The sequence below is a fragment of the Equus przewalskii genome, chromosome X (assembly GCF_037783145.1).
Source record: "Equus przewalskii isolate Varuska chromosome X, EquPr2, whole genome shotgun sequence".
NCBI classification, from domain to species: domain Eukaryota; kingdom Metazoa; phylum Chordata; class Mammalia; order Perissodactyla; family Equidae; genus Equus; species Equus przewalskii.
The window spans coordinates 51073961-51202431 of NC_091863.1; the positions used below are offsets into that span (position 1 = coordinate 51073961).

The window sequence follows — 128471 nt, forward strand, 5'->3', positions numbered from 1 at the left end:
AGTTGCCTTGTGTAGGAGATGAATCTTATTGTTCAGTCTTGTCCTAGCTCTTACCTGTCTCTCAATCTTTGTAATGGTCTAAGCAGCCTGATTTATTCTTAGTACATCCCAGTTGTTGAAAGCTTTCCAAGACTTGTCAGTGTTCCAAAAGGAGAGATCTCAGTCAGCTCCTAGTTTCAGGCTGATTGGAAGCCAGACCCTCAGGCAGCAGCTTTTAAAGTATGTAAATATACACAGTCCTGTGGGGCCACAATCATAAACCCTACTGGCTTCCAAACCAGGTAATCTGGAAGTTTCCCCTTGATGACAGTTGCTAAAATTTGGGCTCCAGATAAGTGTATAAGCTCCTTTCTTGGAGGTACTGGCTAGCTCTAGTGAGGCCAAGGGAGAAAACAAAGATTCCCTCCCCAACCTATGTTCCCTGAGGGCACCTCTGTCGCCTCTAGATATGTCACAAACCTGAAACCTGTCCATCAGGTAGAGACAGAGTATGAAAATTGTGCCCACGAGTGTCTCTGTTCTCATAGAGAGTCCCAACAGACCACTGCTCCTCTGGCAGAAGCGTTAAGATTAAGAAATGGATCTCCTTCAGGTATGATCCAGGTTTGGTGCTGGGTCCCAGGGCGAGTGAGTTTGCATGCAAGCTCTTGAAGGGTGAAATCTTTGTTTCCTACAGCACTTTGTGTCTCCTGGATTTAAGTTCCATTGGTTTTCAAAGCCAGACATTTTGGGGGCTCATCTCTCTGGTGCAGGTCCCAAGGGTTGAGGTGACTGATATTGGGCACAAACCACTTGCTCCTCAGGGAGAATCTCTGTGTTTGTTAGATTTCTTCTGATTGTGGGTTGCCATGCCAGTGGTGAGGATTTTGGTGAGACCACATCTATGCCTCACCTAGTCATCTCAATGTGGTCCTTTTATCCTTTGTTGTGGAGGAGTTATGCAGCTAGTTTTTAGGTCTTTTTCAGAGGCAATGTTTCCATATGTAGCTGTAGAATTGATGTGTCCATGGGAGGAGGTGAATTTTGAGTCTTCTTACACTACCATCTTGAACTTCCCCTGCAAAATTTCTTATAAGCTAAAAATTTACCTTTGGCTAACTCAAAAAATTAATCCAAAGTAGTGAAGTTGGCTTGTTGTATTATAGTAGGCAATTCTTATCAATGTTTTTTACATTATGTATTCATAGAAAATACAATATCTTAATGGCACATTAAGGTAAAGAAAAGAAGTTGCTTGAAGCCAGAGGCAAGAAGGCCAGGGGGAACTCCTTGCTACAGAGCCCTCTATGCCTCCTCAAGAACTAAGTATCTTTAGCCATATAGAGCAATATCTTAGTAGACCTGAAACTCTTTTATGGTACAATGGTTAGAAAGTTCTGCTGTAGGGATTAAGCACTTGAATTCCAGAGTAAGAAAGACCTGTGTTTGAGGCCTTTGGGACATTTACTTAATTTCTCTAACCTTCAGTTTTCTCACCTATAAATTGGGATAACAATTACTTCATAGGGTTTAACTGAGACAATACATGCATTTATTAATTTGTGCAACAACTGAGCATTAAGGGACAAAACACTGAGCTAGGCATTGAGAACAAATTAGCAATAAGACAGACATTGTCCCTGGCTTAATGGAACTTACAGTTATCAGCAAAGATAGATATTGAACAAGTAATTGTAAGTGTATTGAGTACTAAAAAAAGTGCAGAGTTGGAATGTATTAGGGATATGTGGAAATATCAGGAAATTTCCTGAAGAAATAATATACCTACTCATTCTTCAAATTAAAAAGCTATTTCAGCTTTGAAAATTTTTATTTTTTTCAAAGCTCCAGCTCATGAAGCCTCTTTTATGTCATATTGAAAACCTTGCCATTTATCCTAAGAATAATAGGGAACAACTTTTAAAGTTTAAGCAGAGGAGTAATTAGATCTAAATTGTGTTTAAGAACAAAAAACAATCACATAGACACATGTGAAAGATGAATTAGGGGGCCCAAAACAAGGAGATAGTTGCAGTAATCTAGTAGGTAGATCGTGAGGTAATGAGAGCCTTGACTGGGGAGAACAGTGGCATCCTGGGATGAATAGGAAAAGAAAAGCTGAGGAAGATGATAAAAATGATAATGATGATGCTCATGGGAAAGAAGATAATGTTCCTAAGTGTCATATTGTCTGGGAAATAACATTCACAATCCAAAACACTAGTTTTATAACTTCATTTTCAATACACACCAACTGGGGTAGTTTCACTCATCACTTCTTTTTTGTAACACTCAATTCACTTATAATTCTTTCCCCAGTGTCCATCTTCCATGACAGCCTGTTGATTCTGTGAAGACATCAGAATAATCTGCTTCTTTATGTCAGAGATATTTTCATAGAACAGGTATTGGATAAGGTCAGGGCATCTGAAATTTGAACAAGAATCTTAAATGATTCTAGTATAGTAATAGTCCATAGACAGATTTCAAAAAATAATCAAAATAATCATAAAAATAACCAGAGTAACCATAGTCATAATAATGAGCTGGTATTATGATAGGAATTTCATTGAATACGTAGATCAATTTGGGGAGCATCGACATTTTAACAATATTATGTACTTTGATCTATGAACAAAAGACGTGTTTCTATTTATTTTGGTCATTAATTTCTTTCAGCGATATTTTGTAACTTTCAGTCTACATTTTTCAGCTTTTTTGCTAAATTCCTTCCTAAGTGGCTTATTACTTTTGATGCTATTTATTTATTTACTTATTTTTAAGATGGCTCCTCACATTCACAGACATAATACAATGCATAGATGCAGCAGCTTAATTCACCACTTTCAATAATGTGTTAACACTCTGTGTCCCCCACTCTAACACCTCATTCACTCACTGTCCTCCTGATATATTTTCATTCTCTTTCCAACTGCTGCCAACACTGAGGAGTTTCTTAAACATTGGCATATATCTGAACTCCCGCCATAAAAGTCTTAGTTGAGCTGTAAAATTCTACCCAAATAAGAAAGATAAGATAAATTTGCCAGAATTCTCAATCTTCTAACCTTTGACTAGATTTTGAATTTATTCTTGCATTTTTAACTCTCTGCATTACTTGCTCTGAAGCAATAAGTAGAAGTAAGAAATGGAGTTACTTAGTCAGTTTATAATAATTTTGTTTGAACATATGTTAACATTATAGTTGTATTTATCCATAAAAATTAGACTATGGCAATTTTGGAATTCCTCAGAATTTGTGATGACAAGTCGTTTGAAGAAAGATAGGGCTAGGGGACTTGTCTTAAACCTGTGCTTGCATTTTTTGTGGGTAATTGTGTGGGAAGTGGGCTGATAAACATTACAGAGACTAACTCTCCCCACCCCCATCCCCAATCACGTCTTAATCTACATGTCTCTTAAAGGAAGTTGTAATTGCTGAAATCATCCATTCTGAAATTAAGAAAAATACAATGAAATACATCTAATTTTCTCCTGGGATAGAGCTACAGATACTATTACTCAAATGTCTTGATAGGTATAGGTTTGATAAAGAAACTTTGTAACATTGTTTCAATGACGTGAGAATAAATCAAGTGTACTTTAAAATTTCATATTCTATTATATAATTAGCATTTCTCATATTTTGACCCTCTCATGATTATAATTCTCGAGCTCATATAAGATAGCTGTTCTACAATTGCCATTTATTCAAAGACCCTTGACACAAGTTTAACATGATTATTTACAAAATAATTTTCAGAGGCCAGACCATTGGCACAGTAGTTAAGTTCATGCAGTCCACTTCAGAGGCCCTGGGTTCAATGGTTCAGATCCCAAGCATGTACCTATGCACCATTTATCAAGCCATGCTGTGGCATCATCCCACATATAAAACAGAGGAAGATGGGCACAGATGTTAGCTCAGGGCAAATCTTCCTCAGCAAAAAGAAGATTGGGGGTGGGTGTTAGCTCAGGGCTAATCTTCCTCAAAAAGAAAAAAGATAAAAAATAATTTTCAAAATGTCTCGAGTAGTTTTTTTCTTGTGCTATTAACTGTTAAATGAAGTCAATAGTTAGTATTGAATAGCTGGCTGTTTTATTGTTTCATGGAAATGATTATTGTTGGCTTAAAAACTTTTAAAAATCTTGATTACATATGTCAACGCTTTTCTATTGTTAATATATTTGATCACCTCTGTAGTGATAGGAAAAGAAAAAAGAAATAGGATAATATTCTTCTAAACTATGTTTAGAAAAACTTTTATGCTTAAATCTCAATAAACAGGGAAAGGTAATTATGTACACACACACATTTTACTAAGTGACATCTAAACTCTAGGTATCGCAGTCTAGGAACTTAAACCCTGGCAATAGTGAGTGAAATTGTACTTATCATAAAATGATGTAACTTTTCATAGGAGTAAAAATGCAAGACTTTGTATATCAGTCAAGATTCTTATTTGCCAACAATAAAGACAAGCTCTGGTTGACTTAAGCAGAAAATAATTTGACTAGTTGGCAATTGGTTGATTCAAAGAATCAGGAAAGTATTGATAATCAGAAAATAGGCAGCAAATCTTTCAGTTAAAGATTATGGATTGAACATATCTACATCCATACATTTATTTAACTATAATCCAACCTGAAACCTTTCTAAAATAACAGGAAAGTAAACACACACATACAGAGCAAAAACCCACAAGGTCAAACAAAATGAGGAGAAGAAATGATAGCAACCACATTTGGGGAGTCAAATTGCAGAAGGATAAGTTTGTAACAGACTTATCAGACTTGATAAAACTGAATGCTAAACTAGCAGAAGGGGGATACTAGGAAGCAGCTTCAGTTCACAGTACAGAACCCCCAGTGGTCCAAGAGAGTTTATGCTGAGAAAACTACAAGCAAAATTGTGCCACAGGAAGAGATTGAGATGTCTCTAATAGAAACTGGACAGCTGGGACACTGGGCAATGTCACCACTGCCACTGCCAGAAAGACTTTTAGGGCAGAGCTACTTAAAACAAGTTCCTCCAGACTGGTAGCATTAGCACCATCTTAAACCTTGTCAGATATGTAAATTTTTTTCAGCTTTATCAAAGTATAATTAACAAGTAAAATTGTAGCTATTTAAAGTGTGCATTGTGGTGATTTGATATATGTATACATTGTGAAGGGATTCCCACCAAGTTAATTATCACATTCATTCCCTCACATATTTATCTTTTTTTATATTCCACATAAGTGATACCTTGCAGTATTTGTCTTTCTCTATCTGGCTTATTTCACTTAGCTTAAGGCACTCATGGTCCATACATGTTGTCACAAATGTCAGGATTTCTTTCTTTCTCATGGCCAAGTAGTATGCCATTATATATATATATATATGCCACATCTTCTTTATCCATTCATCTGTTGATAGACACAGGTTATTTGGCTATTGCGAATAATGCTGTAATGAACATGGGAGTATAGATATCTCTTTGATATCCTGATTTCATTTCCTTTGTATATATACCCAGAAGTGTTTTTACCGTATTAAATGGTAGTTTTATTTTTAACATTTTGTGGAAACTTCATACTGTTTTCCATAGTGGCTGCACCATTTACATTCCCACCAACAGAGCACAAGGGTTCCCTTTTCTCCACATCCTCACCAATACTTGATATCTCTTGTCTTTTTGATGATAGCCATTCTAACAGATGTGAGGTGATATCTCATTGTGGTTTGGACTTGTATTTCCTTAATGATTAGTGATGTTGAGCACCTTTTCATGTACCTGTTGGCCATTTTGATGCTATTCTAAATGGAATAATTTTATTAATTTTATTTTTGGATTGTTTATTGTTAGAGTGTAGAAATACAATTGATTTTCATATATTATCATTTATCTTGCAACCTGGCTGAAGTCATTTATTAATTTTGATAGACTATTAGTGGCTTTTTATGATTTTCTATATACAAGATCATACTGTCTGCAAATAGAGATAGTTTCACTTCTTCCTCCACTCTGGAAGTTGTTTATTTCCCTTCCTTACCTAATTATCCTGGCTATAGCCAACAGTACAATGTTAAATAAAATTGGTGAGAGTGAATCCAGTATTAAGTATGATGTTAAGCTATGTGTTTTTGTAAATATACTTTACACATTGAGGCAGTTCCTTTGTATTTCTAATTTTTTAGCACTGTTGTCATGAAAGGGTGTTGGATTTTGTCAAATGCTTTTTCTGTGTGTATTGAGATGATCATATGGTTTTTGTCCTTTATTCTGTTAATGTGGTATATTTTGCTGTTCGGTGGCAGATGTTAAACCAACTTTTCATTTGTGGAGTAAATTCTACTTTGTCATAGTGTGTGATCCTTTTTATGTGCTGCTGGATTCATTTAGCTCACATTATGTTGAAATTTTTGTGTCTATATTCATGAGGAATATTGATCTGTAGTTTTCTTTTCTTGTGATGTTTGTGTCTGGTCTTTGTTTCAGAGTAACACTGGTCTCATAGAATAAGTGTGGAAGTGTTCTATTTTCTATTTTTTAGAAGAGTTTGTGAAAGATTGGTATGACTTAATCCCTTTTATGGATGAATAATATTCCATTATAGTACATCACATTTTGTTTACCCATTCATTCATTGATGGATATTTGAGTTTTTACTGCCTTTTGACTATCATGAATAATGCTCTTATGTTCATTCTAAGAACATTGTATATGAACATTCACATACAAGTATTTATGTGGATATGTTTTTTCCATTTTTTTGGGTATATACTTAATAGTGGAATTACAGGAACATATGTTAACTTTATGTTTATTTGTTTGAGGAACTATCAGACTATTGTCAAAAATGGCTACAGTATTTTCATTCCCATCAGCAGTATATGAGAGCTCAAATTTCTCCACTTCTTTGCCAAAACTTGTTATTACTCCTCTTTTTTATTATAGTCATGCTAGTGCATGTGAAGTGATATTTCATTGTCATTTTGAGCTGCATTTCCGTGATGACCAATGGTGTCAAATACCTTTTCATGTATTTGTTGATGATTTGTATATCTTACATGGGGAAATCTCTATTCAGATCCTTTGCCCATTTTTAAATGGATTATATGTCTCTTTAATATTGAGTTGTAAGTGTCCTTTATATATACTTGATACAAGTTCTTTATGAAATTTATGATTTGCAAATATTTTCTCCCATTCCATGGGTTGTATTTTCACTTTTTTTATGGTGTCCTATGAAGCACAAAATTTGCAATTTTGATGAGGCAAATTTATTTATTTATTTTTCTATTGTTGTTGATACTTTTGATGTCATAGCTAAGAATCGTTTGCCAAGCCCAAAGTCATAAAGATTTATCCCTGTATTTTTTCTAAGAGTTTTAGAGTTTTAGTTCTTCCATTTAAGTCTTTGATCCATCCATTTTAAGTTAATTTTTTATATAAGATGTGAGGTAAGAGTCCAACTTCATTCTTTTGCATGTGGCTGTGCAGGTTTCCCAGCACTGTTTATTGAAAGCACTATTTTTTCCACATTGAATAATCTTGATTCATTGAAAATCAGTTAACCATATATGTATCGGTTTATTTCTGGACTCTCAATTCAATTTCCTTGACCCGCATGTCTATTCTTGTGCCTGTACTACACTGTCCTGATTACCATTCCCTTGTAGAAAGTTTTGAAATTGGAAAGTGAAGAGTCCTCCAACTTTAGTCTGCATATTCAAGATTATTTCAGCTATTCTGGGTCCCTTTCAACTTCATTTGAATTTTGGACTCACCATGCCAATTTCTATGAAAAACTCAGCTAGGATTCTAAGCTTGATTGTGTTGAATCTGTAAATCAGTTTGGGGAATAATGCCATTTTGACAATGTCTTCCAATCCATGAATGTGCTCTCTATTTATTCAGAGTCTTGAATTTCTCTCACTAGTATTATAATTTTCAGAGTACAAGTTTTGCATTTCTTTAATTAAATTTATTCCTAAGTAGTTTATTCTTTTTGATGCTATTATAAATGGAATTGTTCACTTCATTTCATTTTCAGATGGCTCATTGCAAATGCATTTCTTGATTTTTGTATATTGGTCTTGTTTCCTACAATTTTGTTGAAGTGATTTATTAGTTATATTAGCTTTTTAGTGGATTTCTCAGCATTTTCTATATACAAGAGCATGCCATCTATAAGTAGAGATTGTTTTATTTCTTCTTTTCCATTTAGATGCTTTTTATTTCTTTCTCTTCCCTAATTGCCCTGGCTGAAACCTCCAGTACAGTGTTAAATGGAAGTGGTAAGAGTAAACATCCTTGCTTTGTTTCTGATCTTAGAGGGAAAGTATCCAGTCTTTCACCATAAAGTATGATGTTATCTTGGGTTTTTCATAGATGCCCTTTATCAAGTTGAAGATGTTCCCTTCTATTCCTGGTTTAGTGAGTGTTTTTTCATAAAAAGGTGTTGGTTTTTTTGCTAATGCTTTTTCTGCATCTACTGAGATGATCATGTAATTTTTTTTTTATTTTATACATACAGTGTGTTACATTAATTGATGTTCAGATGATAAACCAACCTTGGATTCCTGGGATAAATCCTACTTGGTCATGGTGTACAATTATTTTTATGTGTAGCTGGATCCTATCTGCTAGTAAATTTGCTTGTTTTTCATTTTGGTTATTACACTTTTTTGTAATTTTTAATTTTTTTTAAAAATTGTATTTTTCCTTTTTCTCCCCAGTGCCCCCTGGTACATAGTTGTGTATTTTTAGTTGTGGCTCCTTCTAGTTGTGGCATGTGGGATGCTGCTTCAACATGGTTTGATAAGCAGTGCCATGTCCACGCCCAGGATCTGAACTGGTGAAACCCTGGGCCGCTGAAGCAGAACGCGTGAACTTAACCACTCGGCCACAGGGTTGGCTCACATTATTATACTTTTCAAATCCAGAATTTCCATTTGAAACTTCTAATTATTTCTTTCTTTTTATACATATTCTCTATTTGATGAGACATTATCATCATAACTTCCTTTAATTTTTTGTGGATTGTTTCCTTTAGTCCTTGGAATATATTTATTAGAGTTGCTTTAAAGTCTTTATCTGCTAAGTTTAGCATCAAGGCCTCTTCAAAGATAGTTTCTATTGCCTGATTTGTGTGTGTGTGTGTATGTGTGACACTAATCCTGTTTCTTTCCATGCCATTTTTGTTGTTGTTGCTGTATAAACCTGGACATTATAGACAGTATATTTGACCGACCCTGGCTACGGATCCCACTCCCCCATAACCACTCACTGGTTGTTGTTTCTGTTTTGTTCACTTGTTTGTTTATTTGCCTAGTGGCTTGGATGAATTAATTTTGTGAATTCCATTTCTTCTGCAGCATACTTCCTCTGGTATCCCCACTCAGAATTTTTCCCCTTGATTTTATTTTAGCCTGGCTACTAAGGGTCTGCACCTGGATTAACCTAAATTACTTATTGGTCAAAGGTAGTGCTTAAGCTCCCTTGCCAGTTAAATTTCTATCCTTTACTAATGGATATGTGTGTATGTTGACTGGAGGTTTCTATCACAGTTCAGGGAATTTACACGTTTTTTGCGCCACCTTTATCTAGGGAAATGTAGCTTAGAGGTTCTCTCTCTGATTGCTCCAGATAGGGCATGGGTACAGCCTTGGGCTTGCACACAGTCTTCCAGACTGTTGGGGATGAATGTGATATTATTTTTATACCTGGAATTCTAGGAGTTATCCATGGTTCAGAGTAGCTTATTTTACATCAGTATTTGATCAGAAGTTGTGTTTAAGCCCCAATGAAGCTTTTGCCCTGTTTTGATGGGTCTGTGCCTTCACCTGGGACTCATGTCCTGCTCTGATTGCTCCTGTATAAGTGCAACCTAGAATATACACACAGCCAGCCTTTCAACAGCCAGAGTTAATTGTGCTCCCATGAGGGTTCTTCTCCGCTGTCTTTCTCTGATTCTCAACATTAAACTTATGGTTGCTCTATTGTTTTGCTTTTTACCAGGGAGATACAAGCCTCCTCTTAATTGCTCTTCACCAAGATCTCCATTGTTTTTGAAAATGCTAATAGGCATGGAGTTCTCTGCTCTGTTTCAAGTAAAGTCAGTCCCCTCAGGCAAAGCTGGTAAATTCTTTGTCTTTATGGCTTGCCTTTAACCCAAGTCAGAACTCCTGTGCTACTAAGACTAGAAGTGAGCACCCATTTTTCCCAGAGTAACACCTCTGCTGTGCAAGTAGGCACTGGTATGGGAGAGGGTGTTTGCCCCTGGCTATCTCAGCTTGTCCCTTCCAGTGTGGAACCTTCATCCAATGAGCGAAGTGGGTTGAGAGGGATGATTGGGGCCTGAACATGCTCTACATGGGGTAAAGATTCCATTCTAGGGAATGGGTGGAGGAGAAGAGATCTAATGCACTCAGCCACACATGTATAAAACAGAGCTTCAGTGACATGGGGCTGGGGCCTGGGAAATGGCACTGATGGCCTGCCTCTGCCATGGTAAAACTATGGATTTAGACTGGGAACTGGGAGGGGAGGGAACCCCCACCTTCTTGGTAGCACATGTCCATAGTAGAGCACACAGGGTAGAATTTTGTAAAATTAGAGGGTTAAAGATAGAGGGTTAAGGCTAGGGGGTAAGAGACAGATTGCAGTTCCAATGCCAGACTCTCATTCTCACCAAAATTTAGTAGATTTCCTTGAATGAACAATTCTGTATTTGCTGTATGATCTTAGGACTATTTCCAGAGACTTTAAATGATATATTTTTAAAATCATTTTCACCAGTTAAATTGTTGTTTTGCTGAGAAGGTCCACCAAGCTCTCCTTATTCTGTCATTCCAGAAATCTTCTTGAACAGTATATTATTTTACGTCTTGGGTATTATAGAAAGTGTGTATGTGTTATGTGCGTGTGTGCATATATATATATATATATATATATATATATGAGACTATATATTGATTCTATGGACTTACCTTTTTTAACTCAACATTGTTACTATGATTTATTCATGTTGTTGCACATAACTAGTACATTAATTTTCAGAGCTGTTTGTGTGAACATAAAACAGTTTATCTCTATACTACTTAGTATTGTCAGACTTTTTAATTTTGCCAATCAAATGTATACAAGATGATATTTCCTTGTGTTCTTGATTTAATGGACAAGTCTTTATGTCTACATGGATAAAATGACTTCTGGAGAATCTTGAGAGTTATTTATGTGATTTTGTGATTTTAGAATAGGAGTTAGGAACTTATTGCATAATTTTTAATTTTCAATGCCACATGAGCTAGTTTCCACCACATGCTCTTCTCCCTATTTCTAAAACATCCACGTTCTACTGCCACTACTTCAGAAAACCACCCCCATTAGCCACTGACATTTCAGATATCTTGCCTTCTTGTGGGAAGTGACATAATAGTGCTTCCGATATATAGTGACCTCCAACAGGATCCAGCACTTTGAAAAGTGGCTAAGAACCATTCAAGACTTGATTTGACCAGTACACCATAGCATTTCTGCAGATCTCTCTCCAGTCTCCCAACACTGCTTTTTAGTTAAAGTGTCAATTTCTAATCTTAATGTTGCAGTTTATAGAAACACAAAAGTGCACATATTAATTTTTAAGAATTTGATATGTTTATATAAGTTAATTTTGAACATATTCCCCCAAATATATCAACTTTTAAATGTGCATCACATCTCTAAGTTAAAGCAACAGTAGCAAATACCATCAAGGTACTTCTAAGACATGAATGGGAATGTCTGTCTATCCAGTCTCATATAAGGTCTTCCTCTAAACTCAATATATGCTGTATTTGTTCTATTTTTCAAACACTGTTTTTACTTTTAATCCTTTAGTCAGCGGGCTTCCAACTTAAGTGTACATCTGAATCACGTAATGAGCTTCTTAACATGCAGATGCCCAGGACCAACTCGAAGAGATTCAGATTCAGTAAGTATGGAGGGGCTAAGAATTTGCATTTTAATAAACACTCTAGGGAATCCTTATGTCCATTCGCATGTCAGAACCACAGTCCTTAAGGAAGAAATCTACAATATAAAGAGATTATATTTTCCCCACAGCTGAGATGTTTCTATTTTTGCCAAAAGGCACCATTGACCATTTCAGAGCTGGTCCAAGACATTGCTGAGTCCAGTCAGTGTTACTAAGCCAGTATTCTCTCTACTCCTGCTACTCAGCCTCTAAATTCAAGCAATTCCTTCCAGCTTTCTGAACAGGGGCAAACCAGAACCACTTTCAATCCAGCCCTGGAAGGAAACTCTATAAAATCCCAGGCCTCAGACTGCCTCCTCCCTGTCTATTTCACTCAGTGGACATGCTTGATGACCCTAGTCATAGCCTCCACATAGCTCTGCCACCCACAGCTTCTCACTAACAATTATCATAATGAGAACAGAAAGTAAGGAAGAACAAAAAGCTATTTCTTCAGGTTTGCTGCTCAAGATTTTTAGACTCAGAATATTCAGGTACTAGCTCCTTCATTCCTGCATAACCTAAGCTAGGCCTGGCTTGGCTGAGGTTCTGGTGAGAGAAATTAGTGAAGAGGGGGGATATAAGAGAGATGCACTAATTTACCTGTACCCAGAGAAACGGAATGTTAAGAAAGTATAAGTCATGATTTGGACATATTCTTATAACCATTACTTCAGAAATTTGGAGCAAAAAACAATATTTTAGCATTACTCATTCAAGCCCAAGTTATACTACATCCCTCCTAAATGATGTGCCAGCAGCAGATTTCCTTCATCCAGTGAGACAGCTGATTCTACCCAATGATGGCTCTGATTAATAGAGTTATTCCTTGTGTTGCGCTGATAAAATCTATCCTCTCCATGGCTTTCTAAAGTCTTGCCCTGAGGACATACTGAAAATATTTGCTCCTTCTGCCTTTTGATAGCCTTTCAGAGGTCTGATGTCTAAGTCCCCCCTAATTTTTCTCTTCTTGAGACCAAACAGCCCTAGCAACTCCAACTCTTCCTCATGAGACTTATTTTTCAAACCACTCCTGTTATGAACTGATTGTTTGTTTCCCCTCTAAATTCATATGTTGAAGGCCTAACCCCCTAGTGTGGCTGTATTAGGAGTAAGGAAGCAATTAGGTTAAATGAGGTCATAAGAATGGGGCCCTGATACAATAGGATTAATGTCCTTTTAAGAAAAGATGACAGAGCCCTTTCTCTCTCTGTCTGTCTCTCTCTCTCCCTGTGTGCATGCACTAAGAAAAAGCCGTGTAAACACACATCAAGAAGATGGTTATCTACAAGCCTCCAGGAAGACACCACTCACCAGAAGCCAAATTGGCTGGTACCTTGATCATGGACTTCTAGTCTCCAGAACAGTGACAAAATAAATTTCTGCTGGTTAAGCCACCCAGGATGTGATAATTTATTATGACAACCCTAACAGACAAATACTCCTCTTGAGACACCTCAATTCTCTCTGGACAGGACTCAGTTTGCTTGTGTCCCTCCTGATGTGTGGGGTCTGGAGCTATTCCCCTGATGTGGGCTGGCCAGGAGAAAACAGATCTAGATTAATAATTTGGGTAATAAACTCTCTTTGGAATTCTGTTGGTCCTTGATTCACAGTCAGCTCTCCTGATCCAACCCAGCATGTCTGCCATGCATGCCTCTCCAGATGAAGCCCCACCTGAGGACACCGATCCCTGAGACAGATAGCCTATTTCCTGCTCTGCTTTACTCCTACTCTATTAATTTATTTAACAAATATTTAGTATACTATATTCTTTGAGTTTATTTTTTAAGAGCAGTTTTAAGTGTACAGCAACATTGACAGAAAGGTACAGATATTTCCCTTATAACTCATGCCACCAAGCACACACAACCTTCCCTATTATCAGCATCCCCCATCAGAGTGGTACATTTGCTACTATTGGTGAACCTACATAGACACTTCCTAATCACCCAAAGTTCATAGTTTACATTAGGGCTCACTCTTGGTGTTTTACATTCTATGAGTTTGGGCAAATCTATAATGACATATATCCATCATTATAGTAACATGGAGTATTTTCACTGCCCTAAAAATCCTCTATGCTCTGCCTATTCATCTCTCCCCTCACTCTAATCCCTGGCACCCACTGATCTTTATACTGTCTCCATGGTTTTGCCTCTTCCAGAATGTCATATATTTGGAATCATACACTATGGAGCCTTTTCAGATTGGCTTCTTTCATCTAGTAATATGAATTTAAGGTTTCTCATGTCTTTCCATGACATGAAATGCTGAATAATATTCTATTGTCTGGATGTACCACAGTTTATTTATCCAGTAACCTAGTGAAGGATATTTTGAATACTAAATATCCTTCATTTATACTAAATACAGTATAAATGAATACTAAAAATATTCATTTTTAATGCTGAATAATATTCTATTGTCTGGATGTACCACAGTTTATTTATCCAGTAACCTAGTGAAGGATATTTTGGTTGCTTCCAAGTTTTGGCAACTTATAAATAAAGCTGCTATAAACATCTGTGTGCAGGTTTTTGTGTAGACATAAGTTTTCATCTCTTTTGGGTAAATACCAAGGAGCATGATTCCTGAATCATATGGTAAGAGTATGTTTAGCTTATTTTTTTGTTTTATTGAGATATAACTGGCATATTATACTGTAAACATTTAAGATGTACAGCATAATGATTTGACTTACCTTTGGTGAAATGATTATTATGATAAGTTTAGTTAATATTCATCATCTCATATAGATTAAAAAAATCCTTTTTTCTTTGTGATGAGAACTCTTGTGATCTGCTCTATCAACAGCTTTCAAATATACCATACAATAGTGTTGATTATGGTCATTGTGTTGTACATTGCATCCCTAGTATTTACTTATTTTGTGACTGAAAGTTTGTACCCTTTGACTACCTTGATCCAACACCCCCTCCTCCCTGCCTCTGGTAACCAAAAATCTGATCTCTTTTTCTATCAGTTTTTTTGATCCACATATAAGTAAAATCATACAGTATTTGTCTTTCACTGTTGAACTTACTTTACTTAGCATAATGCCCCAAAGTCCATCCATTTTGTTGCAAATGGAAGGATTTCCTTCTTTTTTATGGCTGAATAATATCCCATTTTATACGTATATATACATATCTCACAACTTCTTTATCCATTCATCTTTTGATGGATACTTAGGCTGTTTCCATGTCTTGGTTATTGTAAATAATGCTCCTATGAGCATAGGAGTGCATATATCTCTTCAACATAGTGTTTTCATTTCCTTTGAATATATTCCCAGAAGTGCAATTGCTGGATCATATGGTAATTCTATTTTTAATTTTTTGAGGAAACGCCACACTGTTTTTTATAGTGGCTATACCAATTTACAATTCCACCAAAAGTGTACAAGGCTTTCTTTCTGTCTACATCCTAACCAGCATTTGCTATCCTTGTTTTTGTTTGTTTGTTTGTTTTTGAGGAATATTAGCCCTGAGCTAACATCTGCCAGCAATCCTCCTCATTTTGTTGAGGAAGACTGACCCTGAGCTAACATCCATGCCCACTTTCCTCTACTTTATATGTGGGACGCCTGCCACAGCGTGGCTTGATAAGCCATGCATAGGTCCTCATCCAGGATCCAAATCTGCAAACCACAGGCTACTGAAGTGGAACATGCAAACTTAACTGCTGCACTGCTGGGCCAGCCCCTTTTATCCCTGGTTTTCATGATATCCATTCTAACAGGCGTGAGTTGATATCTCATTCTGGTTTTTATTTGAATTTCCTTTATGATTAGTCACGTTGAGTACCTTTTCATGTACCTGTTGATCAGTCGTATTTCTTTTGAAAATTGTCTATTCAGATTCTCTGCCCATCTTTCAATTGGATTGTTTCTTTGCCATTGAGTTATATGAGTTCTTTATATGTTTTGGATATTAACCCCTTATTAGAAGATTTGGAAATATTGTTTTTACTTAATTATTTTATTGAGGTCATGTTTCCTTATAACACTGTGTAATTTCAGGTGTACATTATTATATATCAGTTTCTTTATAGTCTGCATTGTGTTCAGCACCAGTAGTCTAGTTTTATCTGTCACAATACATATGTGCCCCTTTACCCCTTTCACCTACCCTATGACCCCCTTCTCCTTTGGTAACCACTAATCTGTTCTCCTTATCCATTTATTTATCTTCCACATATGAGTGAAATTGTATGCTGTTTGTCTTTCTCTGTCTGGCTTCTTTTGCTTAGCATAATACTCTCAAGGTCCATCCATGTTGCAAATGGCACGATTTTGTCTTTTTTATGGCTGAGTAGTATTCCATGCTGTATATATGTACGACATCTTCTTTACCCACTCATCCATTGATGGGCACTTGGATTGCTTCCATATCTTGGCTATTGTGAATAATGCTGTGATGAACATAAGGATGCATAAATCTCTTTGAATTGTGGATTCCATGTTCTTTAGATAAATATCCAATAGGGGGATAGCTGGATCATATGGTATTTCTATTTTTAATTTTTTGAGAAATCTTCATACTTTTTTCCATAATTGCTGTACCAATTTGTATTCCTGTCAGCAGTGTATGAGGGTACCCTTTTCTCCACATTCTCTCCAACATTTGCTATTTTTTTGTCTTGTTAATTACAGCCATTCCATAGATTGCCTTTTATTTTGTTGAGCATCATCTTTGCTGGGTAGAAACTTTTTAGTTTATTGTACTGCAACTTATTTATTTTTTATTTTGTTGCTTGTACTTTAGGTGTCATACCCGAGTAATCATTGCCAAAACCCATGTCAAAGAACTCTTTTCCTATGTTTTCTTCTAGGAATTGTATGGGTTCCTGTCTTACTTTTATGTCTTTAATCAATTTTGAGTTAATTTTTGTGAATGATGTAATATCAGAGTCTAGTTTCATTCTTTTACATGTGAGTATCCAATTTTCCCAGCATCATTTACTGAAGAGACTCTTTTCTTCATGAGAGTTCTTGGCTCTCTTCTCAAATATAAATTAGCCATGTAGGCATGGGTTTATTTCTGGGTATTGATTCTGTTTCATTGACCTATGTATCTGTTTTTATGTCAGTACCATACTGTTTTGGTTACTGTAGCTTTATAATATGGCTTGAAACCGGGAAGTGTGATGCCTCTCGCTTTATTCTTTCTCAGGATTGCTTTGACTATTTGGGGTCATTTTTGTTTCCCTATAAATTTTAGGATCCTTTTTTTCTATTTATGAAAAAACGCCATTGGAATCTTAATAGGTATTACATTGAATCTATAGATGGCTTTGAGCAGCATGGACATTTTAGCAATATTAATTTTTCTAATCCATGAACATTGGATAGCTTTCCATTTATTTGTGCCTTCAATTTCTTTCTTCAATGTCTTATAAGTTTTAAGCATAGAGATATTTAACTTCTTTGGTTAAATTTATCCCTAAGTATTTTATTGCTTCTTTTGTTATTGTAAATGAGATTGTTTTCTTTATTTCTTTTTCAGATAATTCATTGTTAGTTTATAGAAATACTACTAATTTTTGTATGTTAATTTTGTATTCTGCAACTTTACTGAATTTGTTTATTAGATCTAACAGGTATTTGGTAGAGTCTTTAGGACATTCTCCATATAAAATCATTTCATTTGAAAATAGAGCTAATTTTAACTCTTCTTTTCCAATTCCAATGTCTTTTGTTTCTTGTGCGATTGCTCTGGCTAGGACTTCCAGTACTACATTGAATATGAGTGGTAAGAATGGGCATCCTAGTTTTATTCCTGATTATAAAGGAAATACTTTCAACCTTTTACCATTGATTATAACATTAATTGTGGACTTGTCATATGTGGCAATTATTATGTTGAGGTATTTTCCTTCTATTCCTAATTTAAGAGTTTTTGTCATGAACAGATGTTAAATTTTGTCAGATGCTTTCTCTGCATCTATTGAGATGATTATGTGATTGTTCTCCTTCATTCTATTAATGTGATGTATCAGATTTATTAATGTGCATATAGTGGGCCATCCTGGCATCCTATGGATAAAGCCCACTTGATGATAATGAATGATCCTTTCAATGTGCTGCTGAATTCTGTTTGATAATGTTTTAATGAGAATTTTGCATCATATTCATCAGGGATATTGGTCTATGCTTTTGTTTTCTTTTAGTCCCCTTTTCTGGCTTTGATATCAGGGTACTGCTGTCTCATAACATGAGTTTGGGAGTGTTCCCCTCCCTTTGATTTTTTGGAATAGGTTGAGAAGGATTGGTGTTATTTTTTATCTTTAGATGTTTGGTAAAATTCACCAGTGAAACCATCTGGTCCTGGGCTTTCCTCAGTTGGAAGAGTTTTGATTACTGATTAAATCTCCTTACTACTAATTGATCTCTTCAAATTTTCTATTTCTTCCTGATTCAGTATTGGTAGGTTGAATGTTCCTAAAAATACTTCTATTTCATCTAGGTTGTCCAACTTTTTGACATACAGTTGTTCAAAGTAGCTTCTTATGATCCTTGGTGTTTCTGTGGTTTCAGATGTAATGTCTCCTTTTACATTTATGATTTTGTTTGTTTGGGTCATCTCTCTTTTTTCTTTTGTTAGTCTAGCTAAAAGTTTACCAATTTTGCTTATCTTTGCAAAGGACAAACTCTTAGTTTTGTTAATATTTTCTATTGCATTCTTGTCTATCTTTTATTTATTTCTCATCTAATCTTTATTATTTTCTTCTTTCTGGTAAATTTGAGTTTAGTTTGTTCTTGTGTTTCAAGTTCATTGAGGCTTAGAGTTAGGTGATTCATTAGAGATTTTTCCTGTTTCTCAATGTAGTTGTTTATTGCTGTGACCCTCCCTCTTAGAATTGCTTTTGCTGCATCCCATAAGTTTTGGTACTGTGTTTCCATTTTCATTCATTCATGATACATTTTTATTTCTCTTTTAGTTTCTCTTTGATCCATTACTTATTCACGATAGTGCTGTTTAATTTCCATGTGTTTTAGTATTTTCCAATTTTCCTTCCTGTTATTGATTTCTAGTTTCATACCATTATGGTCATAAAAGATATTTGGTATTATTTCAATCTTCTTGAATTTGCTAAGACACGTTTTGTGGCCTAACAGATGGTCTATCCTAGAAAATATTCTATGTGCATTTGATAAGAATGTGTACTCTTCTGATGTTAGACAGAATGTTCTGTATAGTGATGTCAACATCATTGCAGAGTTGTTTTGTCTCTACACTCTAAGGTACAACTAGGAGGATATCCAGTGACGAATAAAGCACTCCTTACACAGCATACCAGAATGCATGAGAGACATCTATACATCTAAAGGTAAGTGGACTGGACCTCTGGGAGGCAGTGGAACTAGGGTAACTTTGCCCTCCCCCCGCTGGCAGCAGAAACTCCAACACCAGCCCTCCCATAAATGGGGGCTGCCTCCAAAATGCAGATGGCCCTGGCAGTGGTGGTGGTGCTCTTAACTGAAGTTTCAAAAAGTGCACTGGTGCCAGAAACCAGAGGCTGCAGGAGCAGCAATGGAACTCACAGCTCAGCTCATGCCCCTCCCTCAGTTGTAGTGGCTGGTACCCAGAACCTGAGGCTTCAGGAAATATAGTGGTTCCAATGACCCAGTCCCCACCATCTCCCCCAGTAGAAGTGACTCCAAAGTCCAGCTTTTCAGCCACAAGGGCTGCTTCCCAAACACAATACCCCCAGTAGTGGCAATAGTAACTGTGATCTGAGGTGTCAGAAAGTGCACAGGTGCTCGACACCAGAGGCTGCAGAAGCAGCAGCTGTGATCATGGCTTACTCCCACCTCCTCCCCCAAAAGTGGCAGATGGCTATAGTCTGAGGCTTCAAGAAACACAGTTTCAGTCGTGACTTAGCCCCTTCTCTTCCCTCAGTAGTAGTTGGTGGCATCTGGGACCTGAGGCTTCAGGAGCCACAGCAGTACCCATGACATAGCCCCCAGTGGGTGAACCTCCAACATCAACTTTACCTGCAACAGAGGCTGCATACAAGACCCTAGTCCCCTGGCAGTGACAGTGACATCTTTGAACTCAGCACCCCTAGCACCAGTGCTTGCAACAGTACTAGAAACCCAGGAAACAGTTCAAGTGGTGCATGAGCCAACAGAACCCAAGCCCATGGAGAGCCAGTGGCGTAACACGAGATCCATGTGACCTCAGAAGCAGCAGAGGTGTTTGCAGCCTGGTTACGTTGGTGGTGACACCTGAAACTGCAGTGACATCATAAGCAGCAAGGCACCAGCAACCTTGGACACACAAGCAGCACAAGGAGGGCACTACTGATGCCTCCTGGCAGAGGCCGTAAAGGGTAGAAAGTGCAGGCTTTCAAATACAACCAGAAGCAGCTCAGAATCAAAGTAACCAAAGCTGTACCCAAATAAGAAAGGTATTCACTATCACCAATGCACTGGAAAAAGAATAGCTTATCAAACATGAAGAACTACAGTAACACAGCAGCAGAGTAAGAAAGAAAATAACAGCTCTCCAGAAACCAAACTTGAAGTCACAGAAGATTGTGACTTATCTGGCAGAGAATACAAAATAGCTGCCATGAAGAAACTCAATGCAGTACAAGAAAATTCAGAAAGACAGTTCAATGAGCTCAGAATAAAATTAATGTACAGAAGGAGGCCTTCACCAAAGAGACTGAAGCTCTAAAAAAACCCAAACAAATTCTGGAGCTGAAGAACACAGTTAACGAAATGAAAAATAAATTAGAAAGCATTGGAGATGGAAAAAGAAACATATTGAAGAGAGAAGCTAATAAAACTACTAATTATCTCAATGCACAAAGTTATTCTCCAAGGCACATTACATTGAAACTATCAAAGGTCAATGACAAAGAAAGAACATTAAGGGCACCCAGAAAGAAGAAAATAAATTACAAAGGAACCCCCATGAGGAATTTGTGGATTTCTCAGGAGAAACTCTATAGGCTAAGAGAGAGTGGAATGATATACTCAAAATAGTGAAAGACAAAAATTATCAGTGAAGCATACTCTATCCAGTAAATTTACCCTACAATATTAAGGAGGAATAAAGGCTTTCCAAGATAATCAAAACCTGAGGGAAATGATTGGCACCAAACCTGCCATACAAGAAATGTTGAAAGGAACCCTCTTACCTGAAACAAAAAGTCAGAGGTATACAAAACTTTGAGCAAGGTATTAACTAGACGGCAAAATCAGAAAATTGCAACTCTATACCAGAATGGGTTAGTAAACACTTCATTATAACCTAAAAACTAAAGGGAAAGAAAGCATACAAAATAAATATAACTACTTCACTATAGTAACAAACTTACAGTACAGAAAAGAATAATTTGTGACAGCAAAAATATAGAAGAGGAAGAATAAAAGGACAGAACCTGCATAAGTGAATGGAGATAAAATACTATCAACAGAAAAAGGACTATCTCATCTATGAGATCTTTTGCAAAATCCTCATAGTAAACACAAAACAAAAATACAGAGCAGAGTGGCAAAACATAGAAAAAGAGGAGAAACAAATCACAGAAAACAATCAAACTGAAATGGCAGAGAGAAAAGCAAGAAAAAGAAATAATGGAAATATAGAACAACCAGAAAACAAAAGATAAAATGGTAGTATTAAGTGCTCATATACCAATAATCACTCTAAATGTAAATGAATTGAATTCTCCAATCAATAGACACAGAGTGGCTGGATAGATTAAAAAACAAAACCCCACAATACGCTATCTCCAGGACACCCATCTCAGCTCTAAAGACAAACACAGGCTCAGAGCCAAGGGATGGAAGATGATACTTCAAACAAATGGCAACAAAAAGAAAGTGGGTGTAACTATACTTATATCAGGCAAAATAGATACTAAGCCAAACAAGAAACAAAGATGGGCATTATATAGTGATAAAAGGGACATTCCACCCAGAAAACATAACATTTATTAATATGTATGCACCTACCATAGGAGTACCAAAGTTTATAAAGCAACTATTAACAGACCTAAAGGGAGGAATTGACAGCAACACCATAATAGTAGGGGAATTTAATACCACTTACATCAATGGATAGATCGTCCAGACAGAAATCCAACAAGGAAACAATGGCATTAAAATGAAACATTAGGCCAGATGAACTTAATATATATATATATATGTATATATATATATATACAACATACCATCCAAAAGCGGTGGATTGCACATTCTTCTCAAGGGTGCATGAAAGATTCTCAAAGATAGACTATAAGTTGGGAAACAAAAGATGTTTCAATAAATTTAAGAAGAATGAAATCATATCAAGCATCTTTTCAAAAAACAATTGTATGAAACTAGAAATCAGCTACAGGAATAAAGCTAGAAAAGTCACAAATATGTTGAGACTAAACAGCATGCTGCTGAACAGCTATTGAATCAATGAAGAAATCAAAGGAGAAATTTTTCAAAATACCTTGAGACAAATTAAAATGAAAATACAACATACTGAAACATATGGAATACCTCAAAAGTGGTACTAAAAGGGGAAGAATAGAGCAACACAGGCCTACCTCAGAAAACAAGAAAAATCTCAAATAAACATCTAAAACTATACCTAAAAGTACTATAATAGAACAAATGAAGCCCAAAGTCAGTAGAAGGAAGAAAATCAGAGCAGAAATAAATGAAATAGAGACTAAAAAGATAATAGAGAGGATCAATGAAACTAAGAGCTGGTTCTTTGAGAAGATAAACAAAATTGTCAAGCCCTTAGCTAGACATACTAAGAAAAAAAAAAGGCTCAAACAAATAAAATCAGAAATGAAACAGGAGAAATTACAACATATACAAGAGAAATATGAAGGACTATAAGAGAATACTATGAAAAACTATACACCAACAAACTGGATAACCTAGATGAAAAAGGTAAATTCTGAGAATCTCCCAAATTAAAACCTCCCAAAATTGAATCAAGAAGACAGAGAGAATCTGAACAGGCTAATCACAAGCAAAGAAGTTGAAACACTAATCAAAAACCTCTCAAAAAACAAAAGTCTAGTACCAGACAGCTTCTGGTGAATTCTACCAAACATTCAAAGAAGATTTAATGCCTCTCCTTCTCCGACCATTCCAAAAAATTAAAGAGGACAGGATGTTTCCTATCTCATTTTACAAGGCTAACATTAGCCTGATACTAAAAGCAGACAAGGACAACACAGAAAAGGGAAAGTACAGGCCAATATCACCAGTGAGCATAGAGGCAAAAACCCCTAACAAAATATTGGCATATTGAATGCAATAATACATTAAGAGAATCGTACTCCGTGATCAAGCTGGATTTGTTCCAAGGATGCAGGGATGGTGCAACATCCACAAATCAATGTGATACACCACATTAACAAAATGAAGAATAAAAATCACATAATCCTCTCAGTAGATGCAAAGAAATGATTTCACAAGATTAAATGTCCATTTATGATAAAAATTCTCAATAAAATGTGTATAGAAGGAAAATATCTCAGCATAATAAAGGCTATATATGAGAAAACCAAGCCAACATAATACTCAATGCTGAAAAAGTAAAAGCTATTCCTCCAAGAACAGGAACAAGACAAGGATTCCCATTCTCATCACTCTTATTCAACATAGTATTTGAAGTCCTAGCTAGAGCAATTAGGCAAGAAAAAGAAATAAAAAGGATCCAAATTGGAAAGAAGGAAGTAAAACTGTCACTATTTGTGGATGACATGATTCTATATATAGAAAACTCTAAAGAATCCACAAAAAGCTAGTAGAAATGATTTAAAAATATAGTAAAGATGCAGGCCACAAAACCAACATACAAAAATCAGTTGCATTTCTGTACACTAACAACGGTCTAGCAGAAAGAGAAATCAAGAATACAATACCATTTACAATTGCAACACAAAGAATCAAATACCTGGGGATAAATGTAACCAAGGAGGTGAAAACCTGTACACTGAAAACTGTAAGACATTATTGAGAGAAATTTATTCAACTTCTCCAAGACATAAAGTAATAGAATATTAGTCCATGTTTATGGATTGGAGGAATGAACATAGTTAAAATGTCTATATTATATAAAGACATCTACAGGGCCAATGCCATCCAGTCATGATCCCAACGACATTCTTCATGGAAATAGGACAAGGACTCCTAAAATTTATATGGAAAAACAAAAACCCCAAATAGCCAGAACAATCCTGAAAAAAAAAAGAACAAAGCTGGAGCTATCATGCTCCCTGATTTCAAAATATACTTAAAATATTTCATAATCAAAAGAGCATGGTCATAGCAGAAAATCAGATACATAGCTCAATGTAATGGAAGTGAGAGGCCAGAAATAAACCCACACATCTATGGACAGCTAGTTTTCGGCAAAAGAGCCAAGAACATACAAAAACAAAGGAAAGTCTCTTCAATAAATGGTGTTGGGAAAACTGGACAGCCACATGCAAAAGAATGAAAGTAGACCACTGTCTTACACCATACACAAAAATTAACTCAAAACAGATTAAAGACTTGGATACAAGATCTGAAACTCTAGAAGAAAACATAGGCACTATGCTCTTTCACATCAGTCTTAGCAGTATCTTTTGGAATATGTGTCATCAGGCAAGGGAAACCAAAGCAAAAATAAATAAATGGAACTACATCAAACTAAAAAGTTTCTGCATGGCAAAGGAAACCATTAACAACACAAAAAGACAACCTATCAATTGGGAGAAGATATTTGCAAATCTTACATCTGATAAGGGTTTAATATCCAAAATATATAAAGAACTCATACAACTTAACAACAAAAGAAAAAACAACCTGATCAAAAAATGGTCAGAGGATATGAACAGACATTTTTTTCCAAGGAAGATATACAGATGGCCAACAGGCACATGAAAAGATGTCCAACATCACTAATTACTAGGAAAACGCAAGTCAAAACTATAAAGAGGTATCACCTCATGCCTGTCACAATGGCTATCATTAACAAGAAATAATAAGCATTGGAGAGGATGCGGAGAAAAAGAACCCACATGCACTTCTAGTGGGAATGATAAGTTGGTGCAGCCAATATGGGAAACAGTACGGAGATTTCTCAAAAAATTAAAAATAAAAATACCATACGACCCAGCTGCTCCACTTCTGGATATTTATCCAAAGAACATGAAAACACTAATTCAAAAAGATATATGTACCCCTATGTTCATTGAAGCATTATTCAAAATAGCCAAGAATTGGAAGCAAACTAAGTGCCCATCAATGGAGGAATGAATAAAAAAGATGTGGTGTATACACACATATAGACACAGACACACAACGACACACACACACCGGACTACTACTCAGCCTTCAAAAAGACAAATTAGTGCCATTTGGGACAACGCGGATGGACATTGAGGGTATTATGCTAAGCAAAATAAGTCAGATGGAGAAAGACAGTTACCATATGACTTCACTCATATGTAGAAGATAGACAAACAAGCACATAGATATGGAGAACAGATTATTCTTTACCACAGGGGATGGGGCAAGGGGAATAGGGAAAGTGATCAATGGGCACATGTGGTGGTGTTGGGTGGCAACTACATGCAGTCTATACAGAAGTCCAAATATAATGATGTACACCTGAATTTTGTAGAATGCTATGTGATTTCATTCAAGGTTCTTCAAATACATTGTTTCCTTATTGATTCTCTATCTGGAGGATCTATCCATTTTTGAGAGTGGGGTATCAAATTCCCCAACTATTGTTGTATCGCTGTTTATTTCTCCTTTTAGCTCTGTTAACTTTTGCTTTATATATTTACGTGTTCCAATGTTGGGTGAATAAATATTTACAATTGTTATATCTTCTTGATGGATTGACCTCTTATCATTATACAATGACCTTCTTTTTATGTTTTTACCATTTTTAGTTTAAAGTCCACTTTGCCTGATATGTCTAGCTACCCTTGCTCTTTTTGGTTAGTGTTTACTTGAAATACTGTTTCCATCCCTTCACTCTCAAGCTATGTGTCTCTTTAAGGTGAAAGTGAGTCTCTTGTAGGGAGCACATTGCTGGATCTTATTTTTTTTTTAATTCAGTCGTTCTATATCTTTTGATTGGATAATTTAATCTATTTACATTTAAAGTAATTATTTATAGGTAATGACTTACTATTGCCCTTTTGCTAATTGTTTCCTGGCTATTTGGTAGATCCATTTTTTCTTGCTTTTTTCTCCTGGTGTCTTTTTTTGTGTTTTGATGTCTCTTGTTATCAGTATACTTTGACTTCTTTATCCTGTTCTTTTGTGTAATTGCTACAGGTATTTCCCTTGTGGTTGCCATGGAGCTTACATACAATACCTTAAAATGATAATAGCCTATTTTAAACTAATAAACTCTTAACTTCAATAGAATTCCTAAACTTTACCATTTTACTTCTCCCCTCACATTTTAGGTTATCGATGTTACAGTTTACATAATTTTTATATTGTGTATCCAATAACAGATTCTTGTAGTTATGTTTTTTTTACTATGCTTGTTTTTTAACTTTTAAACTAGAGTTGTAAATGAATTATGCACCACCATTACTATATTACGGTATCTAACTTTGACTATATCTTTACCATTACAAGTGAGTTTTATTCAAACAACTCTCTTTAGAATTTCCTGCAAGGCAGGTCTAGTGATGACAAACTCCCTCAGCTTTTGTTTGCTCACGAAAGTCTTTATCTCATTTTCATTTTGAAAGTACAGCTTTGCTGGGTATAGAATTTTAGTTGACAGTTTTTTTTCTTTCAATATTTTGAATATAACATCCCATTGTCTCCTAACCTGAAAAATTTCTCTTGAAAAATGTGTCCTAGATTTTATGGGGATTCCTTTGCGTACAACTTTTCTCTTGTTGCTTTATAAATTATTTCTTTGCCTTTGACTTTTCACAATTTAATCATAATGTATTTTGGTGTAGACATATTTGGGTTCAACATGTTTGGGATCCTTTGGTCCTCATGGATCTGAATGTCCATATCTCTTCTCAGATTTGGGACATTTTTAGCCACTATTACTTTAAACATAATTTCTGTCCCTCTCTCTTTTTCTTCTTCTTTTGAATTTCCCATAATATGGATATTGTTTCTCCTAATTGTGTCCCATAAGTCCTGTAGGCTTGCTTCTTTCTTTTTCATTCTTGTTTCCTTTTGCTTCTCTTGCTGGAAAATTTCAAATATCCTGTTTTCTATATCACTGATTCTTTCTTCTGCCTACTCAAGTCATGTGTTATTTTCCTAATTTCATTTGTTGTCTTTGTTCTTGTAGCTCATTAAACTTCTTTAAGAAGATCATTCTGTATTTTTTTCTGACAGCTCATAGATATTCATTTCTTTAGAGTCAGTTATTGTACTTTTATTAGTTTACCTTGGAGGTCTCATATTTGCCTGATTTTTCATTATCCTTGATTCCTTACATTGGTATCTGTGCATCTGACTAAGTGGTCTCCTTTACCAGAATTTTCAGGTTCACCTTAGCAGAGACAGTTCTTTACCAGTTAGCTCAGTTTGGGTTCCTGGATATTTCACCTGTTAATGTCCCTAGGAAGGTTGGGCTTGCTATCAACTGTTCTTTTTGCATGAGGCCATTACTTGAGCCCTGATGCCAGAAGTGAGTGTTGCTAGCTGGGAAAAGTTGGATAGTAGTACTGACTTAGTTCTCTGCCCAAGTGAGGGAGAAGGATGTGTTCTGTGGTTGCCTGGGATCTCTACTCCGGCTTACTAGACATTCAGTACTGCTACTATGTTCAGTAGTAGGTGAGGCTATGAATGCCTGGGGCAGCAGAATAGGCCTCAGAGCCCTCACAGTCTTTGTTTGTGCACACAAATCAGGCAAGACTATGCACTGAATTCCCTGGCTAGACAAAGCCTCCAGTTTCGCTCTGCAGATGAGGAAAGCAACGGGCTTTACTCTTTGTTTAAGCGTCACTGTAAGAAGGATTGTTTGATGGGCTAGGCAGCTTCACATGTGATCTAAGTTCCCTGTTTTGACAGGCTGAAGGTTGTATCCAGCAAAGGGTGAAACTACAAATTAATTTGCCTGCCCAGGAAGAGTGGGAGAACCAGCTTCAAGTCCAAAAAGATTCTTTGTTTATGGTCTTGATTCAAGCCAACCCATGTCCCAAGTTCCCTGGCCAAATGAGGCCACTGGTTTTGCTCTTTCTGCCATACTCTCTGCTCCAGTTTTGCGCTCGTACACAGCTTCCCTGTGTTCCATCCAGGCTTTCTGGCCAGGCAGAGCCAGAGGCTACACTCAGAAGTGGGCATGACTCTGACTCAGCTTCCTTGCCAGTGCAGGGGCAGATCAGGCTACAAGCCTGGAAAGGCTCTTAGTTTGAGGACCTGCATGAAGCAGACCTGCACGCTGCTGAATTCTCTGGTCAGATTGCACCACTGTTGTGGCTCTGAAAATGAGCAAAGCAGCTGGTTGAGACTACTCCTTGTGCACTGCAGGGAGGAACTTCGTCTTCCAAGATATGAGTGCTGGTTATTGAAAGCCCATACCTCCTTCTTCATCACAATCAGATTCCCAGAGGTCAAGTGCTGCAGACTTCCCCACCATCCCTGTGGGGTGAGACTGGAGTACGGGCACCCAAGAAGCGACCCACAATGCTGGTAGAGCTGAATGTCTACCTGGGGCTCTTTTTTTCTCACTGGAGAGCCCATAGACTCAGGGGAGACCTGTCAGTGTGTTACTGCACTGGCCTTGGGAAGGGGCAATAAAGTCAGCATGTAGACACTCCTGTTACCCTTCTAATGTGATGTCTTGGTCTCTGTAGTTCAGGGGTATGTTTCAGTGTCTCTCCTGTGTTTTAAGATTTTCTTAGTGGTGTCTTGGTCGTGAATGGTTGTTAGTTGTTTTTATTGTGAGGAGGAGCAAAGTCAGGAATGTCCTATGTTGCCATCTTTCTCAAGTATGTTTAGCTTTATAAGAAACTACCAAACTGTCTTCCCAACTGGTTGCACCATTTTGTATTCCCATAATCAATAAATAAGAGTTCCTGTTGCTCCACATCTTAGTCAGCATTTGGTGTTGTCAGTGTTCTGGATTTTGTCCATTATAGAAAGCGTGTAGCCATATGTCATTATTATCTTAACTTACTTTTCCCTTGTGGCATATGATGTGGAGCATACTTTCATACGCTTATTTACTTTGTGTGAGGTGTCTGTTAAATTCTTTGTCCTATTTTTCAATTGGATCATTTGTTTTCTTATTGTTGAGTTTAAAAAAATTTTAGAATAGTTTGGATAATAATCTCTTATCAGATTTGTCAGTAGCAAATATTTTCTCCAAGTCTGTGACTTGTATTCTCATTCTCTTGACAGTTTCTTTTGCAGATAACAAGAATTTAGTTTTGATGAAGTCCAGCTTATATATTTCTTTCATTGATCATGCCTTTGGTGTTGTACCTAAAAAGTCATTGTTTTCCTAAAGTCATCTAGGTTTTCTTCTAAGAGTTTCTTAGTTTTTCATTTTACATTAGGTCTATTATCCATTTTGAGTTTATTGTTGTGATAGGTGTAAGGTCTAGATATATTTTTTTGCTTGGCCGTTTGCATTTTTTTTGATGTCTAGTTGTTCCAGCAATATTTGTTGAAAAGACTATTTTTCCTCCACTGTATTGCCTTTGCCTAATTATCAGTTGACTATAAAAATGTGGGTATATTTCTGCACTTTCTATTCTCTTCCATTCATCTATATGTCTATTCTTTCACCAATACCACACTGTCTTGATTACTGTAGCTTTATAGTAAGTCTTGACATTGAGTAGTGTCAGTCTTCCTACTTTGTTCTTGTCCTTCAATGTTGTGTAGGCTATTCTGGGTCTTTTTCCTCTCCACATAAACCTTAGAATTAATTTGTCCATCTAAAAAGAATATCTTGCTGGGATTTTGATTGGAATTGCATTTAATCTATAGATCAAGTTGGGAAAACTGACACCTTGACAATACTGAGTCTTTCTAGCCATGAACATGGAATATCTCTTCATTTATTTAGTTCATTAATATTGTTCATCAATTTTGTCATTATCCTCATATAAATCTTGTAAATATTTTGTTGGATTTGTACCTATTTCACTTTGAGGGGGAGTACTAATGTAAATGGCATTGTTTTATAAATTTAAAATTCCATTTTTTCATTGCTGGTATGTAGGAAAGCAATGGACTTTTGTATATTAACCTTGTATCCTGAAACCTTGCTACAATTGATTATGAGTTCTAGGAGGTTTTGTTTATTGATTGTTTTGAATTTTATACATAGATGATCACACAAGTGAACAAAAATAGTTTTCTTTCATTTTCACCAATCTGTATACCTTTTATTTCCTTTTCTTGTCTTATTGCATTAACTAATACTTTCATCCAATGTTTGGAGTGGTGAGAGGGGCACCCTTGCCTTGTTCCTGATTTTAGTGGTAAAGCATCTAATTTCTCATCATTAAGTATGATGTTAGCTGTAGGGTTCTTTGATTTCTTTATCAAGTTGAGGAAGTTCTCCTCTATTCCAAATCTGCTGAGAGTTATTTTCTTGTTGGAAATGGGTGTTGAATTTTGTAAAATGCCTTTTCTGAATCTATTGTATGATGGTTCAATTTTTCTTTTTTAGCCTGTTGATGTGAAAGATCGCATTAATTAATTTTCAAAAGTTGAACTAGCCTTGCACACCAGGCTTATATCCCACTTGGTCATGGAGTATAATTACTTTTGTATGTTATTGGATTTAATTTGTTAATATTTTTGAGGATTTTTACATCAAATTTCATGAGCGTTATTGGTCTGTAATTTTCTTGTCTTGTAATGTCTTTGCTGGTTTTGATATTAGGCTAATGCCAGCCTCACAGAATGAGTTAGAAATATTCTCTCTGCTTCCATCGTCTGAAAGAGATCATAGAATATTGGTGTTATTTGTTCCTTAAATAATTCACCACTGAACATATCTGGGCTTTCTGATGTTTGTTTTGGAAGGTTATTAATTATCGATTCAATTCCATTAAGAGATATAGGCATATTCAAATTCTCTATTTCTTGTTTTGTGAATTTGGGGGAATTCTGTCTTTCAAGGAATTGGTCCATTTAATCTAGGTAATAAAATTTGCTTGGTAGTCTTTTCTTATCCTTTCACAGTTGATAGGATCCCTAGTGATGTCTCTTTTTCATTTCTGATAGTAATTTATGTCTTCTCTTTTGTTTTCTTGGTTAGCCTTGGTGAGAGGCTTATCAATTATATTGATCTTCTCAAAGGATCTGCTTTTGGCTTCATTGATATTCTCTATTGATTTCTTCTTTTCAATTTCATTGATTTATGCCCTAATTATTATTTATTTTCTTCTGTTTACTTTGGATTTAATTTTCTCTTCTTTTTCTAGTTTACTAAGGTGAAAATTTAGATTATTGATTGTAGCTCTTCCTTCTTTTCTACTATATGCATTCATTGCTATAAATTTCCCTGTAAACACTGCTTTTGCTGCATCCCCAAAATTTGATAAGTTGTGCATTCATTTTCATTTAGTTCAAAATATTTATAAATTTCTCTTGAGATTTCTTCTTTGACCCATGTGTTATTTAGAAGTGTGATTTTGAAATTTCCAGTTATCTTTATACTATTGATTTCTAGTTTAATTCCACTGTGGGCAGACATTGTATGATTTATATTCTTTTATATATATTAAGGTATTTTTATGGCCCAGAATATGGTCTGCCTTTGTGTATATTACATGTGAACTCGAGAAGAATGTGTGTTTTGCTGTTGTTGGATGAAGCTTTCTACAGATGTCAATTATGTCTAGTTGACTGATGGTGTTGTTGAGTTTAACTATGTCCTTACTGTTGACTCTGTCCATTTCTGAGAGGAGGTGTTGAAGTCTCCAACAGTGATAGTGGATTCACCTATTTTTCCCTGAAGTTCTGTCAGTTTTTGCCTCATGTAGTTTGAGGTTTTGTTGTTAGGCTCATACACACTAAGAATTATTATTTCTTCTTGGAGAATTAATCCCTTTATCATTATAGAATCCCCTTCTTTATCCCTGATAATGTTCTTTGCTTTAAAGTCTGCTCTGTCCGAAATTAATACAGCTACTCCTGCATCATTTTGATTACTGTTAGCATGATATATTTTTCTCCATCTATTAACTTTGTATCTAAATGAGTCTTTATGTTTAATGTGAGTTTCTTGTATTCAACATATAGTTGAGTCTTTTTTAGATACTCTGACAATTTCTGACTTTTAATTGGTGTGGTTAGACCATTGGCATTCAAAGTGAATATTGATATAATTGGACTAATATCTACAATATTTTGTACTTTTTTTCTGTCTATTGCCCTTGTTCTTTGTTTGTATTTTTGTCTTTCACTTTTTTTCTGCCTTTGAGTGGTTTTGGATTTTTTTTTTCTTTTTACTTGAGGAAGATTGCCCCTGAGCTAATATCTGTGCCAATATTCCTCTATTTTGTATGTGGGACACCACCACAGCATGGCTTGATGAGTGATGTGAAGATCCACGCCCAGGATCCAAACCGGTGAACCCTCAGCTTCTGAAGTCGAGTGCATGAACTAAACCACTATGCCACCAAGCCAGTCCATTGAGTGGTTTTAATTGATCATTTTATATGATTTCATTTTCTCTCTTTTGTTACCATATTACTGTACAACTTTTTTTAGTGGTTGACTCAGACTTTGCAATATATATTTACAACTAGTCCAAGTCCACTTTCAAATAACACTATACCACTTTATGGATAGTGTGAGTACATAATAGTAACAAAATAACTCTAATTTCTCTCTCTCATCCTCTGTATCATTATTGTCATTCACTTCATATATGTATATACGTATATTATATATGTATATTACATAAGCATACATAATCAAATACATTGTAGGTATTGTTATTTTGAACAAAGTGGTATCTTAACAGATCAATTAAGAATAAGAAAAACAAAAGTTATTTTATCTTCACTTATTCCTTCTTTGACGCTCTTCCTTTTATTATGTAGATCCAAGTTTCTGATGTATATTATTTTCCTTCTTTCTGGAACTTCTTTTAACATTTCTCGTAAGGCAGGTCTACTGGCAGAAAATTTCTTCAATTTCTGTTTGTCTGAAAAAAGTTTTTATTTTTTCTTAACTTTTGATAAATAATTTCACAGGGTATGGTATTCTAGGTTGTTTTTTTCCCCCTCAACACCTTAAATTTTTCACATGACTGTCTTCTTGCTTTCATGGTTTCTGCGAAGAAGTCAGATGTAATTCTTTCATTTTCTAGCCTTATTTAGATATAATTGACAAATAACATTGGGTACGTTTAAGGTGTACAATGTGATTATTTGATACACTGTAATTCTTATCGTTGTTCCTTTGTAGGTAAGTTAGTTTTTTCCTCTGGCTTCTTTTAAGATTATTTCTTTGACTTTCTGTGGTTTGAAAACATGCCTACTTGTAGACTTTTTGGAATTTATCCTGCATTGTGTCTCTTAGTTTTCTGGATCTGTGGTTTGGTGTCTGAAATTAATTCAGGGAAATTTTCAGTCATTACTATTTTGAATATTTCTTCTGTTTCTTTCTCTTTTTGTTCTCCTTATGGTATTCCCATTATGTGTATGTTACACCTTTTGTAGTTGTCCCACAGTCCCTGGATTTTCTTTTCTGTTTTTTTAAATCTTTGTTCTCTTTGTTTTTCAGTTTTTGAAGATTCTATTAATATATCCTCTAACTCAGAGATTATTTCTTCAGCTGTGTCTAGTTTGCTAATGTGCCAATCAAAGGCATTATTCATTTCTGTTACAGTGTTTTTTATCTCTAATATTTCTTTTTGGTTCTTTTTAGGGTTTTTATCTTTCTGTTTACATTGGCCTTCTATTCTTGTATACTGTCTGCTTCATGCATTAGAGCCCTTAACATACTAATTACAGTTTCTTTAAATTTCTGGTCTGATAATTACCACATCTCTGCCATGTCTGGTTCTGATACTTATTCTGTCTCTTCAAATTGCCATGTTTTTGCTTTTTGATATGCCATATAGTTTTTTTTTATTAACAACTGAACATGATATATTGAGTAAAAGGAAATGCCGTAAATGTGACTTTAGGTAATGTGATGTTAAGTTGTAGAGGGAAGGAAAGCATTCTATAATCTTATGATTAGATCTCAGTCTTTTAGTGAGCCTATGCCTCTGGATTTTGAATTCCAAAAGTGTTTCTCAGCTTTTTTCTCCCCCGCTTAGGTGGGACAGGATGGGTAGAGTGGGCTGGAGTTGATGATTTTCCTTCTCCCATGTGAAAGGCTAGAGCTGACTGGGTATTTTCCTTCCCCCTGGTCAATTAGGCTCTGATAATACCCCAGCAGGTTAGGCAGTGGTTAACCAATTTTTCCTGAGTGCGGGCCTTGTTAAGAAGAAAAAAGTTCTCTGCTATACTTCAAAATCGTTCCTTTCCCCTTCCTTTGCTGGAAACAAGGGGATTATTTTTTCCCAGCTTTATTCATATATAATTAACATATAACATTGTGTAAATTTAAATTGCACAATATGATGATTTGATACATGTATTCAGTCATGTGTCACTTAATGATGGGGATACTTTTTGAGAAATGTGTTGTTAGGTGATTTTGTCATTGTGTGATCATAGAGTGTACTTCCACAAACCTAGATGGTATAGCCTACCAAACACCTAGGTTATATGGTGTTAATCTTATGGGACCATCATTGGTGATGCAGTCCATAATTGACCAAAACATTTTTATGCAGTGCATGGCTTTATATTGTGAAATTTTTCCCACAATAAGGTTTGTTAACACATCCTTTACTTCACATAATTACTATTTTGTTTTTGTTGTTATGATGAGAACATTAAAGATCTACTCTCATATCAACTTTCAAGTATACAATATTGTTTACTATAGTCACCACTCTGTATATTAGATCCCCAGAACTTATTCATCTTTTAATTACAAAGTCATACCCTTTTACCAACATTTCCCCATTTGCTCAATGCCTCAGCTGCTGGTAACCACTGTCCTCCTCCGTGTTTCTTTGAGTTCCATGATTTTGGATTCTACATATAGGTGAGATCATACATTATTTGTCCTCCTCCTTAAGCCTGTGTGAGATTTCACTTAGCATAATGCTGTCAAGATCCATCCATGTGGCCACAAATGGTAGGCTTTCCTTATTTTTTATGGCTGAATAATATTCCATTGCTGAATATATATATATGTATGTATGTATGTATGTATATTTTCACATTTCATCCATTTATCTGTTGATGGGCACTTAGTTTGTTTCCATGTCTTGGCTATTGTGAATAATGCTGCAGTGAACATGGGAGTGCAGATAGCACTTCAAGATAGTGATTTCATCTTCTTCAGATTTATACCCATCAATGGGATTGTTGGATCAATTGGACAGTTCTAGATTTAATTTTTTGAGAAACCTCCATATGGTTTTCCATAGTGACAGTACTAATTTACAATCTCATCCACAGTGCACAAGGCTTCCCTTTTCTCTGCATCCTCACCAGCACTGTTATCTGTCATATTTTTGAAAATAGCCATTCTAAAAGATATGAGATGATATGTTATTGTGGTTTTGATTTACATTCTTCTGATTAGTAATGTTAAGCACCTTTTCATGTGTGTGTTGGCCATTTGTATGCCTTCTTTGGAAAAATGTCTATTCAAGTCTTCTGACCATATTTTAATCACCTTGGACTTTTTTTTGCTGTTGAGTTGTATGAATTACTCATGTATTTTGGATATTAATGCCTTATCAGATATATGGTTGCAATTCTTTTCTTTCATTTGATAGGCTGCCTTTTCATTCTGTTGACTGTTTCTCTTATTGTGCAGAAGATTTTCGGTTTGATATGGTCCTATTTGCTGATTTTTGCTTTTGTTGTTTATGCTTTTTCTGTCATATACAAAAAATCGTTTCTAAGACCATGTCAAGGAGATTTTCCCCTATATTTTCTTCTAGAAATTTTACAGTTTTAGGTCTTATGTTTAAGTCTTTAATGTATTTTAAGTTAATTTTTGTGAGAGGCGCAAGATAAGGGACCAATTTCATTCTTTTGCATGTGGATATTTAGTTTTCCCAAAACCATTTATTGAAGAGATTATTCTTTCCCCATTGAGTATTCTTGTCTCCCTTGTCAAATACTAATTGACTATAAATATATGAGTTTACTTCTGGAATTTCAATTCTATTCTATTGGTGAATTTTTCCCCAATATTTACTATGTGAACCTGGTTGAGCTCCTGGAGATAAATTTCACAAATTGTGCCCTCCGCCCCCACCATGACTAGTCTTCTTGGAGTTTTTAACTCTAAAAGTTGTCCACATTGAGCCTCCAGCAACTGATCAATTACAGTTCAGGTTTTCCTATGTTGGAAATATCTCCTGTGAGTTTTGCTTGTGAGTTTCTGCTTTGGTAAGCCTTGACTCTGTATTTGCCTGTATGTTTCTCCAATCTTGGTGGCAGCAGTTTGCCCCGTGTCCTCCTCTCTCTTACAGATCTAAGAAAAGTTGTTTATTTTTTAATCTGTTTAGCTTTTTACTTGTTAGGATGGAGTAGCAGCTTCCAAGTTCCTTACATGCAGAACTGGAACTCATATTTACTATAATATTTATACAATAAATATTACTACTATATGCCAGGCAGTGCTCTGGGAACTGAGATAGAGCCCTAAATAAAGCAGACATTTTTCTTCTCTGCTGAACTTATATTCTACTGCGAGGAAGCATATAATAAAAAGTTGTTTTCTTGCCTCCTGGGAAGGAACAAAATAATACTTAGCAAACCAGAATCTCAAAGAGAGGATTGTAATACTCCTACCTCAGAACTCATCCTTAACAGAGTTCTCCCTATGCTTGAGGGAGCCAAGACTTCCCCCAACCCCCAAAAGAGTCTATGGAATTTCTGCTGGGTTGAAAACTGTGGGCTGACAGCCAGAGTCCTGTGGCAGTCACAAAAACTTTCTTAAGATCCTAGGAGCTGGAGAAACTCAGGCTAAAAAAATGAGCATGAGGCTCCATAGGGGTTTCTCATAAAGCACTGTAAGTCTTCCAGGATGGAAACTTCACAACAAAATATTACTAGTGCTATTATTCATAAGAATAACAATAAACTAATTAGGGACAGACAGCTTAGGCCAGCTCTGGAGTTTGTGGAACATCTTGACCTGTTTTTCCAAATGTTTGGGGTTCAACGTTTTATTGTGGCCTTATTTTATTTTTCAATACAGCTGAATGTATAATAAATTTAATATGATCATTTGAGGGCAAGAATACGATACTTAGATGACAGGGGGATAAAAATCACTTGGTAACCAGTGTGAAAAATAGCCCAACCCCCTCCAGATGATGACAAGAGCAAGATAGGAAGTTGCTGTCACTTCAGGCTCCAAGAGAATGATCAGTTTCCACACTAGCTTGTACTCCTCTGCCACAATCTTAGACTTTTTAGATTTATCTGTAGCTATTACAGCTTGATATAGTAGAATAATGAAAGTGTGCTTTGGAATTTGGATTTGGTTCAAATACCAGCCTCATCTTCTGTGCCACACAGCTTGTGGCCTTAGGCAAGCTGGTGAACACTCTGAACCTGTTTCCTTACCCACTTTATGGGTTGTTGTCAGGAGGTAATGGAGATATGACTTCAATGGACTTGACTTGTTTGGTATTCTTCAGCAATTTCACTTCTCTTTAAAGCTCAAACAGCCTTCATATCAATTACCATAGGAAGTCACATCTCTTACCAGATTTTCCTTCTCAGGATGTTTCTGGTATTTGCTTAGGAATAAATCTATGTTGTACTGGTATGTTCTGGTCATCTTTCTTCTCATCACCTCAGCCAGCAATCTCATGCCACAGCACTACTCTACTCTCTGCTGGTCTTGTCTTTCTCTCTCTTTACTGCTTTCTCCAGTCTCTGCTGCATTGCTTTTAGGTCCCACCTCCCACCTCCACTCCCAAGGGTGAATTTAAACTTCCAGCCCAAAGAGGAGAGCTCCTGAAGATTTTGTCAATGTTTGAAAGGTTCCAGGGACATTTTCTCAGGTGGGGATAAAGGTCAGAGAACCTGAGATTCCTATTTTCCCAGAGTTTTTATGAGAGGAAATTGTTCTTCAAGCCAGTGACCTCGGATTGTGGGCCCAAAGCTGATATAGGGGGAAAATAGATCTTCCTCTATCTCACAAAACAAATCTCAGGGAATGGTATTTTTTTTTGTTCTGATGATAGATGAAAAGTACTTGGCATAACTTGTTGGCAATGGACCTGGCACAGAGAGTGAGGCAAAGGGAGAGACCCAGAGATGAGCAATATATAGTCCCTAACCTGCAATTCAGTAGGTGAGGAAAACACATTTGCAAGTGAAAGGCCTGTTTGGGAGATTACTTTTGCACAAAAATTCTGAGTGACATTGTAGAAGGTAAGGGTATCAACCCCTTCAACTTGGCCTCTGGGAAAACAGCTCTGACTAGACAATCCACTGGCCAGTCGGCTGATGTCATCCCAGCTTTCTTAAGAATCTTTGTCTGCAGTGCTCTTCTGGTGCCTGAGGGTCTCCCATTATGCCAAGATCTTTCTCGAGTCTCTCCAAGATTGATGTTGTGGCTTTCAAGGAAAAGAATCTTCTGATCCCAGGACCCCTGAAGTTCTGAGCAACATTCTCAGTCCATGAGCTCTGTTCCTAGACAGTCTTTAGCTTTCAGCCTTCTCATGACACTTCCTTCAAACTGTGGCCTTTTCAGAATGCCTGTGCTACTGCACCTTCCCTGGAAGAACCACTGGGCCAAGCAAGGAAGCTATCTTCTGATCAGAGCATTTATGGTCTTCATAAAGAAGGACAGAGGCATGCTTATCTCACCTTTGGCTTTCTCCTCTAGAGTTCCAGATACACCAGAGTTTTTCCCACGTCTCTAAAACGTAGTGATCTTTCACATATTCATATCTTTGCTTGGAATACCACCTCCTGCCCTCAACTTCTTGTATTATGACCAGCAAAATCTTATATAATCTAGATCCTGGACTTATCTCCAACTTCATCTTGTACCACTCTCTTTCTCATTCACTATTTGCCAAATACAGTAGTTTCTTTTTTTTATTCTATCATTTGATCCCATCAAGCTCATGCCTTTTTTAGGGCCTTTGCACTAGCAATTCCCTCTACCTGGGCTGCTTTTATGTTACTACTTAAAGTTTTATTTTATATCTATTTGTTTATTGTCAGTTTCCCCCTACTAGAATGTACAGTTCATGAGGGCTGAGACTTTTGTTTTGGCTGTCTAGCACAGTGCCTGGAACACAGTGGTATTCAATAAATATATTCTAATGAACATGACTTACTATATTTTTCAAGCAAAGAGCTGGAGGTGCAGAGGCTATATAAGTACCATCCTCATAGACTACTTCATTTCTAGGAGAGAGTGATGGAGATGTATGGGTGGCATCTCTGTTTCGAGATCCATGCTGGAAATTCAAGTTTCCTTTCTCTGGCCTTTGCTCTAATCTTTTTTCCACAGAGTAGTGTAAGTGAACTTTTTATAACATAGTTGTTTTTCATGTCACTCCCCTGCTTAAACTTTTCAGTGATTTCCCATTACACTCAGGATGAATTTATTCATTCTTTTACAAAAATATATTGAATGCTCTATTGCTTTTCTATTGCTACATAATAAATTACTACAAGTGTACAGTCTAAAATCCACATTCATTTATTAGCTCATGGTTCTTTAGGTTAAATGCCTGGGCACAGTGCAGCTGGATTCTCTGCTTGGAGTATCACAAGGCTGAAATCAAACCAGTAACTGGGCTGAGTTCTTATCTGGAGGCTCTGGGGAAAAATTCCCTTCCAAGTTCATCCTTGTCATTGGAAAAATTTAGATCCTTGTAGTTGTAGGACTGTTTCCTATCTGGCTGTCAGCCAGTGGCCACACTCAGCTCTTTCCATTTTATGCCAGCAGCAGCGCATCAAATATCTCTTGTGTTTTGAATCTTTGGCTTTCTCTTTTACCACCAGTTGGAGAAAACTCTGCTTTTAAAGGCTCAAGTCAAGCTCATCTGGATAATCTCCCTATCTTGATATAAACTGATTTGGAACCATAATTATGCCTATAAAATCCCTCCACAGCAGTACTCAGATTAGTGTTTTATTGAATAACTGCACACCAAGGGCCAGGAATCTTGGGAGACCATTTTAGAATTCTCTTTACCACAAACATCCATTCTGTTAGGCACTTAGATACTGTGTCTACAACATTGAACGAAATAACCAAAATTAGGGCCCTCTGGGATTTTATATTCTAGTACAAGGAGACGGATGGCAAACAACTGAATAAGCAAAATATATAGTATGCTAGATGGTGATAGATAGCATAGAAAAATAAAGCAGAGGAGAAAGATTGGAAGTGCCAGGAAAAAATGTTTCAATTATTAATAGGATGGTCAAGAAAGTCCTCACCAAGAAGGCGACATTTGAGCAAAGACCTTAAGGAGATGGAGAGTGAAGCCTGGCGGAATCTGGGAGAAGGGCATTCCAGGCAGAGAGAACCATAAGTACAAAGGCCCAGAGGCAGAAATTAAAATCCTTATTCTTCCTCCAACCTTGGCCCCTGTCTCCCTCTCCAGCTTCTTCTTAGTCCACTAGTCTCTCATGTTCTGAGCTTCAGTTACATTTTTCTCTGTCTTGCTGGCTCTTCTCGTTCAGATCCTGGCTCATGCCATTTCTCTGTTCCATTGTTTTGTTTTGTTTTTTAAACAGTTAAACACATAAATTTAACGTGAATAATTTCTTATTTTGAAGGGATAATGTTTACTTACTGCGTAAGATGAGCACTACAAGCACTAACAGGAAACCTTTTTTCTTTTTTTTTTTTTGGTGAGGAAGATTTGCCCTGAGCTAAAATCTGTGCCAATCTTCCTCTATTTTGTATGTGGGACGCCACCAAAGCATGGCTTGGTGAGTAGTGTATAGGTTTGGGCCCGAGATGCGAATTCGCAAACTCTGGCTGCCAAAGTGGAGCACACAAACTTAACCACTATGCCACCAGTCCAGCCTCCAATTTTGCCAAAGATGCTCAGACCTATAAAAATTACTATATCTTTTTTATATTTAATCAAATTCTGATTTGAATACATTTTAAAAAACAGTTTATTTAGGTATAATTGGCATACAAAAAACTGTTCATATTTAATGTATATAACTTGATGAGTTTGGTGGTAAGTATACATCAGTTAAACCATCACCACAATCTATGCCACAAGCATCCATCACTGTCAAGAATTTCCTCCCTTCCCCTTTATTTATTATAATTTTTTGTGATAAGAACACAATATTAAATCTACACTCATAGCAATTTTTTTTGTGAGATTGTTTTCTCTACTACATAGTAAATTTCATGTGCACAAGGATCATGTCTGTTTTGCTTTTCACAATATTCCCAGCATCAGTGGGATCATAATTTACATTGTACAGTGCCTGGTACATAATTTTTCCTCCAATGGATAAGTTAAATGAAACATAATGCAGAAATAAACTGTTTGTGCAGGCTAATATACAACTGCTATCTATAAATCCTTATTTTAAATGTTTGTGATCATCCAAATAATCTGTGTCCTCATTATTGAATTTGTATGTAAATGTCACATTTTAATTTATAAAATATAATAAATCAAATATCACTCACTTCTATCATATGGTTGTTTTTGGGGGGTAAACTTTTGTTTGAATAAAGGCATTCATTGTTTAAAAAATGGCTAAAAACTTTGATCTAATCCAACCACCTCATTGTACAAAATAGGAAACTGAGGCCACAGAAGGGGAAGAAGTAATTTTTTTAGAGTTATATAGTGAGTCAGTGGCAGCATTAATCCCCTAATCAGGTCTTTCAACTCTTTTTCTAGTTTTCTCCTGCTCTATCTTCTAAGTCAACTCAAATGAATTGTGACATGATAGAGGATATGGAAGATGGGGTTTCAGATGACAGCTGGACTCCTCTGAGGACCATGACTCAGGAGGAGGCAATGGGAAATATAGTTTGGGTCAAGATGAGTCTGCAGGACTAGGCTGGAACACAGAGCACTGTGCTCAAAGACTCAAGACATGGTCTGCAGAGCTGTACCCTAGTCCCAGAATATACAACATGGCCATTCCCTTACTCCTCATTCCCAAAGGAGCACACCGATAAAGTTCACTGGACATCTCGTGACATATTCATAGCATTTGAAGGGGGTAGGAGATCCTAATGTATCTGTACAACTGGTTTCTTCTTCCTGGGATATAAGCAGACAAGATAATCAAAATCTTAGCAGTACATGGAACATTCATTCATAAACATGTATGGAGCAGTCACTCAGTGTCAGACAGTGTGTTGGGTGCTGAGGGTACAATGTTGAATAACTTTTCAAAAATAAAGAAATTCTGCCATTTGTGACAACATGGATGAACTTGGAGAACATAATGCAAAGTGAAATAAACCAGTCACAGAATGACAAATACTGCATGATTCCACTTATATGAGGTATCTAAAATAGTCAAATTCTTAGAAGCAGAGAATGGAATGATGGTTGCCAGGGTCTAAGGAGAGGGAGAAATAGGGAGTTTGTGTTCAATGGATGTAAAGTTTCGGTTACGCATGATGAGTAAGTTCTAGAGATCTGTTATGCAACATACTGCCTATAGTTAAAAATATAGTATTGTGCACTTCAAAACTCGTTGAGAAGCTACATCTCATGTTAAGTGTTTTTACCATAAAACAAACAAACAAAAACAAAAGGGCAGAGGAAACTCTGAGAAGTGTTGGATATGTCTGTTACTCTGATTGTGGTGATGATATCACGTGTGCTTGTATATGTTCAAACATCAAATTGTACACATTAAATATGTGTAGTTCTTTGTATATCAATTATACCTCAATAAAATTGTTTTAAAAAGGTAACATCTTAAAAGAAATGACACTCTCCTGATTTATCAGCCTAGAAAATCCATCACAAAATAAAATTAAAATAATTTTAAATGGTTTAATCGTAGGGAACCCAAGAAGGCTCCTGGTGATTTCTTTTGTAAGTTCCCATAAGCCATTTAATATTGTCCCCTAGAATTTTGATTTGCATCAAATTTCCTGGTCCCAAGTTGTCAGGATCTGACCTTTACCCTTTTATTCTTTTTAAGAAAATCAGTTCATTTGTCAATCGCTTGACTCCCAAGATTAACAGCAATGTTCTTGGACTGGGCTGCTTTGGAGAACAGTGGCCAAATTCCAGTTTCAGGCTCTTTAAAGTTTTGAGGCAGCTAGCTTGAGACAAGGTGTTCCCTGAGAATGACCTTTCTGTACTTAAACTCCTTCCAGGATTAATAAACTATTGAAGGAAGGAGCCTCCAAGAGAGCACTGAGCCTTGACAGACCACAGCTTTGGTACTGCTTTTAAAAAGTTCTCAAACAGGTTTAGGAAATGTCTTACTTAGATTCAGAAATTTTCTTTTGAAAATGTGTTAGTATAATCTGGTCATTTGAATAGTCATTCATTCATTCAATAAAAAATTTAATACCTACTAGGAACATAGAACTGCATCAGATATGGGACCTGACCTTAAGAAGCTCACAATCCAGATAGGAGATGAGAATGGTACATAACTGAAAGGACTTTTGAGATTAATTGATAGGACTGAGAACAACTTTATTCTTTAAACATACTCTTATAGCTTTGTAACCATATTGTGCTGTAAATTTCTTTTTGAGGCACCTTGAAAATAACTATATCATCAATGGAGGCAGCATGCTAGGAAGATCTTAGCAGTATCAGGAGATAAAGGCCCTAATCTAAGCTCTGTCACTGCCTGCCAGATTGGCCTCATACCAGTCCCATTCTTTCTGTGGGCCTCAGTCTCCACATCTGTAACCTTAGGAGGTAGGAGGACATGAGATTATCAGAATTAGTTCTTTCCTAAAATATGCATATCAACCCGGGGTATACCATAGAACCTCTAGTGGGTTTCCCTCGTGCTGTTTGTTTTGTACACATTTAACAGAAATGAAATAAACAGTGATTGCTGCTTAAGCTCAAGCAAGAGACAGAGCATTATCCACTAGCTCTGTATGAACTCCATGAGATCTTAGTGCAGGTCAGTGAAAGACAGTCCCAAGCAGGAGACACAGAGAGCTCTTTGTAAAGACTGTATTCCAGAATGTCTGACAGAGGAGAAAGCTCTATACATCTGGGCTTCCTCCAACTGAAAGATATAAATCCTTCAACAATAAGAAGAAAGTCAACAGAAGAAAAGGGCAGGGGGCACAAAGGAAAAAACTCACATATGCTGAGCACCTACTGTGTGCCAGACTGTGTGGTATGCTTTGAAAAAAGAGAGAGCAAATTGAAGCTAATCCTGCATTCAAAGAGCTAAATTAATTATTCAGGAATATATCTTTTCTCAAAGCCACCTATGAATTCAATGCAATCTCTATCAAAATTCCAATGGCATTTTTCACAGGAAGAGAAACACAATCCTAAAATGTGTACAAAATCACAAAAGACTCTGAATATCCAAAGCAATACTGAGAAAGAAAAATAAAGCCAGAGGCATCACACTTCCTGAATTCAAACTACACTGCAAAGCTATAGTAATTAAAACAATATGGTGCTGGCATAAAAAAGAGATGGAACAGAGTAGAGAGTGCAGAAGTAAACCCCCACATATATGTTCAAGTAATATTTTACAAGGGAGCCAAGAATGCTCAAAGGGGAAATGATAGTCTTTTCAACAAATGGAGTTGGGAAAACTGGATAACCACATGCAGAAAAAATGAAATTGGACACCTATCTTACACCATGCACAAAAATTAACTTCAAATGGATTAAAGACTTAAACATAAAACCTAATACTGTAAAGCTCCTAGAATAAAACGGAGAAAACTCCTTGACTTTGGATTGGGCAATGATTTTTTGGATATGACACCAAAAGCACAAGCAACAAAAGCAAAAATCAATAAGCAGGACTACATCAAACTAAAAAGCTTCTGCACAGCAAAAGAAACAGTCAACAAAATGAAAAGGCAACCTATAAAATGATAGAAAAAAATTGCAGCCATATATATATAATAAGGGGTTAATATCCAAAATATACAAAGAATTCATACAACTCAATCACAAATAAACACAAAACCAAACGTGAGCAAAAAAATAGGCAGAGGATCTCATAGACACTTTTTCAAAGAAGACATCCAAATAGCCAAGAGTTACATGGGATCATTCTTTCCCATAAGGAGATTTCAGTCTAATGAGCAAACGGCTACATAAATGGATAATTATAATATGGTGCAACAAAAGCTTTAATGAACATATGTACAAAGTGCCATTGGATCTCAATGAAGGAAGCAGTGGATTTCAGAGGGGCCAGAGATGTCTTAATGCACTAAGTGATGTTTCATTCATCCTTTTAACAAAGATTTATGTGATGCCTACCATGTGCCTAACCTGTGCTACATGCCAGTGACACAGCAGCAACTGTGACTGAGGCCCAACATAAGGAATAGCTGAGTACCTAAAAAGAAGTATTTGCTTCTGGAACAGACGAGGCCAAGGTATAATCCAGGACTCTCATGATTGCCAATGCAGGCGGTTCTTTCCCATGCAGCTGAAAAGTCCAATAAAAGGGACTGTTGGCAGCCACTTAGAAGGAGATATGCTTTGGAGAGAGAAAAGAAACAGAGATCTCAAATAAACTCAAATAGACTCTGCTAAGCAATCTAACATTGCTTCAGTTCCATGAAATGGAAAGGTGAGCCTAAAACCACACTCTGTTTCAATGGTTAGGTCATGTTGGAGCCAGCTTCTGAGATCTCAAAGCACGGAAAACTGATTTTGTGGAGTACATTTGGAACGCAGACAAAGAACTTAAAAGTGGGATTACAAGAGCACATTTCAAAATGGTGTGGTAAAGGGTGTTAATATAAATCCTCCAGCTACCCTTGAATGGCCTTATTTTCTTTCAAAATTTGTAATACCTGAGAGCATTTGCTCTATAGCACAACCATTATTATAAATCACAATAGCAAATGCTCCAAAGGCAGGCATTGAGTTGTGATGGAGCTGCTTCTCACATGGGCAAATCTACATCGCATGCTATAGAATGAGGAGCTTCAGGGATTTATAGTAGAACAACAAATGTGCTCTATAAAGTAGTATGTTTCAAAGTTTAAAATTATCACAGTTCCACATTAATCATTACAAATAAAAGTAATAGTATAAATCCAAGAATAATTATCTTATTAGTTCTATTAAACTGTATTTAATAAGGTTCTTGGTGTCTCTGAGCAGCACCAGTTAAGACAGCTAGTATTAGATATAAAAGTTAGAAAAGACATACCTAAAACTTAGTGCAAGTACTTATACTATCCATAATAGACTATTATCACAATACAAAATGTTACATGTTCTTCCGATATTGTGCAGCTGACTGTCATGTCCACAAGAGTGCATATGCCAAACCAATGGGCCTGAACCTTGGTTGTCCACTTGAGTACACACGTACAGACTGAATTCAAAGAAAGACTAAGACACGACTAGCACCTTCATTAACAAGGACACAATTAGAAGAAGGTTAACTATAAAGTGCAGGCATGCCAGGAGCCTTATTTCAATGTCTGCATGAAAAACAAATTAACCATGCAGTCCAAGTTAATGCATAACTAGTTTCCAAAGAGTTCAAATTTAGTGCATCACACATTTATACATTTGACTGTGAATGTTGTTTTTTACTATAATTGGTTAAAACATCCTTAAAATATATTCAAAATTAAACTAAGATCAAATGCCTATGGATTTTCTGAAGCAGTTCCATCAGACCAGTTAATAGTTGCCTATTAGCACAAAAAGTAATCAGCAAGGGTAGAGATTACCTAATTTCCTTTAGACCAGTGTTTCTCAAACTGTAGTTTATAACCCATTAGGAAGCCGTGAAAATAATTTAGTGGGTGGATTGGTACTAGTAATTTCATAAACATATGTATATATTCAATTTATATATATTATGTGTTCACATTCGATTTATATATAATGTGTATATATTCAATTTATTTCAAATATGTACACACACAAACACACATGATATCAGAATGTGTCATATTGGTCTTTAATAATAGTTATTTTCAGGAAAGTTTGATTTCTGTCATACATATACACACACCCATTCACTTACGTGTGTGTGTGTACTGAGTAGTGATGTATATTTTCAAAAATATTGCTTTGTGGCTCTTAATATTTAGACCCCCTTAAATATTTAGGGGTCTTAAATATTTAGACTCACTTTTCTTCCATGCATCAGAGCTTACAAAGGCCCCCATTTGTCTCTCAAGCCTAAATCCTCTGGATAGCATCCAATACCCATATTAATTTGGCCCCTCTCTACCAAAGTTATCTCCTATTGCTTGCTTCAAAGAGACTGAATTCCTTAATCTCAGCCTTCTCACCACACCCAACCACATATAAACCATAATCATTCCTGTCTTTTAGGCTTTGCCCCCCACATCTCTCTTGCCTAGAGTACCATTTATGTCTTCTGTACCTATCCAATTTTCATTCCTGCTTCAAGACTTAACACAATTGTGACCACTCAGATTAAGCCATCTCTGACCATGCATTTCTAACTATTGGCAGTCACATTTCTCTCCTCTCTTTCTGATCTGACCAGGATACTTATCTTCCATGCCACACAGCTTTAATACTTAAAGAACAGTGAGAATCTCAAAGGTGGAAGAAATCTGAAAGTCTATTTGGTCTAACTCTCTACCGAGGGAAAGGCAGTCCAGAAAAACTTGCATCCAAATTGCTCAGGGAGTGTATTTCAAATACAGATTCCTGGGTCTTAAGGTCACCTCTTGGATCAGAATCTCAGAGGTGAGGCCAAGGAACATGTATGTGCATCATTCTATGGAAGTCTCTGATGCCCAATTGGGTTCAAGAACTGTGGGTCTAATTTGACCTACCCAGGGACTGTTGCTTTCCTTATTTTCCTGGGAAAAGTTCAGGGTCATTGCATCCACTGGTACTTATTCTCCTTTTTCTGGCACTGCATACCTGAGCAGCAGGGGGTTCCCATCTTGCAGCTTTGTGGAGACTCAGAATATAACTTTGCCACCAGGCAGGAACAGGACTGAGAAAATGATGCCATATTCCCAGGACCACAGGGAGATAACCATTGCACTTCCCCAGGACTTTGTGCCTGTTTCTTTCTTTCTCCATCTACTGCTATGTATCATGAAGTTCAAAAATACCACTTCCACGATCACTAGAGCATGAGCCCATAATCCCAACTCTATATTTACAGCTCAGCAGGTTAACTGCCCTGAGCATGAGTTTCCTCATCTGGAAAACAAGGGTACTAATGGTACAGATTTTACAGGGTTGAATATGAGAATTAAATAAGGTTATGAAGAGGAAACTGGCTGTCTAGGAGAATCCCAATAAATGATAGTTGTTTTTATTCCCATAGTCTCTCTGTTTCCCAATGGCCTTCAACTCTTATTTTATCACCCTGGCTCAGGCAGGCAATTCTAAGGCACAAAGGACACTTTACTGCATGCTATGAAGGTTGAATGTGTTCAACCTCTGTACAGCCAGTCCTCAAATGGCAACAAAATTTGATGACCCAGAGGAGGCTGGAGATAAGGCTGGATAAATGGGCAGGGACTGATCACCAAGGGCTCTTGGTCTGCTCTGCATGGGAAGCCATCTGAAGCAAAGTGGAGTGATAGGACAGACTTGAGAGACAATTCAGGGAACTGAAGACTAGATAAGGAGATTTGGGGGAAGCTTTCCAAAGCCCTGTTCTAAGCTGCTTCCAGTTCCCACCCTGCCTCAGCCCCAGGCAAGCTGGCTGGGACAAGGGTACTCTGGGAACTAGAGGCCAGGGATGAAACAGGCAGGGACTGTGGGTGGACCACTGGAGAGGAGTAAGGGGCAGGTCGCTTGGCAAGAGAGAGGGGAGAGAGACTTGCTCAGGGGCCTGTTGGGGGCATGATCCTCACTTGCCGGCAGTGTGTGCAGGATTGAGGGAGATGGCAGGGCTGAACACAGGTCCCAGGTAGGAGGCAGATACAGGGACTCAGGCATGATGGTCACAAGACCCAAATGCCCTCAGTTATAAGAACTCGACCATCTGGCAGATCCCAGAGCAGAAACTTTCAAACCCTACAGAGGAGCCTCTGGGGCTTTGGGTGGGGCATGGTGAGTGGGAAAAACACTCTTCCACTATACACACACAAACACACACACACCCCGACACACACACACACACACACACACACACAGAGGTACCAAAACAGTTTAACATTTGCTTCAAATATTGGGGTTTTGAAAAGATTTTGTTTGAAAGAAAAGATGAATTCTACTGATTTAAAATGAAGAAGTTAGAACATTCACCATTTTATAGACTGGGGCCCAAGAGGGAAAAGGACTTGCAAAAGCTTCTGTGGGGCAAGAGCTAGGACAGGCTCTCAGCCTGCCTATCAGTCCAGTGCTCTTTCCCCTCCTCACTTCTGGCATCAGTAAGTCTTAATCAGCCAACTCTCAACAGGCTATTGCCCAAAGTGGGATTAGAATCACTTAGGGGCATTTGCTAGAGATGCACATTCCCTGGCGCCACCCAAGACTTCCTGAATTGGAACCTGAAGTTGGAGGCCCAGGAATCTCAATCTGTATCTAACTCCCAGGTGATACTGATGCACTGCACCCTCAGTTTTGAGAACTATCATTCCAGTCAATGTAGAAATCTGGTTATACACTAAGGTAGCTTCTCTTTGCACAGCTCTGCTGGCAAGAAATTTAGTACTCCTTGAAGCAGCCCACTCTATCCAAGGACGTTGTTGACTGGCTAAAAGTTCTTTCTTATAATAAGGTGAAATTTCTTCTTGCTCTAAAGTGGCCACCTGTGTCTCTCAGACCAAATCTGCTCCTTCTGCCCTGTGAGAGTCCTTCAAATGTCTGAGTCCCTGTCCATCTGAATCTTCTCTTGGCAGAACACCTCCATCTTCTTCAGTTGTCCTTTTAAGGACCTCAGCTTCAGGTCCCTCGCCAGCCTCCAGACTACCCTCTGGACACAATTCAATGTGTCTGCAACCTTATTAATATTTGAGGCCCCAAGCTTGCCGTATATACCAAGTGAGGGTCTGTCCTGTAGAGACGGATTCTGAATGCTATCTGACACTGAGATGCCCATCATGAAATACACTAAGCCTAGGTTATATATCCTACCTCTCTTCTGTTTGGTCAACCATGTACTGATATAGGAGTTTTATATTTTTTCCACTAAATATGACTTTTCTCCAATTTGTACAAATAAATGTTCAGTTATTTAAAATCCTAATTAACTATCCCACCTAGCTTGATACCATCCATAAATTTGAACGACTAATGACTTCCTCTAAGTTACTTATACAAATATAAAGTTGGATAGAGCTGGAGATAAAACCCTGTAGAGCTCAGACACAGAGCTTCACATTAATTGGCCCCCATTAAGATTAGTCGTTCAGTCACAAACTCACCCAGTAGGCCACAATGATGTCACAACTTTGAACAACTTTATTTCAATAATGTGTTAGTCGACGTCTGCCTTCATGCTGTCAGTCTAGTCACACTGTCAATGGACAAAATAGGATTAATATTGTATCATTTTTGTTACTATCATAGGAAATTTTATTTGCATTATTTTCATGGATTTCTGAAAATGGAAAATGTTGCCTGAATTGCAATATTTTTTCCACAGTAAAATGCTGTATTTTATCTTTTTTTAAAAAATACTTCTGGGGGTATACAGTTCTATGAGCTCCCACATATGCATACATTCATGTAACCATCACTACATTCAGGATCAAGCACAGTTTCAATGACCCCAAATTTTACCATACACTGTCCCATCATAGTAACAATCTCCCCTATCTCTAACCCCTGGCGACCATTGATCTGTTCTCTGTTCCTATAGTTTTGCTTTTACTACAATGTCATGTAAATAGAATCATATAGTATGTAGGTTTTTGTCTCTGGCTTCTTTTACTTAGCATAATGTATTTGCTATCCACGCTGTCACATGTATCAGTAGTTGGTTTCTTTTTATTCTTGAGTACTATCCCACGGTATGGATATATTACAGTTTGTTTACCCATTCAAATGTTAATGGGCATTTGGGACATTTCCAGGTTTTGGTAATTTTTTTAACTTTTTATTAAGATTACAGTAGTTTACAACCTCTGTGAAATTTCAGTTGTACATTATTGTTAGTCATGTTGTAGGTGCACCATTTCACCCTTTGTGCCCTCCACCCACCACCCCTCTCCCCGGCAATCAGTAATCTGTTCTCTTTGCCTCTATGTTTAACTCCCACCTATGAGTGGAGTCATACAGAGTTCATCTTTCTCTATCTGGCTTATTTCACTTAACATAATACCCTCAAAGTCCATCTATGTTGTTGTGAATGGGACGATTTTATCCTATTTTATGGCTGAGTAGTATTCCATTGTATATATAGACCATATCTTCTTTATCCAACCATCTGTTGATGGGCACTTAGGTTGCTTCCACATCTTGGCTATTGTAAATAATGCTGTGATGAACATAGGGGTAGATGGGACTTTTGGAATTGCTGATTTCAAGTTCTTTGGATAGATACCCAGTAGTGGGATGGCTGGGTCATAGGGTATTTCTATTTTTAATTTTTTGAGAAATCTGCATATGTTTTCCATAGTGGCCACACCAGTTTGCATTCCCACCAACAGTGTATGAGGGTTCATTTTTCTCCACAACCTCTCCAACATTGTCACTTTTTGTTTTGGCTATTTTTTCAACTTTAATGGGTATAAGGTGATATCTTAGTGTAGTTTTGATTTGCATTTCCCTGATGATTAGTGACGATGAGCATCTTTTCATGTGCCTATTGGCCATCTGTGTATATTCTTTGGAGAAATGTCTGTTCGTGTCCCCTGCCAATTTTTTGATCGGGTTGTTTGATTTTTTGTTGTTGAGCTGTGTGAGTTCTTTATATAGTATGGAGATTAACCCTTTTTTGGATAAATAACTTGTAAATATTTTTTCCCAACTAGTGAGTTGTTCTTTTGTTTCAATCCTGTTTTCCCTTGCCTTGAAGAAGCTCTTTAGTCTGATGAAGTCCCATTTGTTTATTCTTTCTATTGTTTCCCAGGTCTGAGGAGTTATGGTGTCTGAAAAGATTCTTTTGAAACTGATGTCAAAGAGTGTACTGCCTATATTCTCTTCTAGAAGACTTATTGTTTCAGGTGTAACCTTTAGGTCTTTGATCCATTTTGAGTTTATTTTTGTGAGTGGTGAAAAAGAATGGTCAATTTTCATTCTTTTACATGTGGCTGTCAAGTTTTCCCAGCATCGTTTGTTGAAGAGACTTTCTTTTATCCATTGTAGGCCCTCAGCTCCTTTGTCAAGGTTAGCTGTCCATAGATGTGTGGTTTTATTTCTGGGCTTTCAATTCTGTTCCATTGATCTGTGCACCTGTTTTTGTATCAGTGCCATGCTGTTTTGATTACTGTAGCTTTGTAGTATGCTTTGAAGTCAGGGATTGTGATGCATCCAGCTTTGCTCTTCTTTCTCAGGATTGCTTCAACAATTTGGGGTCTTTTGTTGTCCCATATGAATTTTAGGATTCTTTGTTCAATTTCTGTAAATAATGTTATTGGGATTCTGATTGGGATAGCGTTGAATCTGTAGACTGCTTTAGGTAGTATGGACATTTTAAGTATGTTTATTCATCCCATCTTTCAGGAAAGTCTTGTAGTTTTTGTTGTATAGGTCTTTCACTTCCTTGGTTAAATTTATCCCAGGGTATTTTATTCTTTTTCTTGCTATTGTGAATGGGACTGGGTTCTTGAGTTCTTTTTTTTGTTAGTTCATTGTTAGCATATAGAAGTGCTACTGATTTATCTATGTTGATTTTATACCCTGCAACTTTGCTGTAGCTGTTGATTATTTCTAATAGTTTTCCTATGGATTATTTGGGGTTTTCTATATATAAGATAATGTCATCTACAAACAGCGAGAGTTTCACTACTTCATTGCCTATTTGGATTCCATTTATTTCTTTTTCCTGCTGAATTGCTCTGGCTAACAACTCCAGTACTATGGCAAATAAGAGTGGTGAAAGTGGGCACCCTTGTCTTGTTCCTGTTCTCAGAGGGATGGCTTTCAGTTTTTGTCCATTGGGTATGAAGTTGGCTGTGGGTTTGTCACATATGGCGTTTATTATGCTGAGGTACTTTCCTTCTATACCTATTTTATTGAGGGTTTTTATCATAAATGGATGTTGGATCTTGTCGAATGCTTTCTCTGCATCTATTGAGATGATCATGTGGTTTTTGTTTCTCCTTTTGTTAATGTAGTGTATCACGTTGATTCACTTGCTGATGTTGAACTATCCCTGTGTCCCTGGTATAAATCCCACTTGATCATGGTGTATAACCTTTTTAATTTATTTCTGTATTCGGTTTGCCGGAATTTTGTTGAGGATTTTTGCATCTATGTTCATCAGTGACATTGGCCTGTAGTTTTCCTTGTTTGCATTGTCCTGGCCTGGTTTTTGGATCAGGGTGATGTTGGCTTCATAGAATGTGTTAGGGAGTGTTCCATCTTCCTCAATTTTCTGGAATAGTTTGAGAAGCATAGGTATTAAATCTTCTTTGAATGCTTGGTAGAATTCTCCAGAGAAGCCGTCTGGTCCTGGACTTTTATTTTGGGGTGGTTTTTCATTACTGTTTCCATTTCTTTACTTGTGATTGATCTATTCAGATTCTCTATTTCTTCCTGCTTCAGTTTGGGGAGGTTGTAAGAGTCTAGGAATTTGTCCATTTTTTCTAGGTTGTCAAATTTGTTGGCATATAGTTATTCACAGTATTCTCTTATGATCCTTTGTATTTCTGTGGTATCCATTGTGATTTGTCCTCTCTCATTTCTAATTTTATTTATTTCAGTCTTCTCTCTTTTTTTTCTTAGTGAGTCTGGGTAGGGTTTGTCAATTTTATTAATTTTTTCAAAGAACCAACTCTTTGTTTCATTGATCCTTTCTACTGTCTTTTTTGTTTCAATATCATTTATTTCTGCTATAATTTTTATTATTTCCCTCATTCTACTGACTTTGGGCTTTGTTTGTTCTTCTTTTTCTAATTCTGTTAGGTGTCATTTTAGGTTGCGTATCTGAGATTTTTCTTGTTTATCGAGGTGAACATGTATTGCAATGAATTTCCCTCTTAGGACTGCTTTTGTTGCATCCCAAATGAGTTGGTATGGTGTGTTTTCATTTTCATTTGTCTGCAGATAATATTTGATTTCATTTTTAATTTCTTCAATAATCCATTGTTTGTTCAGTAGCATGTTGTTTAGTCTCCACATTTTTGCCCCTTTCCCAGCTTTACTCTTGTAGTTGATTTCTAGTTTCATAGCATTATGATCAGAAAAGATGCTTGATATTATTTCAACCATCTTGAATTTATTGGTGCTTGCTTTATTTCCCTAGATATGGTCTATCCTTGAGAATGTTCCATGTGTACTTAGGAAGAATGTGTAACCTGCTGTTTTTGGATAGAGTGTTCTATATATATCTATTAAGTCCATCTGGTCTAATTTTTCATTTAATTCTATAATTTCCTTGTTGACTTTCTGTCTGGATGATCTATCCATTGGTGTTAGTGGGGTGTTGAGGTCCCCTACTATTATTGTATTGTTGTTGATGTCTCCTTTTAGTTTTGTTAATAGTTGCTTTACAAATTTTGGTGCTCCTGTGTCAGGTGTCTATATATTTATAAGTGTTATGTCATCTTGGTGGAGTGTCCTTTTTATCATTATAAACTGCCCATCTTTGTCTTTATCTGTTTTGCTTTAAAGTCTACTTTGTCTGATATAAGCATGGTGACACCTGCTGTCTTATGTTCATTATTAGCTTGGAGTATTGTCTTCCATCCCTTCACTCTGAGTCTGTGTTTGTCTTTGGGGCTGAGGTGTGTTTCCTGGAGGCAACATATTGTGGTGTCTTGTTCTTTGATCCATCCTGCCACTCTGTGTCTTTTGACTGGAGAGTTCAATCCATTTACATTTAGAGTGATTGTTGAAATGTGGGGGCCTACTGCTGCCAAATTTTCACTTGTTTTCCCATTTTCTTGCATTTCCTTTGTTTCCCGTTCCATGATTTTTGGACTACTAATTTAGGTGGGTAGATTTCTATATTGGCTTTCTTCTTATTTGTAATTTGTGTCTTTATTCTTGTTATTTGTTTAGTGGTTACCAAGTAGTTAGTATAAAACATCTCATAGATGAGATAGTCCATTTTCTGACAGCCTCTTATTTCCTTAAATTAAGACATTCCATCCTTTTTCTCTTCCCCTTCTGGGTTGTTATTGTCCGACTCTTTTTTTTTCCTTCCTTCTGGTGTTGTGAGTTTGTGGTTAAAATGACAAGGTTATACTTATTCTTGGTGTTTCTCTTCCTTTTATCTTTAATGTTATATTTAACTTTTGCTAACCTGTTCTGATGGAGAGCTTCTACTTTTTTTATTGTCCTTCTACTTATCTCCTTTGCTCTGGGTTTTGAAACCCCTTTCCTTTTTTTGATTTTTCAGGTATGAGGGTCTTCCTGAGCATTTCTTGAAGAGGAGGTCTTGTGGCAATGAACTCCCTTAACTTTTGTTTGTCTGGGAAAGTTTTTATTTCTCCATCGCATTTGAAGGATATTTTTGCTGGGTAGAGTACTCTTGGCTGCAGGTTTTTGTCCTTCAGAGTTTTGAATATATCATTCCACTCTCTTTTAGCCCATAAGGTATCTGCTGAGAAATCTGCTGACAGCCTTATGGGGGTTCTTTTGTAGGTTATTTTCTTCTGCCTGGCTGCCCTTGGTATTTTCTCTTTGTCATTTACTTTTGCAAACTTCACTACTATTTGCTTTGGGGTTAGTCTTTTTACATTGATAAAGTTTGGAGATCTATTGACTTCTGCCAGATGGTGTTCCATCTCTCTCCCCAGGTTTGGAAAGTTCTCAGCAATTTTTTCTTTGAACAGGCTTTCTGCCCCCTTCTTCTCTTCTCCCTCTGGGGTACCTATAATCCTTATGTTGCATCTCCTAATTGAGTTGGATAAATCTCGGAGAGTTTCTTCATTTCATTTTAGTCTTAGTTCTCTCTCCTCCTCTTTCTGCAGCATTTCTATATTCCTATCCTCCAAATTGCTAATTCTGTCCCCCATATTATCGACCTTACTGTTTAAAGAGTCTCAATTTTCTTAATCTCCTCCATTGTGTTCTTCATCTCTAGTATTTCTGATTGGTTCTTCTTTATAGTATCAAGCTCTTTTGTGACATACCTCCTGAACTCATTGAGTTGTCTATCTGTATTCTCTTTTTTTTTTTTTTTTTTGGAGGAAGATTAGCCCTGAGCTAACTACTGCCAGTCCTCCTCTTTTTGCTGAGGAAGACTGGCTCTGAGCTAACATCCGTGCCCATCTTCCTCTAGTTTATACGTGGGACGCCTACCACAGCATGGCTGCCAAGCAGTGCCATGTCCGCACCCGGGATCCGAACCAGTGAACCCCGGGCCGCCGAGAAGCGGAATGTGCGAACTTAACCGCTGCGCCACCGGGCCGGCCCCTATCTGTATTCTCTTTTAACTCATTGAGTTTTTAAAAAATGGCTGTGTTGAATTCATTGCCATTTGGGTTATAGATTTCATTGTCTTTGGGATTGTTTTCTGGGTACTTGTCATTTTCTTTCTGTTCTGGAGATTTAATATATTTTTCATACTGCTTGATGGTGTGGATTTGTGCCTCTGCATAGAGATAGAGTTTATTTACTGCTTCCACTTGCTTCTACTGGTGTGGGGGGGGAGCAGCTGTTTAATCTGCACCAACCTGGAACCCTGTCAGCTGTTGCTGACTGGACCTGGGCCCCTCCTCATAGTCACAGTAGTCCTGTGGGGTCTCTCATCAGATGTGGGGACAATCGCAAGGGGGCCTCAGGCTGCTGGTGCCTACTGTCACAGATCACCTAGACACGCTCCCTCCTTAGGGTCTGCAGCAGTGTTATGGCCTTTCCCAGTGGCCGGGAGCAGGTTCACCTATATTCACAGCTCTGTCACTGTCAGGGCCCACAAGATCTCAGTTGTCCACTATGGGCCATAGCAGAGCTATGGGTACCTACTGCAGTCTGTGGTTAGCTCACCCAGCTGTGCCACTTCTGTCTCAGGGTCTTCCAGCCTTGTGATTTCCAGGCAGGGCCTCTCCACTAATGTTGTGCAGAGGCTTTCACTGTTTCTGCTGTGGGACCGTGGATTCTCCCCCTGGGCCATTGAGCAGGGCCGCTGAAGCTCCACCCAACCCCTGGAAACTCCCACACACTCACTGGGTATTGTTTGCCCCCTTTGGGACACTGCCAGAGTCCATGAGTCAGAGGTGGTTGGTGGGCTGCTGACCAGCTGGGGATCCTCCTGTCCTGGAGCCTCCCAGGGTTCTGAATGCTGGGCAGGGCCTCTCCACGAACGCCAAGTAGAGGCTTTGCCCGTGGCTGCTGTGGGACCATAGAATTTCCCCCTGGGCTTAGGGGCAATCGCAGGGTCTTAGGTAGGGCTGTAGTCACCTGTTTCTACTGTCACTCTGCTGGTGCACACACACGCCCACCCTTGGTGTGTGGCGATGCTATGAGTGTGTCAGCTGGAAGAAAGTCGCTCGCAGGTACTAGGCTGTCTGGGGGTCAGGAATCAGAGAGTTTTCACCTATCTCCACCTCCTCCCTGGGGGAAGTCCATCCACCTTCTGATGTATAGCAGCACGGGTCTCTCAGGCATCCTGAGATGCTGTATGGATATCCTTTGGTGACTGACAAATGTCCAATTAGTTGTAGATTCAAAGGGGGAGAGACTAAAAAGAATACTCACTCAGCCATGTTGCTGACATCACTCTAGTTTTTGGTGATTTTGAATAGGGCTACTATAAACATTCATGTACAGGTTTTTGGGTGAACATAAGTTTTAATTCTCTACATTAAATGTCTAGAAGTGGGTCATATGGTAAGTGTATTTTTAGTGTTTTGAGAAATTGCCAAACTGTCTTCCAACGTGGTTGTACCATTTTAGATTCCTAGTACATCACTTGGTTGTTGTGAACCAGTACTTGTTTTCAGTCTTATCACTCCACTGGTGAGAATCCAGGGGCTTCATCTCTTCATGCCTCATAGTACCTATGTCAAGACCAGGTATAAAGCAAGTAATCAACAACCGTTGGCTATCATTTATGGCTATGTATTTTTCCTTCCACATTTCACATATGTGCTTTTAAAATTCATTCTGCTTAATGAATCCCTTGTCACTTGTAGAATAAAAGCCAAATGCTTCAGGGTCGTATCCAAAGTCCTTCATAAACTGGTCCTCACATTCCGTTCCCAGCCTTCCAGCCCGGTTGCCAAGTGGTTAAGTTCGTGCACTCCACTTCGGTAGCCTGCAGTTTCACCAGTTTGGCTCCTGGGCATGGACCTAGCACTGCTCAGCAAGCTGGGCTGAGGCAGTGTCCCACATAGCACAACCAGAAGGACCTACAACTACAGTATACAATTATGTGCTAGGGGGCTTTTGTGAGAACAAGAGAAAAAAAAGCTTGGCAACAGATACTAGCTCATGTGCCAATCTTTAAAAAAAAATTAAAAAAAAAGAAATGAGAGTTCAAATAAATTAAGTAATCTCCCAAGGTCACTCAGCTAATGAGTTCTAGAGCTGGAAATAAAACAAACAACAACAAGGTAGAGCTCCAGATCCTTATCCTAGCATTCAAGGCCCTTCATGATCTTCTTCCAGCCTTTGTTGAAAGGTAATGTAATATAGAGGTTGTGAGTATAGGTTCTGTTTGGATACAAACTTCCTGGGTTTGAATATTTGGCTCTTCAACTTACTGGCTGTGGGCTCATGAGCAAGTTACTTAATTTCCCTATGCCTCAGTTTCTGAACTGTCAAGTGGAGATGATAATAATAATGATAATGACATTAACCTACCTCACAGGGTTTTTGTGAGGATCAATTAAAACATATTAAACTCTCAACACTGTGCCTGGCATATAGTAAGTGATCCATAAATATTAACTGTCAGTATTACTTTCTATCCTCATCTTCTCTCACTTGCATCAGTACATATCCTGTATTCTGCATTATCCTGACTCCATGCACTTATTCATGCTGTTCCCTGCACTTCATCTATATATATGGAAATCCAGTTCATTCTTCCTCACCCAGGTTGAATGCCACCTCTTCTGCATATCCTTGGATTCCTCTAGCTAGAAGCCAGCCCTCCCCGCTCACCACTCTCAGAGTAATTTGTCTGTACTTCTCTCATTATAATGCTTATCAATTTCTGCCTTTTATTAATGTGTGTTCGGTTCCTGTCTCTTCCATGCCTTCCTATTTTTAAGGACAGCAACTTATTTCTTTATGTGTTTCTCACAGTGTGCAGCATGATGCATGGCACTGGGCCTTCAGGTGCAGTAAATTGCTGTTGAATTGCATTCATCTTTTTCCACCTAGCAGTGCCAGCTGAAGCCTGGAACAAGCTGATGGAAGCTTCGCTCTGAAGTTAAGCCAGTCATGGCTTTCATCTCCTCTTTGCAGACACTTTTATTTTGATTTAATATTTTCCATGTGGACATCTTTCAACCAAAGCCCTGCAGGTAGGGGTGGCTAGAATTGGCCTGGAGCAGACAAGCCACTCTATAGATAATATAGTATATAGTATACAGATAGTACAGTATATAGATAGTATTATCCACTTTGGGATTTGCTCTTTTTTTTTTTAAGATTTTATTTTTCCTTTTTCTCCCCAAAGCCCCCCAGTACATAGTTATATATTTTTAGTTGTGGGTTCCTCTAGTTGTGGCATGTGGGATGCTGACTCAGCATGGCTTGATGAGCAGTGCCATGTCCGTGCCCAGGATCCAAACCAGCAAAACCCTGGGCTGCCAAAGCAGCACGAGTGAACTTAACCACTCAGCCATGGGGCCGGCCTCTGGGATCTGCTTTTTTAGTGGAGATGAGAGAGTGAAATTAGAAGGGCACCTCTAATTTCTTGACACTGATTCTGATGACACCAGATACTCCCAAGCAATTCCACAGGGCTGAAGCCCTCTAGATTTCTGACATCCAGGGTAGCTTCCAAGTTGCCCCTATCTGGGTTCTTCTAGGCACAGACGACTTAAACATATGAACAAGTAATGCGCAGCTTTCTGCCTCTTGCAACGATGCAGACAGGAGTCTTTTAGGCTGATCTGTCCTCTGCTATCTGCTGGGGTGGGGATGGAGAGTCAGTGGGGAGTATGGATAGGCAGGACTTGGAATGAGAGAGAACTTGGACTGGCAAGAGAGAATTAGTAATGTTTTATCCCCAAAACATTGTGGATGAACTCAGCAGGAGAGCTATTATTTATTGAGCCAGCAAATTGATTTGCTCCTCCATCCCTATAGGGAAAAATACCCCCTCTCAGCTTTAGATTCATGTCATCTGAGTATATTGACCTTTACCCCTTTTCTTTACTATCACTTCCTAACTTCCTGGTCAATCTTCATCATTTGTTGTACACATTGGCACCTGGCCCACTGTCTTCTTCCCTGCCTTCACCCTAGATGACTTCAGGCTTCCCAGAGATAACTCAGCTAACATCTGGGCTCTCAGGTCCTCTGACTTTCTCGTCTGCAGTGTTTTTATCCTCCATCTCTCCTCGGCCACCCTGGCTATTGTCTTTATCCAGAACTGCTCTACTCTTAAAATATCAAATTCAAACATCCAGTTACTGCTACACATCCTTCCAGCTTTCCCTTCAGTTACTCCCAGACAACCCCTGTGCATTATCTCTATCTAAGCAGGTTCCTAATATGCCACAATCATGTTTATGACATCTCCAAAAGCAAGATCCGGGTCTTTAGTCCCTTCCATCTTCCTGTTACTGAAACCAAAGTGGGTTTGCCTCATGGTGAGTTAAATAAGACTCTCCACCAGAAGTAATTGTTTCACAAAGTAAGGCATATTTTCAGCAAATAGGAGACCATGAGGAATAATTTGCAAAGTCATAGCATCCCTGAACAAAGGGAAGCCGGGACCTTTTATTTCAGATGGAGAATGAATATTCAAAAGGGAGAGGGGGATTTTCGCTTGTGCAGTCACAGTTGGAAAACATGCTTCCACATACACTACAGGCTATGGTAATAAGACCTAAGCTCTTCCTGGGGACAGCTTAGATTAAAAATAAGGCAAAGGTTGTAGGTTTAGCTCTTGTGGTAAGGCTTAGTCTTGTTCAGGGTGGTTGGTGATTGCATCTCCTTAACATAACAAAAGGGGAAAAAAACAATTTGGAAAAACAGTTAAATGCTTCCAAACCCACCCTTGACTTCCTGGGGCAATTATCAGGTGACATTCCCTCCCCACCCTCTAACCTTAGTCCACTCCAGCAGGAGATCATATTACAGATGATCTTCCTCCTTAGCCTAGGAAGGGACGTCTAGACCAAACCACCAAGGCCATGCCCTATCAGCCACTGCTCTCAGTTGGGCTCCTCAGCTTAAAATTAACCAATGATTAGGTTAACCAGAAACCCAGTCTCTCATCGCTAGGGCTAGAGTGTGTAGGTATAACAGTGGTCTTGCTAGAGTATTGTATGTAGTGGGGTGTGTATTTTTAATGGTTTTGGGAGAATCCTCTTTAGGGGCATTGAACCTCCAAGCAAATGCCATTTTTAAATGAGACTTTGTTCCTTTGGCCACCAAAGTCTTCTTTTAATGATTTAAAACCTGCAGGCCTTAAGTGAAAAGCAGACAGAAAGAACTTGATTATAATGCAGCAATTTCATTGGGGCCCAAATACTGCATTTCTAATGTAATAGAGGCTTTTAGCAAAGTAATTGGAAAGGGCTGGTAAATTACTAATGCTTGGGCAACCTAGGATTTGAATACCTGGCTGCTCTTGACAAGAGTTGTGACGATACGCAGGGCCTTCTATTCATGGCAGCCTGAAGTAAGTGGACAAATATCCTGGTGTCAAACATTGTTGCCATTCCTGCTAATACCTTCCATTAGAATTGTTTACTATAACCAAAAAGGACAGATCCACCTTCCTTTTCTATAGTCTGCCCAAGTGGGAGAAGCTCTAATCCTTTTATTCCCCCTGGTCCAGACAAGAGGTGACTCTAAAACTTGCCTTTGTTTTACTCACTTCTGTGAGTCTGTACTTTCTGCATAAAGGCCCGCCTTTGGAACTAGAAAATCCATCATAATTAGATAAGGATAGATGTGTGAGAGGCAGAGTTGGGAAGACAAGTGAAGCTGAGTCACACCAGGAGACACCTGGGCCACCACTGGGGGGCATGGTAGGCGTCTGGGTGCCTATTCTACTGCCACAGTTAGCTGATCTCTCCAAAAACTGAAAGGTAGTGGGAAGAAATTACTCTAGCAGCAGAATGCTTGGGTTGGAAATTCTAACCACTTCCTAGTTGTGTAAACTTGGGCAAGACAGTTCACTTCTCTGAGTCTCAAATTCTCCATCTATAAAATTGTGATGCTACCTGTTCCACAACATTACAGTGACTTCTGAATAAAATGTTGAGTATGGAAGCATCTGACTTGTTAATCCAACCACAGCATCAGTAGGGAACTGGATAGGGAATTCCCCTTGATTAGCAATGTACCCAGAGACTGAAGGGTAGCAGATGCAACAGGTGGGATATTTGAACCTTTTGTGGTACTCTGCCCTGTGCCTGGCCCTACAGAGTGCCAGATGAGGTAATTTTTACCTAAGAAACCACACCTGAGAACTCTGAATCCCAAGGCTGCACTAAGTGTTTCCTTCTCAGGATCTAGCAGTTAAGAGCTTGAAATTTAGGCAGTAAACTGACTGTGTTCAAGTCCTGCTCCATAATTTACTAGCTATGTGACCTTGTGTGAATGACTTAATTCTCAGGCCTCAGTATCTAAAATGGAGATAATAATGGAGTAAATGTATTTAAAACATTTAGAATAATACTTCCCATAAGTGCTACAGAAGTATTTACTTTTATTACCATCATCTCAGTGTTAGTCAAAATGCATTGCCCTCATCTGTTGTTAGTTTGTGACACTTCTCCCCCTACCTGACTGGGAACTCATCCAATGCAAATAATATATCCTCAATGTAAAAATTTCAAACAATAGTACATGAGTAAAATAAAGAATGAACATCCTCTTTATCTTTCCCCTGGAGATAACCACAGTTTTCTTCTATGAGTGTATAATATCTTTGAAAATGTATATGTGTGATCATACTATATATACTGTTGTATCACCTGCCCTTTTCACTCAACAAAGAATCATGGCATTCTTTTCCTGTAAAGTCTCCTTTTTTAGTTTCGAAAATTCTGAGGTCACCCATGAGATCATTGTTAATATGTTAGCAAAAGGTGAATGAGAAAATACATGTACACTAAAGGCCACACTAACTCTGTATCACAGCCATATCTACGAATCTTTTAAAAAATTGTAGCTCCTTTATGTCTGAGGCAAATTGTTTATTTAGCCTAGAGATGTACCTATGGATTAAAAGAGTCCTTACCATAACTCTAGGATCCCACAGGGATCTATGACCCACAGGTTAGAAGCCTGTGATGCTATCAAAGGAGTCTTAGATCTGACAGTCTATGGTGTTATGTAGGATGGTAGACACTGGTGGGTCATAGTGGTTCCTCTTTTGCTAATCAACCTCTTGAGCTGGCCTTGGATACTAGGTAAAATTGCCCTGTTGTTTTAGGAACAAGACCTCTGTGTGAGTCAAGCAGTTGGGAGAGATAAAGAGAGGGAAAAAGGAATGCAAGGGAGAAAAGAATGCAGCCATCCGTGAGTCCACCAGGAGCACCATTAAAGTAAGCTATTATCAGGGAGATGATGGGGGAATTAGTTATAAGGAGGGGAGGATATTTGAGCTCTGAAAACTTTGCAGCTTCTGCTGAGGCTTGGAGAGAACACTGATAAAAGTCTGTGAAACACTGGGGTTTTTTTTCACATTACAAATGAAAAAGTAATAAAACAAAAATACAAGTGTCCCAGTCCTCCTATAGCCGGGAAATCAAGATATACTTAGAAGTCATAAACACTTGTTAACAAGCCAGAATAAGAATTTGCAATTCATGATTCTTGTGTTTTCAGCCCCAAATAACTGAGAGCAGGAAGTCAAAGAAACCTGGATAATAAGGTACATCCTGCCCAACTCTGTACTTCAGAGAAATTCAACTCTGAAATCCCTGGAAAGATGGTGCCCTTGCCCAGTGCTTCCTAGACTTGTGGATTTCACAGACCAATACATTTTCTTTTAGGAGGACCTTTGTAAGGTTATCAGCTCTTTGTTTTGCCAAATAAGGACATTAAAACAACAACAAAACTACTTCTACTGATTGCATCATTTCTTAAAATAAAAGACATTTCAAGACCAAAAAGGTAGGTATCATTAATCTCAGTAAAGCCACTTTTTTTAACTAGAGAAGCTTAGCTTTATGCAGCCTTACAGCATAGTCTTTATTTTTATCATTTCACTATGCGCCAATGCAAATATAGCCACATAGACCTTGGGCTCCAGTATTTGGAAATATCAGCCTGCATTATGTTCTTAATAATCTTACCAATAGAGAATAAAATCATTTAGTGGAACAGATCATTTTCTGCCTAGCATAATATCTTCTATTGCAATGTCTGAACTTTATCTCTTTCTCTATCCTTGACAGAGACAAAACACTTGGCCAGTACCCTTCTTAGGGTAAATCTTCAGTTTCTATAAAAGCATTGAGTAACTCCCTCCATCAGTTAGGGTCCTGAGAGGAAACAGGTAGCACACTAAAATTGGGAATTTAAGGTGAGTTTAATAGAAAAAATAGCCTATTTACAGAAGATGCTGACAGGGTGGCATAGCACTTTGGGGCTATAACAGTAGTGCTGAACCCACCTCCTCCAGGCCTGAAGTGATTAAGAGAAACACATGAAGATGCAGCCATGACAAAACCCCTCCCAAGGGAGGAAATGAGGGAGATAAATACTCTAATTTTACTATCCCTTCTCTTTCTGATCTCCTTCCAGGGAATCCCATTGGCCAAACCCAACCAGAAATTCTACTTGGGTCAGTCTCCTGATGAACAAGTGAGGGTGGAGCATGAATCTGGAGGGGCAAATGGAAAGTATCCGGCCTACCTCATATCAATTTTTTTTTTACGTTTAATTCCAATTATAGCAGAAACATTGGGATAGCTTGGGACATCCTAAAAGCCAAGGCAAAGAGATAATGAGACAAGATACCAGACATTTTACTAAAGAAAGGAAACTACCATTGCATCAGGAAAGTAATTCTTTCCCATCTCTGTGCAGATTTTTTTTTTTTTTAGTATGTGACATTCAATATCATTATGCTGTCTTGAGTAGCAGTTTTACAAGCAATGTAGAAATGATCTCTATATGGCAATTTCTTTATGCAATTTTAGGTCTAAAAATGATTAAAGTCATAGTTAAATTATAATCCAATAAGAAATCCTATATAGTACAGAGTACACAACTTTCCGGAAACATAAACAAAAAAAGAATTTGGTATATATTAAGCACCTACTGGGTACCCACTGGGCTAGAAAGCATTATTTACTGTAATAAAATCCTGAAAATTAGGTTTTATCCTCATTAAATAACTTGTTCAAGTATGCTGCATTTATTCATTTGTTCACTAAAAATATTTATTGAGAAATTATTATGCGCCAAGCATTGTTCTAGGTGTTGAGAATACAGCAGTGAAAAAAGTGCTAATCCTTGGACTCATGTAGCTCACATTCTAAAAATAGTGGCACTGAATATCAGAAGATGAGATTAGAAAGCTAAACTGAGGTCAGAGATGAATAATGCTTTGTGCTATGTCAAGAAGACTGGAATGCAATTTTGTAGTTTTCTTCTTTTAAGCAGTGAGCCTTCCTTTCAGTGTGTTTGAGAAAAATAGAATGTTTTTTCTTTTTACTTTCTTTTACTTATTTTTTCTGAAAAAATAGGTTTATTAAAACAACTGTGCACAAACAATAGTTAGCATGCATTACATTATAACTTGGAGCAATATTTAAGGAAATAAGGGCATTTAGCTACAGTTCAGTCTCTTTTACAGTGATCTTCATGTATTATCAATTAAAGCTTAATTGTTTTTAAAATGATATCCTAATTTTTTCTTGCTGTAAGGACAACATTTGCTCATTATAAAAAAAAGTAAACAATACAAACATATGTAAAATATAAAGTGAATGTCTTCTATAAGCCTCATCCCTATCCTAAAATAATAGTATTAACTGGTATATATCCTTTCAGATACTTTTAATAATGTAAAATGTATATACAGAAATACATATGTATAGTCTTTTTTTTTTCCAAAAATGGACCGTTCTATATCTACAGTTCTCTGTGAGAGCAACCAAAAAAAATTTAATTAGGCTTAAATCCTTTACTGACCTCTAAGCACTTAGGAGCTCCTACTTTGTGCATCAGTAGTGCCTGGCACGTATTGAGTGCTGCATAACTATTAACTAGTTTAGAGATCACAAGATCTCCCCAAATAAAAATAAGTTGAACAAAAATAAGTTGATAATGATGATACATTTCAAAAGGAGCAGAACAAATATGGAAAGTCATAATCTAATATCATAATCTTTGAAAAGTGGTCCTAGAGAAAGACAGAATCGCAGCCTTCTTAAAGCAACTATTGGTGGAAGGAAAGAAGGTAAGTGAACAATATCCAGAAAAATCTCAATAATGAACTTCAGTCTGGAGAAAAAGCAGAGGGGTTTGGATAGGTACACTTCAAACCACTGAAAATGAATCTATCTTTTGTTTCCCTCTACTTCAGTATCTCAACAGAGGCCTGCCATTTTCATTTTGCCTAACTGGAAGGAAAGATAGGGATGGAAAACAGAATGGTCATAATCACTAAGAGAGAATTAATTCCAGAAATATTTGAGGATTTAGCAGATTGGAAAAGAAAAGAAAAGAAATAGGACAAGACTATCCAATGGAGTGGACAGGACAGGGAGCAGATTCACAGGGATAATGACAATTAAAGTCCCCCCAACCCTCTGATCTCATTATTATGCCTAGGCCATAACCCATGGGTTTTACTTATCTTTTCCACTTTTGGGGATGAACATAGTTGCTAGGGATATGAGGGTGAGGTGCAGGAAGTAAACAACATGATTGTCTCTCTCCGTTGGATACAAAGTCTCTAGTGCTCCACTCTGAATCAAGGACATGGTCCAGAGTGAATTGGCACCCTCCACATATAGGGATAGGATACCCCTTAGCCTAGGTGGAGTCAACTTGGGTACAGAGTATATATCAAAATTACATAAGGGAAAGCAGAATCCAGGTTCTTGAACAAGATTGTTCACAACAACAGCAAAGCTGTTTCACTCTACTGAAACTCTCAGGCTACAGAAAGGCATATCAAATTAACAGTACCTAATCCTTAAACAAAATTTCAGAGGAAAAACAGACCTAGATAAAGAGGCGCAGAGTCAAGGATTTACACATATTATATCTGAGCAAATATAAAATTTTGATTAGGCCACCAGCTTTGAATATGTGAATAATTCAAATAAATATTTTGTCAGATGTGCAAAAATACTACAGCCATACAAGGAAGAGAAGAATAAAGAAAGGAAAGTGTTACAAGAAGATATGAAGAATCCATCCTTGGAGAAAACATGGTACAAAAAGTGAAAGAAATATGCTATCAGCGTTTCAAACTGTAAAAGTAATTACATCAAATATTAGTTCAATGAGGTAAGACATCAAAGATTAAGTGATAAAAATGTGATAAAATGAAGATTGCAGAGCTAATTAAGCAAACTGAGGGCCAAGCAATAACAGTACAGAAGAAAGACATATATAGAAGCAGAAAATGTAAAAACAGAATATATATGGCTGAAGATATAGAGGAAAGGGGCTTGAAATAATCATAGTGAAAGCAAAGAAAAAGATACAATCATTAACAAAATTAGAGAAAAGTTAGTAACGTAAGAAGCTCACCAATGAGCCACCATAAGGAAAACTTGTCCCTGAGGTAGACTTCCCAGCAAACAGAAATGAAAAGAAAATCAAAGATATACTAAGAGATTTCCTGAACTGAAAAATATAGCTGATTCCATAGACCAAAAAGTATACTGTATTTCGGGGGGGGGGGGCAGAGACAGACTTATAAACATGAATTCACATTCTGACAAAATTTTACAATTTTAGAATAAAAAATATTCTTTGGTATTTAGGCAGTAAAAACATGTCACAAAGGGCAAACAATTAAGTCTGTAACTCTTCTTAATGGCAATCATCACAATAAATAAAATCATAAAATTGAAGGTGGCAGCAAGGAAAATAAGAAGTATAAAGATCTTAATAAACTAATTTTGAATAGAGGAAGAATCAACAAATATTGTCTATAGTTGATAAATCAAGAAAAAGAAGTTTATGTATATTATCCAAAGTTATAATTTCTACCAGAAGAAACAAAGACACAATAGGTGATGTTAGCATCACGGCAGAGTGAGTTGTTCCTTTTGTCTCTGCCCTGTAAGTTACAACCAGTAGGACATCCATAGACCAACAAAGGAGTCTTGGCATGGCACACCAGAATGCCTGAGTCATATATATATCTATACATCTGAAGGTGGGTGGTCTAGACCTCCTGGAGGCATGGAACCAGGGGAGCAGTGGTGGCAGTTCCCAAGACTGGAGACTCCAGAAAATGTGGCCATGCCTGTGACCAGAGACGCCAAGAACTTAGGTAACACCCACAACAGTAGCCCCAGGAACTCAAGCAGCCTACACTCTCGGAGGTGCCAGGAATTGCTGTAGCACCTGAAACCAGAGGCTCTGGAACCACAGCCGTACCTGCAACACAGCTCCCTCCATCTCTCCCAGTGTTGGTGCCTTCAGCCCCGACCCTATCAGCAGCAGGGACTACATCCAAGACTTTGACACCTCCAGAACTGACAGTGGTGCTCATGACCTGAGGTTCCAGAAATTGCACTGGTGCCCAAGACCAGAGGATCCGGGAACCTCAATGGCGCTCATGACGTGGCCCTCCTCCTCCTCCAGCAGAGGCAGGTGGAATACATGACCTGAGAAACTGCAGCAGTGCCCACAACCCAGACCTCTCCACCTCACCCAGTGGTGGCAACCTCCAACCTGTCCCTTTCAGCAGTGGGGGCTGCATTCAGTCAATATATACACTCATATACTGTATCTTCTTTATCCATTAATCCATTGATGAGCACTTACGTTGCTTCTAAGTCTTAACTATTATGAATAATGCTTTAGTGAACATAGGGGTACATAATTCAAATTAGTGTTTTCATGTTCTTTGGACAAATACACAGAAGTGGAATTAATGGATCATATGGCAGTTCTATTTTTAATTTTTTGAGGAATCTCCATACTGTTTTCCATAGTGGCTTCACCGGTTTACATTTCCAGCAGCAGTATATGAAGGTTCCCTTTTCTCCACGTGCTCTCCAAAACTTGTTATTTCTTGTCTTATCTTTTTAATAATAGCCATTCTGCTAGGCCTGAGGTGATATCCAATTGTAGTTTTGACTGGCATTTCCCTAAGAATTAGTGATGTTTAACATCTTTTCATGTGCCTGTTGGCCAGCTATATATCTTCTTTGGAAAATTTCTGCATAGATCCTCTGCCCATTATTTTGCTCTGGTTGGTTTTGTGTTGTTGAGTTGTATGCATTCTTTCTATATTTTGGATATTAACCCCTTATCAGATATATGATCTGAAAATATTTTCCCCTAGATGGTGGGTTGTCTTTTCATTTTTTTAATGGTTTATTTTGCTGTGAAGAAAATTTTAAGTTTTATATAGTCCCATTTGTTTATTGTTTCTTTTGTTTCCCTTGCCTGTGGAGACATATTCAAAGGATACTGCTAAAACTGATGTCAAAGAATGTACTAATTATATTTTCTTCTAGGAATTTTATGGTTTCAGGTATTACACTCAAATGTTTAATCCATTTTTAGTTAATTTTTGTGTATGTGTAAGGTAATCATTTGCTTTCCTTCTTTTGCATGTGACTGTCCAGTTTTCCCAACACCATTTATTGAAGAGACTTTCCTTTCTCCATGTTCTTGGCTCCTTTTTTGAAGATTAACCGGCCATAGGTGTGTAGGTTTATTTCTGGGCTCTCGGTTCTGTTCCATTGATCTGTTTTTCTGTTTTTCTGCCAGGACCATGCTGTTTTGATTACAAGAGCTTTGTAGTATATTTTGAAATCAGGGAGTGTGATGCCTCTAGCTTTGTTCCTTTCTCTCGAGATGCCTTTGGCTGTTTGGGGCCTTTCGTTGTTCCGTATAAATCTTAGAATTCTTTGTTCTATTTCTGAGAAAAATGTCTTTGGAACTGCATTGAATCTGAATCTGTAGATTGATTTAGGTAATATGGACATTTTAACTATTAATTTTTCGAATCTGTGAAAATGGAATATCTTTCCATTTATTTGTGTTGTCTTTGATCTCTTTCAACAATTTTTTTATAGTTTTCAGTGTATGGTCTTTCACTTCCGTGGTTCAATTTATTCCTAGATATTTTATTATTTTTATTATAATTGTAAGTGGGGTTGTATTCTTGTTTCTCTTTCTGCTAGTTCATTGTTAGCATATAGAAATGCAACTAAGTTTTGTATGTTGATTTAGTGCCCTGCAACTTTTCTGTATTTGTTCATTATTTCTAATACTTTTTTTGGGATTCTTTAGGGTATTCTATATAAAAACATGTCATCCACAAATATGACAGTTTTACTTCTTACTTTCCAGTTTGCATACCTTTTGTTTCTTTTTCTTATCTAATTGCTCTGGTGACTTCCAGTACTTTTTTAGGACTTCCAATACACTGTCAAATAACAGTGGTGAGAGTGGGCATCCTTGTCTTGTTCCTGTTCTTAGAGAGATAGCTTTCAGTTTTTCACCATTGAGTATGGTGTTAGCTGTTGGTTTGTCACCTATAGCCTTTATTATGTTGAAGTACTTTCCTTCTCTACTCATTTTATTGTTTTTTTTCACAAATGGGTATTGAAACTTGTCAATTGCTTTCTCTGCATCATTGTTAAACTGGTGTATCATGTTGATTGATTTGTGGATGTTGAATCATCCCTGTGTCCCTGGAATAAATCCCATTTGATTGCCATGTATGATCCTTTTAATTTATTGTATTTGATTTGCTAATATTTTTTGACTATTTTTAGATCTGTGTTTATCCATAATATTGGCCTATAATTTCCTTTTTTTGTGTTGTCCTTATCTGGTTTTGGTATCAGGGTAATGTTGACCTTGTAAAATGAGTTGGAAGGTTTCCCATCCTCTTCAGTTTTTTGAAAGAGTTTGAGAAGGATAAATATTAAATCTTTGAATGATTGGTAGCATTCACCAGAGAAGCTGTCTGGCTCTTGACTTTTGTTTTTTGAGAGGTTTTTGATTATGGTTTCAATCTCTTTACTTGTTATCGGCCTATTCAGATTCTATACTTCTTCCTGATTCCATTTTAGGAGGTTGTATGATTCTAAGAATTTATCCATTTCTTCCAGGTTATTCAATTTTTTAGCATGTAGCTTTTCACTTATAATCCTGTGTATTTCTGTGCTATCTGTTGCATTTCTCCTCTTTCGTTTCTGATTTTACTTGTTTGAGCCTTATCTGTCTTTCTCTTAGTCATACTAAGGGCTTGTCCATTTTGTTTATCTTCTCAAAGAACCAGACCTTAGTTTCATTGATCTTTTATATTGTCTTTTTAGTCTCTACTTCACTTATTTCTACTCTGGTTTTTATTATTTCATTCCTTATACTGATTTTGGGTTTCATTTGTTCTTCTTTCTCTGATTTTTTAATTTGTAAGCTTAAATTGTTTATTTGAGATTTTTCTTGTTTCTTGCAGTAGGCCTGTATTGTTATTCCTGTTAGTACCATGCTTTAAAAATTATTTTATTGAGGTCCTTTGGTTTCTACTATTGTATAAATTTCACTTTTGCTGCATCCCATCTATTTTGGTATGTTGTGTTTTCATTTTCATTTGTCTCCAGGTGTTTTTTAATTTCTCATTTGATTTGTTAGTTGTTCACTAAAGTGTTATTTACTAGCTACACATTTGTGACTTTTCTAGCTTTCTTCTTGTTGTTGATTTCCACTTTTTTTGGAAAAGTTTGTTGATATAATTTCATTCTTCTTAAATTTCTTGAAACTTGTTTTATTTCCTAACATATGGTTTATCTTTAAGAATGTTCCATGTGTACTTGAGAAGAATGTGTATTCTGCTGCTTTGGGATGGAATGTTATGTATATATCTATTAAGTAATCTGGTCTAGTGTTTTAGGTAGGCCTCGGTTTCCTTGTTGACTTTCTGTCTGGATGATCTATCCATTGATGTAAGTGGGGTGTTAAAGTCTCCTACTATTATTGTGTTGCTGTCAATTTCTCCCTTAAGATCTGTTAATATTTGTTTTATATACTTTGGTGCTCCTATGTTACGTACACATACATTAATAAGTGCTATTTCCTTTTGGTGGTATGTCCCTTTTATCATCATACAATGCCCATCTTTGTCTCTTGTTATCTTGTTTGGCTTCAAGTCTATTTTGTCTGATATAAGTGTGGCTGCATCTGCTTCCTTTTGGTTGCTGTTTGCTTGGAATATCATCTTCCAATCCTTGGCTGTGTCTGTTTGTCTTTAGAACTGAGATGTGTTTCCTGGAGGCAGCATATTGTAGGGTCTTGTTTTTCAGTCCTTCCAGCCACTCTGTGTCTTTTGACTGGTGAATTCAATCCAGTTATACTTAGTGATTATTGATATGTGAGGGCATAATATTACCATTATATCTTTTGTTTTCTGGTTCTATATTTTCAGTTTCTTTTCCTTTGTGTTTCTGTTAGCCATTTCAGTGTTGTTTTCTTTGATATATTTCTCAATTTCCTCGTTTTTGTTTTTGTTTTGTGACTGTGTTCTGAATTTTTTTTGTGTGGTTACTGTGAGGTTTGTACAAAAGATCTCATAGATGAAGTAGTCCTCTTTCTGCTGATAGCATGTCATCTCCATTAGCCTATGCAAGTTCCATCCTTTTCCTCTTCCTCTTCTATGTTTTTATTGTCACAAATTATCCCTTTATGTATTGTGAGTTTGCTATGAAACTGAAATGGTTATAGTTATTTTTGATGCTTTCTTTTCCCTTAGCCTTTATGTTATAATTGAGTGTTCACTAACTTATTCTGATACGGAGTTGCAATTCTCTGATTCTCTCTGTCCATTTATCACCTTGCTTCAAGATTTGTATATCTTTGCCTTTTTGTTTCAGGCAGGAGAACTGTTTTCAAGATTTTTTGTAAGGCAGGTCTACTGGCGATAAATTCTCTCAGCTTTGGTTCATCTGAGAAAGCCTTTATTTCTCCTTCAAATTTGAGGGATAACTTTTCTGGGTAGAGTTTTCTTGGCTGACAGTTTTTATCTTTCAATATTTTGAATATATCATTCCACTTTCCCCTTCCCTCTAGAGTTTCTTCTGAGAAATGTGCTGATAGCCTAATGGGGGTTCCTTTGTAGGTTATTATGTTTTTCTCTCTGGCTGTCCTTAATATTCTTTGTTTGTCATTTTTTTGACAGCTTTAACAGAATGTGCCTTGGAGGAGGTCTTTTTGCATTGAGAAAATTTGGTGTTCTGTCAACTTTATGGACTTGTATATTCATTTCTTTTCCTAGATTTGGGAAGTTCTCAGGTATTATTTCTTTAAGTAAGCTCTCTGCTCCCTTCCCCTTCTCTTTCTCTTCTGATACCCACTATCCTTATGCTGCTTTTCCTAATTAAGTTGAATATTTCTCATAGAATTTCCCCAATTTTTTAGATCTTAGTTATCTCTCCTTTTCCATGTGAATCATTTTTAGATTTTTTCTTTAAGCTCACTAATTCTGTCTTGAGTATGGTCTGCTCTATTTCTAACACTTTCTACTTTATTGCTTATCTCCCTTATTGTTTTCTTCAGCCCCAGAAATTGTTTGGTTCTTTTTTAGAGTTTCATTGTCTTTTATGAACTATTCCTTCTATTCATTAGTTTTATTCCTGAGTTCATTGATCTATCTTTCTAAGTTATCTTATAGCTCATTAAGTTTCTTCAGGACAGCTATTTTTAATTCTCTGCCAGTTAAATGACAACTTCCATGACTTCCATGACTTTGGTTTCTGGAGAATTGTCATTTTCTTTTTGTGCTACTGTGCTACTGTGGTTTTTCATGGTGCTTGATTTGTTGTTCCTCTGCCAGCACATTTATGATAGAAAACACCTTTCTTATTTGGATAAGGCTTTGTTTACTTTGCTTCTGAGCTACTTCTGGTTGTATTTGAGAGCTGCAGTTTCCACCCTTGACTTTCTCTGTCAGAGGTGTTGTCAGTGCCCTTGTTGTATTGCTTGTGCCTCTGAGGTTTCTGGTGCCTTGTTGCTTATGGTGTTGCTGCAGTCAGAGGCATCACCACTGGGGTCACTGTGCTGATGAGCACCTCTATTGCTTCCAAGGTCAGCTCTGTCATAGGTTTCTCCACTGTGGTGGTGGAGGGGAGAGAGTATAGTGAGAGTTAGGGTCACAAGTACCTCCACTACATCTAGGCTTGTTAGGTCTACAGTTGCCATTGCCATGGGTGAGGTGGAGGATGTCACTAGTGCCACTGCAGCTGGAGGGGAACAGGGTTGTGATCTCCATTCTTGCTGTTACAGTGCTCTCCATGGGCTCTCCATGTGGTCAGGCACTGCTGCTGCATGCTGTGATGCTCCTGGGTTTTCTGAGGGAGCTGGCACTGCTGTGGCCAGAGGCACTGTGTTTGTGGGTGTCACTGCTGCTGCTGGGTGGACCAGGATCATGGATGATACCACCACTACCCTGGGTGTGGGGTATCTGGATCATGGAAACCTCTGGGCTTCCTGAAGCCTCTGGTCTCAGTTGCTAGTAGTGTTCTTGGAACCTCAGGTCATGGGTACCACTGTCACTGCTTGGGGCCTGGGGTCTTGAATGCAGCCCCCATGGCTGAAAGGGCCAGTTTGGAGGTTGCCACCCTGGGTGAGGTGGAGAGGTCTGGGTTGTGGGCACTGCTGCAGTTTCTCAGGTCATGTATTCCACCTGCCTCTGCTGGAGGAGGAGGAGGGGCCACATCATGAGTGCCACTGAGGTTCCCGGATCCTCTGGTCTTGGGCACCAGTGCAATTTCTGGAACCTCAGGTCATGAGCACCACTGTCAGTTCTGGAGGTGTCAAAGTCTTGGATGTAGTCCCTGCTGCTGATAGGGTCGGGGCTGAAGGCACCAACACTGGGAGAGATGGAGGGAGCTGTGTTGCAGGTACGGCTGTGGTTCCAGAGCCTCTGGTTTCAGGTGCTACAGCAATTCCTGGCACCTCCGAGAGTGTAGGCTGCTTGAGTTCCTGGGGCTACTGTTGTGGGTGTTACCTAAGTTCTTGGCGTCTCTGGTCACAGGCATGGCCACATTTTCTGGAGTCTCCAGTCTTGGGAACTGCCACCACTGCTCCCCTGGTTCCATGCCTCCAGGAGGTCTAGACCACCCACCTTCAGATGTATAGATATATATATGACTCAGGCATTCTGGTGTGCCATGCCAAGACTCCTTTGTTGGTCTATGGATGTCCTACTGGTTGTAACTTATATAGGGGAGAGACAAAAGGAACAACTCACTCTGCCATGATGCTGACATCACCTTTAAAAGACAAAAGGAGAAGCAGACAGTAACACAATAATATTAGGGGGCTTTAAAACTCCACTTACAGCAATGGAGAGCTGATCCAAAAAGTAGATCAATAAGGACACATTGACCATGAATGGCACATTAGACCAATTGGACTTAGTATACAGATACAGAACATTCCATCCAAAAACCACAAAAGTCACATTTTTTTCAAATGCACATGGAAAATTCTCCAGGATAGATCACATATTAGGCCACCAAACAAGTCACAATAAATTTAAGATGATGGAAATGATAACAAGCATCTTTTCTGACCACAAAGGTATGAAACTGAAATCAATTACAAGAAGAAAATTAGAAAAGCCACAAAAATGTGGAGATTAAACAAATTGCTAGTGAATAATGATTAGGTCAATGAAGAAACCAAAGGAAAAATTAAACAATACCTGGAAGCAAACAAAAATGAAAATACAACATGCCAAAATCTATGGGATACAGCAAATGTGGGTCTAAGAGGGAAGTTTACAGAAATTCAGGCCTACCTCAAAAACGAAAAACTCTCAAATAAACAATGTAACAGCTCACCTAAAGGAACTGGAAAAAGAAGAACACGCAAAGTGAAAAACCAGCAGAAGGAAGGAAATATTAAAAATTAGAGCAAAAAATAATGAAAGAGGCACTTAAAAAACAATAGAAAAAAAGCAATGAAACCAAGAACTCGTTCTTTGAAAAAATAAACAAAATTGACAAACCTTTAACTAGATTCACCAAGAAAAAAAGAAAGAAGGCTCAAATAGATAAAATCAGAAGCCAATAGAGAGAAATTACAACAGACACCTTGGAAATACAAAAGATTATAAGAGAATACTATGAAAAGCTATATGCCAACAAATGGGAAAATCTAGAAGAAATGCATAAATTCTTAGAATCATACAACCTTCCAAAACTGAATCAAGAAGAAATAGAGAATTTGAACAGACTAATCACCAGTACGGAGATCAAACCAGTAATCAAAAACCTCCCAAAAAATAAAAGTCCTGGACCAGACGGCTTCCTTGGTGAATTCTACCAAACATTCAAAGAAGACTTAATACCTATTCTTCTCAAACTCTTTCAAAAAATTGAAAAGAGGGGAAGTGTCACAACTCATTCTATGAAACCAACATTATCCTGATACCAAATCAGGCAAGGACACCACAAAAAAGGAAAATTACAAGCCAATGTCACTGATGAAGATCAATGCAAAAATCATCAACAAAAATACTAGCAAATCGAGTACGACAGTACATTAAAAAGATCATACACCATGATCGAGTGGGCTTTACTCAAGGGACGCCAGGATGGTGCAACACCCGCAAATCAATCAACACAATAGACCACATTAACAAAATGAATAAAAATCACATGCTCATCTCAATAGATGCAAAAAAAGCATTTGACAAGATACAGCTTCCATTTATGATAAAAACTATAAATAAAATTGGTATATAAGGAAAATACCTCAACATAATAAAGGCCATATATAACAAACCCATAGCTAACGTCATTCTCACTGGAGAAAAACTAAAAGCTATCCCTCTAAGAACAGGAACCAGACAAGGATGTCCACTGTCGCCACTCTTATTTAACATAGTATTGAAGTCCTAGCCAGAGCAATCAGGCACTAAAAAGAAATAAAAGGGATCCAAATTAGAAAAGAAGTGAAATTGTCACTCTTTTGGATGACTTGATCTTATATATAGAAAACCCTAAAATATCCATTAAAAAACTTTTAGAAATAATAAATGAATACAGTTAAGTTTCAGGATATAAAATCAACATGCAAAAATCAGTTGCGTTTCTATACACTAACAACGAAGTAGCAGAAAGAGAAATTAAGAATACAACCCCATTTACAATTGCAACAAAAAGAATAAAATACCTAGGAATAAACTTAACCAAAGAAGTGAAAGATCTGTACACTTAAAACTATAAAACATTGTTGAAATAAGTTGAAGAAGACACAAACATATTCCACAATCTTTGATTGGAAGAATTAAAATAGTTAAAATGTCCATACTTCCTAAAGCAATCTGTAGATTCAATGGAGTCTTTTTCAAAGGTCCAATAACATTTTTCACAGAAATGTAACAAAGAATCCTAAAATTTATATGGAACAACAAAAGACCCCAATAGCAAAAGGAATCCTGAGAAAAAAGGACAAAGCTGGAGATATCATACTCTGATTTCAAAATATACTACAAAGCTATAGTAAACAAAACAGCATGGTACTGGCACAAAAACAGACACACAGATCAATGGAACAGAATCAAGAGGCCAGAAGTAAACCCACACATATATGGACAGCTAGTTTTCAAGAAGGGAGCCAAGAACATACAATGGAGAAAAGAGAATCTCTTCAATAATGGTGTTGTGAAAACTGTACAACCACATGCAAAAGAATGAAAGTAGGCCATTACCTTACACCATGCACAAAAATCATCTCAAAATGGATTAAAGACTTGAAAGTAAGATCTGGAACCATGAAGCTTCTAGAAGTCAACATAGGAAGTACACTCTTTGACATCAGTCTTAGCAGTATTTTTTCAAATACCATGTATGACTTTTCAAGGGAAACAATATAAAACCAAACAAATGGGACTATATCAAACTAAAAACCTTCTGCACAGCGAAGGAAACCATCTACAAAAGGAAAAGACAACCTAACAATTGGGAGAAGATATTTACAAACCATATATCTGGCAAGGGGTTAATATCCAAAATATACACAGAACTCACACATCTCAACAATAAAAAACCAACAACCTAATTAAAAGATGGGCAAAAGATCTGGACAGAGATTTCTCCAAAGAAGACATACGGATGGCAAACAGGCATATGAAAAGATGTTCAACATCATTAACTATCAGGGAAATGCAAACCAAAACTACAGTGAGATATCAACTCACTCCAGTCTGAATGGCTATAACTAACAAGACAGGAAACAATAAGTGTTGGAGAGGATTTCGCGAACCCTTGTACATTGCTGGTGGGTGTGCAAACTACCTCAGCCCTTATGGGAAACAGTATGAAGTTTCCTCATAAAATTAAGAATAGAGCTACCACATGATGCAGCTATTCCACTGCTGGGTATTTATACAAAGAACTTGAAGACACAAGTTTATAAAGATGCATGCACCCCTATGTTCATTGCAGCATTGTTCACAATAGCCAAGACTTGGAAGCAACCTAGCTGCCCATCAAGGGACGAATGGATAAAGAAAGTGTGGCATATATACACAATGGAATGCTACTCAGCCATAAGAAATGATGAAATCTGGCCATTTGTGACAACATGGATGGACCTTGAGGGTATTATGCTGAGTGAAATAAGTCAGAGGGAGAAAGTCAAATACCGTATGATCTCACTCATAAGTAGAAGATAAAAACAACAAACAAACAAACACATAGCAACAGAGTTTGGATTAGTGGTTACCAGAGGGGAAGCGGGGAGGGAAGAGGGCAAAAGGGGTGATTGGGCACAAGTGTGTGGTGATAGATTGTAATTACTCTTTGGGTGGTGAACATGATATAATCTACACAGAATTAAAAATATATTACGATGTACACCTGAAAGTTATATAATGTTATAATCCAATGTTACTGCCATAAAAAAAGAAAGAACAATAGCGTTTCAATAAAGACAAATGGAGTTGTGTTATTAACATTATAATAATTTAAATTTAAGATTAAAAAACATTAGAGATAGAAAGGGCATTTTACAATAATAAAGATAGAATCAATAACAAGTACATAATAAATATATAACTGTCAAATATTTATATGTGTCAATTATCATCATAACAAGTATGGTATAAATTATGGGAAATGCACAGCCAAATTGGCAGAGCACTATAGTAGTAGGAGACTTTAAGTCACTTTAATTAACCAATGGTAGAGCAAGTAGACCAAAAAAATTAATAAACAATGAAAATCTCTAAATATTATAATTCATAAATTTGGCCTAATAAACATATATTGATAACATTACCGTGACTTTAGAAAATACAACTTATTTTCATGATCCATGGGACATTTACAATAGCTGACCCCAACAACAAGTCACAAAGAAAACAAGAGTAGGTATAGTATAGACCATATTCTTTGGTCAAAATGCAATCAAGCTAAAAATTAACTTTAAGATACAGAAATTAATTTAAAAACATAAATTGAGTAGAATTGATAAATAAAACTGAAGTCTGTTTTCCTGGAAAAAAAATATTGAAATTCATAAAATACTTTCTAAATCAATATCAGGGAGAAAGTACAAATATATAAAATTAGAAATTTTTTATAAAGGTTAAAATTAGGTAGGTTTCAGACTAAATAGGCTTGTAAAAGAATACTTTGCAAAATTCTATGCCAATTACTTTGATAAGTAGAATGGAATGGATGATTTTTTTCCTAGGAAAATATAAATAAGGAAAATCAACACCGGGAAATATTACAATTTTAAGTAAATCAAATATAGAAGAAAGTGAGAAAGTTATAAATATATTGCCCCTCAAAGAGCACCAAGCCCAGATGTTTCATAGGTAAAATTTTCAAATCTTTAAGGAACAGATCATCTTGATCTTTTTAAACTTCTCCAGACATTAGAAAGAAATGCTTCCAAATTCTTTTAATTCAATCATCATAAGAAAGATACCAAAATATGACAAGCACAGCACAGGAAAATAAAGAGAATGAGAGAGAGAGAGAGATTGAGAACAAGAGAAAGAAGTGAAGTACACTTATGAATGATGCAAATGCTTAAACTATTGGCTAATGGAATGCAGCAGTATTTTAAACAAATGGAAAATTATTTTAATATTGAGAAATTTATTAATATAATTTATCATGAAGTGATTAAAGATAAAACTATGATCATCTCAATTCGTGCCAAAATGGCATTTGACAAAATCCGATATCTATTTCTGATTTAAGGCTGATTTTACTTTTCATTGACTAGTGGAACATATGGCTACTTCCCTAATGATAAACGTTTTCTTAAACTAAAAGTCAGAATCTACTTAAGAATGAAACATAGGAGTATTTTTATTAAAGTCAGTAACAATACAGGTTCAACTATAAAATAATTCTTAATGTTGCTGTGCAAGTATTAGCCAAGTACATTTGACAAAAGGGGAAATAAACCCTAAAATCTCATTATTAAAAAAATAATTCAAAAGCATACTTATTTGTAAATGAAATGATTATATACTTGGAAAATCCAATAAGCCACTAAAAAAATTAAAGAAAAAGGAGAATTCATTAAGTTGTCCAGTTACAAGATTAATAAATAAAAAATTAATAGATTTTATATTTTAAAAAATTTAGAACAATTCGGAAAATTTACTGGAAGGAAAACTCTACTTGTAAGACAAACGAAAATAAACATAATATCTTGAAGCTTCTTAACAAAAATTGGTAGTATCACTATAAAGCCTCCTTTAAAGCAACTCTAGAACATAAAAGAATATAAATAAGTGGAAATGAATACATTGATTTTAGATAGGAATACTTAATAGTGTAAAGATGTCGGCATTCGGAAATGTAGCTATACATTCAACGTTATTTCAATCAAAATGTCAAGAAGATTTTCTTGGCAACATGACATAATCATTTCAAGTTCATCTGGGAAAATAACTTTGTGAGAGTAGCAAAAGAATTGGGGGAAAACCCAATATATGGAGGTTACCTCAGCTAGATATTTAAATATATTAGCAAGATAAAAGAATTGAAATGCTTTGAAACTGGAGAAGAAATATATAGACTGAAAAAATGTAATAAAATAGAATCCATGAGTGGATCCAAATACACTAACAAATCTAGTGTATTTTAAAAATGTTATTTCAAAGCAGTCAACAAAATATAATATTCAACAGTTGTATTGGTAAAATGGCTAGCAATTTCAAAAAATAAAACTAAAATGCTTCCTCATTCCCTATACCCCTTCAATAAAATCATTGATGAATCATGCATAAAATATGAAAGCATAAAATTTATTTTGAAGAATAAAGATAATAATAATAGCTCAGATTCTGTGTGGAAATTAAACATCACACTCATAAATAACCAATGAATGAAAGAAAAAAATCACAAGGGAAATTAGAAAATATTTTGAGATGGATTAAAACAAAAACACAACATACCCAAATTTAAGGAAAGCAGGTAAAGCAGTGCTTATAGAGAAATTCATAGCTGTAAACACATACATTAAAAAAAAGAAAGATCTCAATTCCATAATCTAACATCCAATCTTAAGAAACTGGGAAAAGAAGAGCAAACCAAACCCAAAGCAAGCAGAAGGGAGGAAATAATATGAAAGTAGAAATAAATGAAAAAGAGAATAGAAAAACAATAGAAAATATCAATTAAACCAAAAGCTGTCTATTTGACAAGATTAACAAAACAGACATCAAAAAGAAAAAAAGGAAAAATTCAAACTACAAAAATAAGGAGGGAAAATCACGATTGCCCTTACAGAAATAAAAGGAATTATAAGGGAACACTATGAACAACTGCATGCCAACAAATTAGATAAATTAAATGGAATGCATAAATACCTAGAAAGACAAGAAAAACTACTGAAATTGACAAAAGAAGTGATAGAAAATTGAACAGATTTATGGCAAGTAGTGATTGAATTAATAATCAAATAAAATACCTACCAAAAAAGTCCAGGCCCGGATCGTTTTAAAGGTGAATTTTACTAAATACATAAAGATGAATTCATACCAATTGTATTATTCAGAATTCTCTAGTAAAACAGAACAAATAGGATCGGAAACTGATTATAAGAAATTGACTCTCTTATTTATGGAATCTGAAAAGTCCCAAGGTCTGCAGTTAGGAAGCTAGAGACCCAGGAAAGCTGGTGGTTGTGTTTCAGTCTGAAGGCAGTCAATCAGAAGGAGTTCTCTCTTCCTCAGCTTTTTTGTTCTATTTAGGTTTTCAACTGAATGGATGAGGCCCAACCGTATTAGGGAGGGCAACCTGCTTTACCAACTCTGCTGATCAAAATTTTAATCTTATACAGAAACACCCTCACAGACATACCAAGAATAATGCTTGACCAAATAGCTGAGCAACCCGTCTTGCTCAGTCAAGTTGACTGACAACCCAATCAAGTTGACACATAAAATTAACCTCACGCAAATTCTTCAGAAACTCTCCCAAAGTGGGAAAAAAAGGGACACAATCCAACTTATTCTTTGAGACCAGTATTACAATGATACCATAATAAGGAAAAAAAATCATAAAAGTTAAAACCACAGATGAATATCCCTGATGAAAATAGATGAAAAAATACTCAACAAAATACTAGCAAATTGAATCCAGGAATGTAAAAAATGATAGTATATCATGACCAGTGTTGGTTTAATATAAAGAAATCAATTTAAAAAGCATCATATTAATAGAATAAATGACAAAACCACATGATTATCTCAATAGACACAGAAAAAGCATTCGAAAAAATCCCGCACCCCTTCATGATAAAAACACTCAGCTAACTAGGAATAGAAGAGAACTTCCTCAATTTAATGAAGGGCATATACAAAAAATTCACAGCTGACATCATAGATAACAGTGAAAGACTGAATATTTCCCCCCTAAAATTAGAAACAAGACAAGAATGTCTGCTTTCATCACTTTTATTCAACATCATACTATAGGTTCTAGCCAGGACAATTAGGCAAGATATAAAAATAAAAGGTAACCAGATTGGAAAGGAAGAGTAAAACAAGCTTTATTCACAGATGCCATGATATTGTATGTAAGAAATTGTACAGAACCAACCAAAAATATTTAGAAATAATAAGTTTATTAAGCTTGTATAATACAAGATCAATAAACAAAAAACAATTTTATTAGCAGTGAAAATACTGAAAATCAAATGAAGAAAGCAATTCTACTTAATATAGCATAAAAAGAAATAAATACCTAGGAATGAATTTTGCAAGGGAATGAAAACCTAGTACAGAGAAAACTACAAAAATTTGAAAAAGGTAAAAAAGATGTAAATAAATGTAAAGATATTTCATGTTCATGGATCAGAAGACATAATATGACTAGACGACAAAAATCCTCAATTTCATCTACATATGCAGTGAAATCTCTGTCAAAGTCCCCCAAATTGATTAGTTAATCTTAAAATTCATATGGAAATGCAAAGGACTCAAAATAGCCAAAACAATCTTGATAAAAAATAAGAAAATTGGAGCACTTACTTTTTACAATTTCAAATCTGATATTAAGGCTAAAGTAATCAAGGCAGTGTGGTACTAGCATAAGGATAGTCATATAGATTAATAGAATAGAATTGAGAGTTTAGAAACAAACCTTATTATTTATAGTCAATTGATTTTCAACACAAAAAAATTAATACAAAAGATATCATAGACCTAAATGTAAGAGTTAATATGATAAAGCTCTTAGGAGTAAATCTCCATGTCCTTGAGTTAGGCAATGCTTTCTTAGATATGACGCTAAAAGCAAAAGTGACAGAAGAAAAAATAGACAAACTGAACTTAATTAAAACTAAAAGCATGTGTGTCAAATGATACCATCAGAGAATGAAAAAACAACCCATGAAATGGGAGAAAATATTTGCAAACCATATATATGATAAAAGCCTAGTATTCAGGATATATAAAGAACTCTCACAACTCAACAATAAAAAGACTAATCCAACGAAAAAATGGGCACAGGATTTGAATAGACATTTCTCCAAAAATGTAAATGACTTATAAGCCCATGAAAAGATGCTCAGCATGTCTAGTCATTAGGGGAATGCAAATCAAAACCACAATGAGATATCACTTCACCCCCACTACGATGGCTATAATCAAAAAGACAGTAACAAGGATGTTGGCAAGAATGTGGAAAAATTGGAACCCTCATACTTCCCTGATGGAAATGTAAAATGTTGCAGCAACATTGGAAAATATTTTGGCAATTCGTCAGTTAATTTAGAGTTGCCATATGGTCTAGCAATTCCATTCCTAGGTATATAACCTAAGAGAACTGAAAACATATGTCCATACACAAACTTGTGCACATGTTCTCATAGCAGCATTATTAATAATATTCAAAAAGTGGAAGCAACCCAGATGCCCATCAAGTGATGAATGTATAAAAAATATGTGCTGTATCCATGCAATGGAATATCATCCAGCAATAACAAGTAAGGAAGCACTGATACATGCAACAACAAAGATAAACCTTGAAAATGTTATGCTAAGTGAAAGAAGACTGTCACAAAAGACCACATAAATTATGATTTTATTTATACGAAGTGTCCAGAATTGGAAAGTCCATGAAGACAGTAGATTAGTTTTTGCCTAGGTCTGGAGTGGTGAAAGGGGAGTAAATCCTAACAGTTATGAGGCTTCCTTTAGGGGTGATAAAAACATGCTAAATTTGCATAGTGATGATGGGTATACAGCTCTGTGTCAGCGATAACCAGTTATACAATGCAATATACAAATCAGAGTCCATTTATAACAAAATCAAAAATGATATAAATATAGAATAAAATGTACAAGATGTTTATGGAGCAAAAATCCTGAGGAATAAAAAGTAGATAAATCACTGGAAAAACATATTATGAGTCTAGAAGGAAAGGCATTTATTCAGGTAGATGATTGTTCATTGCTGGCACAGTAAAATAATGTACTGTTTCTATAGATAGATCATATCTTCTTTGAGAACTCAAGGATTTTGATACAATAGTTAATAAATAGCTATATTCTGTATTTATATTATATTCTATAATAGATAGAATGGATTCTGTCTCCAGACTTCATTATTATGCAGTAAGTGGTATCATTTTTGTTTGAAGACCTCAGGTAATAGCAGTTAAAAATGGAGGAAAAATGTTAAAGAACTGGAGATCAAAGAGAGTTCTAGTTGGTTCAAGAGACTCAAGAAGCTCTCTCAAATTCCAGCCTGTGGCTAAGAGGCTGTTCTCAGACCCTGAGGTTGTCCGCTTCATATTTTTGTTTGCTTATTTTTCTATGTACATAATAATTAACCCTAAACTGTCTACCAGAGATATAAAACTCATTTTGATACAATCAGGTAGTATATTTGTTCCTTATTTATGAGAGCAAGAGGCATTTCTTCTAGGACAACTCTTGCTCTTGTTACCATCTAGATTTATTTGCTCACTAGGCCCAAAGCACAGCTGCTTTTTATCCTAGAGCCATTGTGGTGAGAATTGCCTTTCTGTTTCTCCTGCATTTGATTCCAAGTTTCCTCTATCCAATACCTTCACCTTTTCCTCTTTCTTAGTTTATTCTCTAGGTTTTGGTAGAGAATATTCCCCAGTTGAGAAAAAGAGTGCATGTTAGGTAATTTTTGAGATTTTTCATTTTCTGAAAATGTCTTTAATACTGCCCTCAAATTTGATTAATAGTTTGACCAGGTATAGAATTCTAGAATGGAAATAACATACCCTTGAATGTTATTCTATTGTCTTCTAGCTTCCAGTATTGCTGTTAAAAAGTCTGATTGTTTTTTGACACAGATCTCTTCCCTCAAACTTTCTTCTTTCTGGAAGCTTTAAAAATTTTCTCTTTTGCATTTCTGAAATTTCACACTTAGATATCTAATTTTCCAGCTTCTAAAATTTGTCAGCTTTCCCCTACCACTGTATTTTCTCCTGTTCTAATTTTGTATTTGTGGTTATGCTTGCTTTATTCCTTTGATGTCATTTTGGTAAAGTGAAGGACGTAGCCTACATACTGAAAGTCTCATTTTTGTAAAACATAATGAAAATAAAATCACACACAAACATCTTCTGGTGATACTTTGAAATAGATAAATAAATAACAAATTCTCCATGTGCTTAGGCAGAATAAGGAAGTTATTTATGAAGGAATAAAAATCAAAATATTTTTATACTTTTATGCAATATCAAATGCCAGGAGACAATGGAAGAATGTCTATAGTTTTGAGGAAAATTTTGCAATTCAAGAATTCCATGTGCATCAAAGTTGTTATGCAAAATGAGAGGAGAAATACATTTTTGTGTATACAGGAAATATTCCACTCATAAACATTTCCTGAAAAAGTCTTTTAAGGTATACTTCAGCTAAGTGAAAGATGAATCAAAATAAACTCAAGAATTGGAAAGTCACATATATACAGTACCAGGAGTTACTGCAACCATTTCAATATAAAATTTTGTCTTTATTGTAAATATTACAACAAAAAGATGTTGTATGACTATTACTGAGTGAAAATATAAAAATAAAATAAATTTATTAATAATACACAATGAGTGACATCAGCAACATGGCAGAGTGAGCAGTTTTCTTTGTCTCTCCCACTTTGAACTACAACTAATTGGACATTCATTGCTCAACAAAGGATATGCACACAGCACTTCAGGACGCCTGAGAGACCCTCACTGCTATACCTCAGAAGGTGGACAGACTTCCCCCCAGGAGAAGGTGGAGATAGGTGAAAGCTCTCTGACCCCCAGACAGCCTAGTACCTGCAAGCCACTTTCTACTGGCTGATATGCCCATAGCATCACCATGGCACCAACGGTGGGCATGCGTGTGCATCGGTGGCATGACTGTGGAAACAGGTGACTACAGCCCTAACCACCCTCCGTGATTGCTCCTTAGCCCAATGGGAAAATCCACAGTTGCCCAGCAGCCACAGGGACAGCCTCTACTTGGCCTTAGCCAAGAGGCCCTGCCCAGCAATTGGCCCACTGGGAGGCCCTGAGGCAAAAGGGGCCTGGCCAGCTGAGCAACCTACCAGGCAAATCTAACAAACAAAGCCCTGCTGTGGTCCTGAGCAGGCAAGGGAGACCCAGTGGGATGGTGCAAGTGGGCGGTGGCAAGTTGGAGCCCCAGCCTGACTGATCCTCGGTCTGGGGTAAAATCCACAGTCCCACAGCAGCTGCAGGGAAAGCCTCTACTCAGCTGTAGTGGAGAAGACTCACTCAGCAATCAGACCACTGGGAGGCCCTGGGGCAAAAGGGGCCTGGTAGACTGAGCAACCTACTGGCCACATCTAACAAACAAAGCCCTGCTGTGGCCCCGAGGAGGCAAGGGAGACCCAGTGGGATGGCACAAGTGGGTGGTGACAATCTGGAACCCCAGTCTGACTTCTCCTTGTTCCAAGAGGGATATCCATGGTCATAAGGAAGCTGCAGGGAAAGCCTCTGCACAGAATTAGTGGAGGGGCCCTGCCCAGCAACCAGAAGGCTGGGAGGCCCTGGGGCAGAAGTGACACAGCTGGGTGATCCAACCACAGACTGCAGTAGATAGCCATAGCTCTGCAATGGCCCACAGTGGACAAGTGAGATGTCGCAGGACCTGATGATGCCAGAGCCACGAGTCTAGGTGAACCTGCTCCTGGCTGCTGTGAAAGCCCATAACACCACCATAGACCCTAAGGAGGGAGTGTGTCTAGACGGTTTGCGAGAGTAGGCACCAGCAACTGGAGGCCCCCTTGTGATTGTCCCCACAACTGAAGATGAGAGACCCACAGGGCCACTGCAATCACGAGCAGGGGCCAAGGCTCAGTCAGGAACAGTTGACCGGGATGCTGGTTGGTGCAGATTATACAGTTGCTGCCCCCTCCACCAGAAGAAGCAAGTTGAAGCAGTAACCAAACTCTATCTCTATGCAGAGGCACAAATCCACACCATTAAGCAATATGAAAAAATATATTACATCTCCAGAACAGAAAGAAAATGACAAGTACCCAGAATACAATCCCAAAGACAATGAAATCTATAACCTAAATGACAATGAATTTAAAACAGCCATCATTAGAAAACTCAATGAGTTAAAAGAGAATACAGATAGACAACTCAACGAGTTCATGAGCTATGTCACAAAAGAGCTTGATACTATAAAGAAGATCCAATCAGAAATACTGGAGATGAAGAACACAATGGAGGAGATTAAGAAAAATCTAGAATCTCTGAACAGTAGGGTCAATAATATAGAAGAAAGAATTAGCAATTTGGAGGATAGGAATATAGAAATGCTGCAGATAGAGGAGGAGAGAAAACTAAAAAGAAATGAAGAAACGCTCCAAGAAATATCCATCTCAATTAGGAAATGCAACATAAGGATTATAGGTATCCCAGAGGGAGAAGAGCAGGAGCAGGGGGCTTAAAGCCTGTTCAAAGAAATAATGGCTGAGAACTTCCCAAACCTGGGGAGAGAGATGGAACTCCATGTGACAGAAGCTAATAGATCTCCAAACTTTATCAATGTAAAAAGACCAACCCCAAGGCACATAGTAGTGAAGCTAGCAAAAGTCAGTGACAAAGAGAAAATATTAAGGGCAGCAAGGGAGAAGAAAATAACCTACAAATGAACCCCCATAAAGCTATCAGCAGATTTCTCAGCAGATACCTTACAGGCTAAAAGAGAGTGGAATGATATATTCAAAACTCTGAAGGACAAAATCTTGCAGCCAAGAGTACTCTATCCAGCAAAAATATCCTTCAAATATGATGGAGAAACAAAACCTTTCCCAGATAAACAAAAGTTAAGGGAGTTCATTGCCAGAATACCTCCCATACAAGAAATGCTCAGGAAGACCCTCATACCTGAAAAATGAAAAAAGGAAAGGGGCTACAAAGCTGAGAGCAAAGGAGATAAGTAGAAAGACAAAAGCAGAAAGTTGCAAATCTCCATAAGAACAGGTTAGCAATGGCTAAGTATAACATTAAAGATAAAAGGAAGGGAAACACCAAGAATAAATATAATCTTGTCATTTTAACCACAAACTCACAACACAAGAAGGAAGAAAAAGAAATCTGACAATAACAACCTAGAAGGGGAAGAGGAAAGGGATGGAGCAGCTTAATCTAAGGAAATAAGAGGCTATCAGAAAATGGACTAGCTCATCTATGAGATGTTTTATACAAACCATATGGTAATGACTAAACAAATAACAAGAATAAAGACACAAATTACAAATAAGAAGAAAGCCAATATAGAAATCTGCCTACCTGATTTAGTAGTCCAAATATCATGGGACGAGAAACAAAGGAAATGCTAGAGAACCAGCAAACAAGCAACAAAATGGCAACATTAGGCCCCACATTTCAATAATCACTCTAAATGTAAATGGATTGAAGTCTCCAATCAAAAGATAGAGTGGCAGGATGGATTAAAGAACAACACCCAACAATATGCTGCCTCCAGGAAATTCACCTCAGCCCCAAAGGCAAACACAGACTCAGAGTGAAGGGATGGAAGACGATACTCCAAGCTAATAATGAACATAAGAAAGCAGGTGCTGCCATACTTATATCAGACAAAGTAGACTTCGAAGCAAAACAGATAAAGAGAGACAAAGAGGGGCAGTTTAAAATGATAAAAGGGACACTCCACCAAGAAGCCATAACACTTATAAATATATATGCACCCAACACAGGAGCATCAAAGTATGTAAAGCAACTATTAACAAAACTAAAAGGAGACATCAACAACAATACAATAATAGTATGGGACCTCAACACCCCACTAACACCAATGGATAGATCATCCAGACAGAAAGTCAACAAGGAAATTGCAGAATTAAATGAAAAACTAGACCAGATGGACTTAATAGAAATATATAGAACACTCCATCCAAAAACAGCAGGTTACACATTCTTCTCAAGTGCACATGGAACATTCTCAAGGATAGACCATATCTTGGGAAACAAGCAAGTCTCAACAAATTCAAGAGGGTTGAAATAATATCAAGCATCTTTACTAACCATAATGCTATGAAACTCGATCAACTACAAGAATAAAGCTGGGAAAGGGGCAAAAATGTGGAGACTAAACAACATGCTACTGAACAACCAACAGATCATTGAAGAAATTAAAGAAATCAAATATTATCTGGAGACAAATAAAAATGAAAACATGCCATCCCAACTCATTTGGGGCGCAACAAAATCAGTCCTAAGAGGGAAATTCATTGCAATACAGGCTCACCTCAATAAACAAGAAAAATCCCAGATAAGCAATCTCAAACAACACCTCACAGAATTAGAAAAAGAAGAACAAACAAAGCCCAAAGTCAGTAGAAGGAGGTAAATAATAAAACTTATAGCAGAAATAAGTGAAATTGAAACAAAAGAGACAGTAGAAAGGATCAATGAAACAGTGTTGGTTCATTGAAAAAATAAACAAAATTGACAAATCCTTAGCCAAGCTCACTAAGAAAAACAAAGAGAAGTACATACATAATACATAAAATTAGAAATGAAAGAGGAGAAATCACAACGCATACCACAGAAATACAAAAGATTATAAGAGAATACTATGAAAAACTATATGCCAACAAATTGGAGAACCTAGAAGAAATGGATAAATTCTTACTGTTACAATCTCCCAAAACTGAAGCAGGAAGAAATAGAGAATCTGAATAGACCAATCACAAGTAAAGAAATTGAAACAGTAATTGAAAACCTCCCCAAAAATAAAAGTTCAGGACTAGACGGCTTATCTGGAGAATTCTACCAAACATTCAAAGAAGATTTAATACCTATCCTTCTCAAACTATTCCAGAAAATTGAGGAAGATGGAACACTCCCTAACACATTCTATGAAGCCAACATCACCCTGATCCAAAAACCAGGCCAGGACAACACAAAGAAGGAAAACTACAGGCCAATGTCACTAATGAATATAGATGCAAAAATCCTCAACAAAATTCTGGCAAACCGAATACAGCAATACATTAAAAAGATTATACACCATGTTCAAGTGGGATTTATACCAGGGACACAGGGATGGTTCAAGATCCACAAGTCACTCAACGTGATACACTACATTAACAAAATGATAAACAAAAACCACATGATCACCTCAATAGATGCAGAGAAAGCATTCGACAAGATCCAACATCAATTTATGATAAAAACCCTCAATAAAATGGGTATAGAAGGAAAGTACCTCAACATAATAAAGGCCATATATGACAAACCCACAGCCAACATCATACCCAATGGACAAAAACTGAAAGCCATCACTCTGAGAACAGGAACAAGACAAGGGTGCCCTCCTTCACCACTCTTATTCAACATAGTACTGGAGGTGTTGGCCAGAGCAATTCAGCAGGAAAAAGAAATAAATGCAATCCAAATAGGCAATGAAGTAGTGAAACTCTCGCTATTTGCAGATGACATTATCTTATATAGAGAAAACCCCAAATGATCCATTGGAAAACTATTAGAAATAATCAACAGCTACAACAAAGTAGCAGGGTATAGAATCAACATACATAAATCAGTAGCATTTCTATACTCTAAAAACAAACTAACAGAAAATGAACTCAGGAACACAATCCCATTCACAATCGCAAGAAAAAGAATAAAATACCCTGGGATAAATATAACCAAGGAAGTGAAAGACCTATACAACAAAAACTACAAGACTTTCCTGAAAGAAATTAATGATGACATAAAGAGATAGAAAGACATTCCATGCACATGGATTGGAAGAATAAACATAGTGAAAATGTCCATACTACCTAAAGCAGTCTACAGATTCAACACTATCCCAATCAGAATCCCAATGACATTCTTTACAGAATTACAAAAAGAATCCTAAAGTTCATATGCGGCAACAAAAGACCCCGAATTGCTAAAGCAATCCTGAGAAAAAAAGAGCAAAACGGGAGGCATCACAATCCCTGACTTCAAAACATACTACAAAGCTACAGTAATCAAAACAGCATGGTACTGCTACAAAAACAGGTGCACAGGTCAATGGAACAGAATTGAAAGTCCAGAAATAAAACCACACGTCTATGGACAGCTTATCTTCGACAAAGGAGCTGAGCGCATACAATGGAGAAAAGGTCTTTTCAACAAATGGTGCCGGGAAAACTGGAAAGCCATATGTAAAAGAATGAAAATTGACCATTCTTTCTCACCATTCACCAAAATAAACTCAAAATGGATCAAAGACCTAAAGATAAGACCTGAAACCATAAGGCTTCTAGAAGAAAATATAGGCAGTACACTCTTTGACATCAGTATCAAAGGATGTTTTCTGACACCATGTCTTCTCAGACAAGGGAAACAATGGAAAGAATAAACAAATGGGACTTCATCAGACTAAAGAGCTTCTTCAAGGCAAGGGAAAACAGGATTGAAACAAGAAAACAACCCACCAATTGAGAAAAATATTTGCAAGTCATGTATCCAACAAAGGGTTAATCTCTATGCTATATAAAGTACTCACAGAACTCTACAACAAAAAGTCAAACAACCTGATCAAAAAATGGGCAGGGGACATGAACAGACATTTCTCCAAAGAAGATATACAGACAGCCAATAGACACATGAAAAGACGCTCATCATCACTAATCATCAGGGAAATGCAAATCAAAACTACACTAAGATATCAGCTTATACCCATTAGAGTTGAAAAAATAACCAAAACAAAAAGTGACAAATGTTGGAGAGGTTGTGGAGAAAAAGGAGCCCTCATACACTGCTGGTGGGAGTGCAAACTGGTGCAGCCACTATGGGAAACAGTCTGGAGATTTCTCAAAAATTAAAAATAGAAATACCCTATGACCCAGCCATCCCACTACTGGGTATCTATCCAAAGAACTTGAAATCAGCAATTCCAAAAGTCGCATGTACCCCTATGTTCATTGCAGCATTATTTACAATAGCCAAGACATGGAAGCAACCTAAGTGCTCATCCACTGATGATTGTATAAAGAAGATATGGTATATATATACAGTGGAATATTATTCAGCCATAAAATAGGATAAAATCATCCCATTCACAACAACATGGATGGACCTTGAGGGTATTATGCTAAGTGAAATAAGGCAGATAGAGAAAGACAATCTCTGTATCACTCCACTCATAAGTGGAAGTTAAACATGTAGACAAAGAGAACAGATTACTGGTTACCAGGGGAAAGGGGGCATGGGGGTGGGCACAAAGGGTGAAGGGCTGTACCTACAACATGACTGACAAAGAATAATGTACAACTGAAATTTCACAAGGTTGTAAACTATCATAATCTTAATGAAAAGTAAAATAATAATAATAATACACAATGAAAACCTGGAACAAGGAGTTGGAGATGGGGTATGAGAAGAAGTAAAAGCATCTTACTTTCCTTATTGTATTAGGATGGAGTTGATAGTTACTGGTTACTTTTAGTTATTATTATATCATTTTTGAGAAAATATGTAATTAATACATGAATTTTTTTTTTTTAATTATTGGCACCTGGGCTAACAACTGTTGCCAATCTTCTTTTTCTTTTAATTTTTTCTTTTTAAGGATTGGCACCTGGGCTAACAACTGTTGTCAATCTTTTTTTTTTCCCCCTGTTTTATCTCCCCAAACCCACCCTGTACATAGTTGTATATCTTAGTTGCAGGTCCCTCTAGTTGTGGGATGTGGGACGCCGCCTCAACATGGCCTGACCAGCGGTGCCATGTCCGCGCCCAGGATCCGAACCCTGGGCCGCCCCAGCAGAGCACGCGAACTTAACCACACAACCATGGAGCCGGCCCCCATGAATGTTTTTTTACTATAAAAAACTTCAAATAATACTTTGAGTAAAAATAATAGTTTCCACTAATATGGCCCAAACCCCAACTTGGCCCACTAATCACTGTACTCTCTACAAAAGTAACCAGTGCTTCTAAACTTAATTCACACAAAATAATTTCTTCTCTGGTGAGATAGATTACTCATATAACTTTCATCTGGTTACCCAGGCTGGAGACTGTAAAGCCATCTTTAATTTTCTCTCTGTATGCTTCTCACATCTAAGTACTCATCACCTTTCTTTGCTGTTACTTCATTTTACTTTCTTTGGCATTCTATCTGCTTCAACTTTGATTAAGTCTTATTGCACCTTTTTTCCAGGCCATTCTACAGTAAACTCCTAACCAGATTACTTGCTTCCAGTCTTACATTGTAGCCATGCATGTTGCACTCAGCCCAGATTAATTTTCCCCTATTAATCCATTTCGGTCTTTTAGTTTTTCTCCTCCCACAAAATTTAGCCCGCTCTGGAGTCTCTGTAACATCTGCTTCCTGACCGCCCTGGTTGCCGGCAAGTGTCCTCCATTCTAATCAAATGGGTTTATTTACTGATTCTGAACATGCCTTGTGTTCGGTCAGCGAATAGTGACTATCTCTTATTTCTGCGTCATTGTTTTTGCTTGTCGTTTTCCCTTCTTGGAAATCCCTTCTATTTATCTAATTTTACCCATTCTTCAAAGGCAATTTCAGATTTAATTGAAAGACCAGCTCCATATGGCTGCCTTCTTGAGCTTCTTTAACATATCCTGTTTCTCTTTTTATCTTAATTAGTAAGTACCTCTGAGCCAAATGTGGAGCTCCATCCTGATAGCCATCTCTTATCACAGGCTATAGTCACGTTTATCTCCCTCTCTCCACAATTGATTTTTGATATTTCTTTTATTTCCATTTTATACTCTCTTTGGAATAATGCTTTTCTAACAAGAGGTCTCAATTGTACAAGTACTGACTCATGGTAAGCTCTGAATAAATTTTAACTATTAAGCAAATAAGAAATTATGCCAATTATTTTTTTAAAAAGTAACCAATGCTAACTCTTATGTATATCTTTCCAAACTTTTTCTATTAAGTTACATATATGTACATATATAACTTCAAATTTTTTAAATTATAACGATTCATTTTATTTTTATTGTTCCACAGCTTATGTTTTTCATTTAATTATGTTTTAGGGATTCTTCTGATGATGTGTTTTAGGGACCTTTCTATATATGTTTGTGTAGGTCATTTTTTAGTGTATAAGTGTGAGAACTTTTCTCAGATAGATAGATAAAAGTAGACTTGCTAGGCTTGGAGTTTTTACATTTTGAAACATTCTGTTAAACATACTTCCCAAAAGACCTTACTAGTTTACACTCTCTCTAAACATGTATTTGACGTTATAAACATGCGAACCAGTTGTCCCACACTTTAACTGTCAGTGAAAATGATCAACCTTTAAATTTTTTCCAATCTAGTCTAAATAATTGTTTAGTACTGTTTTAATTAGAATTTACGTGATTGTGCATGAATTGAACATCTTTTCATATATTTATTAAACATTAGTATTTCTTATTCTTTGATATATGGCTATTCACATATTTTTTCCATTTTATTATTAGTCTATTTGTTATATTCCTATTGATTCATATATTTGATATTAATATTTTTGTTATAAATATTTTCTCCATGTGTGTCGCTGTTTAACTCTATGGTACCTTCATCATTCATAAGTTTTAAGCATCTGTGCAATCAAATCTTTCATTCTTTTTGGGGAGGATGGCTTCATAGTTTTAAATATTGCTTAATCAAATAGCCTTCTATACACCAATAATTATCAAAATGTTCTCCCATATGTCTTCAAATAGTTTATAGTTTACAGATTTAGCTATTTTAAGCTTCTAGAATTTATTTCTGCATTTGTTGCTTAGTAGGGCTTCAAAACTTGTTCCAACTTTATACTCAATTGACATAATATTTATTGAATAGTCAATCATTTTGACACTGATTTGAAATCTACCTTTATCTTTTATTACATCATCTAAATTTATATCTATATCTCTATTTCTATACTCTCAATTCTAGTCCATTGACATAGTCTTCTCTTTTCATGGCAATACCACACTGTTTAAATCACTGGTTCTATGGTGTATTTTTGTATCTGGCCAGGTATACCACTCCTCTCCTACCACTGTTCTTTATCAAAATATCTGTGGCTACTCTCTTGTATTATTTCTTCCATATAAACTTTACAGTCAGCTTCTCAGGATCTACGAAACTCTTATTGGGATTCTGATTAGATATGCATTGAAACGAGGAGTAATTTTGGAAGGAGAAATAGCATCTTAACATTAGTTAATCATCCCATCTAAGAACATGGCATATGTCTCCCTTTATTTATGTCTTCTTTTGTGTCCTTCACTAAAGTTTTATAATTTAACTTACATAAGTTTTTATCATTTAAAAACTTGAGATATTTTTATAGATTTTGTTTCTGATGCGATTGATATTTTCATGACCTTTTAAATTTGTTATTACTGCTGTACTTGGAAGCTATTGACACTTACTTAGTGTTTTAGTTATACTTAGCTACCTACTTTAATAGTTCTTATTTGATTCTCTTTTATTTTTGATGTAGACAATTATCTGCAAATTATGATAATTTTGTCTTACACTTTCCAATATTTATTTCCCTAATTTTTTATTTATTTTTTATTGTATTGGCTAAGACTTTAACTACAAAATAAATAGTACAGGTAATTGATAGTGTCTTTGTCTTGTTCATGACTTTCATGTGAATTTTATCATGTTTTATACATCAAAAATTATCTCTTTATGGATTTCAGAAGTTTCATTTTATTTCTAGCTTCCCAAGAAATTTTTTGTTTTCATAAAAAATGGGGATAGTTTTTTATCAAATTTGGGGAGATTAATCTATTCAGATGATCATATGGTTTTTTCCTTTAAATGTTTAATTTAGTGAATGAAATTACTAGATATCCTGATATTGAACCATCCTTGCTTCTGGGGTAAATCTCACTATATATTATTCTTAAGTGAACCAATGGATTTTATTTAATAATATTTTGTTTGAATTTTTGCATCTATATTCATCTTCCAAATTACTAGTTCCGTATTTAGCATAATTGATTATTATTCATTCCATCTACTGCAAATTTAATTTTATCAACAATATTTTCATTTTCAAGATTTTCTTGTTTCTTATTCTTTTCTTCCATTTTAGACCATCTTTTTGTTTTATGTACTCAATGGCTTCTCGAATCTTATCAAGTCAACTAGAATTATGTTTGAATTTCTTCTGTGTTCCCTGCATCATCTCTGTTTTCTAGGACAAGTTATTTTCTTGTTCATCTTCACCCTTCTCTTTTGTGTTGTCTTCCTCAAATGTTTGGTATTTTTGCCTATCTGTTCATATTTATGATTGATGCATTAGTTTGATTAATATAGGTAAATGACATGGGTTTCCTTTGCAATTGTGTAGTTTTTCTTGTCCAACAAATTTCTCCTTTGAATAACAGGGCTGATGTATGGGATTTGTGTAAGTGAGCAGGAAATATACTGAACAGGTTTCACATTAGACCATGTGGCCATAAAGCAGGCAGGTAAACTAGAGATAATTCCTAACCTTTCCTTCTGTACTCCCACACACAACAGTGCATAAAAGTGTCCAAATAAGGAAGACTTTATTCTTTAGGGGAACACTCAGAGTATTTTCCTCCTGTAAAGAGAAGTTACTTTTTGTTTCTTGCTGGGCCTCACACTCTGTAGTTTCTGTCCTGAGTTTGCATATCCACACCTAGTGCTCCTCTTGTGCCAGACATTTTGGTTTTACTCTTCTTCCATTTTTATTGAGATAGAAATGACATATAACATTGTGTAAGTTTAAGTTGTATGATGTTTTCATTCAATAAACTTATACATTGCAAAATGATTACCATAGTAACGTTAGCTAACACTACCATCACTTCACATAAATTTCTCTCTTAGCAACCTTCAGGTATATAATACAGTATTGTTGACTATAATCACCATGCTGTATATTACATCCCAGAAGTTATTTATCTTACAACAGGAAATTTTTACCCTTTGATCAACATCTCTCCATTTCCCCCACCCACCAGCCCCTGACAACTACCATTCGACTCTCTGTTTCTACGAGTTCTGCTTTTTTAGTTTCCACATATAAGTGATATCATGCAGTAATTGTCTTTCTCTGTCTGATTTATTTCACTTAGCATAATACTCTCAAGTCCATTCATGTTGTCACAAATGGCAAGATTTCCTTATTTTTCATGGTTGAATAATATTCCATTGTTTATATATACTACATCTTCTTTATCCATTCATCCATAGATGGACATTTCCTTTTTCACAGGTAGTTCTCAGGTTATAATCTGAAGTCCAAAGCTGCTGTTGCTGCTAACACCTTAGTATAATTAATGGGAGGAGAACCTAAGCAGTCTAGCAATTGTGAACTAAGCTTTAAATACTCAGATTATTACATTTATTAAGTCTGAATTTGGAGTTTCTCTGCATTTGGTTTTACCTTTGAATTCAAGTTGTCCTGCATACATTGTAGACCAGTGTATCAAGAAACTTTAATATCCATAGGAATCACATGGAGAGCTGTTAAAATGCAGATTCTGATTCAGGTGGTCTGGGGTGGAGTTTGATATTTTACATATCTAAAGAGAGTGCTGATAATGCTCCCCTGTGGGCAATGCTTTATCTAGACAAATTTTAGACTTTCTTTGTTTTTGTTTTTCTATATAGAGAGCACGTCTACTTTCTCTCTTCCAGGAATTTCTCAACTTTTGGCCCATTGATGGCTTTCTTTTTTGCTTCCCCATGCTGTTTTGGATTTCTTTTTAAATAAAATATCTGTTTTGTCATTTTAAAGGATTTGAGGTTATAGGAAAGGTAGAAAGATGTGCTATATCTGTTATCTTGATCCAATTTTCATTTGTCTTCTTCTTGAAAATGGTAATAAAGGAAATGTAGGTTTAAGGATCTTTCAGAACATCTTTAAGTAACACTATTAGAATGTAAAATAGCATGATTATTGTCAAATTACTTGACAAAAATCACATAAAAGCATAATTCATATAGTAAAAAAGGGAAAACAAATGAAAATGGCAAAACACGATATTAGATAACATAAATAAGACCAGCATGAAAATTATAGAATTGATTTAAATGAATTGAAATAGGCGTGACCAAAAACAAAATTCCAATGCATATTTTCGACAAAAGACTCACTTACCACAGAGTGACTAAGGACAAACACATATTCTTAATTTAGAGGACAAAGTAATTCCTAACAAATGCAAATAAACTATACCAGTATTTACAATATCAGGAGAAAGAATCAATTCAAAGCAGAATATTAGTGTAACAAAAGAATATGTATTTTTTGGTGAAGAGCATAATTTATTTACTCATTAGAACATATTGTTTACGCATACTATGTGCAAGATACTTTGTTATGTGCTGGAGATATAAGGGTGAGGAAAAATAGCAATATATTAAAAAGCACACCATAATTAAGCTTTATTTTAAGAAATGGAAGCAACCAGAAATGTTAAAAAAAGAAAGTTATCATAATAAACTCTAAATAGAGATGACCTCCTTTCTTCTCTCAGTTTTTGCAAAAGATAGAAAATTATATAAAGTAATAAATGTAACAATGTTTCATTGGTAGCATACCCTATATAGATAAATTTTGTATGATGATAATAGTACAAAAAGTGGAGAAGGATGTAAACCCATACAGGAGTAAAGTTCCTATGTGTCACTGGAATTAGATTAGTATAAATTTGAGATAGGTTTCAATAAATTATGATGTGTATTGTAAGCCCTAGAACAACCACTAAAAAGAAACTCAATTATATTGTTAGAAAAATCTTTAAAGGACTTAACATGTTACACTGTAAAATAGTCACTTAATGGAAAAGAAGGTGATTGAGGAAAAAGAGAGGACTAACAAAGAAGAGACATTTAGAAAACAGAAAGCAAAATGGCAGATATAATTCTAAGCACCTAATAACATAAAGCATCATCAAATATTATTAAATGTGAGTGGATTAAAAATCCAATCAAAAGACAGAGGGTATTTTTTTGTCAGACTGGACAAAAAATAAACAAGATCCAACTATATGCTCACTATAGGAGATATACATTAGATTTACAGATGCAAGTAGTTTGAAGGTAAAAGGATGGAAAAAGATATCTCATGAAAACAGCAAACATAAGAGAGATGAAGTGGCTATACTAATATAAACCAAAAGAAACTTTCAACAAAAATTATTACCAGAGACAAAGAAGGACATTTTATAATAATAAGTGGATCGATCTATTAAGGAGACAAAACAATTATAACAACAGAGCCTCCAAATACATGAAACAAAAACTGGAAGAATTCAAGGGAGAAATAGAAATTTCAACAATAACAGCTGGAGAATTTAATATTCCACTTTGATTGATGGATAGAAACCTAAGCAGATGATGAATAAGGATATAGAAGGTTTGACAACACCAAAAACAAACTAACCTTAACAAACATCTATAGAACCCTCCACCAAACAAAAGCAGAATAAACATTCTTCTCAAGTAGACATAAAATATTCCCCAGTATAGACCATATGCTAAGCCATAAATAAAACTTGATAAACATAAGAGGATTGAAATCATACAAATTATGTTCTCCTACCAAACTGAATTTAAATTAGAAATCAATAACAGAAAAAATTTGAGAAATTCACAAATATGTGGAAACTAAACAATACACATCTAAATAACCAATGAGTCAAAGGAGAAAGCACAAGGGAAATTCGAAAATATTTTGACATGAATAAGAACAAAACCTAACATCCCAAAATTTATGTGAGGAAACTAAAAAAGTTCTTACAGGAGTTTATAGCTGTCAATGCTTACATCAAAAAAGTAATAATACCGCAAGTCAATAACCTAAACTTTCACTTCAGAAACTGGAAAAAGAAGAGCAAACTAATGCTAAAGCAAGCAGAATAAAGGAAATAATAAAGATAAGAGTGGAAGTAAATGAAAAAGAGAATTAAAAGAAGAGAAAATCAGTAAAACCGAAATCTGGCTATTTGACAATACCAAAAAAATTAACAAATCTTTAGCCAACTGTCTGCCGAAACAAAAGACTTATAATACAAAAATCAGGAATAAAAGAGGAGTAATAACTACAAATCTCACAGAAATAAAAAGGATTGTAAAGGAATATCATGAAGAACTGTACATCAACATCTCAGATAACTTAGATGAAATAAACAAATTTCTATGAAGACACAAACAGCCAAACTTTGTGAAAGAAGAATAAAAATCTGAATAGTCAGAATAGTGAAGATAATGAATTAGAAATTTTATAACGTTTTACAAAGAAAAGCCTAGGCTCAAATGACTTCGCTGGTGAATTGCAGGAAACATTTAAATACAATTAATATCAATGCCTCACAAATTCTTCCAAGAAATAGAAGATGATACATCAATGCCCAACTCATTCTATGAGCTCCATATTACTCTAATACCAAACTAAAGTCATTAAAATGAAAAAAAACTATAGCTCAATATCCCTTATGAATATAGATGCAAACGTGCTTAACAAAATACTAGAAAACAAAATCAGCAATATATGAAAAAGATTACAAACTATGATCAAGTGAAATCTATCCCAGGAATTTAAGATTGGATTAACAAATGAAAATCAATTAATGTAACACACCATATTAACAGCACAAAGGACAAAAACTACATGATCTTCTAAAGAGATACACAAAAAACAATTGACAAAATCCTTTAATCATCTTTGATGATAAAAACGCTTAACGAATAGGAATAAAAAGAAACTTCCTCAACCTAATAAAGGTCATCTATGAAACACCCACAGCTAACATCATACTTAATAGTGAAAAACTAAATGCTTTCTTTCTAAGATCAAGAACAAGACAAGACTTGTCCACTCTCACTATAACTATTCAACAAATTACTGAATGTTCTAGCCAGGGTAATTAGGCAAAATAAAGAAATTAAAGCCATCCATATTGGAAAGGAAGAATTAAAACTATCTATATTAACGAATGACATGATCCTGTATGTGGATAATTCTAAGGAATCCAGCAAAAACTATAAGAACTAGGGGCTGGCCCCGTGGCCGAGTGGTTAAGTTCGCGCACTCCCCTGCAGGCGGCCCAGTGTTTCGTTAGTTCGAATCCTGGGCGCGGACATGGCACTGCTCATCAGACCACGCTGAGGCAGCGTCCCACATGCCACAACTAGAAGAACCCACAACGAAGAATACACAACTATGTACCGGGGGGCTTTGGGGAGAAAAAGGAAAAAATAAAATCTTTAAAAAATAATAATAAAAAAAACTATAAGAACTAATAGCAAGAATAGCCTTTTCAACAAATGGTTCTGGGACAAGTGTATATACACATAGAGAGGAATGAAGTTAAACTCCTTCCCTACACCAGACATTAAAATTTAACTCAAAATGGGTTATATGTCTAAATGTAAGAACTAAAACTATAAATCTCTTAGAAGAAAACATAGTGGATCATTGTCATGATTTTGGATAGGCAATGATTTTCTAGATATGCCACAAAAACACAAGTGACAAAAGAAAAAATAGAAAAATTAAACAATAAAAATTTAAAACTGTTGTGCCACAAGCAATACTATCAACAAAGTGAAAAGACAACCCATAGAATGGGAGAAAATACTTTTAAATCTTATATCTAAGGAACTTATATCCAGAATATTAACCCTGACACCTTGCTATGGACTGAATGTCTGTGTCCCCTAAAAATTTATATGTTGGATCCCTAATCCCCAATGTGATGGTATTTGGAGGTGAGGTCTTTGGGAGGTAATTATATTTAGATGTGTCCTAAGGATGGAGCTTCCATGATGGGATTAGTACCCTTATAAGAAGAGGAAGACAGCAGAGCCCTCTCTTTCTTTGCCATATTAGGACACAGCAAGAAAACAGCCATCCACAGGCCAAGAAGGGTGCCGTCACCAGAATTTGACCTTGCTGGCTCTCTGATTTCAGATTTCTCAGTTTCCAGATCTTTGAGTAAAAGTCTGCTGTTTAAATCACCTAGCCTGTGATGTTTTCTTATAGCAACCTGAGCTGGGAAAGATAATCTCAACAATAAAAGACAATTAAAAATAAAAAAACCCGAATTAAAAAGTAAACAAAGAATTTGAGTAGACATTATACCAAGGAGATATACAAATGTCTAATAAGCACATGAAAAGATGCTCAACGTCATTAGAGAAATGGAAATCAAAACCACAACAAAATACCACTTCACACACACTAGGATGACAGATGAAAATAAGTATAAGTATTGCAAATGATGTGGATAAATTTTGACCATGATACATTGTTTGTGGGAATGCAAATTGGTATAGCCACTTTGGCAAACAGTTTGGCAGTTTCTTAAAAACTTAAATATAGACTTATTACATAACTCAACAAATCCACTCCTAGATATGGGAAATGTAAATATATATATACATAAAAACTTGTATATGAATGTTCATAGCAGCAGCATTTATAATATCCTCAAAGTGGAAACAACCCAAGTATCTAGGTGAATGGACAGAAAAATATGATATATCCATACAATGGATTATTATCCAGCAATAAAAAGTAATGAAGTGCTGATACATGCTACAACATGGATGAACTCTGAAAACATTAAAATGCTAAATTGAAAGAGGCCAGTCACAAAACATCATATTTTGTATGGTTGCATTCATTTCAGATGTCTGGAACAGGCAAATCAAATCCATAAAGACAGAAAATATATTAGTAGTTGCTAGGGTGGGGGAGGGGAGATCTAGGGGAAATGACTGCTAATGATACAGGAGTTTGGGAGGAGGTGAAGAAAATATTTAAAATTAGATAGTAGTGATAGTTCCAAAACTCTGTGAATATACTAAAAATAATTTAATTCTATACTTTAAATCAATAGATTTTATGGGATATGAATTATATTTAAATAAAACTGTTTTAAATATCAATGTAATTCACCATATTAACAGATTACAAAGGGAAAACTACTCAATTTCAATACATACTTAAAAATCAGTTCACAAAATCCTTTCATGATAAATGGTTTGGTAAGTGAAATGAACATACATTTAAGATTTTTAAAAACTCTCATGATTAAAACTCTAGGAATATAAATGAACTTCCTTAACCTTATAAAGGGTACCTACAAATACCTAAAGCCAATATAATATTTAATGGTGAAATATAGAATGCGTTCCCCACCATAACTGAAAACAAGTTAAAGATTTCCACTCTCACCAACTCCACTGAACATTATTCTGGAGGTCCTAACAAGTACAATAAGACAAGGAAAAGAAATAAAGTATGTATTGATTGTGTAGGTAAAAAAGTAACACTGTCTTTACTTGCAGGTGATATTATCACCAAAGAAATCTGAAGGGATCTACAGAAAATCTACAAGAACTGGTAAATGACTTTAGGTTCACAGGCTATAAGGCCAATATACAAAAATCAATTGTATTACTATGAGCTAGCAATGAACAACTGGAAAATGAAATTTAAAAACAATACCATTTACAATACATCCAAAAAATGAAACACTTAGGAAAAATTCAGAAAAATGTGTGAAAAAAACTGTATCCAGAAACTACAAAACTCTATTGAAAGAAGTTAAGGAAAGCCGTAATAAATGGAGAAATATATCACATTCAAGGCTCAGAACACTCAATATTGTTAAGATATCTGTTTTTCCCAAATTTATCTGTAGACCCAACACAATCTCAGTCAAAAATCCCAGGAGATTTTTTTTGTAGAAATTACAAGCTAAGTATAAAATCTACATGAAAATACAAGGAGCCTAGAGTAAGCAAAGAAAAGATGACGATGATGATGAAGAAGAAAAAGTTGGAGGACTTACACTATTTTATTTCAAGACTTACTGCAAAGTTACAGTGATAGAGAAAGTGTGGTATTTATATAAATATAGACATATAGATAAATGGAACAGATCTATACAGAGTACAGAGTTAAACCTACATATATATGATCTATTTATTTTGAGTAATGTCCCAAGACAGTTCAATGGGAGAAAGAATAAGCTTTAAAGCAAATAGTACTGGGAAAATTAAATGTCCATATGTAAAAAACAACCTCAATCCTTATCTTACACCGTATTAAAAAAGTTAACTTAGAATGAATCATACTCTGAAATGTAAGATCTAAAATTTCCAGAAGAAAATATAAGGAAAAACAATTTTAGAGAACTTGGATTAAGCAAAGATCTTGTAAATAGGACACAAAAAGAGTAAAGCAAACAAAGAAAAAAATGATAAATTTGAATTTCATCAAAATTAAGAAGTTTTGCTCTTCAAATAGAAATGTTAAGAAAATGAAAAAGCAAGCCATAGACTAGGAGAATATATATGCAATAACTATAATTGATAAAGGACTTGTATACAAAATACATATACAATCATGTGTCACTTAATGATGAGGATACCTTCTGAGAAATGCATCATTAGGCAATTTCATCATTGTGTGAACATCATAGAGTGCACTTGCACAAAACTAGATGTCATAGCCTACTACACACCCAGGCTATATGGTATAGCCTATTGCTCCTAGGCTACAAACCTGTACAAAATGTTACTGTGCTGAATATTGTACGCAATTAGAACAAAATGATATTTGTGTATCCAAACATATTTAAACATAGAAAAGGTATAATAAAAATATGAATTAGAAGATTTAAAAATGGTACACCTGTATATGGCCCCCACCATAAACAGAGCTTGCAGGGCTGGAAGTTGCTCTAGTGAGTCAGTGAGTGAGTGGTGAGTGAATGCAAAGGTCTAGGATATTACTGTACACTATTGCAGACTTAATAAACACTGTACACTTAGGTTACAGTAACTTTATAAAAAAATTCTTTCTTTAGGAATTAAATTAGCCTTCGCTTACTGTAGCTTTATTTTACAAACTTTTAAACTTTTTGTTTCTTTTGTTATAACATTTAGCATAAAATAAAATCACATTGTACAGTAGTACAAAAGTCTTTCTTTATGTTCTTTTTCCATGAGCTTATTGTCTATTTTTAATTTTTTAAAATTTTTTTGTTAAAAACTAAGACACAAATACACACATCAGCCTAACTACACACAAACTAATTAGTTCATTAGTTTAAATACACACATTTAAACTTTTTTGTTAAAAACTAAGACACAAATACACACATACTCACTGACGCAAATACACACATTAGCCTAGGCCTACACAGAGTCAGGATCATCAATATCACTATCTTCCACCTCCACATCTTATCCCACTGGAAGGTCTTCAGGGGAAATAACAGATGGAGCTGTTGTCTCCTATGATAACAATACCTTATTCTGGAAACTCTCCTGAAGGACCTGCCTGAAGCTCTTTTTGAGGGGATGTCACTCTTTTAAGAGACACGTCTATGGTGGTTTGCTCGGTTTGTTTCTTTTTTAATCATAGATTTGCTTGTAAGCAGGTCATGCACCATAAGCATTTCTCTCTATTAATGAAAACCTTTTGGTTTGGGGGTCCATGTTTTCAAACTTTTTAAGGAGTTTCTTGAGGTCTGAAAAAGTTTATTCTAAACCCTTCACTGTGAATTTTCTTTGGGGTTCTTCTTTTTCTTCTCTTGCAGTTTATTTTTCTCTTGCCTCTTCTTCAGTTATGCATTTCTGTTCCAGTTCCAACAACTCCTCATTAGTCAGTTCCTCAGGAACCCCCTCAAGGAGCTCCTCAATGTCATCTTCATCCATACCCAGGTTAAAGGTTTTTGCCATCTCAACCACAACCTCATTGATTTTTGCAACTTCGTCATCCTTGGTAAATTCTTTAAAGTCAAGGATAAATCTCTGGAATGCTTTTTCCAGATACTATTCATACTCTCCTTGGTGAAATCACCCCAAGCCCAACCAAGATTCTTGAGGCAGTCATAGATGTTGTAATTCTTCCAGAATTTCATCAGTGTCTTCCTCAGTTGCAGCTGCAGCCTGGGCAAAGCCCCTCCCTAGGTAGTAGGCCTTAAAAGCTTTGATCCAATGGTTGGATCAAAGAAGTGGTGTTTGGAGGAAGAAACACTGATTTCATATTGGATTAAGACCACCAATACAAGGAAGATGTATGGGAGCATTATCAACAATAAGTAAAATCTTGAAATGTATCTTATTTTCCAAATAGAATTTCTACATTTCATTGGTGTAGCAATTCAGGAGGGCATATTGGAAGAGGAGCTGGGTCATCCATGACTTCTTATTGCTCCTGTAGTACACTGGCAGTGTGTGCTTATTGGTATGCTTGAAGGCCCTGGGGTTCTCACTGTGCCATACCACAAAGGGTTTCAATTTGTAGCCTGCAACATTGCCCCCAATCAAGACTGTTATACTGTCCTTAAAAGCCTTGGAACCTGGCATTGACTTGGCCTTCTTATGAATGAAAGTACTTTTAGGCATCCGTTTCCAGAATACAGAGCTTTCATCCATATTGAATATTTTCTCTGACCAGTAATTTTCCTCCATCATCGGCTTACTTAGTGTTTCCAAAAATTCTTCACCTACCTTCACATCAGCGCTTGCAGACTTAGCACTCATTTTCACATTATGTAATGAATAATAATTCTTGACTTGTTTAAATCACCCAGAGCTAGCAGTAAATTCAACATTGTAGTCAAGTCCAGCCTTTTCTTTCAACATCACAAACAAACTTTTCGCTTTGGCTATTATCATAATGGTTCTGAGAAAGATAACCTTCTGTGTCTTGTCTTCAGTCCAGGTCATTAGAAGTTTCTCCATGTCTGATATAGGCCTTTCTCAAAATTTTATTACTCTCATTGTCTTCAATGAAGCAGATCCTCTAATAGCTTCTTTCACTTTGTTCTTGTTCTTCAGGATCATAGCTATGTAGAATGTGACATGCTTGACTGGTAAGCAATAACCATCACTGATTTTCCACCTTTGGAGTCCTTAATCACTTTTAATTTTGTTTCCAGGTCAATCACTTGATGTGGCCTCTCACTGGCAATATTAGCAGTGAATTTTGTACATTCACGGGCCATTATGAACAAAACAATATGAGTTTAAACCAAGCATAATATAAAATGTTGCAATCAAGAGATGTGGTAAACACAAGATATATGAAGCTGCTGCTGGTGTATCATGGCATACTGTTTTACAGTAAACTTTTTTCATAAGTAGAAAGAGTACACTCTAAAATAATGATAAAAAGTGTAGTATAGTAAATACACAAACTAGTAATATAATCATTTATTATCATTATCAAGTATAATGCATTGTACATAATAGTATGTGCCATACTTTTATATGACTGGCAATGTAGTAGTTTTGTTTACACCAGCATCACCACAAATGCATAAGTAATGCATTGTGCTACAATGCTACTATGGCTATGACATAGCTAGGTGATAGGAATTTTTCAGCTCCATTGCAATCTTATGCAACCATCATCATATGTGCAGTCTACTGCTGACTGAAACATTGTCATGCAGTGCATGACTGTATATAAAATTCTTGCAAGTCAATGACAAGAAGACAAAAAACAGCAACTAAATGGGCAACAGATTGGAACAGACACTTCATCAAAGATATATAAATGGCCAATAAGTGCAGAAAAAAATGTTCAACATAATTCATCATTAATAAACTCCAATAAAATAAAACCAAATGAGATGCCAATACAAACCCACTAGAAAGGCTAAAATGAAAAAGACTGAAAAAACAAATGCTGACAAGGATGTGGAGCACCTGGAACTCTTATACGTTGCTGGTAAAAATGCAAAATGGTACAACCATCTTGGAAAACAGTCGCAGTTTTTTATAAATCTAAATATACACTTAACATATTATCCAGCAATCTTTTTCCTAGATATTTACCTAAGAGCATGAAGACATATGTCCACACAAAGACGTGTATATGCATGCTCATAAAAAACGTATTCATAGTAGTCCTAAACTGAAAACAAGCCAAATGACCATCAACTGGCTAATGGACAAACTGTGATACTTCTATACAATATAATACTACAATAAAAATGAACGAATCGCAAATACTGCAACAACATGAATGAATCTCAAAAACATTATGTTAAGTGAAAGAAACCTAGAATTAAAATGCCTCATACTGTATGATTCTATTTATACGACATTCTAGAAAATTCATAGCTATAGAGACAGAAATAAGATCACTGGTTGCCAGGCACTAAGGATGGGGGTAGGAGACTTACTACAAATGAATAGTAGTGAACTTTTGGAGGTAAAGAAAATATTCCATGTTTTAATGGTAGTGGTGGTTATATGACTATATAAGTTTGCCAAAATGTATAGAAATGTACTCATTTAAAAAGGTGAATTTTTATTGCAAGTAAGTTATGTACTTCAATAACCATGAAAAATACTCAAAATCTAAGGAGAGAATATTTAGAATAGACCTACCCAAAAGAAGGAGAGCCAAAGGAATAAGCATAAATGCAGATCATAAAGAATGAGAAAAAGTATAACCATAGACACAGAGAACTTTCAAAATCATAATAGAATATTATTTACTGTTCCCTGCTAATAAACTTTAAAATCTCAAATAAATAAAAAGGCAATATTTAACCACATAAGATCTGGTTAAATAAATTATGGTAAGTCCACTTGCTAGAACACTATGTAATCACTGAAAATAATAATGTAGAAAACAATTTAATGACATTATTTCATTAATTTCAAATGAGGGAGTAAAAATCAAAGACCATTATCATGAAAGACACGAAGAGAGGGAGAATAGCCTTGGTCACAAAATCCAGAATAAGAGAACTTGGAGCCTCTTTCCTTAAAGTTTGAAAGAGATAATTTTAAGGCAAATTTTAAAAAGTGATATTTTACACAGCAAATAGTAATTTTAGGCAATTGCTATCCCAAAAGGTAGTATTGAGTAGGAATTGAAATAAAATCCAAAAAGGTTTAGGTAAAGTAATAGAAGACAATAATGTGCTATTATTAAGGGAAGCTAGTAAGTGAATGTGATATGGTGCAAACAGCAGTGGACTAGAGATTCCTGAGTTGAAGGCCTGAGTTCTGGCCCTTTCATTGAGCCATTTGGGACCTTAGGAAAATTCCTTCTCTTTTCTGCACTTCAATTTTCTATATGTCAAATGGAGGGATTAGACTAGACCAGAATTTCTCAAAGGGTGTTCTTTTGAATATTAGTTCCATGAAATCCTCTGCAAAAGGAGCTTCCATAACTAAATGATTTGAACTAATGCTAAATATTATACTTTTCTCTTAGAGATTTACAATATATATTAGAGTATTAGGGGCTCTTGGATGTCCCAAAGTATAGTACACCGTTAAATTTGTTTCACCCAGCATTTTTCAAACTTATCTAATCATGGACTCCATTTTTCTTAGAATACTTATTAACATAATATAGGCATACTGTTTCATGGAACTTTCTTTTAGGGAACTGCATTCTCCCTTTGAGGGACCTGATGTTGGTTAAGTCAGGCCTGGCATGCATTCCACAGAATGGTGTCCTTTTGATATAGGATGGGTAGCAAGAACATGTGTTGGAGAAATTTTATATATATATATAACATATATACACACATTTATCTATGCACACGTATACATTCACATGCACACATGTAATGTGTACATGTGCATACACAAAGACACATACATGCCAGATATCTTGCATTCTCCCCTCAAAATCTACTTTCAGAGAGGCTGACCTAAATGAACTTCATATCTAGGCTGTCGTACCCACTGAGTTCAGCCAACAGGAGACACCATCAGAAAACTGCATTAAAAACAGTAAGGTCAGGATTCCTATCCCCTTGGCTTCCTCTCTGAGAACTTGCCTTGGGCTTCTTGTTTCTCTCAACTGAGAAACACTGCTTCTTTCAAGATGGCCAACTCTACAGAACTGTCTCTTCCTCCAGATTTCCAGATTCTAGCAACTGTTCTCTCTTTCAGTCCTCCCCTATGGGTGGTAACAGATCAAGGGCTATTGTCTTGGTGTATTGCCCTAACTCATTGTTCCCCTACATTTATCCCTTTGTAAGTAGCCACTTTTTAAGAAAAAATCTGGCTCAAATTGTCCTATGTTGAGTGTGCTGTCTGCTTCTGGTCAGGACGCTCACTAACGCACTGTTTTCAACAGGTTGAATTTGAGGGTCATGTGGGACCTGGAGACATACAGAAGGAGAGAACTGGATCAATAATTTTGAAGCTCAGGGAAAGGGCCTAAACTAGATCTAGAGATTCGGGATTCATGTCTTATAGGAGGAAATGGAAGCTGTGGCAGTGGAGATAATTGTCCAGTGGGAGTGGAGAGTGAAAGGACGACTTATGGCAGAAAAAAAACCTGCAAGGAGGGAACTCTCACCTGAAAAGTCAATTATTAAGCAAGTGCAGAAGGTAGTTTAATGATCAAGGAGCCAGAAAAAAAGGAGGTGTATAAATTTAAGGGATATTGTATCCAGACCATCTCCACCTATTAGAAACAATTTTTCTAGTGACTTGAGTTTAGAGGTCCTTCAGATTCTGGTGGTTCTTAGACGTCTCTGGATACACATTATGAACTGGGATCTTTCTGATACTCTGTTTTTTCTGCGTCCATAATGATCCTCTGTCTTCCTGATTCACTCTTTAGGTGTTGACACATCTCTTTAGGTGTTGACACAAGTGATTAAGCTATAACTAAGTCATTCTTTCTTCTTCAGGCAGAGAAATATTTTCTCTTGATATTATGTATTGATTTTGTTGGCAAACTTTTAAGATCTGAGATTGTATAGATCACAAAATATATCACTGCAGTACTTCCTTCAAAACCAATTACCAGTAGAAACATCAATTTTCATTCTTGCTATTATGGGAAAAGTATTCTAGCCCATAGGAGTTTAAGGATAGGTTTATAAGAAGATGTAGAATGGAGTCATAAAAGGGTCCTTAGATTAGCATTCAGAAAGTCTAGATTTTAGATTTGGAAATGAACTAAATTTCAATGTGGCTTTTGACCTTAGTTTTCTCATCCATAACATGAGAGAATTGGACTAGATCAATATTTTTCAAAATATGTTCCTTGGAGCCCTGGGGAACTACTTCAAATGGCACTTCCAGAAGCTAAAGGAGACTGAGAAGGTGGGCTCTGGGTCAATATCCCAACTCTTCCAAAGCAGCTCTGATTTTTCTCTTATAGATCTTTGATTCATGTAAGATTTTCATTTGAAGTAAAGACTTCATTGCAAAACCAACCAATCAACTAACCACCACCACTGCCACCACTATCACCAACAAAAACCAAGCAGCCTAGATTGTCTTTGAGATCCCTTCTACTGCTGACAGTTTAAAAGTCTATAGATGAAAACATAGAGAGGAGTGTCCTACCTAAAGAAGACTGCTTTGGGAGATCCTCTTTTTTGCTCACAGGAATGGTCATTATGCAGGCAGAAGAAGGCCATAGCTTGCTGATCTCAACCTCCTGGTTCTGGTGCTGCCTTAGTCTGTTTTAATTCCTAATATATAGCTTTGCAGTGGCATAAAGAGGGAGCCTAGACATTATTATGATGTGTTTTTTGTCCCCCTTCCACTCTTCAGTATTCAGGACTATGTGGGAGAGGGTTACTATTTAGGTAAGATGGGCTAGGCTCCAGAATTAGAAAGCAAATAAACTTAAAATGTTTCTCTCACCAAATTATGGTCTCTAATCTCTGTCCTTCCATCTTTATTTATTCTTCTGTTAACTTTCTGGTTGGAACAAGTCTAAATATAAATGAAATCTCCCCCAGCTGGTTATTATCTCCAGTCAGATCCCAAAGTACAGGGAACTGTTGCTGTCACCACTTGCTTCACATCTGGAATCTCAAAAGAGGATGGAGCAAGGGCAAGCCTTGGTCTATGCTTCCCAACAGGAATCCTGATGCCGGGCTGGGTGAAGACTGAACCAGAGAAAGTGATGAAAGAGAATCTTCTCTTAGTTTTAGCAAGGAAGTTGAGGCAAAATAGATAAGCCTCAACAGAAGACGTGAATTGGTTGTCAGGAATTTTGTTTGCAAGGCAGGCCAGAGTAAAACACCTAATGAGAGCCCTCAGAAATAAGATCCCAACTGACTCCACAGGAACTCCAGAAAGGAAAAGGGAACTTTTAGCTCAAATTACTGAGAGATGCTAAGAAGAGGCAGCAAACATGATGTCATAGGATGAAAGAAGTTATTCCTCTGTTAGGGTTGCTGCCTCTTCTCACTACTCCTCCCTGCCTTCACTTCTTCATTTCTGAGGGACATAGGGAGAAAGAAGTAGGACTTTAGAGTGGAATCCCCTTGGGCTCTGTAATATCATTTTTTAAGTTTGTCTACAGGCAAAGACCTGTAGATGTAGTATCCTAAAAAGTTTAAGTTCATTTCAATAAACACTGACTTGAGTGCCTACTAAGTGTTAAACCAAGAAGTTCATGGCTCAATGGGAGAAAAAGTAAATGGAATTTCAGTACAGAGCAGTAAGTGGACTGATAGAGGTATGAACAGCATTCCATAGAAGCATGAAGAAGGGGTACTTAACTTAAAGAAACAGAGTTTTACAGAACATCAGAGCTGGAAAAAAATAGAGAACATGTAGTGCAATCCCTTCTCTGTACAGATGGAAAAAATGAGGCCTAGAGTACTGAAGGGATTTGTCCAAGGTCATAGAGCCAGCCAATGGCAGAACTGGACTTGTAGTTTAGAGAATCAGGCTTAGTCAGCCTTCTGCCATTCTGCATAAACAATAAAGTTTTGGCTTCCTTCAAGATGAGTCCTTTAGCCTGTAAATTGTCCCATAACACTGACTTGGGAAAACATCTAAGAGAAGTTGGTGAAGGTTTTCTGCAGTGTGTAGACATGCCTACTGGCCTCCTGGCAAAGCACAGTAGATCTGTCTCCATGTGTCCTCTCTCTTCTTATTATAGGCTCCACATTAGCAGGCCTCACTCAGAAATTTAACTTTAACTAGAGGCGCAGCAGTACTAGGGGCCCCGGGTTTATCATCCCCAAAGCAGTGCATGATTTTGGGTGGGAAAGGGACCACTTTGGTCCCCTTCTCTCTCCCCCACTTCAAAATTTGTAGTTTCTAATAGACTCTCATGGCAGAACAAGGGTAGAAAATTTTCTCTAATCCAATTCCACTTACCAGTTTTGATATAATTGGTCAGGTGGTCTTTCAACCATTGCTTGTATATCTCCAGTAACAGGAAGCCCAGTCTCCTCAGAAATAGACTGTTCCATCTCAGGAAAAACCTGTTAAAAAGCACTATCTTATGCCAAATAGACAGACATCTGCTTCCCTGAAGTTTTTGCTCTTTGGGGATATTCTCATTAGGTTGGTCTCTTTTTTCTTTCAGAGATTTAAAGACCATAAATATATCACCTTGAGTTTTCTCTTCTCCGGATTCAGCAGTCTCATATTCTTCAGTTGTTCCTCATGGGATTTGGACACTAGCCCTCTGCCTGATTGTGATCGTCTGGAACCATTATTGCTTGAGCTTAAGAAGAGGGTGACGAAGGACATACTCTTTCATAAGCTGCTGGTAAGAATGTTAATTGGCAGAGATTTGGGATAGTTATTTGGCATTTATAATCATTTGCTATATGGATACCTTATGACTCAGGAACCCTACTTCTAAGATTTCATCCTATAGAAACAGTGGCATCTATATCTATACACATATATATACATAAATTGCTTATAACAGAAGGAAATGGAAAAACTGAAATGTTCATTAAAAGAGCATTGATTTAGAAAATTTGATATAACCATCCTATGAAATAAAATGATAACTCTAATATAATTGAAGTAGAACTATGTAATGATACAGAAAGATTCCCAAGGTATATTAAGTTAAAAAAGCAAGTTGAAAATCAATTTGCACTGTATGATTTCATTTTTGTGAAGGAAACAAAGTTGTATATTGATATCTTTATATGTAAACTTAATTTTATGGGCATAGAAAACACCTGGAAAGATACACACTATACTACCTCTGAGAAATGGGCTTAGTGTGACTTTCACTTTTTTTCTTTATAAGCTTTTGTATTGGTTTCAATAAGCGTGGATTTACTTTTGCAAATTAAAATAAATTAAGATGTCAAAAGAAAAGATAGCTAAAGAAACCAAGTTGATCTATCCTCTCTACTCCCTTATTCACAACAGCCACCCCAGAGGTATTTATACAGAGGCAGCTATAACATAGAGTTGACTGTGGGCCTTGGGGCCAGACTACCTGGGTTTGAATCCAAGCTCTTTGACTTAGCATCATGTGACCTGAGCCAAGTTAATGTCTCTATATCCCAGTTTCCTTCTCTGTGAAATGAAGATAAACAGAGTACTTACTTCATGGAGTTGTTCTGAAGATTAAAAGACTTAATATGTGTAAATCACTTAAATGGTGATTGGCACATAATAAAAGTCTTAAATATATTAGGTCAAGCCATATGCAATTTCTATTTATTTAGAACAGAAAGCATTGGATAGCAGCAATTTCATGTAGTTGAACCTAATACCTTGCCAAGATTTCACAAATCTTTTTATTCTTTTCCTACATTAGGCCATTAAGTTTGGACTGCTACAGCAGTCATTCCTCTATTTGATATCCCTAACCTCTGGGTCTCTTCCTACACTAATCTGCCTTACATACATTCCTCTGATGAAGTCTTTACCCTAAACCCACTGATCACACTTCATCTCTGATCGCAACCCACCAATGGCTTCCTATTGATCACAGCAGAAGTCCTAATCCCCTTTTCTAACATGAAACAATGTTCAATATATGATAACCTCTTATGGACGTTCTCAGATTTTGGCAAACTCCCAAACAAATTCTGCAGGGTAGTGAAGGAAATTTACTTCAAATTTCTTTTGGTGTGTTATTCATAGAAACTTGATACAAGACTGTGAGTAATGAAATCAGCCATTTGAATTAACTTGGCTATTTTGAATGATGCCAAAATAGATTTACCTGATAACTTTTAGTGTTTTTAAATCACTTCCAGTGATTTCTTTTTTGAATGAGGAACAAAATTGATGGAAGTAACCCATCAGCTTCTGGGAAACTTGCTCAGAATTTGATTTGAAATGTCTCTAACTTGTTTGTAACTGTTGAACAAGTAAACTATGACTGGACACTCCCTACAACAAGGCATTGTGGTTTGCAATTGCTTTTATTACCACTTCAACTGAACCCTAAAATTCTAAAATCACCTTTGTGTTTGCACACAGTATATATTCAATGAGCCTTTACTATGTACTAAGCATTGCCCTATATTGTGTTCTCATTAACAGAGGCATTCACCATCTCATTCTCACCCATGTACAAAGTAAATGTAGGGGTGCTTGGCATGCTTTCTTTATCTATCTTTGATTTCTTCCTAATAAGGAATGTACTTGAGTATAAGGTAAAAAAGAAAAACTTAAGTAACTACAGAGCTGCAACTCAGAAGTCCTTATAATCATGGTCACCAAGTATAGAATACGTCAAGAATAAGACTGGGTAATTATAAGGGTGAGAATTATGTGTAATTCTTATTAAGCTAGCTTATAACTCCAACCAACCTTCTCTTTTGCTCAAAAAAGCACATCAGAAAGCAAATTAGTGAAGATCGTCTTATTATAGGATAACCGTGAGTCTACTTTACTTGATTTTCTTTTTAGGTAAATCATTTGCAAACTTTGATACTTCAACTCTTATAGGTAACAAATTACTTTCAACACATCAGTGGGTTGCAACACTGGTTCTGTTCTTCTGAATAAAGTCCAAGGCCTTTTGGCTGGCCTTCAGGAGTGCCTGTACTCTGACCCTTATCTTTTGTAAGTACCTTTCCCGTAACCTATGCTCTAATCAAAGGGAGCTCTTCACTGTTCCTTATTCACACCAAGTCACAGTGCTTTCTCTTTATATCGAGGGCTGGTATTAGAGCCAGAATTCAATCCCAGGCAGGCAGTCTGGCTTCAGAGTCCAGATGCTTAATCACTACATTCTACTGTCTCTCAGATAGTTCTTACCTTATAGTGCTTGCTCTCTGAGATGGAGAGAAGACGGAACGTCTCTTTCCTGTGTGTTTGCGTAGTCTACAGAATCTTGCATAGAGGAGGCCTACTCAGTTAATGTGTTGAATCAATACCCTATCTTGCTGGTATGGTAAAAATGTAAGAAGCATTTAAAAATAAATTTATTAAAGTTTAGAGAAACTACATTTAAAATTGTACACAATGTATTTTTATATCAGATCCTGTGGCAAACCAAAAAAAGACTACTGGAGATAAGAAAGCCAACTGCCTCCTGTGATTCGCATAATCTAAGTCCCTATCAGCTGTAAGAATACAGTTCACTGTTTATTGCTTCACAAAGATTACAGATGGCTTCTAGCATAGCTACTCCTTCAGGTTGAAAAGTTAAAACCTCTAAAACTACAAGGCAATTTACACAGCCATTGCATTAGAATTTTATTGCTTCATATATAGTACATTTTATCTCTTCCGTTTGTTAGTTATTTGACACTAAGTGAGTTGAATGTCTGAGCTTTGCTTCCCCTATATGTAATATGGAAATAGGCCCTCCACAAGGTGCTTATAAGTATTGAATATCATAAAGTATATAAAACACTTAGCACAGTATGTGGCACTGAGTAGAGGTCCCAAACATACTAGTTTTCACAATTATCTTATCCCTTCATTGAGATTATAAATTTCCAGCATGGGGCTAACTATAAGGGAGGATCATAATATATGCTGTGATACATAGGTTCTGGCCAGTGGGCTTTGAGAAGACAAAATTGAAACCCATAGAATGTTAAGTAGCAATACAGTGTATTATTTATTTCCTGAAATCTGGAAGTCATCACTGGCCATTTCCTAATCACTAACTCCTCGCACCCAATTGAACACCAAGTCTTGACTGTTCTACTTCCTAAGTATGTCAGATATATCCTCTCATTTGTAACCCCCCACTACCTCTCACGCAGATGGTTGTAACAGCCTCCTAATTGGTCTCCCATTGCTCTTGCCTCACTTCAATCTGCTCTCCACACTGTTGCCAGAGTAATCTTTCTTAAGTGCAAATCTAATCATGTCACTCTTCAGCTTAAAACCCTTCAATGCTTCCTCATATTGCTTGTGGCACGATGAAGGGAAAACTCCTTATCATGTTCACTGGTCAGTAATGTCTGCTCCCTGCTTTTCTTTTCAATCTCATCTCTGGCTACTTCCTATACACACACTACAGTAAAATTGAACTACTTGCAGTTCTACTGATCACCATTCTCTTTCTTTCTTTCTCTCTCTATCTTATCCCTATATCTATCCCTTTTGTACTTATGCCAGTGTTCCAAAGTCCTTATTGTGGCCTACAAGCACCATACGTCTTTGCTCCAGACACTAGTATACTTACTTTTTGTTGAACAGAAAAAGCACACTCTCACCTTAAGGCCTTTACATTTGCGATTCCTTCTGCCTGAATTGCTTTCCCTCTACATTTACACATGACTCCCTTCATTTCCTTCACAGCTCTGTCCAAACATCATCACGATTCTGTCTATAATAGCACCCCACTTAATCACTCTTTATCTTCTTTTTATCTTCTTGACCTACTTACTTTTCTTCATACTACCTGATTATATATATATGTGTGTGTGTGTGTGTGACTAAATATATATATAGTCTGTCTCCAGAATATTTGCTCCATGAAAGCAGAGACTTCCTTCCATCTGTTTTATTCATTGTGACATTTCTAGTGCCTAGCAGAGTGCCTGTCATAATATAGGCACTCAATAAATATGGGTTAAATGAACACTCTTCCTTCTGGTTCAAACACTTTTCTTTCCTACATTTCCACCCTTTGCCTGGCTAATGTCTGTTTAATCTTCAGATTACACCTTCTTTGCAGCAAACAAGCTGGGTTAGGTATCCTTTTGCTGGCTTCCTCCAACTCCCTATGCTTTCCCTTATGCCAGCACTAATCAGATTATTTCTGTGTGGAAAGGTCAAATGGGCCCAGATCATGGCAGTCATTGAATGCTAACTCAAGCTATTTAGGCTTCATCCTGTTAGTTATGAAGTCTTTGAAAAAAAATTATGCAGGTGAGTATTGTGCCTTCAAAGAATATTTTGTAATATTATTCTTGCTACAGGATGCCGAATATATTAAAGGTGAGCAGGGAGAGCAGAAGCCTCTGAGAAGAGGGAGATAAAGACCAAGACAAGGAAAGAGACCAAAAGCATGCAGAATTGAGAATGGGTCTGGAGCTGTCATGAAGGAAGCAATAACAGAGTTATGTGACAACTGGATGTGATAATGGAAGATGGAAACCATGTCAATGACAGTACTAAGATATTGAGCCTGAGTGGCTATAAAGTCGAGCCAGAGTGATTCAAGGGGAAACCTAAATGGAAACGGTCAGCAAAAGTTAAAAGTGTCTTGATAGGTTTGGGAGTCACTCTTGTTAGATAAACTATGCTCCTGAAGAAGACAAGGGGAGGAAGAGACCTCCAAGTGTGGTGTTATTTATATGGTGGCATCTAAAGCCCTCAGTTTATTGCTTTTTTCCAAGCTCAGAGAAAATATTTCATCAGAAAGAAACTATGGCTAAAGTGGATGAAGTTCTGCCTTTGTGCTAGTTGCTATGCTAAGCCTATAGTAGGCATTTGATTCTCACAATACACCTGTGAACTAGGTTACGGTGTCCCCATTTTAAAGGTGAAGAAATAGAGACCCAGCAGTTTCATACAGCCAGCAAATCGCACAGCTCATATTGGAGCTCAAATCTTTGTGACTTCTTTCTGTCGTGCCAGTTCTCAATGAACAATTACCATCAATAGACCTATTTTGTGAAGATGTACTCTTCTGTTCCTTATTTATTAACTTTAAAGGTTTGGGGATGACATAGCTGATGGGAAAGAGGATTGGCCTATGATGGATGTGTAGTAGGAAAATGCCTCTGTGGTTTGCTCTGAAATGGTTAGGTTTGAAGAGATCTACTGACCTCCGTGGCAGGCTGCCCACTCCTTGTATATGCTCGGACTACTATCAAGAGAGAGAAGGCACTCCAGTACTTGCTCGAGAAATGAACCTGGGTTTATGGAGGGTTTTATGGACAAAAAACAAAACTAACTTCAACTCTTTCCTCATTCTTTGTACTCTGGAAATTGAGGCCTAAAATCGTATTTGAGGGTGTGGGCTCTGTTTTGAGGGAAAATTATTTAAATGTACTTGACAGTTATAAAAAGTTAAAACCATAATCTTAATCTGGAATGAACAATGAAGAACTAAGTGAGTCATTTTCTGCTTGTTTGTGCAGTTTTGGTAGCGGGCTTCTTTTATGTGAGGTTTAGGGGATGGATTTGGGGTGCTGGGTTTTTTTGAAGATTGAAAGGATCAGAAAGAAACATTATCTGGCAACATGATGACCTGAGGAAGTAAGGCATGGTAGATAAATTCTGGGAGCAGTCCTCTCTAGTGTCCAGTTTAAAGATTTTCTTTTCCTACATTATAATTCATTTTAGGAAAGTTTGAACAATACCACAGTCTGGTGCTGCCTGTGTCTTGGGGAATAAGGACAGAAGCCTGCATCTACTCTGGGGGAAAGGAGTTCAAGAACAACAATACCCATCTGGTAGTATGGTGGTCAAGAGACAACTTGAGAAGAAAGGCAGAGAAGTCTGAGGTTATAGGTGATAAGAGACCCCCAGGAAAGATTTGTGGCAAATGTAAGCACTCACTAGGAAGTCTTCAAAAGAAGTAGGGAGAAGAGTCAGTAACCATGGAGTTTCTTCTGCCACAGCAAAGTCCCCTACCATTCTGGCAACCTGGGCCATTCTGTGGGTTGACACCGCAGCAGTTCTTGGCTAGTGCCAGTCTACCTCCTTTTCCTGAGGCCATCTCCTCACCAGGCCTTCTAGTTTCCTTCTGTTTCATTGAGCTTTGCTGGCGGCAGGGAGGAGGGAATGTTAGAGTTATCGGCCTACATCATCATTCCTGTCCCCTTCCCCCTAGGAAGCTGGGGCGGGGAAGGAGGCTGCTGCAGGTTGGAACAGCAAGTTACCCGCAGGCCATAATGAGGGACAGGGGGCCTTTGATCAGTTCCCCGTTACTGGGCTGTTTTTCCTCATGTCTCTTTTTTGGTCTTTAAAAATTTATTTATTTATTTGCCCATTTGGTCTGTGCTGAGCAGACACAGTTAGCTATCTAAAGATCACTAGGATGGAACCATTTGGCCAGAGCCCAACATTTCAGCTTTGCTAGAAACAGTCTGTTTTACTGTACCTCAGCACTGCCAAAAGCACACAATTTAAGCCCATTTTGCTTCTTCCTTCCTTATTTTTCTCTTTCTCCTTTTCTTATTCCCATTCCTTTGGTTCAGATACTCTAATTGTATCTCTCTGTGTTCTCTCTTTTCCTCCTTCCATTCTTTGCAGTCTCTATTCTCTTTTCCCCGTGCTTGGCCCCTTCTTCTGGAGTGGACTTGAAGCAACTCCTCTTGGCAAGTGGAATATCTCTGGGCCTGGTTATCTGGGAAGGTAGCAGATAGGGAAGAGAGCAAGTATTGTTTTAATCTCTAAAGTGGAAGCAAATTTAACCTATTGGTGAGGTCTTAGTAGAATGCTGAACTGAGGCAAGAACTGGTAAGAAGAGGTAGAAGAGTCACATTGCAGAGGGTGTCTTACATGGGAAAGAACTGAGGGCACATGAAAACTGTCAGAGAGGGAAACTAGAAATTATATTTAAGAGCCAGAGGGATTGAGCTCAGAAGTTTGAGAGGCCTTGGGACAGCCAATTTGACATGGCTTCTGGGATGACCCTATCCTCTTGATCCTCACACCAATCATCCCTTCTCCTAATTTGCTCCATTATCTCTCCATCATCACCATGACCAAAGCTCAATCCACTACCACCACTCAACTATGGTTTACTAGCCTCTTCTCTCACCCAAATCTTTTTCCCCCAGGCCTTTTGCAGAATACCTCACAGCTCTTCTGAGGTGATTTCTGAATCACTCTCTTAGTGCCCTAGTTTATAGCTATTCTTCTTTGGGAAATTAATGAAGTGACATGAAAATGAAAGGGCCTGCTGAATTCAAATATGTAGGCCCACTTCCCATCTCCCAGCTCCTAGAAATAGCTCTTGCCTAACTCTTGCCATGGGCATCAAAGTTCAGGCACAAGGACTTAACCTCTATCTGTTATCCCAGCCTATCTCCATGCAGGTGATGCCCAGTGTCCTGGACCAAGACCCTAGTGGAAAACAAGGAAGCCTAGTTTGAAAGACTAAGGATCATCTCTCCTTGAGAAAACTAAACCATAGCTGGGGGAGGGATAAGATCCCTGAAGAAAGGAGGTGACAAGTTCATAGGCACTTTTATGGAAGTGAGGAGAGGTCACAAATTTAAAATGACAGATGTAGGTCAGATGATACAAAAAGCTTTTTATAATGTGGGTTCTCAAATAGTAGCACACGTAACTGTCAAAAGTTTTTGCATTTTTCCAAGGAGATTTTCAAGAATGAGGTATCCTCTCTGCTTTGGAGAGGTTGATGCTATACTCCCTGGGAGTCCTACAACTAGTTCTTGACTCTACACTTATGAAAGACATTGGCAAATTGGAGTTTGCCCAGAGAAAGCCGAAGTACAACTTAAGCTATGGCCTGGACAGAAGAGCTGCAAAACGCCTTATTCTGGGAAAGCCAAGACCCATAGAGAGTGTGATTACCATATTTAAACACTGAAGGTCTAAAGTGCAAGAAAATGAATAGATATTCTCCATGTGCCCTAAGTTTATATCTGGGAAGAATGAGGCAAACTCTATGGGGGTGAGAGGAGGGATAGTAAGTGAGAATGAGGCCAGACAGAAACCTTGAGTGATCCTACGCTGTCTAAACCTTCTTGGAAGAGGAAGGGGTGCATGTAACAGTCAGAGTCTCAGAGCATCTATCTGCCAGCCTGTGCCCGGTGAAGGCCTTACAGGGCTAGAAAAAGGACTTTCACAGTGAAGTTAGAGTAGGTTTGAGAATTAGGAGCAAATGTGTCCCAGCTCTCATTAGAGATAGCACAGCCTTTGAAACCAGACCTACTGGATCACCCTTCCTCCAGACTCCTGATGACCTTTGACCTCCCTTCATGCCATAGCCCAGTGTCTACTTCTTGAAGAAAAGAGACATCAAGAGATTCATCAATGGGTGTTTTTTCACTTCTCTAAAGTCATACATTCCACTCCAGATAGGAGAAGAGTAACCTTGAATAAGCCTTCCAATCCTGAAATTCTGGGACATCTGCTCAACCTTCACCTCTATAACTTGAAGCCTTTCTATAAGCTCTTCTTTCTCCTTCAAATGCCTTCTTTTTCTATGTCAAGCTTTGCCCCTCCCCTGGGAGGCAGTGTTGTACAATGAAAAGAAGGGATTTGGATCCTAGCACAGTGAGACTCAAATCCCAGCTCAGCCTCCCACTGCCCATGCAGTCTTGACTAAATAACTTCACTTCTGGAGTCTTAGATGCTATGTCCATAAAATGAGGATAATACCACTCATACGATAGGATTGTTATGAAGACTAAGATAAAGTATATAGATTTATAAAGTGCTTAGCACAATGCTTAAAAAATAGGTGTCACTTAATAATTATTTTTATAAATATGATTGCCTCCAACTCTTCCCCTAGATTTCTGATTCTAATCCTTTGACTCACCCTGGGAGTTCCTTAAGTATTTGTGTCTATATAAACACATTACAATTACTTGGATCTTAGTATGGTTGTATGCTTGCCTACTCTGGAGAAACTCCATGCCATCCTAAAAATACAACATGATGTCATAATTGACTGGGTCAAGAACTGTTTTCTTTCTAAGCCATTCTGGGTCAGTATAAAGACAGGTTGCCTAATAAGTCTGGTTTTGTTTAATACAACCTGGAGTCAGAATCTACCTTTATGAATTTGAGAAAAGTATTTCATGGGAACCAACCCTCTAAGCTTTATCCTAACTCCAAGAAAGAGTCAGCCAGCGGCTAGAGTGGGCTGATGGTCTTGTTCTCAAGGGGTGTTGACCAGTAGATGGGCAATGGAGGGGACAAAAACTGGTTAAAGAGCCACCTCTCCCATCTAAGTGCCCCAGAATACCTCTCCAAAAGCCAGAACTGTCCACTGAAGAAATGACAGGAGAAACTTACCTATATTTTGCTTTCTGGACATCTGCTTGGTCATGTCCAAGAAAATAAGCAGATGCCTTGGGAGAGGGGCACCAAAGCACCAAGTGAAAGGCTTACTTGAAATTGCTAAGAGAATATATGTTAAATGTTCTCACCAAAAAGAAAAAAAATGGTTATTATGTGAGGTGATATATGTGTTAACTAACCTTATTTTGATAATCATTTTGCAATATATACATGTATCAAATCATCACATGTGCATCTTAGCTTTACACAATGTTATATGTCATTCCATTTCATAAAGCTGGAAAAAAAAGAAAATCCTGTGGCTCAGTACAACATTCTACATGATTATGAGCACTAGTCTTACCATCAGCTGTTAGAGAGACTCCACCAGTGACAGGACAGGCTCCCCAAAACCAACTGACTCTGATGTAGAGGTCATAGAGACCTAAGACCTGCTGAGCTGGACATGAGAGGAAAACTGGAACTTTCTCAGAACTACAGCATGGAAAGTGAGAGTGAAGGTGAGATGGACAGAAGGAACATTTTAAGGATTTGATAATGCCCAACATCAAATAAGTAGGACTTTGCAGTGTAGTTCCTACAAACCTCACAATAGCACACATAGCATGGGCCAGGACTCCCAGGAGGAAGGGAAAGGAAGAAGCATTAGGAGAGTCTTTTTAGGAGCAGAGACATCTAGCTGACCCTAGAGACAAAGGGACAGATAGCACCAGGGTCTAATCAGATTGGTAAATGTAGTTAAGACAGGAAAGATTAAAAAAATTCATCAGATAACAGGCAAGATCCATAAAAGTTCTTAGCAGACTCAAATGATAGATCTAAACTCACAAAATGGAGTATCACAGAGAGACCTGTTATCATTTCTATACTTGTATACAGAAAAAAAACCCACAAGATTATAAAACGATGAGAATGACCAACAGCAGGACATATAAATATCAACAAAACTTAGAAATTTCAGCTAAATATGCCAGAACAGGAATGATTTGGTTGTCCAGAAAGATAATTTTGTTAATGTTAGGATGCCTTACTAGAAGCATAATGTGCAAAGTAAGAAAAGTGATAATCTTACTTAATACAATTTTAGGTGTCATAATTTAACAGTCTCAATGATAATTTGAAGGATGTTCAGAGGAGAAAAACTGGAGAGATGAAGGTGCTGGAAATCATAATCTTGAGGAGAAGCTACAAGAACTAGAACTATTTAGGCTGGAAAAAGAAAAGACTCAGCAGGAAAAAATAATAGCCATTTTCAAAGACCTTTTGGGAAGTCACGTGAAAGAGGGATTACTCCTGCTGTATGTAGGTCCAGAGGATAGAACTCAGATCATAAAGTACAAGAAGGACATATGGGGTCACTCCAAGTAACAAATTGTCCCAGGAGATGATGATTCTCTTTCACATTCAGAGAGATGAGTTTAGTTAACTTCCTTATCAACCTCTGAGATTGTACCAGATTAAATTCTATGTGACTTCTAGAACCCCCAGAGAACGTAGAATTTCTGCAAGAGGGCTGAGTGAGAAGCATTAGAACCTTGACTTTTTAATAGAATATACAAAGATCATGCCTGGGTATAGGACCACCCTGAAACTGAGTGACATAAGCACAGAGAAAATCATCAAATTATGATATCATACAAATCTTGTTTATATATATGTTTGTTGTACAGACTAGCAATGTCTAAATAAATATGATGCAAGTCACTATATAAATTCAAATTTTCTAGTGGCCACATTTTTTTTTTTTGAGCAAGATTAGCCCTGACCTAACTACTGCCAGTCCTCCTCTTTTTGCTGAGGAAGCCTGGCCCTGAGCTAACATCTGTGCCTAGCTTCCTCTACTTTATATGTGGGATGCCTACCACAGCATGGTGTGCCAAGCGGTGCCATGTCTGCAGCCGGGAAAGCCTGGCCCTGAGCTAACATCTGTGCCCATCTTCCTCTGCTTTATATGTGGGATGCCTACCACAGCATGGTGTGCCAAGCGGTGCCATGTCTGCAGCCGGGATCCGAACCAGCAAACCCCTGGCCGCCGAGAAGCGGAACGTGCAAACTTAACTGCTGCGCCACCGGGCCAGCCCCTCTAGTAGCCACATTTTAAAAAGTGAAAAGAAATATGAGACATTTTATTTTAATAATAACGTATTTTATATAACCCAATATATCAAAAATATTACCATTCTAAGATATAATCAATATAAAATTATTAATAAGATATTTTATGATCTTTTTTTCATACTATGTCTTCAAAATCTGGTGTGTATTTTGCACTGATGGCACATTTTCAATTAACACCATCCATGTTTCAAGGGCTCAATAGCTATATATGGATAGTGGCTACTGTATTAAATAGCAAAATGTCTGTGAGCAGCAAGAACTGTTTGCACTTGTATGGAAAGAAGTGTTAGAGCCTCGAAGGAAATGTAAAACACGGTATAATTATGTGTAAAACACAAGTTCTTGTTTGACAAGCTTTATTATTTGGTTTCTCCTGAGAACTTTTTATTTCACATTAAATCAGTGATTTTCAAACTTCATGGACCACAATTCACAGTCACAAATTCTTTTTTATATAGGACACACACAAACACAAACATACACACACACACTGAAAATAATGGTTTCATGAAAGAATATTAATCTTTACTATATGTGATACCCTCTAATTTTTTCTTTTCTTCCTTTTCTTCACTATTATAACCAGTTTTATCCATTTCTACCCTAACCAATTTCCTTTTTTTAAACTTCTGGCTCTGACCTAATAAATTGATTTCACAGCCCACTAATGCCTTAAATATCAACTGGCAATGCATACAAAGTTGGGTAGGGAGGGGAAGAAAGGGGAACCCAGGTCTGCCTCAGGTGATCTGATATCAGGCCACAAGTGAGTAATACATCAGAAAACAAAAAATTCAATCAATAATATGCTTGTGGCCAAGATAATATATGAAAAGCACTTAGTAAAGTGTTTGGCACACAGAAGGAGCTGAATGGTCCTGGCTTTGTTATGGCTCAGCCTGGGTGTCCATGCACGTAGGCACATTTATGGGTGTGGGAATCACCTCAACATCCTCATGCCACAGGACAGAGGTAAGGTCAGATTTACATAATAATCACATCCCCATTTTCTTGAAAGTTTCCAGAATGTTGGAAATAGTAGAACAGAGTTTAGTATTAAAAACAGATTAGTTCTGAAAGTAAAGTAGGCAAGTAACATGGTTTAAAGTACACTGGGAAGTCCACCCACCAAAAATTTTTCCAACACATACTACATGGTCAAAAATTTCATCATTAGAAATTCAATTCTTTGGATCTCAGTATTCCAAAATTACCTACTAAAATGCAGGGGACCAGATACTGGGCCTTAAATTTTCATCTGATAAGCCCTTAGTATATATACTATAGCATATAAAGATCAAAGTGGACCATTAGGGTGAGACATAAAATTAGCCTCAGATTTGGAAGGGTGACCTGGTAAATAAGAATAGGAGAATTTTCAACAATTATGCTTTATTTGCATTCTTCTTCTCAACAAGTCTCATACTTTCCACACCTCCTCACACACACGTACATTTTATTCTTAGATCTGGCTATGATAGAACCTGGTGTGGTGCATTGTTCTTTCACTGCAGCATATGAGCACTTACACACATGCACATGAGTGCACACACAAGTGCACACACACTTTTTTTTTTTTTTTTTTTGCTGAAGAACATTCACCCTGAGCTAACATCTGTGCCAGTCTTCCTTTACTTTGTATGTGGGTCGCCTCCACACCATGGCTGATGAGTGGTGTATGTCTGCACCCAGGATCTGACCCCATGAACC

The 128471-nt window shown here is 36.8% G+C and overlaps 1 long non-coding RNA gene across 1 annotated transcript; it reads right to left on the minus strand.

Moving 5' to 3' along the window:
* Nucleotides 1-50552: 50552 nt before the first annotated feature.
* Nucleotides 50553-121428, minus strand: LOC139080986 (uncharacterized). Its single transcript, XR_011535899.1, has 3 exons — nt 121200-121428; nt 114621-114727; nt 50553-50645 (listed from the first exon to the last, which is right to left on the minus strand). It is a non-coding gene; the product is annotated as an uncharacterized lncRNA (long non-coding RNA).
* Between the last annotated feature and the right edge of the window lie 7043 nt (nt 121429-128471).